This window comes from Coenobita brevimanus, chromosome 40, assembly GCF_032717465.1.
Source record: "Coenobita brevimanus isolate Jiangsu-jjx chromosome 40, ASM3271746v2, whole genome shotgun sequence".
NCBI classification, from domain to species: domain Eukaryota; kingdom Metazoa; phylum Arthropoda; class Malacostraca; order Decapoda; family Coenobitidae; genus Coenobita; species Coenobita brevimanus.
This window is the reverse complement of record NC_136993.1, coordinates 26,818,065-26,962,243: the sequence shown is the minus strand read 5'-3', so window position 1 is coordinate 26,962,243 and position 144,179 is coordinate 26,818,065. Positions and strand designations below refer to the sequence as shown.

The window sequence follows — 144,179 nt, the reverse complement described above, 5'->3', positions numbered from 1 at the left end:
CATTCAATCACACACTGCTGTACTTCCGGTCTCACTAACAAAGCCACACCTTCTCTTGCCCTTCCTTTGTCAACACCTGACAATCTTCCATTCACACTTCCAAACACAGACTCATCCTTCCCTTTCATCTTCGTTTCACTCAAAGCTAACACATCCAACTTTCATCTCACAAACATTCTCCCAATCTCCTCCCTTTTAGCCTCAATCGTACTACATCCACGCACATTCATAGACCCAGTCTTCAGGGTACGGGGATAACTCCATCCCCCATCCCTTTCACTGGCCTGTCTCTTTTTAGGAACTAAAAAACAGGAAGGGGTCCCTAGTCCCCTCACCCCCCCCCCTTTTAGTCGACTTTTACGACACGCAGGGAATACGGTGGCAGTATTCTTCCTAACACAACCTGGCCGCAGAGTAGTAGTACCACCCCATAGTGCGGCTAGATTGTGTCCCCCCCGCCACAAGAGCAAAAAAAAAAAAAAAATAGAGCAAAAATAATAAAAACAACTTCAAACAAACAGAATTTCTTCCCTCGTCCTTTTCCGTGTCATTTCTTCTATTTATTCTAGGAGACATAGGAGGCATTTTAGCACCTGTTCCTTAGCGATTAATTTTCAGTACTGCACTAAAAGAAAGTACATGCAGAATGACAGTTTGCAGTCAGGAATATTAAATGCCGCTGAGAGTTAGGCCTCGTAGCCACCTCGCTACTGTAGGTCTAAAGGTGTAAGAGCACCACACATGGTGATGTTTCCTTTCAGATTTCCACACGTCGACCCATTGAATACACGCACTGGCGAGGTGACTAAGAGGCCTTGCTTTTAGAGGTGTTTAATCAGCCCGGTGGTATACTGCAAATTGTCATAATGGATATACTGTATGTATCAACCACTGTGGCCACTTTAACTACAATCACTGTTTTCCTCATGCAATGGGTCGGGGTGTGGGAGTCCGAAAGGAAACATCACCATGTGTGGTGCTCTCACACCTTTTAGTCTCGCAGCAGCAAGGTTGATATGAGGTCCCACTCTTAGAGGTGTTCAATCTACCTAGTGGTATAGTGCAAAAGAATGTACGGTAGAGAGTTTTTAACCCCGCTTACATTAAAAAGAAATGGATTCATAGGTAAAGTATTTTGATCTAGATCAGAAAAGAGTATCCAGATCCTGCTAATTTTTCAGGTATGTCAACATTTTCTTGTGAATATTCCAGACACCATTGTTTGAAAAAGAAAAGAAGCTGGAGAAAGTAAGGCAATATGTGGAAAAATGGATTATAATAATGATACTCTACTTTTGGCCCAGATTTTCGTCCTATTACAGCTTATTTCACATACCTTTGTAGCAGAAAAAATATTACGGCACTACATGCTCTCATCCATAGCACTTCTTCTTGAGTGGCATCGTGTTCCAAAGTTAATCTACTGTCACAACATTCAAGATAGCAATGTGGAAATTTAAGGCAAAGTTAGTGTAAAAATTGACGCCTGGGTAATGATGGGATCTAAAACGAGTATATGTAGTTTTAGAAGGCCATAAAATTTATTACTATCTCACAAAGGAACGACTAGCTTAGACGGAAATAATTACATTTTTGTTTTTACTGGGAAACTTTGTAAAACAGATAAAAGAAACTTCTGATTTTAGTCGACTTACGTGACACAGGTGTTCTTGTAGTGGGATAAGGAATTCAGTACTTAGAGAGAGAGAGAGAGAGAAACTTGGAATGAAGGATACTGCAATACAGCAGCTGCTGCTACTGTAGAGGGCACCATGTTACTGTTCGTATTTTTTATTACCAACGCCGAAAATGTAGCTAACGTAATGGAATCCGTTCCTATGTATTAATACGTACCTGTATTTTTACTGTACAGTATACTGTACTGACAAAGCATTGTTTAATCCAGTTTGGATCAGCCTTGGCACATAAATCTTGTACGGAGATGGATAAAAGTTATTTGAATTCGTCGAAGACTTACCAAAGTTCAGGTCATGGTTCAAGTTCACAATTCGGACGAGGCGTTGCTGTGCTCTTCAGACACTTTTAATCTACTGTATTTATAATTGCTTTTCCAGGGACTCTTGTGGTGTTATACTCATTAAACTCCTTTTATTTTAACTTGGCTTAAAATTACCATCTCCCCATCTTGAATGCTATATTGTAACCCTAAATTAACAATAGAAAATAATGCAAGTTACGAAGACTGCAATGGAAAGTGTGTAGTGCCAGAGTAATTTTCTGCCACTGAGGAACGTGAAATATGACACAAAAAGATGAAATATCTGGGATAGGTGAAGTTGAAAGGAAAATAATTAGTATTTAAACGTTTCACTACGGACAATATCTCCCTGTGAACAGCATCTCATTATCAACTCTTACATGTACCCGGTAATAATGTAACACAAAGACAAGAGTCCAGTCTTTTAAAGCGTCCACTCTTGGCATTTCGATGCTAAGGGATTACACAGGTATACATTGATTTTTTTTTTTAATTATTATTATTATTTCATGTGATTTTTATATGGTTTTGGGTGACGAACTCAAAAATGAAAACCAGTTTTCTCCATCATGTAACACTTTTTTTTTTTCTTTCGCTAAGCACGTTTTAGTTTATTTATCATTTCGCACTATATATTTATTTACCTATCCAATGATAATGTGTTTGAATTTATGAATATTAATATCTGAGTTTAAAATAACACACTTATTTTGTTCGATAATAAGCTAGAGTATAGCTGGAATACAATGCAGTGATGAGTCATAGCAGTACTGGAGTGCAGCAAACATATCTCAGTGTGACTCAGTTGACTGGTGCGCTTGTATATTACTTTCAGGGGAGTGTTCTTTTTTTTACCACACTGATAATTATTAAAAATAGTGGCGTTTTATACAAGTAGTGATATTTATTGTTTTTCCTTTGTTTACAGATAAATTGAAACTTTGTTGTAATGTTAACAATCATATACTGGTGTCTAGAGGTTGTGTGAACAGTCCTAATCTTTTTTTGCTACATTTGTGGATAATTTTTAATGAATAAACAGAGACAGAACGTAACAGACTTTGTTCTATCTGTCTATTGCCAGACGCCTCAATCTCGTTCAGGGTGACCACAAACAAATCGCCTCCACGTCGCCCTGTCTCCCGATTTCACTGCCCTGCTTCCAACTCACACATCCCTCTCCCATATACCTCTCCACCCCATCCCTCCATCTCATCCTCGGCCTCCCCCTCTCTCTCCCCTCCTACACCTAACTCACATACACTCTCCTCGTCAGTCTTTCACCCTCCATCCTCTACACATGGCCAAACCACCTCAGTGTATTCCTCCTAACGCTTCCCATCACATCCACATCCACACCACAATGCTCCTTTATATTCTCATATGTCAGCATGTCTCTCCATGTGACTCCACAGGCTCCTCTTAAATAACTCATTTCCACTGCTCTCACTCTTGACTTGTGCCCTTCCAACAACGTCCAAGCTTCACTTCCATACGGTAGAGTTGGTATCACAATACTGTCATGTAGTAACTTTTTCACTTCCATGCTCACTTCCCTGTTTCTTATCACTGCTTTCAAGCAACTAGCAACTTTTCTTTCCTGCTGTACCCTTTCAAGCACTTCACCCTCCAAACCTCCATCCTTACTCATCACACTATCCAAGTACTTAAACGTACTCACATTTTCCATTTCCTCACCATCCAACCTCGCTGTACATTCACCGACTTCACCTCTCTCAAAGACCATCACTTTACTCTTCCCTACATTCACCTTTAGATTTAGTTTCTTACACACTCTCCCAAACTCATCCACCAAGCCTTGCAGCTCCCCTTCGTCTTCACCCAACAACACAGTATCATCTGCAAACAACAGTACAGGGAGTTTCCAAACACTACCCCATCTCACCAGGGCCACTCCAAAATCCACTACCCTACCTTGTACCTCTTTTATTACCCCATCCATGTGCAGATTGAACAACCATGGAGACTTGACACATCCCTGTTTCAACCCAACCTTCAAAGAGAGAAATTCACTCAGTTCACCATCCACACACACTGCAGCCTTAGCACCATCATACATACTCTTCACAGCATTCAAAAACTTCCCATCTATTCCATATATTCTTATTAGTCTCCAAAGTCCTTGTCTATCCACCCTGTCATATGCTTTCTCCAAATCTAGGAAAGTCGCATATAACTTCTTTCCCTTCTCTAGAAACTTTTCCACTTAAGATCTAAGAATGAATATCTGATCTACACAACCTCTTCCCTTTCTAAAGCCTCCCTGTTCTTCTCCAACTAATTCCTCTGTTATTTCCCTAACTCTGTCAATAAGTATCCTACCATACATATTATACTAAGAAGACAAATACCCCTATGATTACCACACACTTCTATTTCCCCTTTTCCTTTGTACTAGGGAAAAATTATACCTGACTTACAATCCTCCGGAACTCTACCTTCCTCCCCAGCCAATCTGCACATATTCCACATCCATTGTACTACTATCTCTCCCCCATGCTTCAACATTTCACCACACACTCCATCAATTCCTGGGTCTTTCCCCAATTTAACTTTCTTCATTGCTTCGACAACTTCTATCCTACAGATTTCTTCCTGTCTTCTCACCTCCCTCCTTCTCCCAGCCATTCCCCAGCCACTTATACTTGCATCACTTCCATCCTCTATGTTCAACAATTCCTTAAAGTGTTCTCTCCATCTGCTCCCTTTTTCTCCCTTCTCCACTAGTAATCTACCATTTTTATCTTTCACTCCCCTGCTAACGTCACTTTCACCCAATCTTACTCTCTTCACCTCTTTCCAGAACATTTTCTTACAGTCCCTCCACTTTACACTCGAATTCCTTTCAAATTCCTCATCCACTCACTTCTTACTCTCTCCTACTAATCTTTTTACCTCTCTTTCTTTCTACATATAACTCTCTTTTCTGCCTCTCAACTTCTTCCACGCCCCTATTTCTCATCCATTCATTGTATGCTCTCTTCTTTTGTGCCACAGCCTGTCTCACCTCGTCATTCCACCGCGCTGTTCCTTGCACCCCCCTCCGTCTTCTCTTCATCCCACACACCACATCACATGCTGCACATATTTCTTCTGTGAATATCCTGCACACACCTTCCACGTCCACCATCTACTCCAGTTCATATTTGCCCAATCGTTTCTCCACTTCTCTCTTATATTCTACCTTTTTCTCATCCACTTGTAACCTTTCCACTCTCCTTGCAAATACTCCTTCTTCCCGTCCTTCCCTTCTTCTATTACTTCATCTTAATTGTATCTTGATTCTGGCCACCACCAAGTAGTGGCCAGAAAGTCCACTCTCCCTATCTCTATAAGCTCGTGCATCCATTACACATCTTCGCATCCTTTCATCCACACACACATAATCCTTCCTTTCATTCAGTTCACCACCCACCCTTCTCATCACTCGCCATGTATACCTGTGGATCATTTTGTGCCTGAAGAGGATATTGGCTTTCACCAACCCCCTCCCAGCACAAATGTCCACCAACGCACTGCCATTTTCATCTATCTCAGCAGGCACATCCCACTCACCAACTATTCCATCCACCTTCACATTCCCTACTTTACCATTCACATCACCGATCAAAAACACTCTCTCATTCCTTCCAAACTTTTCCATGTACACTTCCACATTTGTCCAGAACTCTTCTCTCACTCTGCTTGTACGATCTTGCGTTGGTGCATACACGCACACAGTCGCCCACATTTGTATTCCAACTTTCAATCTTACCCACACAATCCTTGAGCCAACTGATCCATAATCTCCTATGTTCCTCGTCCATCTTTTACTCACAACTATACATGCTCCTTCTTTTGCCCTCTCATTCTCAGATTTTGTTTAAAAAGTTTATTACTCCTACTTTGGAATAAAACTTGGTGACCAGGACAAAAAGTGGTTCCCTCACAATGTCTGCTCTGTTGTGTTGAGGAACTGAGATGACGGACAGAAGGTAAGAAGAGGGCTCTAGCTTTTGGTATTCTGATGACATGGCGGGAACCCCAAAATCGTTGTAATGATTGTTATTTTTGTTCCTCCAAAACTCAAGGATACAACAAAAAGAATGAGAAAGAAATTGTTTATCCTAATCTTCCATCAGCTGTTAGACCTGTACCAAATGGACCTGATCTGCCAGTCCCTACTCCACCTGATGGCCTTGATTATGTAGAAACTCACTCCGAGGAAGGAAGTGTTTCAGTAGACGATGAAGTACTTGTTCTAGCAGTGAGCCACAGCCATTGTCTCAGGATGAACTTAATGATATCGTAGGAGATCTTAGTCTCCCTAAAGATGCTTAAAGTTCTTGGGGTCACGATTTAATGATAAAATCACATTACATTCAGACACAACTTTCTCATGGTACAGAAATAGAGAAAAAGAGTTTGCACCATATTTCAAGAAAGATAGATCCTTGATTTATTGCACTGACATAAGTGGCCTAGTGCAGAAACTTGGCGGAGATTATAATGCAGAAGAATAGAGACTATTTACAGTTTCATTTAAAAGATGCCTGAAAGCGGTACTTTTTCATAATGGTAATAAATATGCATCAACATCTGTTGCTTACTATGTGCGTTTAAAAGAAACGTACCAGAATGTGGCAAATCTTCTCGAGATAATCAACTTCAGTGAACTCCGTTTGTTCATATGTGGGGACCTGAAAGTTGTGTGTGTCTTACAGGGTCAGCAGTCAGGGTATACAAAATTCCCATATTTTCACTGTGAATGGGACAGCAGAGCCAAGGAATTACCTTGGTTTCAGAAAGAATGGTAAAAAAAAAAAAAATGTACAGTTTGGTGCCAACATCATCAGACCTAACTTGAAGAATCCAGTTAAAGTGCTGCTACCACCGCTTCATATTAAGCTTCGATTAATGAAGCAGTTTGTCAAAGCCTTATCAAAAGACAGAGCCTGTTTTACGTACCTGGAGCAAAATTGAAAGAAGGCGTGTTTACGGACCTAGTAGTAGAGAACTGAATTCTGATCCAGAATTTGATAGTGTGATGAACGACCTGGAATAAAAGGCTTGGGTATCATTCAAAGAAGAAATTTCTAAGTTTTTACAAAACTATAACCGTCCAAATTACAAGGAAATTGTGAGAATTTTTTTTTTTTTTTTGCCAGTTTTAAGGAATTGTGTTGCAATGTATGTATTCGCATTTGAAAATTCTCCCCGAAAATCTTGTAGTGGAGAGTGAAGAACATGGTGAAACATTCCATCATGATATCAAGTGTATGGAAAGAAAGTACCAGGGACATTGGGATGCCAGTATAACAGTGGACTACTGGATGATTCATAGGTACGCACCAGAAAAAGTGTACAAACGACTGGCCACCAAATGAAGTTTTGAAGCAAAAAAATGAGAAGTGACAAAGACTAGAGAAGTTACATGTGAGTCATAAACTATGTATTGTTGTGTGCTTTATGTAGGGAAGAGTAAAGTTGTGGTCTTCTAGAGAAATATAGTCAGTGAATGTACAGTGAGGTTGGATGAGGAAGAAATGGAAAATGTGAGTGCGTTTAAGTACTTGGGTAGTGTGATGAGTAAGGATAGAAGTATAGAGGTTGATGTGCTTGAAAGGGCACAACAAGGAAGAATGGTTGCTGCTTCTTTGAAAGCAGTGATAAGAAAGAGGGAAGTGAGCATGGAAGTGAAAAAGTTGCTGCATGACAGTACCGTGACACCAACACTAATGTATGAAAGTGAAGCCTGGAGCTTGTTGGAGGAAGACAAGTCAAGAATGAAGGCAGTGGAAATGAGTTACCTGAGACGGGCGTGTGAAGTCACATGGAGAGACAGACTGACAAATGAGGAAATAAAGGAGCGTTGTGGTGTGGATGTGGATGTGATTGAAAGGGTTAGGAGAAACACATTGAAATGGTTTGGCCATTGTGGGGAGGATGGAGAGCGAGAGACTGACAAGGAGTGTCTGTGTGATTGAGGTGGAGGGGGGAGGAAGGAGGGGGAGGCCAAGGATGAGACGGAAGAATGGAGTGGAGAGGTATATAAGAGAAGGGGGTGTGATCTGAGAGCAGGGCAGTGAAATGGCAAAGGACAGGGCAAGATGGATGCGATATGTTTGTGGCCACCCCTTACGGGATTAAGGCGACTGGCAATTGATAGTTTGTTTTATGTATATTTTTAAAAAAATACAGTGACTAAATATTTTCATTTTCTATTAATTATGAACAATATTGTATAGATCATTGAAAATTATATTTTGCTCTGTTTTAATTCAAGTTTTTTTAATTTTGTATAAAATGTGATGTGATGGATACATTCTAAATGTATTTTTTCACTGTTTTCATAAGCGCAATAAAAAATAACTTTTCAGACTTAAAACAATGTTAATGACTTTCATTTTTCAGAATTATAATTATAGTTCTGCCTTTCTTTTGATTACCCGTCAATGAGAAGGATCACTTTATCCTCCCCTCAAACTTTGCTTATATCTACTTACATCAGTTTCATTATTATCTATCTACATCCAGACACCTCAATTCTGCAGGGGATGGCTACAAACAAATCACTATCACGAGGGCCCCTCCTCGGCCATCAGGCTGCCGTTCCTCCATCTCACACCAGTGTTTCATATACCTCTTCACCCCGTCCCCCCACTTCACCCTCCCTCTTCTTCACTGTGTGCACTACTATACTCGTACTCTTTTTACTCTAATCTGACCTAAAATTGCCCTCTCCATCTAAAATGCTGATTTGCAACATTAGATAACACTAGTGTATGATGTTACTCACGAAGTAGTGCTATGGAAGGTATGGACAGCCGTATCACTTTTTCCACCACGCAGCTACGTGAGAAAAGCTGGAAAAGGACGATAATGCGGCTCAAGTTAAAGTAAAACAAGTATAGTCAGCCTCTCAATCTCAGCTCAATCCACATAACCAAACCCTTTCACCATATGCAAATCCACATCAACTTCTCAGCAAAGGCTAATCCACATCAACATCACAACACTCCCTGATTTCGTTATTTATCCGTATTCGTTTCCATGTAACTCCACCTGCTCCAATCAGATAACTCATTTTCGCCGGTCTGTTTCCTTGTTGAAAGTACAGTGTCAAAATCAGTATAGGTACTTTTCCTTATTTCTTAAAAGAAAGTGAATCATTAGGATATCCTCTTTAGTTTTTCTTTCTAAGTCTCAGGCATTAGTTTTTGTGAATGCAAAGTATGACAGGGACAGCAGACAGCATAAAAATGGGCATTATGTTCAATGTTTTCTTTAAAAATGGACCTATCCCTCTCCATCGAACTGCTGAGCAAACGAAACTTTTATTCTTCAGGCTCAAGATTTCCTTACCATCTGCATTTCATATTCAGATCGCTTTTTTAAAAAATATTATTTCTGCCAAAGGACAGTGTCATAAACATGCTGCATACGTTTTTATATAACTCTGCAGCCTCCACAACCCCACTCCTGACCTGTATCCACACTCGCGTATTGAATCAGTCTCACTGTTCAAACTCTAGTCCTGTCACAACAACGCGCCACACTCTCAAGACTTACCGAAGGAGAGGCGATGGTCAGGCAGCGGCGGGTGATGTAGTCGGCTGCACAGTCAGGCGACCAGTGAGGCAGACACCCCAGCACGAGAAAATTTATTGCTGTGATCTCTCTCTCTCTCTCTCTCTCTCTCTCTCTCTCTCTCTCTCTCTCTCACACACACACACACGTGCTCTCTTTGACATGTACTGTAAGATGCTTTGTAGCACATCTTCCTTGGTGGCTATTCGGCATTTACACCTTAACAGATTAAAGTATGATTTTTTTATGCCTTCACTTTCTGAGAAGAAAGTCAAGTTCTATTCTGGACTTAAAAGTGGGTAATTATAGTCACAGATGAACAGACCTCCTATACCTTTTTTTAAATTCTGACTTGGCCTAAAATTGCCACATCTCCATTTTGAATGCTGAGTTGTAACATTACACTGGCACTAGAATATGATATTAATCACAAAGAAGTGTTCTGGAACTGATGTGGAACCATAGCATTGTCTTTTTCTGTCAGTGAGCTACGTAAAATTAGCTGCAGAAAGAGGAACACCCGGACTGATTTGAGTAAAAGCTCTATAGTACTGATGGGGAAAGGTAACATTCAAATCTTTTGCACTAAATGCTTTATTAAGTATTCATGGGTGTACAGCTAATTACATATTAAGCCATATGATCCCACACCGTTTCAACCTTCTTAGGGGAGTGTCTAGTCCTGATGCTCATTCTGTGTTCCGTTATTGCACTTATTTCTTTTCCAGGTAAACGTATATTTGGTGGAGCTTGTTTTCTTAATATAACGTTGGGTTAGTGTGGTAGTCAGTTAAGTTAAATATTGGGTTACGATAGGATAGGTTAACTGAGAGAGAGAGAGAGAGAGAGAGAGAGAGAGAGGGGGAGGGGGAGAATGAAAGGATGATCATCTGGGGTAAATCAAACTTAGAATGTTGTGAAAAATAATATTAAGACCTAATGTGCTGCCCAGTTAGTGAAGGGATTAACCCACTGGCTTCCAGAGTTCCTGTGCGAGGGATTTTGCTGGAATGAATGCTTTATCAAAACAAAAGAGGATAGACTAAAGACACAAGGATTTTGTCCCTACTGTAGGCATCATAGATACCAAGGGCACTGGACCAGTAATTGCAAAACAGTAGAAAAAATTGTGTCTATGTTCAAATCGGGGGAAGACCAAGTCATGACAAAAAACGAACAAACGTAAAGAAAAGCAAGTCTAAAATTCACATAGGAGGCATGTTAGGAAATGAGTGTATCTTGATACCAGCAGTATGTGAGGATCAAAACGTTTCCTTATTTTTAGACACAGGCTCTCCAGTGAACTTAATAACACAAGAAGAAATAAATAGAATATTCAGAAATAAGAAGAAAATACCTTTTCTGGAAGAAGCTGATTTAGACTTATTTACAGTAGATGGAAAACAAATCACAATAAAAGGTATGATAAGGTTAAACATCAGTTTCACAGAGACAAGACCAATCTCTGCATTTTTCTATATCGTTAAAAACTTAGCAATTAAAGCTCATATGTTACTGGGCTTAAGATGCATGAGAACAGAGAAAATAACTTTACTCCCACAAATTAATGGAATAGACTTTGACAATGAATTCATAGAGGAAATCCCATCAGAGCCCTCACCGATTAGTAAAAGAGAACCAAAAAGAATTGGTAATATTAAAAGCTTAAACAAACATACACAAACAGACGAGTGTATAGATCCACTCACACCACCAGCCCCAGCCTCCATGATTAGAGACCCAGGTAACAGTACTGAAATGTTGACACACTACCTATCTCATCCCCTGACTTGCTGTTTCCGGTGTATTGTCAACATTCCTTCACTTAGAGTTGCAAGCTCATATCCCGTTCCCAGGCTTGCCTGGTGCTCTGTCTGTCTATCTATCTATCTATCATGTTTTCTATAATGAATTGTATTTATAATATGGAGTCCTGACATTGTCCTCCACCTGTCAGCTCATAGTTGCTAAGCTCATAGGTCCCTTCCCTGGGGTTCCCTTCTTTATTAAATTTTGATAATTCCCAGTTCCGTCCTATATTGAGGACACTTGGCGCTAATTGGTTAATGTAGGATGTATTTAACCTCACCATCACCAACAGTCTGTCCTGAACTAATGGAGGTAACAAGAAGGTAATGAAAAAATATTGTACTGTAGAGCAGTACTCCCCAGTCGTTTTTACTTCACGCCACATTATACAATTTGTTGGACTCTTGTGGCACACCTAACTATAGTTGTCATGTCAGAATTGAACTGCATAAAGTTATTTTTACTTTTCATAAATGATGAAAGGAAACTACTACTCCTCGGTGTACAGCACCGTGTATTTAAAGTAACATACTGAATTTTCTAGTGTTCAAGATATTTACAAAATCCTTAAAAAAAGACTATTGTGGAAGCACGCACTATTATACATTTGTTTACTTCACATGGGATAATTTACCAAAATTATTTTTGTTTCTTTTTCTCAGTGGATGAACTCAGTCAGTTTTACTGTGACAAGTTATTAACCCGTCACGTCCTGAGGTTTTCCGCACATCCGACATCCCCCAATCCCGAGGTATTTTCGAAAATTATTTTTTTGGCTAAAACCTCCGCTTTTGGTGAGAAACATCGAAAATTCATAGAAAAATCGCTCACCTGAGGTTTAAAATAGTCGATACAGGTAGGAATACCTCCTTACCTGACTGGGTTTTCTAACAGGCTGGCACCAAAGAAAACGAGTTCTATGGGACGGCAACTATTTCACACAACTCATAAACGGTATTTATTTATTTACTTGGTACGAATTTATATGTAGTATGAGAGTATATTGGTTTTCAAGCGGTAATATAGGCATTATAAGCATTGTTCCACTCACTAACTAATCACCATACCTGACCTTTTGCCACATTACCTGATCATTATTTCTGACTGTTTCTTCTTTTAATGCTATGTAAACTTTGTCCTCCACATTGTCATCGATTGAGGAATCACTCTGGCCCTGAATATCTTTACTGGCCAGGTCACTGGTAACAGGTGAATTGCCGAGGCAATGGCGTGAGGGGGGGAGGGGGGAGGTTATGCAGTGTAAGGCATTGTCCCTGCTTGGCATCTTGTAGAGGAATAGAGGAAGGTGTCCCGTGTATACGTACGAAAAATCACGCGCGAAAATTGAAAATTGTGCAAATTAGGGACCTTGCAATTGCACGACATACCAGTACGTTGCCGGGACTGGTAAATTCAAAATGTTACAACGTACCCATATGTTGACGGGACGGGGCAGGTTAAACGAACACATTTAACATAATTTACATTTCCGGGGACGAGTAAAATTAAAATTACCACTGAAAAGTTCTGTAATAATAAGAAAGACGTTTTTCTTAGAATATATATATATATATATATATATATATATATATATATATATATATATATATTACAAATAACAGAACGGAGGAAGGAAAAACAAATGAGTAAAAAAAGATAATCCATACCCCAGACCACTGGTGTCCTCTGTTCATAAAATATCTGTAACAGTTAGACCTGAACAGTTGTGGGTTGAAATTTGGAGAAAAACAACTCTTGGGAAGCGAGTTCCAAAAAGCTGCAGCTCGGGGAATGAAAGAATTCTGATAGGCAGAAGTTCTGCAATATGGCTGAGTGACATTCCAGTCATGAGCACTACCAGATGCCCATGTAGCACGAGGGAAGGCACGGAGAGGTGGCACCATGGACGCAACTTCTTCTGAGCATTTGCCAAAAAAATATCTGTAAAATAATGCAAGGGAGGCAACATTCCTTCTTACTTGCAGGGAAGGTAGTTTATATGTAATGGCAGGGTTGTTAATGATTCTAACAGCTTTACTCTGAATTTTGTCTAGTTGTCCTAATGCAACCTCTCCACAACCATTCCACAAGGGTGAGCAATATTCAAGCTGAGAGCACACATGACTCTTATAAATTATAGCTAACTGCTCATCGGCGAAGAAGTTACGGACTCTGTACAATAATCCAAGTTTCTTTGAGGCGGTTTTGGCAAGTGATCTGACGTGAGAGGTCCAGCTGAAGGCACTGTCAAGTGAGACACCAAGAATTTCAATACTTTTGGAGATGGGAATATTAGTAGCACTGAAGGTAATGTACGAATCTGGCAATATCTGTCTATTAGTAAACTGTATATATTTAGTTTTACTAGCATTAAAAGAGACAAGATTGTTTTGTCCCCATTCACTGATTGTAGATAGATCTTGATTTATGGAGATGGCTGTACTGAGTTGATAGGTACAGATATTAGACTTTGTAAATGGATGTCTGAGTGTGAATGAACTATGTAGTGTTGAGTCATCTGCAAATGAGTGAATGGGATTGTGGGTGACAGATAAGAGATCATTAATATGAACCATAAATAGGGTTGGCGCCAGAACTGATCGCTGTGGCACGCCGGTGTTAATTGAGTGGAAATTGGAATATACATCATCTACTTTAACACTTATTTTCCTGTCACTAAGATATGAAGAAATCAAAGGAACAAAGGACGTTAGTCCATAGCAAGGGAGTTTGGACAGCAGGGAACGGTGCCATACTCTGTTGAAAGCTTTAGAGATATCAAGAGCTACTGCGTGAATTTCTCCAAAAAGATCAATTGATTGATGGATGGTATGAGTTAAGAGATTGAGTATGTCAATGGTGGATCTTTCGTGGCGAAAACCGTATTGTCTATCACTAATTAAGTTGTTGGATTCAAGATGTTTAACAATGTGCTTATTAATTAAAGTTTCAAATACCTTACCAAAAGAAGATGTGACAGATATTGGTCTGTAATTGGAGGGGTCAGACGAACTTCCTTTCTTCGGAACTGGGTGGATATTGGCTTCTTTCCATGAATTTGGGAATAAACAAGTACATATGCATAGTCTGAGTAATTTAGCTGGGACAGAGGGAAGTTCAGGGGAACACTTTTTCAAAACAATTGGCGGAATTTCATCTGGGCCTGGAGCTTTGTTGGTAGACAAATTGTCTGGGATGGATTTTACCTATCTTGTCTGTATTTTAAGTGGGGTAATTTCAGGAGAATCAAGTTCCAGTACTGGGACATTCTGGCTGGTATCGTTTATGGTAGAGTTTCTGGCAAAGGTACAGGCAAAGATATCTGCTTTCCCACGTGGGTCATTTGTAATGTTGCCATCTGAAGATTTTAGTGGAGGAATGGAAGATGACTTGTTAAAGTTATTATTGAAAGAATTAAGAGTTGACCAGAATATTCTATTGTCATTAGGGTTGTTAAGTAATTTTGATGCTTGCTTTTGAAGAAAGTTTGATTTAGATAGATTTAATACAGCTTTTGCATGATTTCTAGCAATTTCAAATTGGGAGAGTGATTCAGATGTTTTTTTATTTTAAGTAAGTTATATGCTAATGACTTTTGGGCTGTTGCTCTGGCACAATTGCCATCAAACCATTTTGGAGAGTTCGATCTTTTAGTGAACTGTTGACTTGGTATGAATAAATACATACCTGCTAGTATTAAGTCGCAAATGTGGGACTGGGTAGAACTGGGATCACTAGAGAAGAAAGATTGCCATGGAACATCAGCAAGATAATTTCTAAATCCATCCCAGTCTGTCCTGTCAAAGTGCCATCGGGTCACCCTGACAGGTTCAGAACGGGGAGGTGTGGGAGGGTTAACTAATGAGGCTTTGATGAGATTGTAGTCAGAGGATCCAAGTGGTGACAGTACCTCTATCCTGTATTAATCTGGATTATTTATCAAGAATAAATCCAAGAGATGGGCATTATGGTCAAAATTATCAGGTATTCTGGTTGGTTGCTTTACCAACTGGGTGAGATTAAACGATTCCCCAAACGGCTCGCACTCTAGACCAGCGTCGTCAGTCCGGGCAGAATGCAATAACCATTCAACATTGTGTATGTTAAAATCACCCAAAATGGTAATTTCGGTGCCAAGGGCAAGGTCAAGGTTACTCAACTGAGTGGATATGGAATCAAATACACTGGGTTCCGAAGAAGCACTGGGGGAACGATAAACTACACAAATATATTTGGTAATGTTTTGACAATTTAATTTATATAATGAGTAATCAAAACTGGATGAAGTGAAGTTTAAAATAGTGTCAACTGCATATTGGGATATGATATAACAACAGGTGCCGTCCTTGTTACGGAAGTTTGTAAGGAGATGGTAACCGGGAAAACAAAATGGAGATATATCGGTAGAGGGTGAGATTTGTGGTTCTGTGAGGAAAAGGGCCAAAGGGGATATGGACTGAGGGAAAAAATGAACTGAGTTTAAATTTGTGGTAACGCCGCGGATGTTGGTAAAGAATAAGGCCGCACTGTCACCTCTTTGCTGACAAGCATTCCTGGAGATAGCAACAGTCGCTGCCGGCACAGTCACTTGATGGCGACCGGGAGGACCCTGTGCCGCCAGCCCTACCCTGCCGGTGGTGGCAATCCGAGGTACCACCTCATTTGATAGTAAGATTGCAGCGGCCATTACTAAAGACATGAACAGAAGGTGTGATATGTTATGCGCATGTAATGTGGTGTAGACAGTTGAAGGTAGAGGTATTATGAGAGCATGCTGGCCTACTCTCTGTGTAAATGAATGCACTGAAAATGTTCAGCAAAGGGAGATGGTCAGGATCAAGTCCTGAGGGCTGGTGAAACGGGAGCTCCAGCTCTCTCTATCACCAGCTTGCCATCAACCTCGGGAGTACTGCCCTGTTCGACTGGTGCTACAGTCTACTCCACATGATATGATACTTTCACTGAAAATTAATGAGAAACTTGTGCCTGTTTTGAGGAACACAGGTTTATAATCCCTTGTTCTGTTACAGAAAGACCCACACGAAGTTCCTTATCTGGTGTCCTTATATTATATATATATATATATATCATCATCAGCCGTTGAGGTCCACTGCAGGACCGGCCTATCCCTACCAAAGCAGGGACGATACAAGCCAATGTATCTCTACTCAGTGGCTTAGGCTGTCTGGTAGAGACTGTATGTAGGGTGAGAAGTGCTTGTAAGTGTAATTGTAGTGTTGTAGTGGCTTTGGATGTGTGTGTAGTCTGTGAACCAAGTGTAATCGGCCCGCCTCAAGCCAATTGGGTGCAAGCATACTAGTATGCGACACTGGTTCAACCACATCACCCTTTATGTCCGACAAAGTAGCAAGTGGCTCGGTGAACGATTCCCAAAGTTTTTACAACTCTGGCGGGAGGCGAACTCTCGTCCAACAGCGTGCGAAACGCACACTCTACCACTGAACCACAGAGGCTCCATATATATATATATATATATATATATATATATATATATATATATATATATATCATCAGCCGTTTGAGTATCCACTGCAGGACCGGCCTATCCCGACCGAAGTCGGGACGATACAGCCAATGTATCTCTTCCAAGTGGCTTAGGCTGTCTGGTAGACATTGTATGTAGGGTGAGAAGTGATTGTAAGTGTAATTGTAATGTTGGAGTGGCTTTGGATGTGTGTGTAGTCTGTGAACAAAGTGTAATCCGCCCGTGCAAGCCGACTGAGTGTAAGCATACTTTACAGTATGTGACACTGGTTCAACCACAGCACTCCTTGTGTCAGCCAATGCAGTATGTGGCCGGGTGTACACTCCCAAAGTTTATTACTCTGGCGGGGCACAAACCCTGGCTCACCCGTGTACGAAACTCACACTCTACCACTGTACCACAGAGGCTCATATATATATATATATATATATATATATATATATATATATATATATATATATATACTGTATATGTATGTGTGTGTGTGTGTGTGTGTGTGTGTGTGTGTGTGTGTTAATACTGAAAAACTTAATTAACACAAATATGTTGTTGCAATTGACAATCTCACACCAATAGCACACTTGGAGATAGTTGGGTAATATCTTTCAACTGTAGGCTACCCAAGATCTGTCTAAGGATACGTCACTGGATTTAGTTTGAGGTTACAGTAATTCTTAACATCCAAAGTTCCTTTCATACGCTTGGAGAGATATAACCAGGTGATGCTTCTGCAGCTGAAGCAAAAGGATCACAAAGCAAGTCACATTGTTCTGTATAACACAATTTTTCTGCTACGACATTCCTTCCGAGTAAATAACTCAGTTATAGGGATCAGGGAGTGTGTGCTTCAACACAAGTTAATGATATGTGACATGATGCTTTCGGTGCGGGTGATGACAAAGAGGACCTATGCACCTAAGGGGAAATTATGGAAGCTGAAAAGCCAAGCAGTAAGGGATACCTTCTATAGCGAGGTAAGTAGAGTGGTAGCTGAACAGGGACACGATAGAAATGTTAATGAACAGAGAACCCTCAAGAACAACCTTTTGTGTTGCTGATTCAGTGTCTGGATGGACAAGGGGCCCTCCAAGACTTAAAGTAACTTGGTGGTAGGATAAGGGTGTAGAAGATGCAGTTAAAAGAGAAAAGAAATCTTCGGTGGAGAGAGGATGGTAACATTGAGGAATACTTGGGTGCCAAGTGTAGGGCTGGAAGAGAGGTTTACAGACCAAAGTCTGAATCTTAGTGATTTTTACTGGATAATCTCAGTAATTTTTTATGGATAAATTGGAGTGAAAGGAAGAATATGATATTTAAGGTGGCAGATCAGAAGAAGAGGGAGAATAGGGTTATCAGCAGTGTGTGAAGAATGATGATGGAAAGGCAGTGGTGAATAGTGGGGATATTAAAGATGCCTGGAGACAGCACTACAGCCGGTTGTTGAATAAGGAGTTTGACTGCGAAAGGCAAGGTTAGGAATAGAGATGTATTGGATATCCACACCTGCATATGTGGAACATCCGCATCATTGTTTAAATCAGCATCTGCATCAGCTTTTGTGATAAAATAAACACCAACATCCGCATCTGCATTCGCGATTTAATAAACATCAGCATCCGCATCTGCATCCTTACCACCCTCAAAGAGGATGTCGTGGATAAAAAAAAAAAAATGTTTGAAAAACAAAAAAAGTGACATAACTGAGCGCTTCTTATCACTCTGTGATAAAGTGCAGTGTGTCCAGATTTACCATAGTTATGCTAAAGCTAGCATATTTCTCTAGAAAATCACTAGTTTAGCATATAATTTAACATACTGTCAAACTGTTTACATTACCAGATAAATTTTATTCATTAAATATTCACAAACATGAGTAATTATTAATATGTTGGTTTTTGTCACAAGATAGATGTATCGGATATCAGCATCCGCATATGCGGAACATCCACATCGTTTTTAACGTCCACATTCCCATCTGCATCCGCCTTTATGACAAAATCAACCTCCATATCCGCATCTGCATCTGCATCGGCATTCGCGATTTAATAAACATCCGCATCTACGGATCTCTGAATGCAGACATCCGATACATCTCTAGTTTGGAGTCAGCAGATCCAGTGCCTGGCGCTTGGCCTTTGACACTGCTACTGTGAGCAGGGCAATAGGTAGGATGCTGGTGGGGAAGGCAGCAGATGTGTCTGGGTTGACTGCTGAAATGTTGAAAGCCTCAGGAGATATAGGAGTGGGGTTAGTCACTGATTTGATAAATACAATTATATATGAGTGTGTTGTCCCAGATGATTGGCTGAAGAGTGTAATTACAAATGTGTACAAGGGGAAGGGTGATGCCCTGGAAAGAGGAAATTACAGAGACATAAAACTTTTGGACCAGATAGTAAAGGCAATGGATAGAGTTCTAGAAGGTATAATTAGAGAATGAGTGAATCTTGATGAGATGCAGTTTGGGTTTGTGCCAGGCAAAGGGACCGCTAATGCCACTGTTCATTGTTCGACAGCTTCAGGAAAAATTTATAGAAACCAAATATTTTCTTCTAAAACGATCGTTAAGAAGTAGGAATGTCAAAAGTGCACAGATAAGAAAAAAAAAAAAAAAACAAGAGAGCATTCAGACTGGGAGGAGATTTGGAGATCCATACCCATAACTACATTCCACAGTTTAGCCACAAACTTGTTGCTGGTGGAATGTAGTAATGGGTATAGGTCTCCAAATCTCCTCCCATCCTGAATGCTCTCTTGTTTCTGTGCTTTTTTCATCTCTTATATGTGCACTTTTACCATTCGTACTTGTTAACAGTTATTTTAGAAGAAAATTTTAGTTTTCTTGTTTATGATCTTTTGGGGGAAATATAATTATGCATAAAGCAAGTGTTAGATTTGGAATGTTACATGCGCAGCATACTGAAAAATTAAAACGAGGGTGCCTTCCAGTTAAAAGAATTGTTTGGGGAAGTTCTTTAACTGTAGGCGAGCTGCAGCTAAACAATATTGCTTAAAATGGTGTACTTACGGGTGACTAGAATGCGGTTCAGGTCGTAACTCACAAACCGTAGCCTGAATCCTTTTTAACATGAACAAAAACATCTACACTTGACAAGCAGCGTTATAGTGTATGGTACTCTCACGTACTCCTTTCTGTTGTCGAGTTATGACTGATGAAGAAAGAATGAAAGAACAAAATAAATATTTTTGCGGTTCGATTTTGCGACACCTACAATGGTTAGCAAGACTTTGCGAGTAATTTTGCACTTGAATACCGAAAGTCTTTTAGTTCGCAAGCTTAGAACTGGGCTTTGCGAGAATCTTCGCACGAATGCTCCTATATCCAATGTACAGGACACTATTTTGAACCTGCGCCATTCCTACTTACGGAGTGGCTACCGCACTCTATGACAGGATAGAAAAGGGAACTGTACTGTGTTTTTGTTGATTTCGAGAAGGCCTTTGACAGATTCCCTAGAGAGGTGGTGAAGTGGGCAGTAAGAAAGTTTGGGATCACGGAGTGACTGGATAGGGTGGTTATGGCCACGTATGTGGGTGCTCTCATCCAGGTAAAGATGAATGGAGTTTCAAGTGAGGAGTTTTCGATGACTGTTGGTGTGCATCAGGTATCAGTCTTGAGCTATTTGCTGTTTATTATAGTACTTGAAGCCCTCTCACGTGACTTCAGAAATGTACTCCCGTGGGATATGTTGTATGCTGATGATTTGGTGTTGACTGTAGAATATGAAAGGAAGGCCGAGGAAAGATCTAGGAAACAGAGAGGTGGTATGGGGCACAAGGGTTTAAGAGTAATGCAGATAAAACAATAGTGATGGTATCTAAGGCTAGGGGCGGTACTGTCAAAGAAGAGGGGGAGTGGCCATGTGTGATTTGCCACAAGGGAGTAGGAAGTAACTCCATCTTGTGCAGTATTTGTGATAAGTAGGAGCATAAGAGATGTGGTGGTTTTAGAGGTAGACTGCGAGAAAATGCTGGTTTCATGTGTGTGGTGTGTCAGGGAGAGCATGTGGAGACTGCCAGGCGTGAAAGGATTGAGCTTGCTGGTGAGTCTCTTGAGTGTGTGGAAGAGTTCTGTTATTTGGTAGACATGGTATGTGCTGAAGGTGGGCTGGCGCTAGGTCTGTGACTAGAGTGAGAAGTTGTTGGAAGAAATTCAGGGAGCTGTTGCCTCTCCTGACAATGAAAGATCTCTTTCTCCCTGCTAAGGGATATTTGTATGCGGCATGTGTTGAGAGTGTAATGATTTTTTTTTTTTAATGCTAGAAAGAATTATCCAAAAGGTAGGGGCCTGTGAATTGTTCCTTCCAAGAAAAAAAATAAAAACAAGATAAGAGGGGATATTCGCAGGCTTAACGGTACTTACTTACAGTAAGTACCTGTTAGGGGTGGGGCAGCAAGTGGTAGACCGAAAAATACCTGGGAAGAGGTTATTGAGTGTGACCTCAGGGAAAACGGACTAAACAGGGAAGCTGCCAGAGATCGAGCAGCATGGGGAGCTGCCATTAGGTGACCAAGGCCAATGCATGCAAGCATGTTGGAGTCTTCAAAAATGAAACAAAACGTCAAGGTAAACTCTTATAATAATAGCAATAAATCACCAGCAACCAATCTTGTGTATTGAACACTCTTAAGGACCAAGGCGCATCATATTGAATTACTCACTCATACACTCCACAACGTCATATCCATGTCCGAAAGAGACAGTTCTTGGCGACTTGTTTCGTAAAATGCTTACTCGTATTACAGGAGAGTAATGTACTGCGGCACACAGGAAACTTCGAACAGCTCAGCAGTGTGCCCCTGAAAGCTGATTGCAGGGCACTGCTGTAAAGATCATGTAACAGATATTATAGGAAGGAATTCTGGTAGTCTTGCTACTTGGAGTGAATGGAAAGTTTGAGACAGACAAGTGAGGTGGTGGTGGTTTATTTGGACTGCCGACTGGAGATTGGGTGGGGAATGTGTGGTTGTGGGTTGAATTCTGGTTATTGCTGAGATTTTTTTGTGCATCTGAAAAGAGAGAGAGGGGGGGGGTGGAGGAGACACTCACACAGAGACAGACAGCTACACAAGCCTGTCAATTATGTTCCTGTCTATCCAGCTTCAGGTTCACACAACAGGGAAGTGAGGAAGAGCATCCACATTTGTCCATCTTCCAGCAGCTTTATAAACAATTTCAAACAGCAGAATCAGCAGACCGACAGCGTGTCCACCAGCCAGAACTGCAAACATGCCCTGGAATGAGATTTGACGTCTTAGACCATCCACTCAGATGATTTTGTTAGATTAACGTTTGACCTAGCCCTGTTACCTTAATCTTTGACTTACTGTTCTAAATAAATATGTAGGCTTACTGATCCTCTTACCCTTAACTAAATGTAATTAAAATCGGATGAGAACTATCTGAAATATTTTGTTCACACACACACACACACACACACACACACACACACACACACACACTGAGTCAGAGCTTGAAACATAACGCCCGTAATGAAATGAAAGAGTGAGCCATACAGGTATCAAGACCCACCCATAAGTTTGTGAGGGTGAGTGTTGTGCTGATGGTGATCCTGGTGGGTAGGTTGTGGCAGGAAGTGATGTTGGGTACCACGGTCTTCATCCACTGGTAGTGCAAGCCAGCTTCAGCCATGGAAGACATTCTGTACAGCACAAAAAAATATATTTATATATATTTTTTATGTGTCCGACTCTGGTTCCCTGACAATCAGCAGCCCTCTTACATACTATTCACCTCCACATGCCACTACTTCGGAGGAAACACCCACCGTCCATACTGAATACATGCTAGGGTTGTCTCATACAGGATTTTTGTATTGTTATTAGTGGATATGTGTTTACGAAATGTCGGCGGGTCTTACTGTATATCAGTAAGGTCTGTATTAACACAATTCAGTTAGTAGTACAAAAGTGCCCAGCACTACGTACACATAGTCCTGGGCACTTTGTAATGGGCATCCCCCTCCATTTGCATAGTACTGGGCATGCCTTCAGGCAAATCCCTAGTTCAATCCCTGCCCAGGTCTTCGCACGCATAGTCCTGGGCAAGGGTTGAACTGGGCAATCCCCCCCCTCCCCCCACCCATTGCATAGTACTGGGCATGCCTTCAAGCATCCCCTACTTCAACCCATGACCAGGGCTATGCACGCGTAGTCCTGGGCAGGGGTTGTACTGCCCATCCCCATTATTAGGTCACATAGCTCCTGTCCAAATCTACACAGGGCTGAAGAGTTTTAATCACGGTGGGGCAGACTTCTGCCTTCCTAGGTGGGTGGTGGAAAACTGACCAAAGTGAGTGGCCTTGACCAACTTTCACCTGGCGAAAGACTCTCTCTCTCTCTCTCTCTCTCTCTCTCTCTCTCTCTCTCTCTCTCTCTCTCTCTCTCTCTTACCTACCCGCCCTCATTAATAACCCCAGGTTGTCAGATCTTGACCATTTTTCATTTAGCTGTCACCTGACGAAAATAAATAAATCTCTGGCACTCCTATGATGACCGTGAATGATAAATATCATGAAATACATGTCTCACCTCCCTCTCTTTCTCTTCATTATTTTCTTATTCCCTGCTTTCTACAGTCATACTAACCCTTCAGCTAGAATTTTACAGTTTATTATTGATCATAATTGGAATAATAATTACTGTCTGTCTGTCTGTCTCTGTCTGTCTCTCTCTCTCTCTCTCTCTCTCTCTCTCTCTCTCTCTCTCTCTCTCTCTCTCTCTCTTTCATTTGTTTTCCTCCTATTACAATAGTCAAAATCACTATTACAGGTGAAATAACGACCACTAATATTACCATGCTTGGAAAAAATAATTAAACAAAATTAAATGGGTAAGAACAAGAACAGTAATCTCCCTTTGTGAGAGTGTGTGCGTCTGTAATAATCTGACCACATCTCGAAAGGACCTATGAAGCTGACAGTTGGCAGTTGAGGCTTTCAGGGTTTATAAAGCCACTGATAAACTCTGGGGGCTTCCTTTCATCATGGTACGTCCAGAGACCCACACCGAGAAGCGTGGCAACAAGATTAACATCAAAACCGGCCACACCTGCGTGAAATGTCCAGATTGTGAGCGATTCTGCAACATTTTTGACCAGCGTTATCACAGACAATCCTGTTTACAAGGTGTGTAATCATAAACACTGAAGAGTGAATACCCTATATACCTCTTCTTGTGAAATGGTTTCACAGTATCATTGTATGTGGCCTTCATGGATTTGGAGAAAGTATATGACAGGGTCGATAGACAACGATTGTGGAACGCATTAGACATATATGGAGTAGATGGGAAGTTGTTGTAGGCCGTGAGGAGTAGGTATGAGGGTGCTAAGGCTGCAGTGCATGTGGATAGTGAACTGAGAGAAATTTTTCAGTTTGAAGGTTGGATTGAAACAAGAATGTGTCATGTCTGCATGGTTGTTCAATCTGTATATGGATGGGGTAATAATAGAGATAAAAGGTAGGGCAGTGGATGTTGGAGTGGCTGCTAGTGAGAGAGGGCAGTGTTTGGAAACTCCCTGTACTGTTGTTTGCAGATGACATTGTGTTGTTAAGAAGAGGAGCTGCAAGGCTTGGTGTTGGGAGAGTGGAGGGGAGAGGGAGGAGGAGACCAAGGATGAGATGGGAGATGGAGTGGAGATGTATATGAGAGAGGGGATGTGAGCTGGGGGCAGGGCAATGAAATGGCGAGGTCATGGTGACATGGAGGCGATTTGTTTGTGGCCACCCCTTGACGGGATTAAGGCGTCTGGCATTAAATAGATAGATAGATAGAAATAATCAGGAAGAAACCTTAATGAAAAAGAAAACACCACTGTTCACAGGCGGAGTAGGGGGGACCTCAAAGCGGTTAAGACGACCTCATCTCCCTGGAAACACAACAACGCCTCTACAAGTGCAGAGGTTGTGGTCACACCCTCTACAAAGCAGGGGGGTTGTGGCCACAGCCTCACAAACTGGCGTAGAACTTTGCAGCAACAATACGATTTTGATAATATAGTTAATTATGTCTCCCTTCCTTCATTCAGCTTCGATAGCTGGCTGAAATCTTCAAAAAAAGAAGTGATAGGTCTTTGATTCACCTTCTTTAGAACGACATCCGAGGTGGTTTCACTACGGTTTTTCGTCGCTTCATGAGAGCTAATAACAAATTCACCAACCCTAATTTTGATAGCTCAAAAGATATATATATATATATATATATATATATATATATATATATATATATATATATATATATATATATGTGGTAGGACCCAATATTATATTTACAAATCATAATGGATAGATAGATAAATAGATAGATAGAAGCAGGGAGTCAGATGATGAGAAGGTGTTGTATCTGCGAGAATCGAGCAGTGCTAAACATGCTAACACACTCTTAACACTGAGGAAAGCTGACGACAGCGGCCAGTAAGGAGATGATGCAGTTAGCTGTCAGCAGTCCTCTCGTGAACAAAGATCTGGTAACCATGCACACACATATACACACATACTCACACACAGGCTCTTTAAGCTTTCCATCCACGAGGAACACACGTGACACACCCCTGCTACACCAGATTTTAGGAAAGAGAGAGTTGAAGGAGACAAGCGACCCTAGAGACAGGTCACGGAAGAAAGGCTTAGCGATTTGAGAGAGAGAGACAGATAGCGAGACAGGGAGGTAGCTACCCGGGACTTATATTCGTTCCGTGTGAGAGACTTGTTAATATTTCCAAGACAAATAAAAATAGTCCCATACTATTCTTTACCTCTCCTGTCACTACATGACATTTGGTGGGGAAGCTACTACAAGATATAAAAGCCGCTCGACCACAAGTCTAAAATATACTTCTCTACAAGTAACTACAAAGTCATTATGACATTTGGTAGCAGCGAACGTATACGAACCTCGTCTACGAATCAACATTAAATTCCTACAAAGTATCAAGATTGAAAACAAAAATATCTCTCTTAACCAACAACATAACCAGCTCCTGACGCTTCTCTCCATCAAGCCCCCTCCGTCTCCCAGATCATCACGCTGATGCAGAGGTCAAGAGATCACACGACGCCTTGCAAGTAGCTTAACGACAAACCAGCAAATCTACGGACATCGTCTCCGAATTAAAAGCAAATTTCTACAAAAGCAACCGAGACTCTACAAGATTAGCTTCAGGTCTACATTGAATCCTACAAAATACAGCCTACAGTGCAAATAGTCTACAATTCTACGACGAATCAGCGAACTACAGCCATCTACAATCAACTACAATTAACAACTCTACGTCATCTGTATAATCTTCTACACGCACCTACAAGTAGTGGCAGTCTTCATCCCACAACGAGTAAATCACTAGAGAAAAGGACCGAGAAAACATCGACATAGAAAAACGGAACAAACAAACGAAGATTGAGACACGACTCATAACTCATCTTACTCACTCATCTTCACTCAAGTTACTCATCGCTACTCATTCACTCACCACAGCTACCAGTGTGGGAAGTTGAGGTCATCATGCGTGCTTGCTGAACAGACGCCACGTCAGTCAACACACCACCTGCACCACCACTCACACCATTCCCACCACGGTAAAAATTAGTGAGTTACATAGTTACTTCATTTATACAATACACAGTGATAGACAATAAGCTTCTGCACAAACATATAAAACGTGTTGTATAGTTACAGCTTAAATACATATACCTACTTCAATTATCTTCATAATTCAATCATTAAATACTTGCACGAACAATAAATATTCTACACTGTATATATTCATTCATTTATTATTACATTTATTTAATACCAACGAGTGTTACCATTTATACCTACATAAAATACGTGTTTCATATATACTATCTATCTATCTATTGCCAGACGCCTCAATCCCGTTTGGGGTGGCCACAAACAAATCGCCTCCAAGTCGCCCTGTCCCCCGCCATTTCACTACCCTGCTCCCAACTCACACCCCCCTCTCTCATATACCTCTCCACCCCATCCCTCCATCTCATCCTCGGTCTCCCCCTCCCTCTTCCACCCTCCACCTCACTCACATACACTCTCTTCGTCAGTCTTTCACCCTCCATCCTCTCCACATGGCCAAACCACCTCAGTGTGTTCCTCACAACGCTTCCTATCACATCCACATCAACACCACAACGCTCCTTTATATCCTCATTCGTCAGCCTGTCTCTCCACGTGACTCCACAAGCTCCTCTTAAATAACTCATTTCCACTGCTCTCACTCTTGACTTGTGTCCTTCCAACAACGTCCAAGCTTCACTTCCGTACGTTAGAGTTGGTATCACAATACTGTCATGTAGTAACTTTTTTACTTCCATGCTCACTTCCCTGTTTCTTATCACTGCTTTCAAGGAACCAGCAACCTTTCTTCCCTGCTGTACCCTTTCAAGCACTTCACCCTCCAAACCTCCATCCTTACTCATCACACTACCCAAATACTTAAACGTACTCACATTTTCCAATTCCTCACCATCCAACCTCGCTGTACATTTACTGACTTCACCTCTCTCAAAGACCATCACTTTACTCTTCCCTACATTCACCTTTAGGTTCCGTTTCTTACACACTCTCTCAAACTCATCCACCAAGCCTTGCAGCTCCCCTTCATCTTCACTCAACAACACAGTATCATCTGCAAACAACAGTACAGGGAGTTTCCAAACACTATCCTCTCTCACCAGGGCCACTCCAACATCCACTACCCTACCTTGTACCTCTTTTATTACCCCATCCATGTACAGATTGAACAACCATGGAGACATGACACATCCCTGTTTCAAACCAACTTTCAAAGAGAAAAATTCACTTAGTTCACCATCCACACGCACTGCAGCCTTAGCACCATCATACATACTCTTCACAGCATTCAACAACTTCCCATCTACTCCATATATTCTTAACACTTTCCACAATCCTTGTCTATCCACCCTGTCATATGCTTTCTCCAAATCCATGAAAGCCGCATACAACTTCTTTCCCTTCTCTAGAAACTTTTCCACTAAAGATCTAAGAATGAATATCTGATCTACACAACCTCTTCCCTTCCTAAAGCCTCCCTGTTCTTCTCCAACTAATTTCTCTGTTCTTTCTCTAACTCTGTCTATAAGTATCCTACCATACACTTTTCCTATTATACTAAGAAGACAAATGCCCCTATGATTACCACACACTTCTTTTTCCCCTTTTCCTTTGTACAAGGGAATAATTATACCTGACTTCCAATCCTCCGGGACTCTACCTTCCTCCCAGGCCAATCTGCACATCTTCCACATCCATTCTACTACTATCTCTCCCCCATGCTTCAGCATCTCACCACACACTCCATCAATTCCTGGGGCTTTCCCCGATTTAACTTTCTTCATTGCTTCCACAACCTCTATCCTACTGATTTCTACCGGTCTTCTCACCTCCCTCCTTCTCCCAGCCATTCCCCAGCCACTTATACTCGCATTACTTCCATCCTCTACGTTCAACAATTCCTTAAAGTGTTCTCTCCATCTGCTCACTTTTTCTCCCTTCTCCACTAGTAATCTACCATGTTTATCTTTCACTCCCCTGCTAACTTCACTTCCACCCTGTCTTACTCTTTTCACTTCTCTCCAGAACATTTTCTTACAGTCCCTCCACTTTACACTCAAATTCCTTCCAAATTCCTGATCCACTCTCTTCTTACTCTCTCTTACTAATCTTTTCACCTCTCTCTTCCTTTCCACATATAACTCTCTCTTCTGCCTCTCAACTTCTTCCACGCCCCTATTTCTCATCCATTCATTGTATGCTTTCTTCTTTTGTGCCACAGCCTGTTTCACCTCTTCAGTCCACCACGCTGTTCCTTGCACCCCCCTCCGTCTTCTCTTCCTTTAACACACCACATCACATGCTGCACATATTTCTTCTGTAAATATCTTACACACACCTTCCACGTCTCCCATCTGCTCCAATTCATATTTGCCCAATCGTTCCTCCACTTCTCTCTTATACTCTGCCTTTTTCTCATCCTCTTGTAACCTTTCCACTCTCCTTGCAACTACTCCTTCCTCTCGTCTTTCCCTTCTTCTATTCCTCCATCTTACTTGCATCCTAATTCTGGCCACCACCAAGTAGTGGTCAGAAAGGCCACTCCCCCAACCTCTATAAACTCTTGCATCCAATATACATCTTCGCATCCTTTCATCCACACACACATAATCAATCATTGCCTTCCTTTCATTCAGTTCACCACCCACCCTTCTCATCACTCGCCATGTATACCTGTGGATCATTTTATGCCTGAAGAGGGTATTGGCTATTACCAACCCCCTCCCAGCACAGATGTCCTCTAACGCACTCCCATTCTCATCTATCTCAGCAGGCACACTCCACTCACCAACTATTCCATCCACCTTCACATTACCAACTTTACCATTCATATCACCGATCAAAAACACTCTCTCATTCCTTCCAAACTTTTCCATGCACACTTCCACATTTGTCCAGAACTCTTCTCTCACTCTTCTAGCACGATCTTGCGTTGGCGCATACACACACACAATCGCCCACATTTGTATTCCAACTTTCAACTTTACCCACACAATCCTTGACCCAACTGATCCATACTGTCTTATGCTCTTCTTCCATCTTTTACTCACAACTATACACACTCCTTCCTTTGCCCTCTCATTCTCATCTACTCCTGCACATATACCCCATCCATACTCCCATTCTCTCACACTTTCTCCTCTCCATTTTGTTTCAGTTATTCCACATACATCCACTTTCGCATCCTCAAGCACCTGGACAATCTCTCTCTCTTTCACCTCATCATTCGCTCCTCTTACATTCCATGTACACATTACCAAGTCCTTTGTCCGGTCCTGGGTCGTCAACGTTTGGTCAGTCCTTGTCCGAGGCTTCTTGTTTGTTTTTTTAGTTAGTTGTTTTCCGGGGAGGGGCACTAACCCTCCGCCAACCCTTTTAGTCGCCTTTTACGACAAGCAGGGATACTGGGGGAGTATTCTTGAAAACCCCCCTACCCCCAGGGGTATACAACTATACATATTATACTATACATATTATATCTATACATATTATATCTATACATATTATATCTACAAAGTAATAAAGAAAATATACCATCACAGTTACTCAGTGAGCGATTAAAAGAACTGTATTAAACATTTATTAATTAAAGCTACCTAGTGGAAACATATAAATTAAGTTACAAGGTAAACTAGAGAAAAAAAAAATGGCCAACACAAATGCCGTTAGCAAGAGTGAACATCTTCAACACAATCGTGAAGACAATGATTTCCACACAGTGCTGACACACTTATTACTCACGATAGGTACAGGTGAACAACAAATCAGTGTGTATAGTTAATACTGTATATAGTGTATATATTTTTTATATAAAATAACAAAATATGGGACTATATAATATCATTTTATAGTATCTGTGCAATATAAACTAAACTTTGAAAAAGTATCCCAAGGAAATTAGCCAGTAATTATGTAACCATGAACAACATGGAAAAAGCGTACACAAGCAAAGAGAAACAAACTATAGAAAATCAATACATAAAAAAAAAAAAGAAAGAAAGAAAGAAAAGTAAGAAAGAAAAAAGAGGAATAGAGTAAGATCACATAACAAACAAATGAAAATAAGTGTAAGTGTTACTACATATGCCAAAATACCACATCAACTACAAACAAAAAAGCAAATTCTGTCTCCACAAACAAGTGGCATGACACATCATCACTATCATCGACCGCAGCATATGTTAGGACTGGAGTTATTACAATTATGTTACTCCATATTATAATTATGTAACTACAAACAATATGTACCAATTTATGTGACAGTTGCATTAACAAGATGTGACTTTTATGTAACTTTAACTACAATTATGTAACTACAAACAATACTACAAACAATATGTACCATCTATGTAACAGTTACATTAACAAGATGTAACTTTTATGTAACTTTAAGTACAATTATGTAACTACAAACAATATGTACCATTATGTAACAGTTGCATTAACAAGATGTAACTTTTAAGTAACTTTAACTACAATTATAAGGCCAAGACACTTATGTAATAGTTGCATTAACAAAATGTAACTACAATTATAAGGCCAACACAATTATGCATTAACACAATATAAGTCATACAATTATAGCACAATTCTGTATTACCAGTATCATCATACAAGTTAGGTGAAATATTAGACATTACTAAAGTGATAACTCAAATATGTAATGTATAACCTAGCAGTATTACCATTGCACAATTATATGCGTACGTCTGTTGTACATGCACGTCATACAAAGTGTTATACAACAACCATTGCATTTATTCAAATATGTATACAACTTATTTAAAATGTATTATTACTGAATAATCACTATTTACTATGAATAATATATGTATACAATATACATACAATTATGTTACTTTACAATATTATGTATTTCACTTAATTAGCTTATAAGTTCATTATAATGTGTATGTAGTATGTATTAATATATTATAACTATTAAATGTCGATGGTACGCCATTTTTGCGCGGCCGAGCAGTGTGGTAGGACCCAATATTATATTTACAAATCATAATAGATAGATAGATAAATAGATAGATAGAAGCAGGGAGTCAGATGATGAGAAGGTGTTGTATCTGCGAGAATCGAGCAGTGCTAAACATGCTTACACACTCTTAACACTGAGGAAAGCTGACGACAGCGGCCAGTAAGGAGATGATGCAGTTAGCTGTCAGCAGTCCTCTCGTGAACAAAGATCTGGTAACCATGCACACACATATACACACATACTCACACACAGGCTCCTTAAGCTTTCCATCCACGAGGAACACACGTGACACACCCCTGCTACACCAGATTTTAGGAAAGAGAGAGTAGAAGGAGACAAGCGACCCTAGAGACAGGTCACGGAAGAAGGGCTTAGCGATTTGAGAGAGAGAGACAGATAGCGAGACAGGGAGGTAGCTACCCGGGACTTATATTCGTTCCGTGTGAGAGACTTGTTAATATTTCCAAGACAAATAAAAATAGTCCCATACTATTCTTTACCTCTCCTGTCACTACATGACATTTGGTGGGGAAGCTACTACAAGATATAAAAGCCGCTCGACCACAAGTCTAAAATATACTTCTCTACAAGTAACTACAAAGTCTTTATGATATATATATATATATATATATATATATATATATATATATATATATATATATTTATGCTGGTATGTTTGGGTACTGGGTTCTGTGTGACACTCTACTAGTGTCTGCAGAGGTTACTCAGATAACAAATGATTTTCCTCTGGGCTTAGAGCAAAAAAACATTACTAATGATGATCTTTCACCCTATTCCAAACAGCTATTAGGAAAGGAGGGTAGAAAATACCATACATTTAATAAAAAAAAAACTTGTAGCTTCTCACTCAGCAAAGTACAACTTGCAGTTATATATGAGTCATAGTGTGAGATTAGTTAGAGTGATCTCAGTGTTCATTTTTAGACAAGAACCATATTTAAAAGCGTACATAAAACGAAACATTCAGCTAAGAAATAATGCCTCAACTAAGGACAAAAAAGCTATGTATAAGCTAATGTCAAATTCACTGTTTGGGAAAACTTTATTCAATCCCCAGAGATATGCCACCAAAACTAAAGTTTGCCGAAACAGGAAAGAATTCCTAAAACGTGATAGGAATCCTTTCTTCAGAAGGGTGAGACCCTTAAAAGAAAATCGAGAAATAACAATCTATCAGTCTCCCAAAATAGAACTGTCTCATGCCCAGTTTGTGGGATCTCAAATTCTTGAGTTGGCCAGGGTAAAGATGTATCATTTTTGGAATGATGTTCTCACAAAGCACTATGGGGAAAGAGTAAAGGCAGTGTACTCAGATAGAGACAATTTTGTATTTTCACTTGAGTGCGAAGATATATTCAGTAAATTACAAAGGTATCCTCTTGTGGACTGGATAGATATATCTAATTTCAGTCCCCAACATCCTTGGTACAGTGATGCACGTAAAGGACAGTTGGGTCTGTTAAAAAGTGAGGTAGGGGAAGAACTGATAGTTGAAGCATGTTGTCTGAAGCCAAAATTATACTCCTTACTTTTGCAGTCAGGCACAGAGGTGATAACTGGTAAGGGTATTCCTAGTTATGACAGGATAAAACTTAAACATCAAGAATACAAAGACACTCTTCTGGGGTCCAATAAGATTCATTATGTTAGAGCCACCAGTATATCTAACCGGCAGGGACAGATCACCAAGCTATCAGTAAACAAGAGAGGGTTGAGTGAATTTGAAGATAAACATTATTATTTGTCCCCTACTCAGTCAGTCAGCTATGGGCATCCTTTGGCTAACAACATTTAAGTAAAAGGAGGGCAAGAAGAAGAAAAAGAAGAAAGAGATGGGAAGGAGCTTCCATCTCTGTGGGGGTCACGACTCATCCCCATTACCCAACAGTGTTTGTATTTAATGGCAATGCAGAGTCAGACTGTAGTAAGTGTTCAGATGAACTGGCTTCAATTGTTCCTCCCCTTCACATTTTCTCCCGAAATACTCGGGCAGCTGGGAGCCCCCATGAATTTACACTATCTCCCCCGCAGTGCAGAACCACTGCGTGTCATAATTCATTTATCCCCAGAACTACTACTCTCTGGAATTCGCTTCCTGGGAGTTGTTTCCCACAAATATTTGATCCACTTCAGTTCAAGTCCAGTTGTTATGGGTATTTTATGAATGGAGGATGCCTTAAGGCACATGGACTTATTTTTTTTCTCCTTTGTTTTTCCTTCCTCCATTCATTATCTATTAAAAATAAAAATACTGTATATATTGTACTAAAAAAACCTTTACTGATAATTTGTAAATAAGTGTCTGCAGTGTTCATGTTTTATTTATTAGGTAAGGACTTTTTAGTTTTCTTTCAGTGTGTGTTTAAAGACCTTTCCTAGACAGGGAAGCTACTTCCTCATCCATTATGAGGATGTCTGTATCATTTTTTTCATATATAATTTGTATGCAAAATCCTATATACTGTATATACTGTAGTAAAAACCTTTCCTGATAATTGTAACTAAAGTGTCTGCAGTGTTCATGTTTTATTTATTAGGTGAGAACATTTTAGTTTTCTTTCAGTGTGTGTTTAAACACCGTGGAGAACGTTTATATATCAGAACATACTGATATATTCCGTGATCCTGCCAGAATTATTGTGGCGGGGTTTTCAAACTCAGGAAAAACCGTACTTACTCATTAAATACAATGAAGAAAAGTTTTTAAAAATATTTGTCTGTGGTGTAAGCTATCACCCTCTTCAAGATGATCCAGTCATTGGTCGTAAAGTTTCTGTGCACAAAGATATAATTGACCCTTCAGTACACTCAGCTCCACAAGGAAAATCACTACTCATATTAGATGATTTGTATTTAAAGGCAAACTTCCCCACACCCGCAATTTTGATCAAACATTGTTGGGGAGCCTCCTTGTGAAGTAGTCTACACCAATGGAAATTAATAGCTTACTTCGAAACACATACTATGATCCCACATCACATGCATCCTTGTGTAATATTGAAAAATTATATTGGGCTGCCAAAAAAATAAACACTCTACTGACTAAAACAGATGTGAAGAGATTTTTAAAAGGTTCTAGAGTTTATACTCTGCATAAATTACAAAGAAAGATTCCCATGATGGAACATTGTAGCAGCAGGACCCCGCAGTATTCTGACATGTGACCTGGCTGACTCGAGGCACTTATGGAGGGAAAATAATGGTGTACAATATTTACTGGTATGTGTAGATGTCTTCTCACGATTCATGTTTGTCCATCCCATTCAACGAAAAACTGGATCTACTGTAACTAAGGCTCTTTTCAAGTATTTTAAGTAAACCAGAGTCACAGGGTTACTCAAGACTATTCACAGTCAGGGAGACAGAATTTTATAATAAAACGCTGGACTCTTACTTGAAGAGGAAGAAGATTATTCTGTATAGTGTTTACTCAGGACAGACAAAGGCTAGTCTCTGTGAGCGTGCCATAAGAACTCTGAAACACAAAATTTATCGGTATTTTACTGCATACAAAACTTTAAACTACCTACCCATACTAAGTACGCTGGTAAGCACTTACAATCTCACCCTCATCGAGGCTTGAAGGGCAAGACACCTAGTGAAATTCACAAGCTAACAGCCCCCGGAGACTGACGAAAGCAGTTTACATTAATGTATATAAAGCCTGTCAAACGTAAAAAAACAATTCAAACTTGGCTGTAGGGGACTTAGTACGAATAGTGACTTCGACCAGGAGTAAGAGCTTTGCAAAAGGATTTACTATACAGAATACAGAAGAGATACAGTATTTCGCATTACTAAAATACACATGAGTAAGTCAGGAATTCATACCTATGAGCCGGAAGACTGGGGTGGAGAAGCAATCAAGGGAATAGTTTACAGAGAAGAAATAATCCCTGCTTTAGCCCCAGAAACCTACCCCATTGAAATATTAAAGAGACGGAGAAAGAAAGACGGCTCTTTGCAGTATTATATTCACTGGAAATCATATCCAGATCGCTTTAACGAGTGGATAGATGCCCTGGAGATCCAGAAAAACACTGATCTCCCGCCATCGTGATTTTATTCAGTTTCTGAAACAAACCAAGCCAAAGCTGAGGAGGAAATTAATTTCCAGATGTTGCAAACCAGAGTTAGACTGGTTATCAGAGATATTTGCAAATTTCTTGAAGAAATACTTAACAAGAGATACAAAGGTAATAAGGAAGGTTCGTCCACACCAGTCTGTAATTCGAGAGATTGCTTTGAAACAAACACCTTTAAAGTGAAAAAGTCAGATCTTTACCTCTACTACTGGAGGGTCTTTTCTAAGCATCTTGCTACACATTGCCACTACTGTATTAGGGAATCTTCTTAAATAATGACAGTCAAAGAATTTTGCCCAGTACCAAGGTCTCAGGCAGAAACCATTCTTTATACATCTGCCATTCAAACACCCCAGGAAACTGCTTATCCTAAAGCTTCCCATGTAACTGTCCTGAGTCAGCCTTCAAATACAGAACATCGTCACTCACTCGAGGACACAATCAAAATACTACTCAAACCAGAAGTCCATCAGTATGCTTTTGGTATCTTGTCATATTTACGACACCATCCTTTAGTATACGGGGATGATATGGGTAATCTGATGTCTCCAATTGGCAGCATTAATATTATAGATGTAATTCAGTACTGGGTTACCCGAAACAACACGTTTGATTCAGGTAAAATAACTGACTTACGAACTTTGGGGAAACTTGCAGATTTACCCGAGGCTTATATCAAGAATCCAAAGGCAAAGAAAAAACTCTTCGTGGGTGGAGCCACATCTCATTAAAAAAATAAATAAATAAAACAAACCTTTAAGAGATGGGACCCATATTAAATCTCTCATTACAGCCTGCAGGAACAGTCTGCCTGGAGACCTCGAGCAGAATGGATGTCTGTGGGAGAGGCTTCCACTTCCATGATCGATTAAGGGAAACACGTTCGGCTCATGCTCTTGCTAGCCATAGGGCCAAGATTATCAACCCCTTTTTTGAGACTTATAAAGTTGGAAATCTAACAGAGGATTACTATAAGCAAAATATAGATTTAGATGTTTCCACTCTAAGTCTGAATGATAAGGATATAGAGACTCATCTTCAGTATTATCAACAACAATACCATCGTTATAGAGAGGTGGCTCTCCAATTTTTGTCTGTCAGGTCTTTACTGGATGATCTTCGAACCAAGCGATAAGATTTGTAATTTAACAACCTAGGAAAAATATAGAAAAGGGGGAATTCCCCACCCAGTTACTACCTTGAAAGAGGTGAGTGAGTTTGTTGGTTATACCACTCCCCATAAAAGGAAGCCCCAGGAGTTCAGCCGCCACACTTCGCTCCTAACACTCGCTCACACTTAAGGGGCTCGGGATGGAGGCTGAGGGTACATTCCTCCAAACAATGCACAGGAAATAACTGACGATCAGTATGACGTCAGAGATAATACTATTTGTCATATTGTGAATGCACTGGGAGTACGAAATTACTGCCTTTGTGCCGTAATTTCTGAAAAGTATCCTTATGCTAATCTGTACTCCACTCGAAAAACCCTGCATAATCTTAACAGAGCCTAAGTCAAATCACTGGATAAAGTTGGGTCTGTCAGAATGTTCAAAGAAACTAGCAGACCCTATATAATTACTTTAGTAGCCCACTGGGGTCCTGGCTCTGAACTAGAAACCAACAAATCTACCCAAGAGTTAGTTAGAAAGTCATCTGACCACCATTACATTCAGGGTCTCCAACTGGATACTGTAACTGGACGTGTGGGTAACTTAGCTCTGTGTTGAAGAGCTAAAACATATCGTACCCCATTTAGGTATTAAACATTTATTAATACCCGAGGGGACTGGAAGTGATCTGGGTGGAGATATGTGGGCTTTAAACTATTTGCCTTGCTTTGAGAAGCTGGCAAAGTACTGCCGACGTATCAGCATGAATTGTACAGTCGTTGACAGGAGAAATGTCTCTGATCATGAAGCTGCAGTTGGAATACGCGAGTGGTATCCACCACAAAAACAACTAGCACAGCTTCCATCACAACCACAACCTCTACCACAGCTTTCATCACAACAATCACAACCTCTACAACAGCCTCCTTCCTACGAGGAGGTGTGGCTGGAGGGTCCAATGTTACTACCCCTCCTCCAGCATGAAACACTACAGCAGCAGCAGCAGCAGCACCATGGACAACGCAAAGACCCACGAAAAAGACCTGCAGCAGCCTCAGATGAAGTGGAACCACTCAGTATCTTTTTTTAAAATTGACTATAAACAATAATGTTAGAGTATTAAATGTTTATGATGATTCCACTGCCTGGCAAGAAGCCAGAAATGGAAGCTGTTACATAAAAGAGGCCATTGATCAATCCTGATAAAAAATGAAAATCATTAATATGGAGAAATTACTTACACCAATATTACTTATGAAACTAATATTTATCAAAACTAAGCATACTCAAATTTGATTACTAATAGTAGTTTGTAAGATGTTTTGGGGAGATGGTATATAATTCTCAGTACTGAAACACAGATTTACTTTAGAAGCTCTTGCATATCTACTCTTGACTACTACTGGCATTTAGTCATAATAGCCTGTAAGAGGTTCGTGGGTGATCGTATGTAATTCTAAGTATATACTTTTTTTTTTTTTTGCTGATAAAAATTCGTGTGTAAATTGTTAATAAAAGTAAAAAAAAAAAAAAAAATACAAATCTCTAGCTTTCTTAACCTATAAAACAATGGTATATAGTATTTTTTGTTAGTATGTATTCTACAAGGTAAACAGACATGTCACTGAAAGACACTGATGACATATACCTCTATCTCTCTTCCATTGCAAGTGGAGATGTTTACCCAGATAATACCACAACGAACTTTCAGAATCACATTATCCCACAGCAGCTAGATCCAAATCATGAATAGGAAGTTGGGTTAAGTAATATTTTATTCCCAAAATATTATTACTGTCTCAGAAATGGTGATCTGGAATGTAAAATTGGTTTTCAGACACGAATAATTAGATCTGAAAACGAAGACTATGAGTACAATTTGTATAATTATATACCTGAAACAAATTTTTTCCAACTTAAGCTCTCGCAATTTAGTACCTTCAATCGAATCCATTTAGTGTCAAATGTTGAAAGAACTTCAGGATATTATTCAAGAAACGTATGCTGATTATTTCCCTTACCAGCAAATATTGCATTATGATTACCCCCTGGGGGTAAGGGGGGTTTTCAAGAATACTCCCCCAGTATCCCTGCTTGTCGTAAAAGGCGACTAAAAGCGTTGGCGGAGGGTTAGTGCCCCTCCCCGGAAAACAACTAACTAAAAAAACAAACAATAAGCCTCGGACAAGGACTGACCAAACGATGACGACCCAGGACCGGACAAAGGACTTGAAAATGGCTACGTGGAATGTAAGGGGAGCGAATGATGAGGTGAAAGAAAGAGAGATTGTCCAGGTGCTTGAGGGTGCGAAAGTGGATGTATGTGGAATAACTGAAACAAAATGGAGAGGAGAAAGTGTGAGAGAATGGGAGTATGGATGGGGTATATGTGCAGGAGTAGGTGAGAATGAGAGGGCAAAGGAAGGAGTATGTATAGTTGTGAGTAAAAGATGGAAGAAGAGCATAAGACAGTATGGATCAGTTGGGTCAAGGATTGTGTGGGTAAAGTTGAAAGTTGGAATACAAATGTGGGCGATTGTGTGTGTGAATGCGCCAACGCAAGATCGTGCTAGAAGAGTGAGAGAAGAGTTCTGGACAAATGTAGAAGTGTGCATGGAAAAGTTTGGAAGGAATGAGAGAGTGTTTTTGATTGGTGATATGAATGGTAAAGTTGGGAATGTGAAGGTGGATGGAATAGTTGGTGAGTGGGGTGTGCCTGCTGAGATAGATGAGAATGGGAGTGTGTTAGAGGACATTTGTGCTGGGAGGGGGTTGGTGATAGCCAATGCCCTCTTCAGGCATAAAATGATTCACAGGTATACATGGCGAGTGATGAGAAGGGTGGGTGGTGAACTGAATGAAAAGAAGGCAGTGATTGATTATGTGTGTGTGGATGAAAGGATGCGAAGATGTGTAATGGATACAAGAGTGTATAGAGGTTGGGGGAGTGGACTTTCTGACCACTACTTGGTGGTGGCCAGAATTAAAATTCAAGTAAGATGGGGGAATAGAAGAAGGGAAAGACGAGAGGAAGGAGTAGTTGCAAGGAGAGTGGAAAGGTTACAAGAGGATGAGAAAAAGGCAGAGTATAAAAGAGAAGTCGAGGAACGATTGGGCAAATATGAATTGGACCAGATGGGAGACGTGGAAGGTGTCTGTAGGATATTTACAGAAGAAATATGTGCAGCATGTGATGTGGTGTGTGGAAGGAAGAGAAGACGGAGGGGGGTGCAAGTAACAGCGTGGTGGACTGAAGAGGTGAGACAGGCTGTGGCACAAAAGAAGAAAGCATACAATGAATGGATGAGAAATAGGGCCGTGGAAGAAGCTGAGAGGCGGAAGAGAGAGTTATATGTAGAAAGAAAGAGAGAGGTGAAAAGATTAGTAAGAGAGAGTAAGAGAAGAGTGGATGAGGAATTTGGAAGGAATTTGAGTGTAAAGTGGAGGGACTGTAAGAAAATGTTCTGGAAAGAGGTGAAAAGAGTAAGACAGGGTGGAAGTGAAGTTAGCAGGGGAGTGAAAGATAAAAATGGTAGATTACTAGTGGAGAAGGGAGAAAAAGTGAGCAAATGGAGAGAACGCTTTAAGGAATTGTTGAACATAAATGATGGAAGTAATGCGAGTATAAGTGGCTGGGGAATGGCTAGGAGAAGGAGAGAGGTGAGAAGACAGGAAGAAATCAGTAGGATAGAAGTTGTGGAAGCAATGAAGAAAGTAAAATCAGGGAAAGCCCCAGGAATTGATGGAGTGTGTGGTGAAATACTGAACCATGGGGGAGAGATAGTAGTAGAATGGATGTGGAAGATGTGCAGATTGGCCTGGGAGGAAGGTAGAGTCCCAGAGGATTGGAAGTCAGTTATAATTATTCCCTTGTACAAAGGAAAAGGGAAAAAAGAAGTGTGTGGTAATCATAGGGGCATCTGTCTTCTTAGTATAATAGGAAAAGTGTATGGTAGGATACTTATTGACAGAGTTAGAGAAAGAACAGAGAAATTAGTTGGAGAGGAACAGGGAGGCTTTAGAAAGGGAAGAGGTTGTGTAGATCAGATATTCATTCTTAGATCTTTAGTGGAAAAGTTTCTAGAGAAGGGAAAGAAGTTGTATGCGGCTTTCATGGATTTGGAGATAGCATATGACAGGGTGGATAGACAAGGATTGTGGAAAGTGTTAAGAATATATGGAGTAGATGGGAAGTTGTTGAATGCTGTGAAGAGTATGTACGATGGTGCAAAGGCTGCAGTGCGTGTGGATGGTGAACTAAGTGAATTTTTCTCTTTGAAGGTTGGGTTGAAACAGGGATGTGTCATGTCTCCATGGTTGTTCAATCTGTACATGGATGGTGTAATAAAAGAGGTACAAGGTAGGGTAGTGGATGTTGGAGTGGCCCTGGTGAGAGAGGATAGTGTTTGGAAACTCCCTGTTCTGTTGTTTGCAGATGATACTGTGTTGTTGAGTGAAGACGAAGGGGAGCTGCAAAGCTTGGTGGATGAGTTTGGGAGAGTGTGTAAGAAACGGAATCTAAAGGTGAATGTAGCGAAGAGTAAAGTGATGGTCTTTGAGAGAGGTGAAGTCAGTGAATGGACAGCGAGGTTGGATGGTGTGGAATTGGAAAATGTGAGTATGTTTAAGTACTTGGGTTGTGTGATGAGTAAGGATGGAGGTTTGGAGGGTGAAGTGCTTGAAAGGGTACAGCAGGGAAGAAAGGTTGCTGGTTCTTTGAAAGCAGTGATAAAAAACAGGGAAGTGAGCATGGAAGTGAAAATTTACTACATGACAGAATTGTGATACCAACTCTAACGTACGGAAGTGAAACTTGGACGTTGTTGGAAGGATACAGGTCAAGAGTGAGAGCAGTGGAAATGAGTTATTTAAGAGGAGCCTGTGGAGTCACATGGAGAAACAGGCTGACGAATGAAGATATAAAGGAACGTTCTGGTGTGGATGTGGATGTGATAGGAGGCGTTATGAGGAACACACTGAGGTGGTTTGGCCATGTGGAGAGGATGGAGGGTGAAAGACTGACGAAGAGAGTGTATGTGAGTGAGGTGGAGGGGGGAAGAGGGAGGGGGAGGCCGAGGATGAGATGGAGGGATGGGGTGGAGAGGTATATGAGAGTGGGGGGTGTGAGTTGGGAGCAGGGCAGTGAAACGGCGGGGGACAGGGCGACTTGGAGGCGATTTGTTTGTGGCCACCCCAAACGGGATTGAGGCGTCTGGCAATAGATAGATAGATAGATAGATAGATAGATTACAACATAGATAGGGTTGTCATCCAAAAAATGTAGTTGGGGATGATGCAGATCGTTTATACACCGAGTTATCAATGGAGGCTGCTCATCAAATTGCCATAGTGCTGGGGTTTGAACCAAGAGTTTATTATTCGGTATTTCAAAAAACTGAAAAGGAAAGTCCTTCATCCTCGAACTCCAATCCTGTTAAAATTATAGGTCCATAGCCACCCAGATCTGATGGTTCCAATGATTATTTATATGTGTACTCTGACCTGGTTATCCCTTCACGAGTCTGGGGGCAAATTGTGAATATACTGAATGATGTGACAAGTAAGGGTGTTAATCCTACAATGTACAAAACAATTAGCAGTTCAACCATGGAAGGTGTTGCCATAAATATTACTAATCAGAATGGTGGACCAATATACTTTGAAGACAATCACACCGATATCTGTATTTTACATATAAGACGTAGGTAAAGATGTTCACAGACTCATTACTGTTTTTGACACCATGATGCGTACTAAACTGATTCCTCCTTCCGGAGATGAATTCTTCTTCCTATTCAAAGACTCATTCCTACTCAAACGAGGAGGGGCTCTAAGTGATATAATTACTTTTAGGAGTCCTATACGAGCATACCACCAAGGGGGGGCTTTTTTTTTATGTGAGGAAGAAGGGCTGGTATTTTTTACTTTCTAAGGGGCATAGGGAAACGGGTAATTCCTTTTTTTTTAATTAAAAAAATGTAGTTCCTGAACCTCTGGGTATGGGACGAGGGGTACTCGAGCATGTATCTAATGACAAGGCAAATCTGAAGGACTCTCTGAAACAGCGGTATAACAACCCTGAAAGGAGTCACTCAAAGACCATGAAAGAGGATGTAAACGAAAGTCAAAGAGGAGGCGGACATTACAGAAGCGTTATAAAAAGGATGTACCTGACTTAATATAGCTTAGTTAAAATACAGTAGTGATCTGATTCTGGTAACATGTCTCTTGATGTTGCTTCGGGAATAGGGGTAAAATCCCTTCTCAGTAATTATTCATTTGCCATATCAGAAATGTTTCCTCGTCCTCACAGAGTCTCGATGATAAAATCATCAGTTGCTTCAAAGCAAGATATGGATGTTCTGCCCATAAATGTAGGCTTTGATCAAAAAATAACCGATAAATATAAAAAATTTCGCATACCTAGAGCTGATAGGTCATTCATTGATATAAACACTCTAGCCTTCGAGTTGAAATTACGAGTTACAAAAGCAGACTGAGTTTCCATGCTCGTAGAAGATAATAATATGATGTTTGTGAATGCAGTATTGCATACAGTATTTAAAAATGTATCCGTGTTTTTAAATGGGATTCAGGTTGAAAATAACTGCATGTATAATTATGCAGCTCACAACAATTAGTCCCTCCAAAGTAGGGATTATTGGTAAAATTGTTATTTAGTTAATGATGAAAATGATACAGGGTAGGAGATACTTATACTGAAGACTATTTTGTTGGGCTCAGTGATCAGGGAAAAAGGTTTCTTACTCTAAGGAACGTGGACTGCATCTATGTAGTCCACTACTGATGGAGTGAAATAGGTTGGATGGATATTTACTTCATAACACTGACGTCAATATTTGACTTGAATTTGCTAATCCGAGTTTTATTATCAACACTCATCAAGATGGGGACAAAATGAAGCTCCTCTTAGATTTGTGTACACTGTGGGTTACCCGTGTCTTTCCTCAGCCGGCGGCCATGGCTGCACTTAATGCTTCGTTATCTGATCCAGGGTCGTTTGTAGAGTATGTGTATAATAAAAAGGTGATAAAATCTTAAGTCATTGCTCAAAATCAAAGTTCAATGACTGTTGACAACCCTTGGGAGAACTGTATTCCAAGCAAACTGTATTAGTGCATAGTTGATATGGGAGCTTTTTCTGGATCGTATAATAAGAATCCTTTGTATATGACTTATGCTAACTTGTCAGGGCTGGCTGTAAGTGTGTGTGTGTTGATTCGTCCACCTTACTGAGAAGAGTGGACACGGGCAAATGGTGGAAGCCCGTCAGAGATTTGTGCATGAATGGCTGTAAGTGTCAGTGGGAGAAGTCTGTATAACTTCACAGTCTCTTTTGCTTATCAGTTCTCGTCACTGTACCATTATACCTTGAAGGCTCTAGGTCTCAATCGAGATCACTTCCTTAACTATGAGGCCTATACCAAGGGAAGAATAATTTTAGTTTTAGACCTATTACCTAGGACGTTAAAGATGCAATTGATCCTGAATACACAGGAAATTTGATAATAAAAATAACATTCAAGAAAGCCAGTGGGTCTAATCGTGTCCTGCTGATGTTCGGAGACATTCAATTAATTCTAAGAATAAATAATGATCGGCAGATATATTCTGATGTGAGAGGTTAAAGAAAAATGAATGATCGAGAATTTGAAACTGTGGTTCGTAAAAATTTACTCCCTCACTGTATTAAGCAATTCTGGGGATGAAATGATACATGAAATGATACATGAGAAAATACCTGACAAACTTGGACTTGTGTTTATCATTGCTAACATATTACCCAATTCAAAAACTGGAGAAATGGGTCACTGGGTTTGTTTTTTCATAAAGGATCACGTTATATATTTCCTTGATTCATATGGTCTTCTACCCAACCAGTACTCTGAACATTTTGTAACTTTTTAAAGAAATAAAACATTTTAATTGTGCACACAACCCTCAACCTGCAGTGTTTCTTCCTACGTTTGCGGGGCCTATGTTTTTTTTTTCCTACATGTCACATGTACAGAGGGTGTAGATAGATTGATGATGATAATCAAAAAGCAGTTCCGCCAACATAATTATGCCGGGAACGATAAACGGGTACTAAAATATGTGTATAAATACTTTCCTGTACTTCTCCCTGACTGCCGACGCACTGTCTGAATAAATATAATTACAAAGTAGGAAAGGTGCTGGGAGGAATGAAAAAAGTGTTTAAATGTCGTTCGCTTAGAATGGATGTAAAGAGAAGGCTCTATGAGGGTGTTGTGGTACCGACTGCATTATATGGGGCTGAAACATGGAATATGGGTGTAGCAGAGAGGAAAAGTTTGAATGTAATGGAGATGAGGTGTCTGAGGAGTATGTGTGGAGTGACGCGTATGGATCGGGTGTGGAATGATGAAGTGCGAAGGAGAACTGGAGTTGTTCGGGAGATGGCTGGTAGAGTTGAGCAGAGGGTGTTGCGATGGTTTGGGCATATGGAGAGAATGGATAATGAGCGATTGGTGAAAAACATAACTAGATCTGATGTGAGAGGTGTAAGGCTGAGAGGAAGACCACGAATAGGATGGATGAACAGTGTGAAGAGAGTGTTGGATGTGAGAGGGATGTCTGTTGAGCAAGGAAGAGTGGCTGTCCGTGACAGAAATAAATGGAGAGAAATTGTGAATAAATAAGTGATGACGCAACCCTGAGGGGATATTCTCCCGCATTTGGTCTGATCAGCTAGTCAGGTCAGGTGCGGGTAAGGGGATGGGTCTGTTATGATGTGGCAGGGGTAAACCAGTTCTGCTGGCGGGCCCTGCTGCGGATGTCACTGATTGCATTGCGCAGTTGACCCTTGTGCGGTGTGGTGCAGTGAGGATCTGTCCGTTCTCCCCTTTGGGGCTAAGATGTGAATGAATGTGTTTGAATGGATGAGTAAATGGAGAGTGTGTCGTCCTGTCTCGGCTACCTCCCCTTCCTTGGGGGAAGCAGCCTAGGTATATAGATAGATACAGTAGATACAAATAATGTTCGTTTTGCCTATGCAAGAATATTCCGTGAAGAGTGTAGTCACTACATACTGGTAAGTATCAGTCCTTGCAATTCCATAATAGATAATTGGTGTATGACGGTACTTGTTGGTAATCTAGAGATGGATATAAAAACCTCCGGAGGTGAGACTCCGACAGACATCTATGGAAAATGGGAGAACCGGGTGGGTAAGCGTCTTTGACGAGGGACTCATGAAGTGTTTGTTTCACTGTATCTAAGAGTGATTTACTGGACTATTTTTTCCTTAGGTACAAGCCCGGGATATGACCTATGGATGGCTGTCAAACTCGAGCATAACTATGCGAAATCACGCTTAGCTGAACTGTAGTGAGATGAACATTTGGAAACACTGTATGACCCACACAAGATACCCATGATATTGTGCTTTAAATGTGCAGACCCACTGTACCTGAATGATGCACACTACCTGATATGTCTCGGTTTAGAATGTGAGCAATAGGAATAACATTATTAATTAATGTTTTCAATTGTTTCACTTTACTTTTATTTGTCCTTTATATGAAAAAACGTTACTTAAATCAGGTAATAGTAGTGGTGGTGTTAACTGTAGTTATTGTGGAGAATAAGAACTTAGAAAACAGAATGGAAGAGAGAGAGAGAGAGAGAGAGTCTTTCGCCAGGTGAAAGTTGGTCAAGGCCACTCACTTTGGTCAGTTTTCCACCACCCACCTAGGAAGGCAGAAGTCTGTCCCACCGTGATTAAAACACTTCAGCCCTGTGTAGATTTGGACAGGAGCTATGTGACCTAATAATGGGGATGGGCAGTACAACCCCTGCCCAGGACTACGCGTGCATAGTCCTGGTCATGGGTTGAAGTAGGGGATGCTTGAAGGCATGCCCAGTACTATGCAATGGGGGTGGGGTGGGGGGATGTGCATTACAAAGTGCCCAGGACAATGCATGTATAGTGCTGGGCACTTTTGTACTGCTTCAATTCCTTAAACTGTTTCCTGCTCCAGCGAGGATTTGAAACCGCGTCCACTGGGACTACAAGCCACCTCTCTACCGACTCAGCCACTGTCGAAAAGTTGTGCCAGGCGAGAAACTAGATTCAGACGGGGAAGTATTATACACTTAAAAGATAGTTTCAGTAATTATGTGCAGTCCATGAGTCTGTTACCTTGGAAGAAAATTGGATCAGTATTAGTGTACGAATCTTCAAAATACTCAGAAGCCTGAAGAGCTGTGAAATAAATCCTCAGAAAATACAAAAGTGCCAATAAAACTTTTCGTGGTAAAGAAAGCAAGCCGATGTGTTTTGTTGCTTATTTTTAGAACAGTTCTGATGATAAATTATGGTTGGTCCGCGTACTACGTTACATAATGGATTCAAGGGCGACGTAGAGATTAATATATCTATATCTTATCATTATAGTTCTTTCACTTTAACTTGGACCAGATTTTCGTCCTTCAGATCTGTCGTTAGGCAACTTGGTTTGTGTTCTTGTTGATTAAGGAAGCTCCGCAACACCTATTCGTATGCGATTTATTTCGTTTATTACTCCGTACTATCCTCTTCTGTGTCATTTAAATCATTCACAACTCGTCATACTCAGCATAAATAACACACAAATTGATATTAACCACCCATATAAAAAAAATAAATCGTTAAGGAAGAGATGCTAAGGAACTTTCTAACAGAGGAGAATATGAACCCCTCGTCTCTTAAGCCACTGCCTTCTTCCTGCAGCCGTAGCCCCGTCCCTCTTCGTCCACTCTTCGGGCGGTGGATGAGAGAGGATGTGCTTAAGAGGCAAGTTGACTGGCGACAGGTATAGCAGTCCTTTTCACATAATTCAGTAGCAGAAACTGATACAGCTACGGGTTATCATCCTCTCTACTGCACTCATTCTTTATCATTATAATTTTCCTGTATTTTTTCTATCGTTTACACTTCAGTATTCATGACTAAGAAAAGGCCATTGTATGTCAGGTTAACATAAAAAAAAAAAAAGTATACCCAACACCGTCCAACCATCTTTACACATCAAATTATAGATTTCATCTACTTTTAACACCTTAGCATTCAAGATTGAGAGATAGCAAATTGAGGCCAGGTTAGAATAAATAGTATACCCAACACCGTCTAACCATCCACTTCCCTTTTGCTAAGTGCTGGAACAAGAGGACTGTCCTTCTGGCCTATCATTGACAGCATCGCGGGCAGGAACCGTTCCTTTGACGTGTAGAAGTCACATCTCCCTGGAGAATGACGACAATATTATTACTCTTTTCACTCCAACATGGCACAGATTTTCCTCCCTTTTTAGCTTATTTCACGTAAATTAGTGATAAAAAAAAAAAACAGTACCAGCACTACATTCTTTTCATGACACATTTTTTTTGTGACTAACATCATATTCTATTGTTAATCTATTGTTATAATTCTGCATGGTAATTTCTCAGATGTTTTTTCCTGTGTAAAATACAGGTTTCTCTCTTCATTCTGACCCCCCCCCCCGTGGGCAGCCACCTTGCCGTGGTGGGGGGGCCTGCGTGCCCCAGTGATCCCACAAGCCTGCCCGTGGATGTAACGACATCCGGCAGGGTCTCCCATGCGGGTGGGGTTGTGGGTGAGGGGTCTGACTAAGCGCTGCCCGAAACGTAGGTTACCCGTAAGGGTCATCGGTGCTGTCCTCCAGAGGGATCGCCTCGGTGCTGTCCCGAGTTGATTGGTTGGGTGTCTGGGCTGGGGGATGCTGGGGAAGGGGGTCTCTGGGCTGGGGGATGTTGGGGAAGGGGGTCTCTGCACTGGTGGGAGCGAACTTTCTCATCACGGGGTGTCCTTCTGGGGACACCTTCTGGGGACGAGGTACCCCGCTCCCATCAGACCGCGCTCAGTCCCCTCACTCCCTGGTAGGCGGTTTCCCTTGGCTCCTGGTGCCAAATTATCTTCACTAATATATTTATGGATACTGTGAAAAATTCTATACCCACTCGTGTGGTCGGTGACCAGCCGCACGAGTTGGCATCACCTGGTCACTCTCTGGCCGATGACCCTGTACCCCCTGGCTCGTCTGCCAAAACTGAGAATGAAGATGCCTGTTGTATGGAGCTGTTACTTGGTGATTTGTAAAGCACTCATACACAAAATACATAGTCATCAAAATGGATAATGGTACTTCCTTCAGGAACCTGAATTGTTTTCAGATTCACAGTGGTCTAGTAACAGCATGTGGATTTACCCCCAAGGTCTCTTTGCAGGGCGATGGCTCTCTATTGTTAGAAGCCAGGAATGAACAGGAGAGTTCACGCATCCAGTCTCTAACTGTGGTCGCCGGTTATCCTGTATCTGCCTCTCGTCATTTGGTCCTGAACCAGTCCCGGGGGGTTTTGTATTCTCGTGACTTGCTCTCGTATTCTGATTCTTCCCTCTTAGAGGGGCTGGCTCCTCAGGGTGTTGTAGGAGTACAGAGAATTATGCAGAAGGTTGATGGGGTTTTAACCCCCACGCCCACTCTTATCTTGACATTTGACCGTCTTACCTTGCCGGAGGTTATCACTGCTGCGTGGTGGAAGCTAAAGGTTAAACCTTATGTTCCCCGACCTAGAAGATGCTATTATTGTCAAAGATTTGGTCACGTCCGCCGTTCTTGCAGGCAGGAAGTGTCTGGCCTTCCTGAGGTCTGTGGAAATTGTGGTGGAATTTCTCATGGTATAGATGATTGTTCTCAACCCTCTAAATGTTTGAACTGTGGAGGAGCACATGCAGCCTCCTCAAGGGATTGCGAAGTATACAAATATGAATACGAGATCATTTCTGTCCGAACGAAGGAGAAAATTTCCTTTTCTGAGGCAAAGGCCAGGGTAAGGGAGCGGTTCATTCGCCCTGGGGTTACCTTTGCTGCTGCATTGTCTCGCCATAAAGCTACCCGGCAGGTGCCCCTGCCATCACACAATGCCCCATCAAATTCTCGGGGTTCTACTTCCCGGCCTTCTCGCCCGGGGGGTTCCACTGAGGGAGTGCAGCCTGGAAGCAGCTGTGCTTCCTCCAGGGAGGTGCCTCCTGTCTCTGGGGGTGTCCCCTCAGCGGTGGTTCTTCCAGCGTCTGGGAGTGCCTCCCCCATCCCAGTTCCTCCGGTTCCTCCTGTGACACCCGTGTCGATGCTACACTTTGCTTTGACACATCCAAAACTCCCGATGTCCTTCCTGTGCATCCTTGTCCTGACATATCCAAAAAAAACAGCGTCTCTCATACTTCTGTATCAGCTGCTACTTCCGTACCGACTGCTGCTCCTGTACCATCTGCCCGCTCTGCTACTGTTGCTCACTCTTTTTTACAGTGTGGCACTATAGTTTCTAATGCTTTAAGTTCTGGTGCAGAGATGAAGGATGCATCTGCCAACCTCAAACGAGTGAGAAGTGAGGAGTTTTTGGGTGACTCCCCTCCTTCTAAGGTTCAAACTTCTGTACCACATGAAGATTCTGAGGGGGCTCTTAGCTCGACAACCCAGCCAGTGGTGGCGTCTAAGTCTGTGGGTGTTCATGATGGCCCTTCTAGGATTCCCGTCCCTGCCTCTTCCTCAGGTGTGGTGGGGCCTGGGTCTTTAGATACTCATAGAGCTCAGTCGCTTGCTCCCTCTGATCCATCACCCAGCAGCCAACCTTTGGATGATTTGGTTGGAGGGGGTTCGGTTGGCCCCGAGGTGCCAGCTGAACCCTCACATGGGTGTGCGGACGGGGCACGTGGGTCTTCCAAGAAGGTCTCTGTGCTTCGGACTCATTCTGGCGATTGGAGGGACATGTCTCGGGGTAAGGGTACTTCCACTCATGGAAACTCTAAATCTTCATTGCCTTCTCGGTTGGTGAGGCAGAGCTCCACGCCTAGGAAGAAGGGCTTTCACTCCCTTCCCAACGAGGTTGCTACATAGCTTTCTAAGTTCATAATATTTAATACTAATCACTATGGCTCAATCGGTACCAATCTGTCTTCAGTGGAACTGTAGGGGTGCCATGGCAAATTGGGAGGAATTGCAGTTATTACTCTCTGCTCTGAACCCACTATGTGTGTGTCTTCAGGAGACAATGGTGGGGGACAGACAGTTCCCTTCCATTAGGGGGTATAAGGCCTTCCATGCATCTCCTCCTCGTGGTCACAGCGGTGGATGTGCAATTTTGTGCCGTTCTGATGTCCCCTTTATTTCCTTTGAGATTCAGTCGCCCTTTCAAGTTCTAGCCGTACAGATGCACGTTGGGAGGTGCTATACCATCTGTTGTCTGTACCTTCCACCTTCCGTTCCTGTTATACCTGCTGATCTAGAAACCCTTATCAGCCAACTTCCACCCCCTTTCCTACTCCTTGGTGACCTTAATGACCGCCATCCTTTGTGGGGTGACTCACTTTCAAATCCCCGGGGTGATCTTCTTGCCTCTTTGGTTGGGGATTTAGATTTGGTTGTCCTAAATGATGGAAGACTGGCACGTATTCTGTCATTGACCTTACCATCTCCTCTAACTGTGCCCTTGATTTTTCTTGGGAGGTTTTGGATGATCTACATGGTAGTGACCATTATCCTGTAGTGGTCCAGCCTACTCGCTCTGTTCCTGTGGCCCGTCTGCCACACTGGTGTCTGGACAGGGCTGATTGGTCTCTCTTTGAGGAACTATGTGTATTTGCCAACAGGGTTACTGATTTTTCAACTACCGATGATGCCGAATGTTATTTTACTAAGACCATTTTCTCAGCAGGGGTTCATTCTATCCCACGGACTTCTGGTGTTTTTTCCCAGAGACCTGTGCCATGGTGGAATGATGACTGCTCCATAGCAAAGGGAACTTACAAAGCAGCTGCTCGTCGGTATTTTGCCAATCGTAATGTTGTTTTTCTAAAAATAGAGTTTCGCAAAGCACGTGCTCACTATAGATGGGTCATGAAAAATGCTCGCCATAACTCGTGGAGGTCGTATGTTTCTACAGTTACATCTTCAACTTCAATGTCTGTGGTGTGGAAAAAGGTGCGCAAGATTTCTGGTAGATTCTCGCCCCCCTCCCCTCCAGTGTTGCGCCTTCACGGAGAACTTGTGTCTGCACCAGATGCAGTAGCCTCTGCTTTTGCAGATCAGTTTTACGCTGTCTCCACAAAGGATCCTTCTCAGCCATTTGCCACCTTTCGTAGGAATCAGGAGAGGCTGGGTCTTGACTTTCGCTCTCGTGGGGGAGAGCTGTATAATTTAGATTTCAGCCTCCATGAGCTACGTGCTGCCCTTTCAGAGTGTCGTGACACTGCTCCTGGGCCTGACGATATTCCATACGCCATGCTACGTCATCTTCCGCCTGATTCACTTCAGTTTTTATTGGACCTTTTTAACAGGGTTTGGAGTGAGGGCTCTTTTCCGAGGAGTTGGAAGTTGGGTATTGTCCTCCCCTTTCCCAAGCCTGGTAAAGACCATTCCCAAGTCTCCAATTATCGCCCTATCACTTTAACATCATGTGTGTGCAAGCTGTTCGAAAAGATGGTCAATGTCAGGCTTATGTGGTTTCTGGAGAAGGGTTGCTTTCTCTCTCCGTCGCAGAGTGGTTTCCGTAAATTACGGTGCACTTCAGACAACCTTATCAGGCTTGAGGCGTCAATCTGTGAAGCTTTTGCCTCCAAGCAACATCTTGTGGCTGTGTTTTTTGACCTTGAGAAGGCTTATGACACTGCCTGGCACCATGGCATCCTCCAACAACTTCATGCCTTTGGTTTATGTGGTCGCTTGCTTGTGTTGCTTGGAGACTTCTTGACTGATCGTGTATTTCGGGTCCGTGTGGGTTCTATCCTCTCTGTGCCACTGTGCCAGGAGGAAGGTGTCCCGCAGGGGAGTGTCTTAAGTGTTTCCCTGTTTGCAGTGGCCATTAATGATATCATTGACACTGTGCCTGCTGGGGTATCCTCATCCCTTTATGTGGATGACTTAGATATATGGTTTTCTGGCTCCCGCATGTCTGCTATTGAGCGGCGGATGCAACTTGCCTTGGACAAGATTTCTGCCTTGGCCACTTCCAGGGGTTTTCGGTTTTCCCCTTCAAAGACTGTGGCTATGCACTTCTGTAGGATGAGAGGGGTACACCCGGACCCTGATCTCCAGCTTTGTGGCAGGAGACTCCGTTGTGTGACAGAGACGAAATTCTTGGGCCTGACTTTTGATTGTTGTTTGACATGGGTCTCACACTTGGCAAATCTTAAAACATCATGTATGAAGGCACTCAGTCTATTGAGGGTTCTGTCCCATACCTCTTGGGGTGCTGATCGAAGGACACTCTTGCATTTGTTTCAGGTATTTGTAACCTCTAAGCTGTCATATGGCTGTGAGGTATATTCCTCTGCCACAGAACCAAGACTAAAAACTCTAGATGCTGTCTATCATACTGGTCTTCGCCTTGCAACTGGGGCTTTTCGGTCCTCTCCAATTCCCAGCTCATTGGTGGAAGCTGGTGTGCCTCCCTTAGATCTACTGCGTCAGTCTGTTGCAGTACGGTGCTGGCTCCAGATTCGTCACCTTCCAGACTCACTTGTCTGTGAGGGTATGACGAAACAGTCTTGTCTTTTGTGTTATAGTAGACACCCTCACATGCCTCGTCCATTTGGCTATAGGGTTCAGGATATAATGAAGGGGTTTGGTTTGTCAGCAGTACTTGTCAGTCCTGTTCGGATCCCGAGGGTTGCGCCTTGGAGATTGCCCAAGGTAATTTTCTGCAGGCCTATTGCAGGTTCAAAAAATTTTGTCGCTCCTCAGTGTCTTTTAAGGTTATTTTTAGAACATTCTTCTAGTCATGGTGGTTCTGTGCCTGTGTATACTGATGGCTCTAAATCCGCATCAGGTGTTGGTTTTGGAGTGGTATTTCCCAATTTTAGCCGTGGAGGTAGTCTTCCTCTGGTTGCCTCAGTTTTTACTGCAGAGTTGTCAGCCATCATTTTAGCCTTGAAGTTGGTGTTTGTTCATCTTGACAATTATTTTACTATTTTTAGTGACTCTCAAGGGGCGCTTTTGGCCCTGGACTCTTTTAACTCTTCCCATCCCTTAGTTTTAGCTATTTTGGAGTGGCTGTTCCTCATTCGTCATCGGGGGAAGAGAGTGGATTTTTGCTGGGTTCCCGCACTAGTTGGTGGTGGACAATGAGACTGCGGATGCATTGGCCAAGGCTGCGGCTACTCAACAGCCCCCAACAGAATATCTGCTTCCTGCATCTGATCTAACACCTTACTTGCGGGACAGAATGCATGTGTGTTGGCAGAGACGCTGGGATGGTGTTGCTCATAATAAGCTGAAAGAGGTCTTCCAGAGAGTGGTTGTGCCAAGGGTTCTCCCTTCCATGCCTCTGCGATTGGAGGTGGCTCTTGCTAGGCTTCGCATTGGGCGCTCTCGGCTTACACATGGGTTCCTGATGAGTGGCGAGACTCAACCGTACTGTGATGATTGCTTTGTTCCCCTTACTGTCCGTCACTTGCTGGTCGAGTGTCCAAGTTTGGGGGACCTGCGTAGGAGATTCCTCCATAGGCATACAGGGGTAGATGGTGCCTACTGTCTCTCCTCAATGCTTGGGGGAGTCCATAGCGTTTTTACTGATGTTTTTGGTTTTCTTCAGGAGGCGGGCCTCCTTCCACTTTTATAAGAAATTGTTTTCTCTTTTAACTATTCTTTTATTATTTTCAGTGTATTATTTCTAGAAAAAGTTATTAACTATACACAATTTATTTGCCATGTGTTTTAGCTTGTTGTCCGGCGGCATATGACCATAGCAGTTGTGCCGCCAGTTTCTACTACAATCAATCAATCAATCAATCAATCTTCATTCTGACTTGCCGTAAGTGCTTGGGATAGATTAAAACCATCTACTTGCCCGAGTGCCAGGGGGTTAACTCACCCTCTTCAGGCCCACAGTGGGGGCGGATGGACGTTGGTTACAAGATTGTTCTGGTCTTGGTGTAGTGGTATGCTGCCTGGCTCTCACCTGAGAGTCCCGGGTTCGATTCCCGACTTATTGGTAATTTCTCAGATGATTTTTCCTGTGTAAAATACAGGTTTCTCTCTTCATGAAATGATGGCATTTTTAGGACAAGTTAGAGAAAAATTAATTTAGTTTTCTTTCATCTTAATTTGACCCAGATTCACGTTGCTCACTGGCAGAGAAAGAGAGAGCTGCGGCTCTGCATCCTTTCCGTAGCACTTCTTCGTGACCATGGGCTTGTGTTTTACTGTTAATCTATTGTTACAACTCAACATTCAAGATGGAGAGATGGCAGTTTGGGGCCAAATTTAACAGAGAATTGGATCTCTACTAAAGAGACTTATTTTCCACATTAGCAACAACCCCATCCCACGCACACATATTTATTGGTGACATTAGATGATATTAATTAGCAATAGATCGAGGTCCATTAGGATCTTAAAGTACCAATGAATCTCTCTCTCTCTCTCTCTCTCTCTCTCTCTCTCTCTCTCTCTCACACACACACACACACACACACACACACACACACCTGTGTTGGTGTAGTCTTGTCCAATCATCATAAGCATCATCATTTCGAATTCCACAAGTACATGGTGTCCGGGTCGAACCATTGTGTTGATCACGTTGGAGAATTCCATTATTGTGTGATGTCTGACCCTCCCAGCCTCTTCTGCCTCCCGCACCTCTCGATATATCCCGGATTCCACTGACTGGGGGAGGAGGGTAAGAGAGATCATCATCATCATCATCGTCATCATCATCATCATCATCATCATCATCATATGAATTCTAGTCAAACAGAGGAAGAATTTCTGAGAAGTTAAGAAACAGTGTTAGAAAGATCTGAAGTCAAGTCTGCTCACCTGTGATAGTGCACAATAAAGGTGTGTTCTGTCAAGCCACAGTGGCGAGATATTAACACTGAATATCAGACATGTTACCCTGTTTGTGTGTGTGTGTGTGTGTGTGTGTGTGTGTGTGTGTGTGTGTGTGTGTGTGTGTTTTTCTCCAGAGCAAAATTTTGTCTCTCGTTTGGAAAATGGCATTATGCTGATATTTCTTGAAGTTTCTAGACAATTTAATCATGGTTTGATGCCATTTTTGGACCATCATACTTCTGAGTTGTTGTTACTAAGTAACCCAGGTTTGTCTGGCCAAGCAGACCCATTAACACCAGGCAAGCAACCGCCCCTGCTGGGCCGTCCTGTGCCATACACCCATTTATCTTTGTTGCAGACAGTGCCTCGCCACAGCGAGGCACAGATGAGAAAATATAGGTTTGGTCCTGGATGGATGCCGCACTTGCGTCTCCCAATTCTGGTAACAGGGGCACCATATGAGGCTTCACATCACCCCATTATTTGGTTATTTGCTTACCACCTAGCATTGTAAATGGATCGTGGGTTACAGGAAATAATAGGACTGAGGAGGAGAGAAGAGTGATAAAAAGTAACAGGAAAGATGGGAGATATAGGAAGGAAGGAGGGCAGACAGAGAAAAAGGATGATAAAGATGAAGGATGGAGTAGGTAGCACTGCTTCAGGTGAGTGGATGATGGTTGCCACCACCTCCCCCCATACTTCTGAGCAGTTACCTGAAGTCAAGATTTGCTGGCAACACATCAGTTTCTGCCTCCAGACGCTGCAGGCGATAGTTCCCTTATGTAATTACTGGCTGATCCAGATAATGACAGTAAAACTGAAATCTATGTAATGAAACTGTGAAGGATCCTGAAATAATTATCAATACAGAGAAAAATGTTCAGAAGACTTGAGCAGTGCAGAGGGATGATGAAATAATTATCAGTAAAGAGAGCAATTTAGCAAGAACGAAGATCACATGTGCTTGCATGAACCTCGCTGAGGAGGGGTCACCTTGACGTGGTGGCAGAACATGAAGCGTGGCTGGCAATGCCATCTACTCTGGAGGCCTGCCTACCTTTGTAGGGTTTGGCATTTGTCGGCCTCGTGGACCAAGCACCCCCCTCCCACCCTACATCAGTGGTAGAGGAGGCCTACTGATGATGTTGCTTGTCCCTGCCCACCTCCCATTTTTTTTTTTTTTTTTATGTGAGGAAGAAGGAACCAAAGGAAAAGAGCCCGCAAAACTATTCCTTCCAAGAGAAAAACAAAATACAACTGAGAGCCAAATTCAAGATCCATTCATTTCGAGATGCCTGGACACACTGTGTATGAAAGACTGGAGATCATAGGTTGCAGGAAAAACAGACTGAGGGAGACAGTTCCAGAGTTGACCTGTTGCATAAATGAAGGACTGGGACTAACAGTTAACTCTTGCATTAGAGAGTTGGACAGAAAAGGGGTGAGAGTTTGCTGCTAGCAGGGTGCTACGCGCCTGTCGTAGAGGTGGAGGAGCACATGCAGACACTTCAGAGGAACAGTGACCATTGAAGTAGCGATAGAAAAGAGATAAAGATGCAACAGTGTGGTGAAGAGACAGAGGTTGAAGGGAGTCAGTAAGAGGAGGAGAGTTAATGAGACGAAAAGCCTTTGACTCCACCCTATTGAGAAGAGCTGTATGTGAGGAGCCTCCCCACACATGGGAGTTGTACTCCATGCAGGGGAGGATAAAACCCCTGTATAGAGTCAACAATTGTGCAGGGGTAAAGAAGGAACGGAGTCGGCTTAGCACACCCAATCTCTTGGAAGCAGATTTTACAAGAGATGTAATATGATCTTTCCAAGACAAGTCCTGAGCAAATGAAACCCCAAGCATGTTCAACGATGATGCAGGATTAAGCTGAATATTATTAAACATTAATGGGTATACCTGCGGAAGATTTTGTCGGGTTGATATGTGCAAAAATTGAGTCTTCGATGCATTAAAAACAACAAGATAATTTTTACCCGTCAGAGATACGAGCCAAGTCAGACATTAGGTGTGCCATAGCTTCACCCCTTGTTTGCTGAAGTAACTGCTGACATGGACGTTGTGAGAATCGAATGGAAAGGTGAGGGGGTGGATTCATCAGCGTATGAGTGGATAGGGTTAGATGTACAGCTTAGAAGGTCATTGATGAATAAAAGGAAGAGAGTTGGTGATAGGACAGAGCCTTGAGGAACACCACTGTTACTAGATGTAGGAGAAGAACGATGGCCGTCTACAACAGTGGCTATAGAACGACCAGAAAGGAAGCTAGAGATGAAGGCGCAGATAGAAGGATAGAAACCGTAAGAGGGCAGTTTGGAAATTAAAGATTTATGCAAGACTCGATCGAAAGCCTTTGAGATGTCAAATGCAATGGCAAAGCTTTCGCCAAAGTCCCTAAAGGAGGATGACCAGGAGTCTGAAAGGTAGGTGAGAAGATCGCCTGTAGAGCGTCCCTGACGGAACCCATACTGACGATCAGAAAGAAGGTTGTGATAGGAAAGATGCTTTAAAATTTTTCTATTAAGAATTGACTCGAAAACTTTTGAGATACAGGATGTTAAAGCTATTGGACGATAGTTAGAGGGTTGGGAATGGTCACTTTTCTTTGGGACTGGCTGAATGAGAGCAAACTTCCAGCAAGAAGGAAAGGTACAAGTTGACAGACAAAGGCAAAAGAGTTTGCATAGGCAGGGTGTAAACACAGAAGCACAGTTCTTGAGAACAACGGGAAGGACTCCATCAGGCTCATATGCCTTACTAGTACTGAGGCCTGTGATGGTAGAAAATACATCAGCTGAAGAAATTTGAACATGAGCCATGAGGAAGTCAGAGGGGGGAAGTGATGGAGGAACAGCACCAGAATTGCCTAAGGCGGAATTGGAAGAGAAAGTCTGAGCAAAGAGATCTGCTTTATCAGTAGAAGAAATAGCTACAGAACCATTAGAGTACAGTAGAAAAGAGGAGGGAAGGATGATGAGGTAAAGTTGTTAGAAAGGTTTTTGGCAAGATGCCAGAAGGAGCGGGAAGAATTCGAGTCAGAGAGTTGAGAGCATTTTGTACGGACGAAATTATTTTTAGCAGAGCGAAGAACAGACTTAGCACGATTCTGGGCAGAAATGTTTAAAAGACGTGATTCAGGGGTGGGTTGGCTCCAGTACCTTTTATAGGCCCTCTCCTTGTTGCGGACAGCATTAGAACAACCGTGATTAAACCAAGCTTTGGTGCATTAGTCAAAGGATATGAGAAAGGAATGTATGCTTCCATGCCCAAGAGAATAACCTCCGTAATGCGCAAGGCACACTCAGATGGCTCCTGGCCATGGAAGCAATAATCATTCCAGTGAAAATCAAAGACGTACTGCCTGAGGGCCTCCCAATCCACAGCTCCAAAGTGCCACAGACGACTTTTCTTTGGAGGGTCTGTAGGCCGTACCGGAGCGATAGGACAGGTTAAGGTGATAAGGTTGTGATCAGAGGAGCCCAACGGAGAGAAAAGATTAACAGTGTAAGAAGAAGGATTAGTCGTAAAGAAGAGGTCAAGTATGTTGGATCTCTCTCCAATGTGGTCAGGGATACAGGTTGGGTGCTGTACAAACTGCTCTAGGTCATTAAGGATAGAAAAGGTGTAGGCTTGTTCACCAGGTGGATCAGTGAAAGGAGAGGAGAGCCAAAGGTGATGATGAACATTGAAATAACCTAGAATGGAGATTTCAGAGAAAGGAGAAATGGATAGAATGTGTTCCATCGTAGAAGTAAGATAGTCAAAGAATTTTTGATAGTCAGTAGAATTAGGAGATAAGTAAACAGCACAGATATATTTAGTCAGAGAACGACAGGAAAGCCGAAGCCAGAGTGTGGAGAATTCAGAAGAATCGAGTTCAGGAACACGAGAGCAAGATAAGTTATTGCGTATATATACACAACAGCCACGTTTGGCTTTGAAATGAGTATAGAGAAAGTAGGAGGATACAGAAAAGGGTCTTCGCTCAGTTGCCTCAGACAGCTGAGTCTCAATTAGAAAAAGAAGGTGAGGTTCAGAGAAGGAGAGGTGGTGCTCAACAGAGCGAAAGTTAGAGGAAAGGCCATGAATGTTGCAGAAATGAAGAAGAAGAGAGTCAGACAGTGGTTCCAGGCATCTTGAGTCGTCACCGGGAGAGGGGCAGAAGGTGGGGACATTTATGGTCCCCCCCCTGGGGACTCCGAGGCTACGTCATTCGACGCTATTTTTAAAATTGGGTGGGTTTTCTTGTCCACTAACGTGCTTGTCGTGTGTGGCATCGTGTGACGCTGGGAAGCGGGAGTCCTGGGGGTTGAGTGATGCTGCATGATGCGTCCTGCAGCTAGCATCACACCTCTTTGGTCCCCCTGCTGTGGCTAGTTGGGCGTCCTGGTTGGGCCTGATTAAGTCAATTGGCTGGTCACTTGTTGGCTAGGGTAAAGTAGGCACTGGGGGCCCTGATGACTCCTATTGTCTTGGACAGGTCATTGTCTGGGTCCCATAGTGGTTACCTCCATATTCTCCCTCACTATCTCTGGGGTTGCCAGCGATGTTTTCCCTGACATATGACCTCCTCTTGCTGGGCTCCGTGGTGGGTGGAAGGGTGGGGGAATGGAGTTTTTCTGTTACTTCAAATAAAAATGTTGTTGACGATGCTCGGACAATCTTTAGACGTTTCCACCACTATTACTACTCCTGAGCCTTAACAAGTCTCTGGGAGCTGTCCTCCTGTGACAGAACGTTCAACTGGGACTGGGAGGCAGTCACGTTGGGCTAATGGGATGCTGAGGTTAGGCCCAGACAAAACGGTGTCTGTGTCAAACATGAAATATCCTGATGCTGAAGCCTTCTGAGGGTAGGTCAGTCCTAGAGATTGATATTTTTGCTTTGCACTGACCCATTGTTTCTGCATGTGGCAGAGAACCTAAAATACTGCATCTTCTCTGAGAGATGTAGGCATCCTTGCTGACGTGTCCTCCCAAGAAGAGGGCTCCCAATTATTGACTCTGACTTCCATTTCTGGTGATGATGTTACCTGTGCTCCACATGCAACCTTTAACTGATGAGAGAGAGTCATTTTTTCCCTGTAACCTTCGCTACTCAGAGGTACGGCTGTTGGAGAAACTGCAGGTGTGCTGAATGTTGAGCGCCTCCTAAAGAAAATAGATCGTGTTCTGACCCCAACTCCGACCTTGTTCCTGACATTTGACTAGTTAACCTTGCCTGCTTCTGTGAAACTCACTTAGCTGTTATTTCCAGTGAAGCTGTATGTGCTAACTCCAAAATGGTGTTTCCATTGTCAGGGTTATGGACATGTTGGCAGCATTTGCTGCCATGCACAGGCTGGCCTTCCTGGTATAAGTGTCTCCTTTGGCTAACTAAGTCATACTGATAACTGTCCATGACCCCTTAACTGCCATCACTGTGGTAATCTCAAGCTGCATATTTTAGAAACTGTCCTCGATACTGCCTGGAGAAGATTTTGTCCATTTGAACACGTGAGAGAGTTTCGTTTCTTGAAGCAAAGAAGAGAGCACAGACTCGCTTCTTTCAGCCCAGGGTTACTTATGCTTCTGTCTTTCTGGACTGTTTGTGTGCTGTCCTGTGCATCAGAAGCAGCCTCAACCCATTCAGCTGCCTACTTCTTCATCTGATGATTTGCCAGATGTTGTCCCTTATGTTAGTACTGCACGTAAGATTGGTGTTCGCCCTCCCTCGACTGTTTCTGCTCTCACTTCGGTGCCTGGGGGTTTGCCTACTTCCGTGGTGGTGGCAGATGTCCATGCTGACGTGTCTCCTTGTTCTGCCTTGTCCAGCTTGCCTGAAGTTCCATCTATTCCACGAAAACTTCACCATGGTTCTTCAGAGTCATCTCAGCATGAAGACCGTATACCTAAGGTGTCTGTTGTGGAACCTAGTGTCGACCTCTCTGCTGTTCCCTCTTCCCTGGAGGCTATGGAGTCTAGCCAGGTGGAGGCTGGAAACACTGGTTCTCCCGGGGTCCAGTCCCTATCAAGGGACGGTGTAGCACAGACCGTTGGTGTTTCAGTTCTGCTGCATACCATTTCATCCTCACTGGGTTGTGGTCCTGTGGACCTAGCGTCTACTTCTGTGGTTACTAGTGGTGGCACTTGCTGTCCTGCATCATCCAAAGCGGCCTCCAAGTTGTTGTTCCCCTTCAGGAGGAGTAATGTAAAACTTTCTTCTTCCTCATCCCCATGTTTGCCTTGGGATATTTGGCATTGGATGCGGGTTGCTGGTGCTGGGCAGGCTCTTCCTAAGGACATTCCTAAGCATCAAACCTGCTTGCTTGTGAAGAGTTGTAAAGTCCCACATCTTAACCTGATCCCCTCTCCACCTTCAGTTCTATCATTCAGTGGAATTGTCATGTTTACGTTCCAGCTATGAGAACTTTGTCATCTTGGAGCACAATTTTCTCCTATATCCATGTGTATCCAGATCATGGTTGGTGGTACTGTTCTTTCCAGTCCATCTGGCTACCATGCCTGATATTCTGATCCTCTGCCAGGCCAAAGCCATCATGGAGGTGTTGCTATATTCCTTCGTCAGGATATTCCATTCACTTGTCTGAACATCTCCATTCCCTTGCAGGCTGTTGCTGTCTAGATGTTTTTACATCGTACTTATACAATTCGCAGCCTTTATCTTACTCCTATTTTGCTTTCGAAAGGGCGGATCTGGAACACCTTATTCATGCCCGTCCTTCTCCTTTTCTGTTACTAGGAGATATGAATGGTCATAATCCACTATGGGGCGACAGTGAGGCTAATCATCGGGGTGTTATGCTGGCTTCTTTAGTGGCAGATGAGGAGCTGAACATTTGAAATTTCAAAAGATGACTTAATTCCGTTGCAATAATGTAACTTTTACTGCTATTGATTTGTCCTTGTGCTCAGCTGATTTTAATTTGGATATGTTGCCAGACCTGTAAGACAGCGACCACTTCCCATTACTCATAACTGCAGCTGATGATGGACCATAGCCTCGTCTTCATCACTGGCGTCTGGATAAGGCTGACTGGGCACTTTTCATGGAATTAAGTTCCAACACCTTTTCTGTTAATGAGTTTGGCTGTCTTACTGAGATGGTGTCTTATTACACTGACGTTTTGCATTCAGCGGCCCTGTTATCTGTTCCAAGAATGAGGGGTCAGTTTCCTATATGTCCAGTTCCTTAGTGGAACCCTGAGGGCCAAACAAGTTGCCTTCTTTCAACTTCGTCACCACCATCAGGATCATCAACATTTTGTGGTATATCGAAGGGCGCGAGCTCATATGAGGCGGGTTATAAAGGAGGACAGAAGCTCGTCCTGGAAGGGTTATGTTTCCTCCATCATTTCTAGGACTTCCTTCATTCAGGTGTGGAACTGAGTAAGAAAAATTTCGGCAAAATTTACTATTCCCTCCTCCCCTATTTTATCTGCAGCAGGTGGAACTGTGGCTGATCCTTTTGCTATTGCAAAGTTGTTTGCTGACCATTTTGCCAATGTATCACAGAAGGATATAGATTAGCCTTCGGCTTGCCACTGTCGGCGCCTAGAGTCTCGTGGTCTCAGTTTTGCCTCTTCTGGAGGAGAGTCTTATGATGTCCCCTTTTCTCTTTCTGAACTAAAGGTGGCTCTGTCGCAGTACCATGATTCCTCTCAAGGCTGTGATGATACTCCTTATGTCTTTTTACATCATCTGTCTGATAAATCGTTTGCACTTTTGCTGTCATTGTTTAACAAGATCTGCAATACCGGTGAGTTTCCGGTTTATTGGGGTGTTGCTGAAGTTATCTCCATTCCCAAGCCAGGTAAGGACCTCCCACAGGTGACGAATTATTGGTCCATTTCTCTGACTTCTTGTATTTGTAAGGTCTTAGAAAAGATGGTTAATGTTAGGATTATGCGGTTTGTAGAGAAAGATGACTTTGTATCACCTGTCCAGTATGGTTTTCGTAAAATGCAGTCTACCTCTGATGCCCTACTGTCTTTGGAATCTGTCTGTGAGGCTTTCTTCACTAACCAACACCAGGTCACGGTCTTCTTCGACCTCGAGAAGGCATACGACATTGCCTGGCATCATGGCAATTTATTTTCTCTTCATGAGTTTGCTCTTTGTGGTTGCTTGCCTATTTTTATTCAGCAGCTCTTATATAACCTTTTTTTAAGGGTTCGAGTGGGAAGAGTGCCTTCTAATGCCCTTGCACTTGTAGATGGGGTACCATAGGGGAGTATCCTTAGTATTACTCTCTTTACTGTGGCCATCAACAGTGTAATCAGTGCACATCCTGATGGTGTACGAGACTCACTATATGTAGATAACCTCCCACTCATCGTCACTGCAGGTACAATGTATCTGACAGAGAGGAACTTGCAGCTGGCTTTTGATAGAATTTCTGAGTGAACTCGGTCTCCTGAAGAAAGACTGGCTGTGCATTTTTGTCATCTACGGGGGATTTACCCAGACCCTTACTCGTATCTCTATGGTCAGAGAAATCCTGTGTGGAAGAGACTCGGTTTCTGGGTCATCTATTTGATAGACGACTAACTTGGGTTCCTCATATTCGTTCTGTTAAGACAGCTTGTATTATAGCTTTGAGTCTTCTAAGGGTTTTGGCTCACATCTCTTCCGGTGCTGTCTGTCAGAACCTGCCCCCCTTGCATTGGTCCCTAATCCTTCCTAAACATCAATATGGGTGTGAGATCTGCTCCTCTGCAACAGATGCCGTCTCCGGATATTAGATTCTGTGCATCATGCTGGTGTACGTCTGGCAACTGGGGCATTGCTGTCATCCCCGATTTCGAGTTTGTTGGCGGATGCTGATTCCCTCCCTTTAAATTTACGTCGCCAGTCGTTGATGATGAAGTGTTGGTATCGTCTTCCGGACTCAGTTCCCTGTGCCATGGTCTCCCAGGATTTCCTCTCTTCTGTTTTGACACACGTTCTAGTTTTCCGAAGCCCTTTGGCAACAGGGTCCGGTCTGTTATGTTAGCCCTTTCTTTTCCAAGACTGGCAGTCTGTCCACATCAGATCCCGAGGGTGGGTTTTTGGCAACTCCCTCGTGTGACATTTTGTAGGTCTGTTGTTGGTAAAAATAGCTCACTTCCTTTTCAGGTGTCCCTCTCGCTCTCTTTTTAGAACATGTCTCAACTCATGATGGCTCTGTCCTTGTCTATACTCACGGATTTAAGACTGATGCTGGAGTAAGCTTTGGTGTCGTCTTCCTTTCCTGCAGTCGGGGAGGAAGCCTTCCTTGCATTGCTTGGGTATATTCGGCGGAACTGACTGAGATTATATCTATCTACCTATCTATTGCCAGATTCCTTAATCCCGTATGAGGTGGCCACAAAGAGATCGCCTCCATGTCATCCCCCCGTTTCGCTGCCCTGCTCCCAGCTTACACACCCCTCTCTCATACCTCTCCACTCCATCCCTCTGTCTCATCCCTGGCCTCCCCCTCCTTCTTCCCCCCTCCACCTCACTCACATACACTATTCTCCTCAGTCTTTCGCTCTCCATCCTCTCCACACGGCCAAACCACCTCAGTGTGTTTCTCCTAACGCTTCCCATCACATCCACATCCACACCACAACACTCCTTCACTTCCTCATTTGACAGTCTGTCTCTCCATGTGTCTCCACATACTCCTCTCAAATAACTAATTTCCACTGCTCTCAGTCTTGACTTGTGTCCCTCCAACAACGTCTATACGTTAGGGTTAGTATCACAATACTGTCGTGCAGTAACTTTTTTCACTTCCATGCTCACATCCCTGTTTCTTATCAAGCCTTTCAAAGAACTTTCAACATTTCTTCCTTGTTGTACCCTTTCAAGTACTTCACCCTCTAAACTTCCATCCTTACTCTTCACACTGCCCAAGTACTTAAACACACTCACATTTTCCATTTCCTCCTCATCCAACCTCAATGTACATTCAGTGGCTTCATTTTTCTCTAAGACCATAACTTTACTCTTCCCTATATGCACCTTTAGATTCCTTTTCTTACACACTCTCCAAAACTCATTCACCAAGCCTTGCCACTCGCCTTCATCTTGACAACACAGTATCATCTTCAAACAACAATACAGAGAGTTTCCACACACTGCCCTCTCTCATTAGGGCCGCTCCAACATCCACTGCCCTGCCCTGTATCTTTTATAACCCCATCCATATGCAGATTGAACAACCATGGAGACAACACATCCCTGTTTCAATCCAACCGTCATATAGAATAATTAACTCAGTTCACTATCCACAAGCACTGCAGCCATAGCACCCTCATTCATACTCTTCACGGCATGCAACAACTTCCCATTTACTACATATATTATTAATACGTTCCACAATCCTTGTCTATCCACCCTGTCTTTATGATTACTCCAAATCCACGAAGGCCGCATACAACATCCTTCCCTTCTCTAGAAACTTTTCCACTAAAGACCTAAGAATGAATATCTGCTCCACACAACCTCTTCCCTTCGTAAAACGTCCGTATTCTTCTCCAACTAATTCCTCTATTATTTCCTTAACTCTGTTAGTAAGTATCCTACCTTACAGTTTTTCCCTATTACACTATGAAGACAAATGCTCCTATAAGTACCACACACTTCTTTTTCCCCTTTCCTTTGACCAGGGGAATAATTATACCTGACTTCCAATCCTCCGGGTCGTTACCTTCCTCCCAGACCAATCTCCATATCTACATCCATTCTACTACTATCTCTTTCCTATGCGTCAGCATTCCACCACACACTCCATAAATTCCTGGGGCTTTCCCCAGTTTGTCTTTCTTCATTGCTTACACAACTTCCATCCTACTGATTTCTTCCACTCTTCTCACATCCCTCCTTCTCCCAGCCATTCCCTCGTCACTGATACTCACATTACTTTATGTTCAACAGTTCCTTAACGTGTTCTATCCATCTGCTCACTTTTTCTCCATTCTCCACTAGTAATCGACCATTTTTGTCTTTCACTCCTCGACTAGCTTCTTTAACACCTGGTCTAATTCTCTTTACCTCTTTCCAGAACATTTTCTTATATTCCCTCCTTTTTACATTCAAATTCCTTCCAAATTCCTCATTCACTCTTCTAATTGTCTCTTACTAGTCTCTTCACCCCTGCAGTCCTAACGGACCCAGGTTCGAATCCCGGCTGGGGCAGGGAACAGTTTAAGGATTTGAATTTCATTAAAATCAGGCTTTACTGATCTACCAGAAGACCCGCCGACATGTCGTAAAAATACCCCCGCTAATACCAATACACCAGTCCTGTATGAGACAGCCCTAGCAGGCCATGAAGCCTATGCCCAGAGTCGGACACATAAAAAAAAAAAAAAAAAAAAAATCTTCCTCTCTACATACAGTATAACTCTTTCTTCTGTCTCTCAACTTCCTCCACACCCCTGTTTTTCATCCACTCACCATATGCTTTCTGCTTTTGTGTCACAGTCTGTCTCACCTCTTCATTCCACCACGCTGTTCTTTGCACCCCCTATCGTCATCTCCTCACCCCACACACCATCTCACAAGTTGCACAGATTGCTTCTGTGAATATCTTGCATACACCTTCCACATCCCCCATCTGCTGCAAATCATAATTATTTATCCAATCGCTCATTCACTTCTCTCTAATATTCAGCCTTTTTTCCATCCTCTTGTAACCTTTCCACCCTCTTTGTAAGAACTACTTCCTCCTGCCTCTCCCTTCTTCTATTCCTCCACTTCATTTCAACCTTGACTTTCACCAACACCAAGTGGTGGTCAGAAAGTCCACTTCCCCAACCTCTACATGCTCTTGCATCCATTACACACCTTCTCATTCTATCATCCACAAACACACGTAATCAATTATTGTCTTCCGTTCATTCAGCTCACCATCCACTCTTATCACTCGCCACGCATACCAGTGGATCATTTTGTGTCTGAAGAGGGAATTCGTTATCACCAACCCCCTCCCGGCACAAATGTCCACTAGAGCTCTGCCATTCTCAGCCACTTCTGCAGGCACACCCCACTCACCCACTACTCCAACCACCTTCACTTTCATTCCTTTCCACTCATATCTCCAATAAAAAACACTCTCTCATTCCTTTCAAACCTTTACGTCCATGCTTTCACATTTGTCCAGAACTCTTCTTTCGCTCTGCTTGCACGATTTTGCATTGACGCATATGCACACACGATCGCCCACATTTGTAGTCCAACTTTCAATTTTATCCACACAATTCTAGAGCCAACTGATCCATACTCTGTTATATTCTCCTGCCATCTCTTGTATATAACAATACACACTTCTTTTGCCCTCTCATTCTCACCTACTCCAGCTCATATACCCCATCCATACTCCCATTCTCTCACCCTCCCCATTTAGTTGTTAATACACATACATCTACTTTTGCACCCTCAAGCACCTGGACAATCTCTCTTTCACTTCATCATTTGCACCCCTTACGATCCATGTCGCAATCCGTGCCATGCTCTTTGTTCGGTCCTTAGTTGTCATCTGTTGGTCAGTCCTGGTCCGAGGTTTCTTGTTCGTATTTTAAGTTAGTTGTTTTCCTGGGAGGGGCACTAACCTTCCCCCAACCCACTTGCTGTCACGTAGGGAACACGTGTTGGTTGGTTGTAAGGTTATCACCCAGCGTTGTAAGTGATTTCCTGGTTTTTAGGAAATCATTTGGCTTGCCACTCAGTGTAGAGCTACCCTAAAAACAGAGTACCGCTACACTAAGTAGGTGCATGATGAGCGTCTCCAGGTTTTACGTGCTCTCAAAGTCATTCTTAATCTCCCCTAGTCTATTAGTGATTTTTAGCGACTCTTTCAGTACTGTGTCTGTATTGGAGTCTATTAATTTATTTTATCCACTTTTTTTTTTTTTTTTTTTCATTTTAGAGTGGCTTTATCTCCCCGGCCGTCGTGGCCATCGTGTGGACTTCTGTTGGGTTCCCACGCATGTTGGTGAGGAGGGCAATGAGCGGACAGATACAACAGCTAAATCTGCGTCTTCTCGATGGTCCCCTACCAGCTATTCACTTCCCACTTCCGATATGAAATTTTCCCTGAAGTACACGATGCGTAGTTGTTATCAGAGACAGTGGGATGGTTTTGCCCATAATAAGCTAAAAGAAATTTTTCTGAAAATGGTTCTGCCAAGAGTTCTCCCCTCCATGCCTCGGCGATTGGAGGTGGCTTTTGCCTGGCTTAGCATTGGGCACCCAGGGCTTATGCATGGGTTCCTGATGTGTGGTGTATTCAACCGTACTGTTATGATTGCCTTGTTCACCTCACTGTCCGTCACTTGCTTGTTCAGTGTCCAAGTCTGGGGGATCTTCGTCAGAGATTCCTCCATAGGCAAATGTGGGTGGATGGTGAATGTCAGTTCTCGATGCTTGGAGGAGCCCAAAGTGATTTTACTGATGTTTTTTAGTTTTCTCTAAGAGGCGAGCTTCCTACCACTTTTATAGGTAATTGAAGAAAGAGTTATATGGAGAGAGGAAGAGAGAGTTGAAAAAAAACAATAAGAAAGAATAAGAAGAGAGTGAATGAGGAATTTGGAAGGAATTTGAGTGTAATGTGGAAGGAATATAAGAAAATGTTATGGAAAGTGGTAAAGAGAGTTAGACAGGGTGTTAATGAAGTTAGTCGATGAGTGAAAGATTAAAATGATAGATTACTAGTGCAGAAGGGAGAAAAAGTGAGCAGATGGATAGAACACTTTAAGGAATTGTTGAACATAAAGAAAGTAATGCGAGTATCAATGACGAGGGAATGGCTGGGAGAAGGAAAGATGTGAGAAGAAAGGAAGAAATCAGTAGGGTGGATGTTGTGGAAGCAATGAAGAAAGCCAAAATAGGGAAAGCTTCTGGAATTGGTGGAGTGTGTGGTGAAACGGTGGAGCATAGGGGAGAGATAGTAATAGAATGGATGCGGAAGATGTGCAGATTGTCCTGGGAGCAAGATAACGTCCCGGAGGATTGGAAGTCAGGTATAATTATTCCCCTGGTCAAAGGAAAAGGGGAAAAAGAAGTGTGTAGTAATCATAGAAACATTTGTCTTCTTCGCGTAATAGGAAAAAACTATATGGTAGGAGACTTATTGTCAGAGTTAAGGAAATAAAAGAGGTATTCGTTGGAGAAGAACAGGGAGGTTTCAGGAAGGGAAGAGGTTGTGTAGATCGGATATTTATTCTTAGGTTTTTAGTGGAAAAGTTTCTAGGGAAAGGAAAGAAGTTGTAAGTAGCCTTCATGGATTTGGAGAAAGCATATGCCGGGGTGGATAGACAAGGATTGTGGGAAGTATTAAAATTATGTGGAGTAAATGGAAAATTGTTGAATGCCGTGAAGAGTATGTATGAGGGTGTCAAGACTGAAGTGAGTGTGCAGAGCGAACTCAGGGAATTTTTCTGTTTGACGGTTGGATTGAAACAGGGATGTGTTATGTCTCCATGGTTATTCAATCTGTAAATGGATGGGGTTATAAATGAGATACAAGGTGGGGTAGTGGATGTTGGAGCGGCCCTAATGAGAGAGGGCAGTGTGTGGAAACTCCCTGTACTGTTGTTTGCAGATGATACTGTGTTGTTAAGTGATGACGAAGGTTTGGTGAATAAGTTTGAGAGAGTGTGTATGAAATAGAATATAAAGATGAATGTAGGGAAGAGTAAAGTTATAGTCTTCGAGAGAAATGAAGTCACTGAATGTACAGTACGGTTGGATGAGGAGGAAATGGAAAATACGAGTGCATTTAGGTACCTGGGTAGTGTGATGAATAGTGATGGAAATTTAGAGGATGAAGTGCTTGAAAGGGTACAGCAGGGAAGAAAAGTTGCTGGTTCTTTGAACGCAGTGTTAAGAAACAGGAAAGTGGGCAGGGAAGTGAGTCGCTGCATGACAGTATTGTGATACCAGCTCAAACGTATGTAAGTGAAGCTTGGACCTTGTTGGAGGACACAAGTCAACAGTGAGAGCAGTGGAAATGAGTTATTTAAGAGGAGCATGAGAAGTAACATGGAGAGACAGACTGACAAATGAGTAAATGAATGAGTGTTGTGATATGGGTGTGGATGTGATAGGAAGCATTAGGAGAAACATACTGAGGTGGTTTGGCCATGTGGAAAGGATGGAGAGCGAGAGGCTGACGGGGAGAGTGTATGTGAGTGAGGTGAAGGCGGGAAGAGGGAGGGGGGAGGCCAAGGATGAGATGGAGGAATGGAGTGGAGAGGTATATGAGAGGGGTGTGTGAGCTGGGAGCAGGGCAGTGAAAAGGCGGGGGACAGGGCGACATGGAGTCGATTTGTTTGTGGGCACCCCTTCCAGGATTAAGCATCTGGCAATAGATAGATAGAGAGAATTAATCAATCAATCAATCAGCTGCTTACGTCAAGATAAAATTTTACAAAAAAACTGAGATATGGTACAAGTTGCTCACCCTGTAGTACTGAACGTTAGAGCTGTTGGTTTGCCAGACCATAGTGACGTGAGGGTCGTCCAGCACGTGTCTCAGGCTCTGATACGGCTGCTGGATGTGCCGCACTGCCAACACAGACATCAGGTTCCCAGCATAGCTCCTTACTACCACCACAGCTGCAAACATCCACCCAGCCAGTCCTACTCGTCTCCACCACCGCCAGCCACTTATCCAGCTGTCTATTTATATACACATCATCAACTTCGTTATCAGTGCAGTAATAATCATTAGCATCATCATTACAGCAATAATTAATACCACTATTACCATCACAGTAATCATCATCACCGTCTTTAGCAGGACAATAATAATAATAATAATAATAATAATAATAATAATAATAATAAAACTAATAATAATAATAATAATAATCCATCCATCCATCCATTGCCAGACGCCATGTATCCCAAACGGGGTGACCAAGGGCTTAGAGTTAATTGTTTTACAGGGAGGGGCACTAATCCTCCACCAACCCCACTTGACACGTAGGGATGCCAACAGCATCTGGTGTTCCCAGGCGGTCACCCATCCAAGTACTAACCAGACCCAACGTTGCTTAACTAAAATAAAACTGACATCAAATTAGAACATGACAATAAAGAAAGAATAATAGCAGACTATAAAGAGCAGATAAAAAATAATAAATAGAAACAGGACTCAGATAAATAGAAACAGGACTCAGATAAGTGAAAACAGAAATGCAAAAGTAGGCTGCCATATATCACACACCATCACAGAGTTCACTTCCACCTTGCTATAACTTCACTCTCCAACACATTCTGTAAGCAGGAAACATTACACCAAGATACTTCTAACATCCAAGCTGTAAGAGAAATCCCATGACCCACTAAACATAAGCTGCTCTACTGACTTTTGTGCCTTAATAAACCTAGTGACCGTGAAACTTTGTGGCTGCCATATCCCATTATGCCCACTTACGAGCATACAGGCCTGAGGATAGCTATCGTTAGTCCAAAGCAATTCAGTGCAGAGACCAACGTCTGTCCCTAGTAGCACCTACATGATATAAAAAAAAAAAAATGGCTATCCCTTTGATTAGAACCATGAGCAACTACTTGCTAAAACAATTCTGAGTAACTTCAGGCAGCTTAGAAAGGTGTGTGTTTGTTGAATACTTGGATCAAAAACCTTGTTGAGATGGGGGCATGTGAATGTAGGGGATGATAATCTTACAGATTAGTCTTTCTATGATGATGGTGGTGCAGAGATATTGGTCTGTATGGAGATGGGCCACAATATTGGGTAGTTTGCCTAGCAGGTAAGGTTGTTGGGTCAGAATATGTTCTACAGTTCAGGTCCCAAAGTTGATCGGTAGCTTTTCTATTGTGTAAAATGCCATCTGGGGTGTAGGTTGCTCTCCTCCATCAAGTGTCCTGGATTATAGTAGCCTAGCCTTGTTCCGAAGGAGGTAGTGTGGGACTGACAGTAACTGTTTAGAATAGCAGCAGCGGCAGCAGCAGCAGTAGTAATAATAATAATAATTAAATAATAATAATCTAGTGTTTTTGTTTCTCAAAAGCTCCAGTTCTTCCTCTGGGAATTCGTTAGAGCTCGATGCACATATACATTATTTTTACAATTACAAGAATTGTGACATCTCTCATATACAAGCTACATCAGAAAATAATAATAATAATAATAATACAGTCAATCCTCGTACATCGCGGCAATTTGGGTCTGGACCACTGCTGTGATTTATGAATTCCGTGATTTATGAATAATAACTCTTATGTGAAAAATTAATTTGGGTCTGGACTTTGGCGAACCCGCTCCCACAGCACCCTACCTACACCTACCTAGGCACCATCAAACACAAACATACAAATTTAGGAATATTCAGTGCATGTATTAAACAGAAATAAGCAATGTTAAGGAATCTCACCTTAATCCTATGACGAAATTGCTCAAGTGAATGGAATGGGGTGGTGTTGGGAAGAACTCGTTCTTCTCAAACTCTTTCGCCAGCTTTGAAACCTTCTCTCCCTTCTTAACACGACGAATGAGCTCCAAACATTGACTGTATGACAACGGCGGCAGCTTCTTGATACCATACTGCTTAGAGCACTTCATCGCAGGGTGGGGAGGTGCCATGCCAGGTAGGAGGCAGGGGGAAATTGCACAAAAAAGGCAGGTAGCTCTTGTACTCCACGGTGACGGTCTGTAGTGTACGGACTGGCGGGACAAGTACAGCAACAACATGGCGGCATTAGTATGCACACTTGCCACCAGGGAAACTCTGTGATTGGTTGCTGGGTTGCGATTTTCAGTTTCAATGCCGCGGTTTACGGTTCTCCTTGGAAAATGTCCATTTGGTTGCTTAGGTCTGCGATTTTTGTGATTTAACAGTGATTTAAGGTTGCCGGCAGTTTGACGGCCACTTAGCCGTGATTTACGAATCCGTGCTTTATGAACACGCGATTTACGAGGATTAACAGTAGTAATAATAATAATAATAATAATTATTATTATTATTATTATTATTATTATTGATGTCATCATCACCATCATTATAAAAATCCGTGACCTTATCCAAAAACAAATGGTGTAACAAGTCACCACAACAATCATGTACTGAGGTTTTGACACATCTGTCTTCTGATTTGTGTTGTATACCAATGGACTGGTTAAACAATTCTATGTGCGAGATCTTCCTTGTCTCATTGTAGGAACTAAAAAAACAGAGGAAGGGGTCCCTAGTTCCCTCACTCCGCCCCTTTTAGTCGCCTTTTACGACACGCAGGGAATACGGTGGCAGAAATCTTCCTACACGACCCCATAGTGCGGCCAGATTGTGTCCCCCCGCCTCAGGGAAAGGGATGCGGGATTGAATTACCCTGTACCCTGAAGATTGGGTCTATGAATGTGCGTGCATGTAGTGCGATTGAGGCTAAAAAGGAGGAGATTAGGAGAATGTTTGTGCAAAGAAAGTTGGATGTGTTAGCTTTGAGTGAAACAAAGATGAAAGGGAATGGTGAGTCTAAGTTTCGAAGTGTTAATAGAAGATTGTCTGGTGTTCATAGGGGGAGGGCGAGAGAATGTGTGGCCTTGTTAGTGAGCCGGGAAGTGCAGCAGTGTGTGATTGAATGGAAGTAGGTGTCATCGAAACTGATGTGGGTGAAAACGAAATTTGAACGTGAGTTGTGGGTATTTGTGAGTGCATATGGGCCTGGTAGCAAAAGGGACGCAGAAGAGAGGGGGTCTTTCTGGAATGATGAGTGTCTGTAGAGTTTTGGAGTGAATTTGAATGTTGTAATGATATGAGATCTGAATGCTAGAGTAGGAAATGTAGCAGTTGAAGGTGTAGTTGGTATGCATGGTGTGCCTGGAAGAAATGAAAATGAGAAACGAATGATAGGGATGTGTGGTGAACGAGAGATGGTGAATGTAAATACCTTGTTTGAGAAGAAAGATATAAGTATACATGGATGGGACAGGATGGTGAAAGGTTTGTTGACAGAACATTGATGGACTATGTGGTTGTGTCAAGGAATGTAATGGGAAGATTCCTGGATGTGAGAGTTCTGAGAGGGGAGGGTGGAGGTACGTCTGACCACTACATGGTGGAGGGAAAGTTGAGAGTAGGTAAGAGATGGGTGAGAGCTAGGAGAGGTAGGTGTGGCGGGGAGGTTTTGAAAGTGAGTTGGATAATGGGAGAAAATGATAGAGTATCAGGAGAAATTGAAAGATGAGTGGAATGCAGTGAAAGATCAGGAGAATGGCAGTGTGGAGGAGGAATGGCAGTTGTTTCAGAGTGCTGTGGTGGGGCATGTGGTAGAGGTGTTTGGTGTGAGACGAGTGGGTGGTGGTGTAAGAAGGGGAAGTGAATGGTGGTGCGTGGAAGTAAGTATGGCTGTAGCTGAGAAGAGACGTGCATATGAAGTGTGGCTGCAGAGGAAGGATGAAGTGTCATATGAGAGGTATAAGGAAAAGAGGAATAGGGCGGGAAGGGCTGTGCGTAATGGTAATGTGGCAGCATATGAGATGTGGGGTAGGCAGTTGACTGAACACTTTCAACACAATAAGAAAAGTTTTGGAAGGAGGTGAAAAGGGTGCAAAAGAGAGAGTCTGGGAAGGAAGAGCGAGTAAAAGCAGAGGATGGAGGGATGTTAACTGAGATGGATGCAGTAAGGAAGAGATGGTTGGAGTATTTTGAAAGATTGTTTAATATAGAGGAGGAATGGGAGGCTGAGATTGTGGCAGGTGGAAGGGTGCAAGGAATAAATGTGTTGAGAGAGTTGAATGATTCTTTGATCACGATGGAGAAAGTGCAGAAAGCAGTAATGGAGGTGAAAACAGGGAAAGCTGCAGGTATGGATGGGTGTGCTGTGGAATGCCTGAAAGGTGGTGGAGCTACTATTGTTGAGTGGTTAGTAAGATTGTTAAATGTGTGTTTTGTGAGAGGTATGATCCAAATTGACTGGGAAAGTGAGGTTCCGTTGTATTAAGGTAAAAGTGACAATTATGAATGTACTAGCTTTAGGGGAATAAGTCTGTTGCATGTTGTAGGTGAAGTGTATGGTAGAGTGTTTATTAAGAGAGTTAGAAAGGGTACAGAGGGTGGTTTTAGGAGGGATAGTGATGATGAGCAGTGTGGTGGGTTTAGGAGAGGGAGGGGATGCATGGATCAGGTGTTTGCTGTGAGACACGTGTGTGAAAAGTATTTAGCGAGAGGTAAGGATGTATTTTGTGCGATCATGGATTTAGAGAAAGCGTATGAAAGAATTGATAAGGAGGCTTTGTGGACCGTTTTAAGATTGTATGGACTTAATGGTATGTTGCTAAAAGGAGTGACAAGTTTTTATGTAAATAGTAGAGCGTGTGTAAGAGTGGGAACTACTGTGAGTGATTGGTTTCCTCTGAGAGTGGGGCTGCGGCAGGTATGTGTGATGTCGCCTTGGTTGTTTGATATTTATATGGTTGATGTTGTGAGGTAAATGCAAGAGTGGTAGGTGGAGGTCTGAGAATGGTGAATGCTACTGGTAGAGTGGAATCTGAATCAGCTGCTGTTTGCGGATAATACTGCACTGATGGCTGATTCAGAGGAGAGATTGAGACAGTTGGTAGAGGAGTTTGGAAGTGTGTGTTGTTACGGAACAGAGAGAGATAATGAACACTTCAAGTGAGAATACTAAAATCACTACTGTCCCGCAAAGTTCCAGGTTCAAAACAAAAGAGTAGGGTAAAATTACAAGTTAAAGTTTAATGCTCAAACTAACAACTAAACATTCAGGACTCATAAGGATAATGTAATGGCAAAATAGGTTACATATATGGTTAACTGCAATAGCCTCTATCAACACGAAATCAGCAAGAGTAAATATATCTAAGTCAACCCTGATGAAATGAGACAACCTGATAATGCTCAGTTAATGCAAGATATAATATTATTACGTATACAAAATATTACTAACTCTGGCTGACAATATGAATCACAAAAACTTTACCAGGCCCACGAATCAACGCCCTAGGCCACACAGTACAAGAAAAATGGTAACAACACTTATACTCAAATTATACAGCAGCCAGATGGCTGGAGACTTCCTGAAGCACTCACAATAATAATACACTATACAGGGGAGGACAGAGATGTGAACAAAATGAGGAGTAGATCTAAGTGGCAATAAATGCAGAGGCTGAGCTCATTATATAGGGGCCGGCAAGCTTGATTCAACTTGCAAGAAGGACGCGGAAATGAAGGCACAGGGGAGGAAGAGTTGACAGTCCTGCTCTGAACAACAGAAAGAACGACTTACTCTACTATAAGGGGAGAAGGGGGGAGTGAGGTAGAAGACGCAAGCCTGGTCACTATGCAAGCCACGAGGCGAATCGTGATCAAACATGCAGCATACTGTACATTAGAATTGTACAAAGGATGATGAAATCAGGCTATGTAACACCTCCCCACAAAGAAAAAGAAATTTACAAAGGAAATTTCTTATTACTCTAAAACAATCTGTCTAAAGTCTAGATAAGCAATCTGCAATAACATTTTCTTTCCCCTTGACATGTTGTATGTCTAATGAATACTCCTGAAGAAGTAGACTCCATCTTGTCAATCTCTGATTTTTATCTTTAAACTTACTAAGGAATTTCAGTGGGTTATGATCGGTATAAATGACTATGGGGTCAAAACCAGAACACAAATAAAATGAAAAATGCTGTAAACCCAAAAACAAGGCCAAAAGCTCTTTCTCAATAGCTGAGTAGTTCTTTTGAGGTGAAGTGAACTTCTTACTGTAATAAGATACAGGGTGTTCAGTACCCTGATCATCCTCTTGCAGCAAAACAGCCTCAGCTCCTGTATCACTTGCGTCAACAGCCATCTTCAAAGGCTTAGCAAAATTTGGAGTAGCGAGCACTGGCTGACTTAATAGGATAGGTTTAAGTTTACTGAAAGAGGATTCACAGTTATCGGTCCAGACAAATTTAACTCCCTTTTTCAGTAGGTCTGTAAGTGGTGATACAAGAATTGAAAAGTTAAGAACAAATCTCCTGTAATAACCTACCATTCCCAAAAATCTTTGTAGCTCTTTCCTACTTTTAGGTCTGGGAAGATCACTTATAACCTGAACCTTAGCTCCTGGTGGTGCAACGTGTCCATCACCAATTACGTACCCAAGGTACTGAACTTTAGCTTGACCAAACTCACACTTTGATAAATTACCTACAAGATTACCCTGAACCAAACGCTCAAGAAATTTACTGACATGGCTTAGGTGATCTTTCCAGTTGTCACTGAAGATTAATACATCATCAATATAAACAACACACCCTGCCAAACCCTCTGTTACAACGTTCATGAGCTTCTGACAAGTGGCTCTTGCATTCTTCATACCATATGGCACTACAGAACATGCAAAAGTCTTTCCTAGTGTTACAAAACATGAGATCTCCCTAGCACGTTCAGTCATAGGCACTTGCCAGTATCCCTTTAACAAATCAAACTTACTTATGTACCTAGCCTTTCTGATCTTGTCTATGCAATGTTCCACACGAGGGAGAGGGTAAGTGTCTTTTTTTGGTTATCTGATTAACACGTCCGTAGTCGATGCAAAGCCGCTGTGACCCACCTGGCTTAGGGACTAGAGTGACAGGAGAACTCCACTCGCTCTGACAGGGCTCAATCATCTTGTGGTCCAACAGGTAGCCAAGCTCCTTCTGGATGAGAGGAACTTTCACTGGGTTCACACGGTAAGAAGGCATTTTAATTGGCTTTGCATCTCCAACATCGACATCATGCATGAACACAGTGGTTCTTCCTGGAGTGGCACGGAACACTTGCGGGTACTCCTGCAGTAACGCCGAAAACTCCTGCCTTTCCTCAGGAGCTAGATGAGAAAGCTTAGTCTGGAGATCATTCATGATATCAGGATTCTTCCCCAAACTATCACCCAGGCTCATGCTGCATGGGAGAACTTCACTTGCAGACTCGGGTGGAACAGCTACAGTGCAGACTGGGTTATTTTCGTCCCGCCTGTGATATAACTTTAGCATGTTGATGTGACAAAGTTGCTTGTTCTTTCTACAATCTGGTGTGGCGATGACATAGTTGACATTACTGAGTTTCTTTTCCACAAAATAAGGACCACTAAACTTGGCTTGAAGAGGTCGCCCATGCACCGGTAGCAGAATCAAAACCTGATCTCCTGGCTGAAAGTGGCGGAACCTGGACTTCTTATCATACCAAGTCTTCATCTTCTCCTGAGCAGCTCCTAAATTCTCTCTCGCCGGCTGTAAAGCAGTGGACAGCCGTTCTTTGAACTTCATCACATACTCCAGCAGGTTGACGTCATCTTCCTCCGACAGCCAGCATTCCTTGAGTAGCTTAAGGGGTCCTCTTACTTCATGGCCAAACAGTAGTTCAAAAGGTGAGAAGCCCAGTGATTCATTTGGAGATTCTCTTGCGGCAAATACAACGCATGGAAGACCTTTATCCCAGTCTTTCTGATGTTCCAAACAGTATTTCCTGAGCATCGATTTGAGTGTTGATGATATCTCTCCAACGCTCCTTGGGTCTGGGGATGGTAAGCTGAAGACGTGATCTGGGTGATGCCCAACTCTTTCAGAGACTGCTTGAAAACATTTGACATGAAATTACTTCCCCTGTCTGACTGTACCTCCTTGGGCAGACCAAACTTGGTGAAGAACCCTAGCATTTCCTTACCCACGTTCTTTGCTGAGATATTTCTAAGTGGAATGGCTTCAGGATAACGAGTAGCCATATCAATCAGGGTCAACACATAAGAAAATCCTGAAGAAGTCTTAGGAAGAGGGCCCACAATCTCCACCAACACACGGGTGAATGGCGCCTCAAAAGGAGGAATGGGAACTAGAGGTGCAACCTTTTCTGTCTGATTACACTTCCCCACAACTTGACAGGTGTGACAAGACTTACAATACCAGGAAACATCCCTGAAGATACCTGGCCAGTAGAAGTGTTTCAAAATGCGTGCCACAGTCTTTCTTACTCCAAGGTGTCCTGCCAAACTGGAATCATGAGCCACTCTAATGATATCCTGCCTACAAACACGAGGGATGACAACTTGATGTACAACCTCCCATTCACAGTCGGCTGACGCTGTTGGGGGTCTCCAATTTCTCATAAGTACTCCTGACTTTATATAATAACAAGTAGAAGCACTAGCTGACTCTTCCTCACTGCAAGCAAAGTTAGCTAGACCTTTCAACTCAGGGTCAGCAACCTGCAACTCAACCAACTCTTGACGAGACAAATTATCAACACTACGGGATACTGCCTCATCTTGTGAGTGGTCCAAATTAGCAAGAAAAGTGTTAGCTAGTATAACATCATCATCATCATTATCCTCTAAGTCACCAGTAACCTTAGACTTAGCCCTAGTGACAGCACATGCAGAGAATACATCAGAGACATCACAATCCTGGGTCGCAGTCACTGGTTCACTAGACAACTGAGGAGCTGGACACACTTGACTTCCACCAATATCATTTCCAAGTAAGAAAGTTACACCTGACATTGGGAGTGTCTCAACCAACCTGACCATAACGGAACCATTAACAAAACCAGACTCTAAATTCACTATGCACAGAGGGACAGAGAAATAATTATTCCCTACACCTTGTAAGATTACAGTTTCATCAGAGGAATTAACATTAGAGCCTAGAACACTGGTCAGCATTAGGGATTGGCAAACACCTGTATCACGATATATTTTAATTGATTTCCTGTCATTATTGTCCAGAGGACTGACAAAACCATCAGACAGGAAATTAGCATATGAACTCTTGAGAGTCTCACCCACGTCACTGCTCAAAAGAGGAGCTTCATCATGAGAATTTAATTTACCCCTCAAAGCAGGTTCAGTTAACTCGGTTAAAGAATTCTGGGAACTCTCAAGGGTGGACACTAGACCAATTGACTGAATATTTAAAGACTCCTTTTTGTTCACATCACGCTGTCTCCTGAAACATTTCTCCATAGTATGACCAAGCTTACTACAATAAGTACATTTACTTTTCTGAAATCTAGAGGTAGAGCTGGTATTTACTTCCTGAGAAACATCATCTTTATTCTCTTTCCTGTTACCTGTACTCTGACTAGAGGCAACGTACTTAGTCTCAGCTTTCCTTTTTTCTTTAGAATATCTCTTGTGAGTGAGAACATATTTATCAGCTAAAACTGCAGCATCAGACAAATTATCTATTCTTTTCTCATCAAGATATAAGCTTACATCTTTATAATACACCTTATGAAGTCCTCCAGCAAAATCATCTGCTTAAATTTATCAAAATCAGAATTTACTTTCTTAGAATTTAACCACTGCTCTAACAGATCTTCTTTGATTTTTGCATACTCAACATGGGGTTCCTTATCTTGCTTACAAGTTGTCCTAAATTTTACTCTATAGGCTTCAGGAACAAGCTCATAGGCCTTAAGAATCAAGCTCTTAACTACATCATAATTATCAGATTGATCCTGAGGCAAAGATGCATAAGTTACTTGAGCTTTACCGGTGAGAACAGTCTGAAGGAGTACTGGCCAATACTGTTTGGGCCAATTAAAACCTGTAGCTACCCTCTCAAACAACTGAAAATACTTTGTTAAATCAGATTCATTAAAAGGAGGGACAAGTTTAACATTTTTAGCCCCATCAAAATCATCAGAGCTAGATGATCCAGTTCCACCTTGTTTCATGCGATACTCATGGTCTGCCTGAATCCTAGCAAGTTCAACTTGTGCCTGAAACTCAGCCTTCTTAGCACGAGCCTCCTGCAGGGCTAGCTGTAACTTAGCCATTTCAATCTGCGTTTGCTCATCTGGAGGAGTTACATTAAACAAGCTTTTATTAATCATGCCAACAATTTGATCTTTAGAATGATGAGAGTGAACAGCAATTCCCAATTGTTGAGCAATAAGCTTAAGTTCATTCTTTGTTCTCTTTTCTACATCACACACTGTTTGCACATTTGACAAAAAATCTTTGGCTTCATCAAGATTTTTTGTCAAAAGCCCTCGGGAGCAGGGGGGTGGTTGCTTTCTCAGGCAGAGGAACTTCTTAAGAGTGAAATGGCTGGGAAGCATGCCAGCAAGTGACTGGCTACAGCATAGCTGGGTCTTTTGGGTGTGGGCAATCAGGGAAGTTAGCTGCCTACTGCGACTGCAACACAATGGCGAGGTGTTCAGGAAGTTAGCCAAAGAAACCTTGATGGACTCTGAAAGAACAATAATGGCCCCCAGTCCCGTGCAGCCCTTAAATGGGCAGGGGGTGCTAAGAATCTCACGGTTGCCTCAATTACAATCTAATTCCTTTGTCAATGCAAAAAATACAATTAAAATTGGTAACTGGAATGTGAGAACGCTAAATCATGATGGTAAAATCGATGAGTTAGTGAAGGTTTTTCAAAATTACGGACTTGAAATTTGTGCTCTGACAGAAACTAGATTAACTGGAGTCGATAAGTTGGATTTGGAGGATGGTATACGTTTATTGATATATGGTCGACAGGACGGAATGCATTATCAGGGAGTAGGATTGTTGCTGGGTTGTAAGGCAAATAAGGCTTTATGTGAGTGGGATCCTATAGATGAGCGATTGTTATACACACGGTTTAAATCAAATCATGGCAACATCAGTCTGTTTGTGTGTTATGCACCTACTAATGATGCACTCGATGAAAGGAAAGACACATTTTATGAAAAGTTGCAAGAAGGAGTAGGAAGGGTACCTAGACATGATGTTTTGATCTGCGTTGGAGACTTTAATGCAGTAATTGGCTGTTCAAATGAGGGATTTGAGGCATGTATGGGTAAGATGGGAGTTGGTAGTAGGATGAGTGAAAACGGAGTGAGGTTTGGAAGCTTCTGTCTAGCAAATGACTTAGTCATCGGGGGCACACTCTTTCAGCATTGCAATATACACAAGACAACTTGGGTGTCGCCGTGTGGAAAATATAAAAATCAGATTGATCACATCGCTATCAGTAGGAGGCATAGAAGTTCTCTGCTAGATGTTCATGTTAAACGGGGAGCGGATATTGGTAGTGACCATCAACTCAGCATTGCAAAAATAAGGTTTAAACTTAAAAATCAGAAGAAGGAAAAATCTGGTGTTGGTAGATACAATATTGTTAAGCTTAGAAGGGAAGGAGAAGAAAAGGAGGAATTCAGATTAGAATGCAGAAATAGGTTTTTGGTGTTGGAAACGTTGGAAGAGGGGGAGAGAAGTGTAGATGAGATGTGGGAGGATGTGAACAAAGTTTTGCATGAGACTGCTGAATGTACGATTGGAAGGAGACATAGATTCAGGAGAAAGAAATGGATATCAGAGGAAACGTGGGATATGATAAAAAAGAGAGGTGAGGCTAAATTGAGGCGTGAGATGCAATGCGTTGATGAACGAGAGATTGAATTAGCAAGAGCTGCGTACTGGAGTTTGAATTCAGAAGTAAGAAGGTTAGCTAGGAGAGATAAAAGAAGATGTGTGGATGAAAAGGTTGCAGAGACTGAAATCTTAATAAACAAAAATGATGGACAGAGTCAAAGAATAGCATATGAATCGATCAGAGAACTGAGTGGTAATGCAGGTAAACGCAAGGAAATACCAGTTAGAGACAGGGAAGGAAATTTATTGACCAAAGATGGAGATATTAAAAACAGATGGAAAGAGCATTTTGAGACAGTTCTTAATAGACCAATACCACCAGAAGAGGATATACCGTCTGCTCAGGAAGATTCAAATATAGAAACAGGAGAGTTGAGGCTTGCAGAAGTGGAGAAAGCAGTAAAACAGTTAAAGAATAATAAGGCACCAGGGGAGGATGGTTTATTTCCGGAAATGTTTAAAGTGGAGGGGGATAGATTAATAATGATCTTGACCAAGCTATTCAATAAGATATGGGTGACGGGGTTACTACCATCAGTTTGGAAGAATGGTGTAATTGTTAAAGTTCCGAGGAAGGGAGACCTGAGTGAATGTGGTAATTGGAGGGGAATCTCTTTGTCACCGATAGCTTTGAAAGTTTTCAGTAGAGTGTTGTTAAATAGGTTGGAGCCGGTGGTTGGGGGTATTCTGAGGGATGAACAGGCTGGTTTTAGAAAGGGACGTGGTTGCAATGATCAGATCTTTATAGTTAGGCATTTGATGAAGCAAGTTAATGAAATGAGAGTACCGTTAAGTCTTTGTTTTGTTGATTTTGAAAAGGCTTTTGATAGTGTTTCGAGAGAGACTATGGGGAAGATCATGAGACATTATGGAATACCAGAGGAGTTTGTGAGGGTCATTATGAACATGCATGAGGACACATTTTGTAAAGTGATGGTTGATGGTTGTCTGAGTGATTCGTTTGAAGTCAAGTCCGGAGTAATTCAAGGTGGTGTTCTATCGCCTTTACTATTTATATTGGTCATTATTTACATTATGAAACGCGTTGGAACAGAAACCGGTGCAGGTATACTTTGGGGAGAGAATAGGAAACTTTTGGATTTAGATTATGCAGATGACATAGTTTTGATTTGTGATGGGCCAGAAGAGATGCAGAGAGTGTTGGACTGTTTGGTGAGTGAAGGTCGCAAGGTGGGTTTGGTTATTAATTGTGGAAAAACTGAAATAATCAATATGAATATGGAAAATGCGCAGGAATGTGTAATTGGAGGTATGGTTGTAAAGCAAGTTGATAGGTTTAAATATTTAGGTACTTATTTAGCCAAGGATGGTTCTTTGAACTTTGAATTCGAGGAAAGGTTAAAGAAGGCTAATCAGGCAATGGGAATGCTTAAAAATATTTGAAATAATAACAATTTCTCTGTGCATACAAAAATCAAACTTTATAAGGTAATGGTTAGGAGTATCTTAATTTATGGACACGAGTCTTGGTACAGCACAGTGACTATGGAAAATAAATTCTTGGTGTTTGAAAATAAAGCACTTAGAAGAATATTAGGAGTTAAGTGGTGGGAAAGGATACCAAATAGTAGAATTAGAGAAATAACGGGAGTGCAGCCGATCGATGAATATGTTAGATTCTCACGATGGAAGTGGCTAGGACATGTGTATAGGAGACAGGGAATAGTACGAGGTACACCAGGGTGGGTGGCACTTGGTAGGAGAGGTAGAGGAAGGCCAAAAGAGACGTGGGTGAGGACAATGAGACGGGAAGCTGGAGATGAGTGTTGGGGAGATCTTGAGGAGTTAGCAGAAGATAGGATGTGGTGGTGTGAGTTCATCGAGGCCCTATGCATCCCCGAGGGTGCCACAGGAAATGATTGATTGATTGATTGATTGATCATCAAGAGTAGTAATAGTAGACATCATGAATAAATCACAGTCACAAAATATCAAGCAATATCCTTATGATAATATCCTGAATATCCTGATAAGAGGTCGCCAAATTTATGTTACGGAACAGAGAGAGATAATGAACACTTCCAGTGAAAATACTAAAATCACTACTGTCCCGCAAAGTTCCAGGTTCAAAACAAAAGAGTAAGGTAAAATTACAAGTTAAAGTTTAATGCTCAAACTAACAACTAAACATTCAGGACTCATAAGGATAATGTAATGGCAAAATAGGTTACATATATGGTTAACTGCAATAGCCTCTATCAACGTGAAATCAGCAAGAGTAAATTTATCTAAGTCAGCCCTGATAAAATGAGACAACCGGATAATGCTCAGTTAATGCATGATAGATTATTACGTATACAAAATATTACTAACTCTGGCTGACAATATGAATCACAAAAACTTTACCAGGCCCACGAATCAACGCCCTAGGCCACACAGTACAAGAAAAATGGTAACAACACTTATACTCAAATTATACAGCAGCCAGATGGCTGGAGACTTCCTGAAGCACTCACAATAATAATACACTATACAGGGGAGGACAGAGATGTGAACGAAATGAGGAGTAGATCTAAGTGGCAATAAATGCAGAGGCTGAGCTCATTATATAGGGGCCAGCAGAGCTTGATTCAACTTGCAAGAATGACGCGGAAATGAAGGCACAGGGGAGGAAGAGTTGACAGTCCTGCTCTGAACAACAGAAAGAACGACTTACTCTACTATAAGGGGAGAAGGGGGGAGTGAGGTAGAAGACGCAAGCCTGGTCACTATGCAAGCCACGAGGCGAATCGTGATCAAACATGCAGCATACTGTACTTTAGAATTATACAAAGGATGATGAAATCAGGCTATGTAACAGTGTGAAAAGAGGAAATTGAGAATAAACGAGAATAAGAGCAAAGTGATGAAGTGTGCGAAATTGGTAGATGGCAGCAGGATGAATACAGTTTTGAATGGTGAGTTGTTTGAGGAGGTAGAGTGTTTTAAGTATTTAGATCCACTTGTTGCTGTGGATGGAAGAATAGATGCTGAAGTGAAGTTTAGAATGAATGAAATAGGAAAGGTGCTGGGAGGAATGAAAAAGTGTTTTGATGTTCGCTTAGAATGGATGGAAAAAGAAGGCTGTATGAGGGTGCTGTGGTACCGACTGCGTTATATGGGGCTGAAACGTGGAGTATGGGTGTAGCAGAGAGGAAAAGTTTGAATGTTATGGAGATGAGGCATCTGAGGAGTATGTGTGGAGTGACGCACATGGTTCGAGTGAGAAATGATGAAGTGCGAAGGAGAATTGGAGTTGTGTGGAAGATGGCTGATCGAGTTGAGCAGAGGGTGTTGCGATGGTTTGGGCATATGGAGAAAATGGATAATGAGCAATTGGTGAAAAAGATAACTGGATCGGATGTGAGAGGTGTAAGGCTGAGAGGAAGACCACGAGTAGGATGGATGGACAGCGTGAAGAGAGTGTTGGATGTGAAAGGGATGTCTGTTGGGCAAGGAAGACTGGCTGCACGTCATAGGAATGACTGGAGATAAATTATGAATGAATAAATGGCGCAGCCCTGAGGGGATATTCTCCCTCATTTGGTCTGATCAGCTGACCAGGTCAGGTGCAGGTAAGGCGATGGGTCCATTATGATGTGGCAGGGGTAAACCAGCTCTGTTCTAGGGCCCTGTTGCGGATGTCGCTGATTGCACTGCGCAGTTGACCCTCGTGCGGTGTGGTGCGGTGAGGATCTGTCCCTTCTCCCCTTGGGGCTAAGATGCGAATGAATGTGTGTGTGTGTGGATGAGTCAGTTGGGAGTGTGTCATCTTGTCTCGGCTACCTCCCTTTCTTTGGGGGAAGCAGCTTAGTTATATAAACAGAAGTGCGAGATCTCGATGTAGACTAAAGATGAAAGGCGACAACTGATAATTCCTTTTTGGACTCTGACATATTAACATACTGAACGGGCTGAAGAAGTGAATATTAACAAGCGTGGCCAAATATGCTAAGAAATATATGCAAAATCGCAATTCGCAGTATATCATTAAGTCAGTCAAACACATCTGAGAGCGAGGCCACGATGCCATCTTGCCAGTGCCTTTGCAATAGGTCAGGATGTGAGAACACATAAGGAAGCGTTAAAGTATATGGTGATGTCATATATTTAAGACCTGCAGTGGCAAGGGGACATCGAAGCCTCTCTCCTGGGGATTTTACTGACCCGACAGTGAATATCGCAGTTTTTCGTTCGACTTTACGATATTTCTGGTTAGCCTCTTACTCGTCTTTCTTACTGGGGCAGAGGGGACCCCATTAGTTTTAATGCCTCAAAAATTCTCTTTCCTCATCTCTCAACTTTGCAATTATCTTCCACATGACAATCCCATACCTTCAACAACATACTTATCTTCATATTCTCTTACTGTCCTTCATCTCATCTCTTCTGACCTATCTTAGAAGAGTCATATATCTAATAATGACAGCACCTTCGCAAAAGGGCGAGCGGTGCCAAGTCTGTGCATTCTTTTCCCTTATTCAGTTGCTGTTTTTGTACAAGGCGTTATTCGTCAATATTTGGAGTACTGTTCCACAGTAACGTGTGTGTGTGTGTGTGTGTGTGTGTGTGTGTGTGTGTATTGGTTATGGGCCTGACTGCATGAATATTCTAGTCTTTCTTCTTTTGAACTTCCTGCTTGTATTCCTCTCCCGTCTAACCCTCTAATGCAAGAGACTGTTTGTACTCTGTCCCTCATATATGCAATGCAATGTGTCCACTCACCGTGAAATGAAGCACCCCTGAATCTGGCTTTCTAACTGAGCTAGTTATGCAGGCTATAAGCCTTGGTTTCTTTTTTTTATCCAACTCATTTTTCTGACTGTAAAAGGGAAGTGGTAGTCTGTAACAACTTGTCCAGAGAGTACTGGCATGTGTATTGGGAGCACTGTTGCATTTCAAACGCATTATTCTCAAGCACAGCTTCTCTTGCTCAAGATTAACTGACAAAAAGTATTTGTTATGATCTTAGATAAAAACCTGAGATATGGCATACAGGGAACATAAAGGTCCTCCATTGGTTCAAGTTCCCAGGATTAGTGGCACTGTCATGGCCAGCTTGGAATCCTCTTACCAGCTTTCATCACCCCTTTTTGCTTGGTTTGTGTACATTGAGAGCGTAGGTAAAGTGCATGACCGAGGGAAAAAGAAGAAAAGAAATATGGTAGTCAGTCGACACCTTGTAGGACTATCTTGTTGGAGCAGAACTGGAGCCGTAATAAAGGTATCCTCTTGCAAATTTTCCTACCCTGTTGTTGGTGTGTTAGCAGTAAGAAAGGAGATAATGGACGTAAGAATAGCCAGGAAAAAGATAAGAGTGGCTACTCTGTCTAAAACTTGCCTTTTTATTGCTGTTTTGTTCAATTACAATGATGAAGTAGTACTCAGTCCATAGTAAAGGTCCCTTCTGGGCAGCTTTCTCCACCCCTGTTCCAGGTGTTAAGGTAACAGGAAAGAATATAAAAGACCGTAAAAACAGGCAAACAGGCGTTTACAACAATACAAAAAACAAGTTAAAGAGTAACCACTGTTTTATCACTTACCCTGTTGAAGCAGCACACGGACCACAGTAAAAGTATCCTCTGGCCAGCTTTCACCATCCCTGTTCTCGGTGTGTTGGCAGTAGGTGAGGAGGTACATAAGAGTAGGAAGAGCCAAGAGGGAGATGGCGATAGCGAGCCACACCATAGGCTGAAGAGGTAGGAAAAATCCCCAGGGATTGACTTCAGGACTGCCCCTTACCCCAAGGATCATGGCGTATAGCACCAGCACGGGGTAGGTGAAGTCTATTACCTCGGTACGACTATCTGACAGGGTGAAGGGCCCGATCGAGAAGTCGGCTTCCTAGACGTCACCATTGGAAAAATAAGAATGGTAATTATATATATTTATATATATATATATATATATATATATATATATATATATATATATATATATATATATATATATATATATATATATATATATATATATATATATATATATATATATATATATATATATATATATATATATATATACATACATATATATATATATATATATATATATATATATATATATATATATATATATATATATATATATATATATATATATATATATATATATATATATATATATATATACATGTATGTATATGTCTGTAAATATGAATGATAGGTGTGGGCCCCCATCATCCACCCACTTCGTGTAGCGATCATTTGTCTGAGAGTAGCTCTACATTAAGTCTATCTATCTATCTATAGCCCAACCCCCTAATCCAGCAAAGGGTGGCCGCAGTCAAAACGCCTCCAAGTCGCTCGGTCACCCACCATTTGACTACCCTCCCCCCAACTCACCCCCCTCCCTCATATACCTCTCAAATCCATCCCTCCACCTCATCCTCGGTCTACCCCTCCCTCTCCCTCCCTCCACCTCACCTACATACACCCTCTTAGTCAGTCTTTCATTCTCCATTCTCTCCACATGTCCAAACCACCTCAGTGTATTTCTCCTAATCTCCTCAACCACATCCACATCCACCCCACAACGTTCCTTCACTTCTTCATTCGTCAATCTGTCCCTCCATGTCACTCCACATGCTCCTCTCAAGTAACTCATTTCCACTGCTCTCACTCTTGACTTGTTCCCCTCTTGCAAGGTCCACGCCTCGCTTCCATACGTCAGGGTAGGGATCACAATACTATCGTGCAGTGACTTCTTAACTTCCATACTCACCTCCCTATTTCTCATTACTCCTTTCAGTGAACCAACAACCTTCTTTCCCTGCTGTACCCTTTCACGCACTTCATCCCCCAAAGTTCCATCCTTACTCATGACACTACCCAAGTACTTGAATGCACTCACATTCTCCATATCCTCACCATCCAACCTCACTGTACATTCTGTGACTTCATTCCTTTCAAACACCATAACTTTACTTTTGTTTACAATAACATTTAACTTCCTCCTCCTACACACTGTCCCAAATTCATTCACCAAACCTTTCAACTCCCATTCATCTTCACTCAACAATACTGTATCATCAGCAAACAGCAACACCGGAATCTTCCAAATCTCACCCTCATTCATTTGAGCCACCACCACATCCACTGCCCTACCTTGCACCTCCTGTACAACCCCATCCATGTATATATTAAACAGCCATGGAGACATCACACAACCCTGTTTCAGTCCCACATTGAGATCAAAGAACTCAGCTCACCATCCACTCGCACCGTAGCCCTGGCTCCTTCATACATACTCTTCACAGCATTCAACAATTTCCCCTCCACCCCATATATTCTTAATGCTTTCCACATACCTTGCCTATCTATTCTGTCATAAGCTTTCTCCAAGTCCATGAAGGCAGCATACACTTTCTTTCCCTTCTCTAGATACTTCTCCACTAAACATCTTAGAACAAATATCTGATCTACACACCTTTTTCCCTTCCTAAATCCCCCTTGTTCTTCTCCAACTAGCTCCTCTGTTATATGCCTAACCCTATCAATGAGTATTCTACCATATATTTTACCAGTCACACTAAGAAGGCAAATACCCCTATGGTTACCACATACTTCTCACTCCCCTTTTCCTTTGTATAAAGGAACAATTATACCTGATTTCCAGTCCTCTGGAACCCTTCCCTCTTCCCAAGCCAATCTACTCAACTTCCATATCCACTCCACAACAATCTCACCCCCATACCTAAGCATTTCACCACACACTCCATCAATTCCTGGGGCCTTTCCCATCTTGATCTTCTTCATTGCTTCCACTACTTCCGCCCTACTGATCTCTTCCTCCCTCCTCTCATCTCTTCTTCTCCCAGCCATTCCCCAACCACTTATACTCGCATTGCTTTCACTCTCTACAATCAACAAATCCTCAAAGTTCTCCTTCCATCTCCTCAATTTCTCTCTCTTCTCCACCAACAATCTATTATTCCTATCTTTCACTCCCCTACTATATCCCCTTTCACACTGCCTTACTTTCTTTACCTCCTTCCAAAACAATTTCTTACTCTCTCTCCATTTCACACTCAGATTCCTCCCAAACCTTCATCCACTTTCTTCATACTCTCCTTCACCAGTCTCTTCACCTCCCTTCTCCTGCTCACATATACCTCTCTCTTCTCTCTCATCTTCTCCCCTACCTCTACTCGCTAACCATTCACTATATGCCTTCTTCTTTTGTTCCACAGCTCGTTTCACCTCATCATTCCACCATGCTGTCCCTTACACACCCTTGCATCTCCTCCTCACTCCTCAAACCACCTCACACGCTGCGCCTATCTCTTCCGTGAATATCTTACATACGTCTTCCACCCCTTCCATCTGCTCTACCTCATACCTTCCCGATATTTCTTCCACTATACTCTTATACTCTGCCATTTTCTCACTATCTTGCAAAATCTCTACTCTTCTCACAGGAGCTGTTTCTTCCTGTCTTCCCCTCCGTCTCCTTAACCATTTTCTTTGCAGCTTTATCTTGGCCATCACTAAGTGATGGTCCGAGACTCCATTCCCCCACCCTCTCCACACTCTTGCATCCAACACTTGTCTTCTCATTCGCTCATCCACACACACGTAGTCTATCATTGCCTTTCGTTCAACAAGTTCACCATCCATCCTCCTCATTCCTCACCATGTATACCGGTGGATCATCTCATGCCGAAAGTAGGTGTTGGCTATTGTCAACCCCTTACCAGCACAGATATCCACCAAAGCACTACCATTCCCATCTAGTTCAGCTGGCACACCCCACTGACCAACCACTCCATCCACTCGTACATTCCCAACTTTGCCATTCATGTCTCCAATCAAAAGCACTCTCTCGCCCCTCTCAAACTTGTCCATACATGCTTCTACTCTCGCCCAAAACTCATATTTCACTCTTGCCATTCGTCCTCTGTCGGAGCATTCACACATACAATCGCCCACGCTTGTATACCTACTTTCATCCTCACCCATACAATCCTTGCACCCACTGTTCCATACTCTCTTATATTCTCCTTCCATTTCTTTCTTATCATCAGACATACTCCCTCTCTTGCCCTCTCATTCTCATTAACTCCCTCACATATACCTAAACCATATTCCCATTCTCTCACCCATTCACTTTCTCCATTTAGTTTCACTCAATCCACATATATCCACTTTTGCATCCTCAAGCACCTGAACAATCTCTCTTTCACGTTATCATTCACTCCTCTTACATTCCATGTCCCCACCCTCAGAATGTCCTTTGTCCGTTCCTTAGTCGTCAACGTATGGTCCGTCCTGGTCCGGGGAGCTTTATTCGCTTTTTTAGTTATTTCTTTTTACGGGGTGGGGCACTAACCCACCACCAACCCTTTTAGTCGCCTCGTACGACAAGCCCCCAGGGGGTAGGGAAATCATTTACAACCAACCAACATGTGTTCCCTAAGTGACAACTAATGGGTTGCCGGAGGTATAGTACCCCTCCCCAGAAAACAACTAACTAAAAATACAAACAGTAAGCCTTGGACCAGGACTGACCAACAGGTGACAACTAAAAGAGCAAAGGACATGGTACGGATTGTGACATGGAATGTAAGGGATGCGAATGATGAGGTGAAGGAGAGAGAGAGAGAGATTGTTCAGGTGCTGAGGATATAAAAGTGGACATATTATGTGAAATAACTGAGACTAAATGGTACTGTGAGAGTGTGAGAGTGTGGGAGAATGGATGGGGTATATGTGCGGAAGTAGATGAGAATGATAGGGCAAGTGAGAGAGTATGAACTATTGTGTGCAGGAGGTGGAAGGTGAATATAAGAGAGTACAGATCATTTGGCTCAAGGTTTGAATGGGTAAGATTGAAAGTAAGAATACAGATGTGGGCGATTATATATGTGTATCAGTCTTGTGATAGATTGTATAGTAGTTGTAGCCGAGCTGTAGGTAACAGTGAGTAGATATGTGAGGAGATAACCTCAGTTCACTTGTAGTCGATGACGGGAGAAGATAAAAATGAATCTGGGGTTGAATGTAGTTTTATTGTCTTCAAAAGGAAAAGCTCAAGATCAACAATGAGTGTATAACACAAGAACGTTTTATGTTTGCTAACTTCTCGCAGACCACCATGCTTCTCTCTCGAGTCTAGACCCCTCTTCTCGCTCTCGCTTCTCCAGCCTCCTAATTCCTTCTCTCTACTTTCTCCTCCAACCTCCTAACTCCTGACTTCTCGCTTCTCTCTCGTATATGATAGCTTCTGTCACGTGGATTATACGGTTACCAAATGTTCTAGAAGTCTGTGTGTGTGTATGTGTGTATATCAGGCGTCATGAGGTGCAGGCTACACATTCTTCAGGGGGAATGTGCAAACGATGTTTCCTGCCGGCCCTAGCCATGACTGACTTAACCTTCTAGATTACATCTATGCTACTAGCTATTATTTATGATACTGTATAGTCCTGACATCGATCGGTCACGTCCTGCTGGCGGCCTATGACAGCATGTAGAAGGGATATTATATTCATGACAATATTGTACAGACATAAAAATATTGTAGAAATATATGGTAGTAATACATTGTATGGAATAAATACATAACATATTGTAGTAATACAGTAGCATAAATGTGTATGTATAACAGACATATGCATATACTTAGCAATGGTAATACTGCTAGGTCAATACATTACATATCGAGTTATGCCTATAGTAATGCCTAATATTACACTTAACTTGTATGGTGATTCTGGTATACAAAATTGTAGGAACATTGTAAATACATTGTATGAATGTAATTGTTACATAACTGTATTATTTAATTGAAATAATATTGTAATTGTTTTATAATTGTATTGTTACATAATTGCATTGCATTGTGCATAATTGCATTGTATTTTAACTGTTACATAATTGTATTTTAAATTAATATTGTTATTGTTACATAATTCATTGCATTGTGCATAATTGTATTGTGTTTTAATTGTTACATAACTTCAGTAATATTGTAGTAATTGCAGTACTATCGTAGGTATTGTAACTGCAGTAATATTGTAGATAATTGTAGTAACTGCAATAATATTGTAGGTATTGTAACTGAAGCAATATTGTAGTTAATTTAGTAACTGTAGTAACTTTGTACAGCTACACTGTATGTTATACTGTAAGTTGCAACATAATTGTGTACACATGCATATAATTACACAGTAGTAACACAATAGCAGCAATCAATTGTATTATGAATCAGTCATCTATAACACTTGCTGTAGTAATATTAGACAGCATTTTTGTTCCCTTAATCTTTTCATACCGAAAAAAAAAAAAAAAATGCTAATCCAGTCATGCAGTGGTTGATGATAGTGATGATGCGCATACAACTGGCTCTTGGAGAACAATAGCTTTGATCGTTGTTTCACTTATAGAAGGAGTTTAAATCGATACCTAGCTCATGTAAATCCAGTATTATGGCATTTGTAGTAACAGTTGCACCTATTTTTGTGCGTTTGTAATGCGATCTTAATTTATATTTGTGTGTATTGATTTCCTCTAGTTTGTTGTTACCAATATTGTTCGGTGTTTCGGTTGTGTCTGAGGTTGCATAATTGCTGGCTAAATTCCTTGGAACCTTTTTTAAATGATCAACATGAATTAGTTTTTCTACGCCACTCGACAGTGACTTAATTACTACCTTGTTTGCAGTCTTCTTAATCACTCTGTATGGGCCTTCAAATTTTGTTGATAGTTTATTGTGTCTAGTGTGAATGATACCATATATAATGTGTCCTAAGTCGATAGGTGATCCTTTTGCCTTTTTATTGAAGGATTCCGTCATTTCTTCCTTGGACATCGATAATTATTTCTTCACTCCTTTGTGTATATCCTGGAATTCACGCAAACGAAGTTTATTGTAATCGTTATATTTATATATTGGTAAATTTTCACCTTTTAGAATTTCGTAAGGTAGTTGTTTGTCTGTCCCGTATATAATGAGATGTGGTGTGTCTCCTGCAGATTTATTAATTGCTCCATTAATTGGAACTTCCACTCTGGGAATCCAATCATTCCAGCTTGCATAATTGTTATTAAGAATGTGACATAGCACATCCAACTTTTTTTTTTTTTTTTTGTCTCTCTACCAACCCATTGGATGCCGGGTGACAGGCGAAGACATTTACCTTTTTTATATTGTATTGTTTACATATTTCTTGCAAGATTTCGGAATTAAACTCACCCCCATTATCACTTATTAATACCTTTGGGGTCGTGAATCGACATATTATATTATCTACGATTGCCTTGCCACTGTTTCGGTTCTTATCCCTAACTGGGGCTAAAATCACATATCCTGAGAAGTGGTCTGTTGCCACAAATAGATATTGATTATTACTGTATGATAAGGGTAACGTAAGTAAGTCAACTGCGACAATGTCCCACGGTCGATTAAGTACAGGGTATTGCCCTATAGGTGCAGATGTTACTGTGTAGCCTTTGTGTCTCGCACATGACTCGCATTTGTCTGTATGACTGGATATATCTTTTCGTAACGGTGGTCAGTAGTATAACAGCCTGGCTTGTCTAACTGTTCTATCCATGCCAGGATGTCCTGCATGTGGACTATCGTGTATCATCCTTAATACTTGTGGTATCATTCCATTAGGTACCACTAATTGTTTATTATTTGTCCTATGGTTTGGTTGTCCTGGATTGATCCTCTATAAGGCATTATTGACTACAGTGAATTGTTCGAGTGGTATATGTAGCTTTGGTAATTGTATGTTATCGCAACTTTGCAATTTGTATATAACTTTAGACTATGTTGGATCAAGTCTCTGTGCTTTCGAGATTTCATCATGGTTTGGGATGTTTCCCTTGACATCTAATGCCACGACATGAATTGGCGTCGGGTTCCTAGAAAGCGCATCAGCTACTAAATTTGTTTTGCCTTGTTTGTAGTGAATATGTATCTTGCTATAATAAATGAATAAATGTATACAGTATACAATAGTTATTGTTGGCGCAAGTATTTAGTGATTGACTTATGCAGATAATTGAAGTAGGTATGTGTACGTAAGTCGTAAACTATACAGCATGTTTTATATGTTTGTGCAGAATGTTTTGTCTACCACTGTGTCTATCACTGTGTATTGTATAAATGAAGTGAAATGTAACTCACAATTTTTACTGTGGTGGGAATAGTGTTAGTGATGGTGCAGGTGGTGATAGTGTAGTCAGACACTAGTTGATTGACGTGTTGTAGTGGTGTTGTCAGCTTCTCAGCAAAACACTAGCACAGCGACTTCTCACTCTGGCAGCTGTGGTGGGTGATTGAGTAATGGAGAGTAATGATGAGTGAGTAACGATGAGTAACGGTGAGTGGTGAGTGAGGGCTCTGGTATTTGCTGTCGTCATCTGAGCTGCTCACCCCTGCATCAGCGTGGTGGTGGTGGAGATGGAGGGTAGGCTGGAGAGAAGTGTGGGGTCAGGTGCTGGTTGTGGGTTGCGAGTCTTCTCTCTCTTCCTTTGCTTGTTTTTTTTTTTTTTTCCTCACTCAAAACTCATTCTTCTTACTGTTGACTCGATTGTGGTTACCTGATCGTAGAATTATAGACTTCGTGAGATGCTTGTAGTTTCTTTTACAGCGTAAAATTGTAGTTTCTTGCCGTATGGTGCGAACTTGTAGCTGATCTTGGTTACCTTGCACCTGCCTGAAGGTTTCTTCCAGAATCATAATATCTTGCTTTGATTGTAGCGTTGCTTCTTATATCAGTCTTGATATTGTAGACTCGTAGAATCGTTGGTTCATTGACTTGTTGATCTGTAGGCTTATAGGCTTGCAGACCCGTAGGCGTGATATATTATATAGTAGTCGTAGCCGAGCCGTAGGTAATAGTGAGTAGATATGTGAGGAAATAACCTCAGTTCACTTGTAGTCGATGACGGGAGAAGATAAAAGATGAGTCTGGGGTTAATTGTAATTTTCTTGTCTTCAAAAGGAAAAGCTCAGGATCAACAAGAAGTGTATAAAACAAGAACGTTTTTTGCTAGCTAACATCTCGCAGACCACCATGCATCTCTCTCGTGTCTAGACCCCTCTTCTCGCTCTCTCTTTTCCCGCCTCCTGATTCCTTGTCTCTACATTCTCCTCCAACCTCCTAACTCCTTCTGACTTCTCGCTTCTCTCTCGTATATGATAGCTTCTGTCACGTGGATTATACGGTTGTTAAATGTTCTAGAAGCCTGTGTGTGTGTATGTGTGTATTTCTATCTAGCGCCACGAGGTGCAGACTACACAATCTTCAGGGGGAATGTGCAGACGATGTTTCCTGCCGGCCCTAGCCATGACTGAAATAATCTTCTAGATTACATGTATGCTACTAGCTATTATTTATATTTTAGAGTCCTGACATGTGTATGCGCCAACATAAGATCGTGCAAATAGAGTGAAAGAAGAATTCTGGACAAATGTGGAATTGGGCATGGAAAAGTTTGAAAGGAATGAAAGTGTTTTTGACTGAAGATACGAATGGAAAAGTAGAGAATGTGATAGTGGATGGAGTAGTTGGTACCTGCAGAAGTGGGTGAGAATGGCAGTGTTCTAGTGGACATTTATGCAGGGAGGGGGTTGTTGATAGCCAATACAATATTCACACACAAAATGATCCACAGGTATAAGTTGCAGGTGGTGAGAAGGATGGGTGGTGAAATAAATGAATGGAAGCCAATGATGGATCATGTGTGTGTGGTTGACAGAAGGAGATGATGTGAAGTGGATGCAAATGCGTACAGAGGCTGGGGGAGTGGACTTTCTGATCATCACACGGTGGTGGTAAAAGTCAAGGTTCAAAGGCAATGGAAGAATAGAAGGAGGGAAGGACAGGAGAAAGTAGTTCATACAAGGAGGGTTGAAAGGTTGCAAGAGGATAATAAAAAGCAAAATATAAGGGAGAAGTGGAGGAGTGATTGGGAAAGTATGCTTTGGAGTAGATGGGGGAGGCAGAAGGTGTATGCAAGATATTCACAAAAGAAATCTGTACAGTGTGGGAGGTGGTGTATGGGTGAAGAGAGGACGAAAGGAGGTGCAAGGAACAGCATGGTGGAATGAAGAGGTTAGACAAGCTGTGGTACAAAAGACAAAAGCATATAATGAGTGGATGGGAAGCAGTATCATGGAGAAAGTTGAGAGATGGAAGAGAGAGTTATATGTAGAGAGGAAGAAAGAGGTGTAGAGATTAGTAAGAGAGAGTAAGAAGAGAGTGAATGAGGCATTTCGAAGGAATATGATTCCAGAGTGGAGAGACTGTAAGAATATGTTCTGGAAAGATGTAAAAAGAGCTAGACAGTGTAATAAAGAAGTTAATTAGGAAGTGATAGGTACAAATGGTAGTTTGCTAGTGGAGAAGGAAGAAGATGTGGCTAAATGGAGAGAACACTTCCAGGAACTGTTAAACATGAGAGGGAAAGTAATACGAGTACAAATGGTTTGGGAATGGTTGGGAAAAGAAGGGAGGTGGGAAAAGACGAAGAAATCAGTAGGATGAAAGTTATGGAGGGAATGAAGTAAGAGAGAATGGAAAAAGCCCCAGGAATTGATGGAGTGCGTGGTGAAATGCTGAAGCACGGGGGAGCTATAGTAGTAGAATGGAAATGTAAGATGTGCAGATTGGCCTGGGAGGAAGGTAGAGTCCCGGAGGATTGGAAGTCATGTATAATTATTCCCCTGTACAAACAGAAATGGGAAAAAGAGGTGTGTGGTCATCAAATGGTTATTTGTCTTCTTAGTGTAATAGGAAAAGAACATCGTTGGATACATATTGACAGAGTTTGGGAGATAACAGAGGAATTAGCAAGGGAAGAACATGGATGGTTCAGGAATGGAAGAGGTTGCGTACATCAGATATTCATTCTTAGGTCTTTAGTGGAAAAGTTGTTAGAGAAGGGAAGGAAGTTGTATGCCGCCTTCATGGATTTGGAGAAAGCATATGACAGAGTGGATCGACAAGCAATGTGGAAAATTTTAAGGATATATCGAGTAAATGGAAATAGTTGAATGCCCTGAAGAGTATATATGAGAGGGCTAAGACTGCAATGCGTGTGGATGGTGAACTATTAATTTTTCTATTTGAATGTTGGTGTGTTATGTCTCCATGATTGTTCAGTCTGTATGTGGATGGGGTTATAAAAGAGAAACAAGGTTGGGCGGTGGATGTTGGAGCGGCCCTAATGAGACAGGGCAGCATATGGAAACTTCCTGTGCTGTCGTTTGCAGACGATACTTTATTGTTAAGAGAAGATGAAGAGGAACTGCAAGGCTTGGTGAATGAATTTGGAAGAGCGCGTAGAAAATGGAATTTAAAGGTGAATGTTAAGAAGAGTAAAGTTGTGATCTTCGAGAGAAATGAAGTCACTGGATGTACGAGGTTGAATGATGAGGAAATGGAAAGTGTGAGTGTATCTAAGTACTAGGGTATTGTGACGAGTAATTATAGAAGTCTGGAAGGTGAAGTACTTGAAAGGGTACAACAAGGAAACAAGGTTGTTGGTTCTTTGAAAGCAGGGAAGTGAGCATGGAAGTGAAAAGGCCACTGCATGACAGTATTGTGATACCAACTCTAACGTATGGAAGTAAACTTGGACCTTGCTATAAGGACACAAGTCAAGAGTGAAAGCAGTGAAAGAGAGTTATCTGAGGGGAGCATGTGGAGTTACATGGAGAGACAGACTGACATGTGAGGAAGTGAAGGAGTACTGTGATGTAGATGTAATAGAAAGCATTAGGAGAAATACACTGAGGTGGTTTGGACATGTGGAGAGGATAGAAACGAGAGAATAAAGGGGAGAGTGTACGTGAGTGAGGTGGAGGGGGAGTAGAGAGAGGGAGAGGCCACGGATGGGATGGAGGGATGGAGTCGAGTGGCACATGGGAGAGGGGGTTGTGGGGTGAGAACAGGGCAGTGATGTGGCGAGGAACAGGGAGACATGGGGACGATTTGTTTGTGGCGACCCCTCACGGGATTAAGACGTGAGGCAATATATATATATATATATATATATATATATAAATATATAAATATATATATATATATATATATATATATATGTGTGTGTGTGTGTGTGTGTGTGTGTGTGTGTGTGTGTGTGTGTGTGTGTATGTATAATTATCACTATCATCATTAGCCTTGCGTAGTGTTTCTCATACTTTTCCACTTCATCCCCCACTTGTGGGGACCTTGACATCCTGGTGGCCCCCCATAAGTTTTCTCTCAAGCGCCTCACAAATAATGGTCATGAAAACTGTTAAGTGTCTTCATTACTGTGATACTTACAACGATCTGTCAGAATGCATATTTTGTTACATATCAATTAATGGATGACACTGTTTACTTTCAGCCAGTCGACTGATTCGAGGTTCAGTCACTGATATCGCACATCTCATATCTTGGCACACATTGATCCGGGTTCGGCTTTTACATTTTATGTGTGGAAGCGTGGAGACTGGAGAAACCAGACTCACATAAATATGTTATGGAAAATGGGAGATGAGTCTATTGCGATTTCACTAACCTTTGGATATGACTGATACATGGAGCACCAGAACACAGTCAGAGATTTTTCTTCATAAAGGTCTCTGGCAGCAGAATCATTCATGAGATCAAGGAATTCGTCCTGAACTTCATCGGGAATGGCAGCAATATCAAGAGTGTCAGAAACGATTCCTCACCAATTTCCCTTCTTCCTCTTTCAATTCTGGGAAGTATCTTATGAGCTCAGTTTCCAAGGATTTCATGTGATGAATTACATTACTTTTGCGTGGTGAGTCAAGCAGTAGATCCTCTTCAATCTTGTCAAGAAGGGTTGAAAGATTCCCAAACATGGCAACATTTTCTGCATTCACTTTTCTTTGCCAGTGCTGGAGATTAGCAAGAAATGTACGGATACAGTCCATATGGTGAAATACTTTTTCTTTGCCTTGTAACTTGGGTTTTAGAAAATTCAGCTGCTCAAACATGTCGACCAGGTATGCAAAACGTGACTCCCTCAACACCTGGTTGAAGAGACTTAATAAATTATCCATCCCTTTCATTTCCAGCAAAAATTTAAAATCTCACCGAAGCTCAAATACTCTGTTCACAACACTGTCCTTGGAAAGCCATTGCACTTTTGACTAAAAGAGAAGGGAATCATGCTCTGAATCCATGTCTTCACAGAGTTTCTGGAGAAGGCGAGAGTTCAGATCTCCTGTTTTCACAAAGTTAGCACATTTTACCACTGCCTCCAGGATCTTGCAAACGGCATCAGGGAGGATTTTCTATGCCAGTGCAAAACGATGACCCGTACAGTGAACCACTTGCACATTCGGAGACACTTCCTTGACATTCTTCTGTAGCCCCAATATTGATCCTAGCATCGCCGGGGCACATCAGTAAAGACTCCACAACAATCTTCCATAGCTATTCGATAGCTGGGAAGAAACTGTCAACTTTTTCATCACATCTCAAGCCTTTGTGGTAGTGCTCAACTGTTTACAGAACGTATATTCATTTTTGTTGTCATGTATGAATACATATCTAACAAACACGATTAGCTGTGCACAAAACTCATCTCTTGCCTCATACAACTGTACTGCGAACATACCAGTGGAGACAATTTAACCCCTCCCGTCCGCCAGATGTTGTTATCGCACCCAACAGCCTGGCATTTCCGACAGAAATCGGCAAAATCGTCAATCTTTAAACCTTCATATCTCTGTTAATACTCAACCAATTATAACAAACAAGATCTCATATTACTCACCAATCCTTAACTTCAAGCTGATGGCATCAGGTGGTCCAAGAAATGCAGACAGGGAGAGTGAGTGAGTGGGGAATAAGGGCAATTTTTGGTGTTTTTTTGCCGGTGTCTGTATGCGTGGCTGAGGTTCGGTGACACAACAAAGGCTTACACTAGCCCACCACACTATCACTTCCATGACACTTCCAGGTGACCAAAATCCACTACAAACACTGTTTCTGTGAATACTTATCCATAATCGGTCGTACTGGGTGAATGAAGACCGGTCACAGTAGCAACGACCTTGAATTCTGGCCGCTCATCTCCTTCCACCTTATAGACAGACAGACAGACTCTCTCTCTCTCTCTCTCTCTCTCTCTCTCTCTCTCTCTCTCTCTCTCTCTCTCTCTCTCTCTCTCTCACACACACACACACACACACACACACACACACACATGGAAATGTATGTTTGGCTAGGATTGTTGCACGATTCTGGCACTGGTGAGCGAGTACTGTAGAAGTCTGGGTATTACAATTACTAGACATAATACCATTACTACTAGAAGTACAACTACCACTACAACTACTACTAATACTACAACTACTTTTACTACAAGTACAACTACCACTACCACAACTACTAATATTACAACTACTACTATTACTACCACTCCAACAACACATACTACTACTACTACCACTACAAGTACTACAAAAAAAAATGTGAACCAAGTACCGGTAGTCATTTACGTACTGCCCATAACCGGAAATACTTACCACTATGACTTTCTCTTCCCTTTGAGTTATACTTTTTCATCATAAAAAATATGTATAAACAAATGTTTTCAGAAGAAAATAAAGCTGCAAGTTTATCATGATATATACTTTCTGCCTCCATTATTAACATAAATATACCCAGAGCAGTGAAATCATATATTCTATTTCAACAAAGAACAACATACTGGTATGTATAAAACTAACTTATGCATAATACCCAGACTCCTACTACTCGGTCTTTGTATGGAATCAACCACTCGGTCTTTGTGTGGAAATCAAAGAAACAGCCAGTATGCAGTGCCACCTCACATTCAGCACACCACCACCTCGTCATACAGCATTGCTGTGGTTGGCGTGATGAATTGGCGCAAACTTATCAACGCCAGAAGGCTTCCTTGCCTGCAGGTGTGCGAGGTAGTATTTCCATGAAATGCCTGCTGAGGTAGTCCCTGCACTGCAGGCAGTCAGGCAGTTAATGTACACTCTGCCTCTGTTTTGCGGAAGAATTTATCTGTCCATACCTCTCCAGAAGGCAGAAAATTACATCCTTCTCGAACTGTCTGAGGGATGTGCTGGTCTGTGTAACATCCTCGTACAGAATGAAGGCATTTAGTACACAGATGTCCAGTACATGTAGGATTGCCTTCTTATACCACTTACGCCTCCTCAGACAGTCATTGGTGCTGATCTGTATATCTGATTTATTGACGAGTCGCATGTTCACGTTATAGTCAATAACAGCATCAGGCTTAAAGACTGGCTGCCTCGTTCTCCTATCGACCTTGCCTTTGTCAATCAACTTACCTTCATGGACCGTGGAGAGGACATTCACCTTTCTCTTATCGTGCCACTGAATTGCCAGGAGTTTACCTGATTTCAAGGTCCTGCACTTCCCCTTTGCGGTGCCTTTAGGATAGGATGGCCAATGCTTCCCCTTTGCACGAACAATGTCACAGGATCCAATTTGGTGTTCCTGCAGGCACTTTGCAAGACTTGGTGCCATGTAATAGTTATCAGTGTAAAGGATATGGTTGCCACCGTAGTACCTGTCCATTTGACAACTGAGCCAGAGAAACCATGGGGATTGTCCTTCAACAACACCGCATGACTTGCTGTATATACAGCGAAATCCAGCACATACCCAGTCTTGCAATCACACAATACAAAGAACTATTCCAAAATGATGTGTCTTTGATGGAATGTACTGAATGAAAGCAAGACGTCCCCTGAGCAAAACAAGCGACTCATCAATAACAACCTTCTGAAATGTCCTGAAGAAAGATCAAAATTTTTCCTTCATCATCTCCAGAATCGAGCAAATTTTCCACAAAGCTCCAGGCCCAGATGGAATTCCGCCAATTGTTTTGAAAAAGTGTTCCCCTGAACTTGCCTCTGTCCTAGCCAAATTATTCAGACTATGCATACGTACTTCTTTATTCCCAAATTCATGGAAAGAAACCAATAGCCACCCAGTTCCGAAGAAAGGAAGTTCGTCTGACCCCTCCAATTACAGACCAATAGCTGTCACATCTTCTCTTGGTAAGGTATTTGAAACTTTAATTAATAAGCACATTGTTAAACATCTTGAATCCAACAACTTAATTAGTGATAGACAATACGGTTTTCGCCACGAAAGATCCACCATTGACATACTCAATCTCTTAACTCATACCATCCATCAATCAATTGATCTTTTTGGAGAAACTCATGCAGTAGCTCTTGATATCTCTAAAGCTTTCGACAGAGTATGGCACCGTTCCCTGCTGTCCAAACTCCCTTGCTATGGACTAACGTCTTTTGTTCCTTTGATTTCTTCTTATCTTAGTGACAGGAAAATAAGAGTAAAAGTAGATGATGTATATTCGAATTTCCACTCAATTAACGCCGGCGTGCCGCAGGGATCAGTTCTGGCGCCAACCCTATTTCTGGTTCATATTAATGATCTTTTATCTGTCACTCACAATCCCGTTCACTCATATGCAGATGACTCAACACTACATAGTTCATTCACACTCAGACATCCATTTACAAAGTCTAATATCTCTACTGCTCAACTCAGTACAGCCATCTCCATAAATCAAGATCTAGCTACAATCAGTGAATGGGGACAAAACAACCTTGTCTCTTTTAATGCTAGTAAAACTAAATATATACAGTTTACTAATAGACAGATATTGCCAGATTCGTACATTACCTTCAGTGCTACTAATATTCCCATCTCCAAAAATATTGAAATTCTTGGTGTCTCACTTAACAGTGCCCTCAGCTGAACCTCTCATGTCAGATCATTTGCTAAAACCGCCTCAAAGAAACTTGGATTATTGTACAGAGTCCGTAACTTCTTCGCCGATGAGCAGTTAGCTATAATTTACAAGAGTCATGTGCGCTCTCAGCTTGAATATTGCTCACCCTTGTGGAATGGTTGTGGAGAGGTTGCATTAAGACAACTAGACAAAATTCAGAATAAAGCTGTTAGAATCATTAACAACCCTGCCATTACATATAAACTACCTCCCCTGCAAGTAAGAAGGAATGTTGCCTCCCTTGCATTATTTTAAGATATTTTTTTGGCAAATGCTCAGACGAAGTTACGTCCATGGTGCCACCTCTCCATGCCTTCCCTCGTGCTACACGGGCATCTGGTAGCGCTCATGACTGGAATGTCACTCAACCATATTGCAGAACTTCTGCCTATCAGAATTCTTTCATTCCCTGAACTGCATCTCTCTGGAACTCGCTTCCCCAGATTTGTTTTCCTCCAAATTTCAACCCACAACTGTTCAAGTCTAACTGTTACAGATATTTTATGAATAGAGGACACCAGTAATCTGGTGTATGGATTTTTTTTTTCCCCATTTGTTTTTCCTTCCTCCGTTCTGTTATTAAAAAAAAAAAAAAAAAAATCATGGAAAAATGTAAGTACCTCAAGATGCCTAGATAACGGTCACGTGGCATATACTTACTGAATACTGGCGTTGTAGCAATATCGTCCACTAGCCAATAATCATGTATATTATGTTTTCTTACATGAGGCATCAACATTGTCAGTGCTAGCCAAACATACATTTCGCTAACACTCATCAAAGTCCATTCTTTTATTTTTGCACTCTCTCTCGGGTGAAAGGTCTCAGCCCAATCGCAGCAGAAATCCCTGAAACTGTTCACTTCTTTAACAATGAACTCCATCAGTACTGTTGTGAAAAAAGCAGGGAAGAAGTCCACTGCAGAAGAAGCTCTGTTGCAGGGAAATTCTGGCTGCACACCTGCATTTGTGTCATCAAACACAGGTTCCTCAGGCTGAAACCCCGTCCCTCCCTCCCACACAAGACCAAAGGCCCCGTGCCCTGTCACAGCCCCTAACATGGCAGCGTGGTGGCGATTCCACAGACTTACCAGTAGGTGAGGCAGATGATGATGCTGGTAACAGTGATCGCGATGGTGATGGCGTTAGTGAAAGGTGTTGGTGGGCTCGTGCCTGCTGGAGTGCACCTGCACCAACATAACCAGGTTATGGTGAAATGCCACGTGTGAGGCAGGCCAGCATGGCGTGCCATGTGGTGATGCAGGCCAGTGTAGTGAGGCATGTGGTGAGGCCTGAAGTGATGCATGCCGTCATGGTGAGGCCTCTAGTGATGCAGGCAGGCATGGTGAGGCCTGTAGTGGTGCAGGCCGGCATGGTGAGGCACATGGTGAGGCCTGAAGTGATGCAGGCCAGCATAGTGAGGCACGTGGTGATGAATGCAGTGATGCAGGCCATGTGGGTGAAGGTGGTGATGATGGTGTATGGGTGGAAATTTCTACGTTAGGCCACTCACATGCCCGGCGGCTCAGCCTGCGGCATTTTTTTCTCCCTCCAGCCACCACCTCCTCCCTTCCTTCACTCTCTACCTCCCCTGCCACTTTCTCCATTGTGCTTATATCACCCTCTGGAGGATCATCAACTACATCTGACCCTTCATCATCAAAAAAGGCTGATAATTGTGCAGATGGAAAATATCGGCATACAGTGGATGATTTACAGTCACTCTCCTCCTCTGATACATATTTTTCCACACTCAGCATCATTATATCAGTTTCCTCAGAGGTGGAATCACTTTCCCCACTCACAGTCGGTGATAATTGTATATCTAACTCCCTCACTATTGCACAATCACTAAGGCCTTTCCTCCAAGGGCCTTTGGTCTTCATTGGTGTTGAAGTCAGTGGGCGCAGGTGGTCACCCAAGGACCTGGACACAAGAATATGGATTTGCGTAGGTCTATCCATTATGGAGGTATGCAGGCAACTGGAGCATGACTGGGATGCATGCAGGAGGGTTGCCAGAGGGTGCATACATTGAATATTCAAACAATGGCATCAATTACCAGATCATGTATACATGACCCCCAGATGGCCCCAGGAGGACCAGTATACATATCAACCCGGATGGGATGGGTTAATCTCCCATACCACATGTTCCATTATATCAACAAACATTTCACTGATTCTCTAATTTACTGTGTAGTTCAACAAAGAAATTTGCTGAATTTAATGTGCACTTGGCTCTGTAAGAACCTACTTGACCATCTTTACGGCACACGACTTAATGAAAGTTTCACCAATCAGGTGGGCCTTTTTCTTCCATGCTATTTCACAGGAAATCTCACATGATGCCTCTACTGCACTTAAGTTCTGTAGTTGGACAGTACCACTCCAAGCCAGTTCCTGTTTTTCCATACTCTGGTCATGGCATTTGAAGAAAATGGGGTCTTTCTCTGAATACTGAGGGTGGATTGTCATCAGATGATGCTTCAGCTTACCAGGCTTCATAGAATCATTCCCCAGCACTTTGAAATGCAGCATACACTGAGCTTTGGCAATGCCATCATCGAGGATTGATGTAAATCCATGGTTAATGTGTACATCATTGTTCTTCCACTTCTTAGCAACACAAGCAGCCATTGCAAATCTATATATTAAAAAAAAAAAAAAAAAAAAAGTAACAAATGATAGGTAAAGTCTAAAATTATGCGGCCACTTGAACCAAAGTGAATTTAATTCACAACTCTGATTTAAAATCAATGTCGAAAAGAAATCACCGGCATCAAATGACTCACCAAAATAGCATGATGAATTAGTGACTTAAGTATATGCAGTATGAAGTCACTGATTTTCTGTATTTGATTTTTTTTGGGGGGGAAACAATACTGCATTCAGTTATCAAAATTTTCTTTTTTTCTAATATGTTAGAATAAGTTTGATTAAAGAAACTTTCGGGTTAATGATGCAAATGTTACGACTAACGCAAATTAAGCAAAATTCGTCTGGCATTGTACCAACTATTAAATTCTTCTAAATCTCCATGTGTGGTAGCCGGGTTGCGCCATCGTCTCTACTTATGCAAAAACTATGTAAAATCATGGTTAAACTGTAAGAAAACAATGTGAAATATCGTGTGAAAATGCTAAATGCAGCATTACACGGGTCATTCCACGAAGATGTCAACCTATTGTGTCAAAATCAAAAAAGCTTAATCATTGGGTTTTATGAATCTGAAGAGAAAAAGAGCCTAAACTGTCAACTAAGGGAGCTGCATAAAAAATTGTCATATTATGTCACCAAAGAAAAATGAATGCTGAATTTAGCAATTTTCATAACATCTTTGACCAGAGTATGTTATTGTTTGGAATGCTGACATTGTGTGTTATTGAAAATGCGTCTATTTGAGTTGTGATTGACACTACAGTTGTTTACATATATGTTGTGGCCAGAATGTAGCATGACCTTTAAATGGAAGTATTTCAGGAGTAACGTATCTCATGTTTTTTCCCCATTTTTCCCATACACAGCTAACAAACTGGAGAATACCAACATAAGTTTATATTATAAATAGGCATCCCAAGGCCTGAATAATGAAACGTTGGGATACTTTGAAACAAACCCTGGTAAGCCATATGGTCCGTAACACACGTTACATGCCCACTGTGAGGAACGTTATCGGAAAATGATGTAACGTTTCTCAGGCACACCTTTGAACAAAAAATCAATCTGTGACTATTTACACTGCAGTTGTTCATTATGTCAAAAATGGAGAGATTGCTACAAAGCCATTAGCAGTAATTTCAAATACAGTCTCACACTCTAGCCTTGAAGTTCAGGTGTTTCATAGTACTATTTTTGATTATTTGAATTCTGCTGGTATTCATTTTACATATGTATCAGTGTGGACTTATGGGGCAGCAGCCCATTTCAAGAACAGGTATTCTATGGCAACTGTAGCCTTTTACAAAGACCTCCACGTCTGCACTGCTGAATGGAACTTTCAAGAAAGTTACCATGGCAAGGGCCCTCATGATGGGATTGGGGCTTTACCATAATGGAATGTCTACAGGCGAGTTTTGCAAGGTCGCTGTACAGTAAGGTCTGCTGTTGAATTTTATGAGGAGGCTGAACAAATAACAGATGAAACTGAACTAATGTAGGTGTCTACTGAATATATAAACACTGGGAAGTCATATGTGGAGATCTGGAAAAACTGTAAGGCAGCAAAATCCACTCAGCAGTGCAGGTCAGTAAAACCTCTTGGCCACTATAAAGTAGCAGACCAATCACCTTTTAAGCAGTGCTATCTTCAGGAGACTGGCGTGGCCCACAATCTGACTCCAGTACTAGCAGTGATAAAGAAAGTACACCATCTCTTGCAGAAATGTCAGAGTCATCCATATCCCAGCCTGAGTCACAGAGTACTAGTGATATTGAGGCAACACAAAAACCATCCCCAGGTAACTATGTACTAGTTCCTTACACTACCAAGAAGTTGTTGAAACATTATGTTGCAGTGGTAGAATCATTTCCGGAGTCAGGCATGTTCGAAGTTAATTATTTAAGAGAGTCACTGACAGAATGGGTGATAGCCAGTTTCATTTTCCTGACAACCCAGACAGAGACGAGATCTCAGAGGATATGGTTGTGCAGGTATTGCCAACTCCTCATGTGTCAAGAATGACACATACATTCAAAGGGGTGAACTTTCCTTCCTCAATCAATTAGTCTAAAAGGATGAATTTTCCATCTGCGATGAGCAAGTAGTTGATCTTTAATTTTTGTGTTGTTGATATCACAGGTGTGATATACAGGCAAGCATATAATGTAACATTCACATCAATTACTGGCAGTAGGGTTACCTACATGTTATAAGGTAATTTATGTTCATAATATTCAAAATTACATCGTTCTTTTCCATTGCATCATCCCCAACCCTGCTTTACAAGAATTATGTTTTGATTAATTTATCATGTGTTTCACATTAATATATGATTTACTGTACATTGTTTTGTGATACAATTACTGTAACCTTCATAAGAGATGATTTTGTAATTATATGAGAAACAAAATTCACACAAGTAACGTTTCTCACTTTTCCTGTAACGTATCTCACGGTCACATATTCCTTAACAGTAGCAAAACTCTTAGAAGAAATAGAATTTGTTGGGTATTGTTACGATCCTCATACATTGACATATGACTGACATAAAGCACTTCTTGACAGAACCAGTAAAATCACAGAGTTATTGAAAATACTCATGCAAAGTAAAAGGTGGGGTAGCATCGAGGTAACTTTTCTCACGCCACTTTTAAAAATCTATATAAAATCAGAATAAAAACATGAATAATCTGATTATGGTATAATGTAGTGTGACGTGTTGGTAGTATAGCTTGCAAACGGCATTTATTTATATTGCCTACATAAGAAAATACAAGAGAGAGTAGATCAGTAACTTGTCTCTGAATGTAACATTTCTCACGATGGAAAGACCCACACTTCGAGTTATCATATTAACTATTACTGGATGAGTTTGACTCTGTCACACATTTTGACCGTAAACAGCAGATGTTGAGGCAAAAAAAAAAAAAGTAAGGCAAAGAGGAGTCAAACACAACAAAAGAAACATAAGACAATACATATGAATGTGTAAGCATCCAAAAACATCGATAATTATAATTAGCAAAAAAATACTGTTTTAAATTTGTATCCGACTCTACCCTGCATTAAAATTTCACATTGTCTCTCATAAATTTTAGGTTAGAGCTGCTAAATCTGCATTGAAACTGAGTTTGATGAAAGCCATTTGATTTAAATTCAACATAACATGGCGATTCCTTTACAGCATTGATTTTAATTTAGTTAATTTAGTGACAGTTAATTAGTTTAATTTCGTCATATATTTTAAATCAGTGTTGTATTTTATTGGTGCAAATGGTCAGTGATAATTTTAAAAATTAATGAATCAGAAAATGAACAGAAATGAGATTACAAAGAGAATATGTGAGAACAATATCAAAGGTATAGGTGGGATAGGGAGACCAACAGTCAGCTGGGATGTGGAGGAATACGTAAACTCTAAAGCTATGTATCTAAATATATAAATAGGTGGATGGATAAATAGATAGATGGAAAAAGAAAATAAATATATGTCATTTTCACAATGCTAATATCATACTAAATATCTCACAAGCAACACTTCGCTACTGGACAGAAATCAGTAGATATTTCTCATGAGCTTACACCTGCAGGTGCCAACTGAGGTCATGGCCAAGAGGGAGGTTACAACAGGGAGGAATAGAAAGACATTTGCAACCTGTACACAGTCCTAAGCCTGTTGGAAGAATCCCTTTTAATATAGGCAAACAGGAATTTATATATGGTTTGCTCAACAACAAGTTTATTCCTGCATATTGCATTAAAAGTGTTGTCACTTAGCCATATTTTTTCTTGCTTTTTTTTTGGTCCACTTGTGTTGAAGCACTGCAAGCATATGCTGGAGCAAGCGGGTGTAAGGAAACAAGCTTAACTTTCCTCTAGGCTACTATTAACGCAGTTATCATCTCACTATGGGCAATTTCCCAGAAACTGTTGAAAAATGCTTGTTTTCAAGCCTCAATATCTCGAAAACTACAGCACTTAGGGAAACGAATTAATGACTGTTTTACTCAACAGGTCTTTAGGCCATTGCATTGATGAGTAATGACGTGAGGAAGAGAACTAATTATTGCCACAAGAGCAGGACGTGTCCGTGCATCTGCCCATGGTGCCGACAAAGCCTTTGCTCCCAACGTGGTAACTTCTCCACTGCTAGATAAAACTAGACTGTCACATCCAAAGCATGCCTTATGGCACTATCATTGAGCCCATTTCTAGTATCCTTTGGAAAGAGGCTTTGCAGGGCTGGATGATGCAATAGACTACAGGTGGTGAGGATGGAATCAGACAAATAGGAAATTGAAGATATCATTGTACACCTGGTAAAAGCATGCGACAGACTGACTCTTGCCTGTGTGCTATTTATGGACTCCCTCTCTGCCCTTTGGTGGCAAGATGAAATGGCTGCCAGTTCAAACGGCAGCAGGAAGACACTTGCGTGTATAGACGTCACCCAGCAGCCCTGTAGCAGCCAGATTGTGATGTGTATAGACTTCACCCAGCGGACAGTGATTAAGCACCTGGTCCCCTCACCAGAGTGAAAGGCAGACTCACTCTGATACACTACTTACATTACCCCAACATGGCCCCGCTTAAATTCTTCCGTGGGGGTCATGGCTCCCAGTTTGAGAACCAGTGGCCTAGCACTGCATACTGTAAATCATTTAGTGAATAGTTATAATTAAGACTTAGAGCACACAAGGAAATGATAGACATAAATTTACAGAGAAACACAGAAAAGAGAAACTTATCACACACACACACACACACACACACACACACACACAAAGATAACTGTTATAAATAGACTTCCACACAAACACAGATACATTATAATTGGTATAGGTAGAATGACTTACCCTCCTGGCCACCAACCCAATCATACCGGACCATGAGCCATCTTGTTGCTTGGAGCCGAAGGTGCCATCTGGGGTGTGCACGTACCAGTACCTGACACACACAAGAACATCAACCAAAAAATTATACCAACAAAACACACAATAGATAGGTACAGACTTATAGATATACCAAGAGAATGAATTTATATATTAATTTATTTATTATATAAATACATAGATGTGTGTGTGTGTGTGTGTGTGTGTGTGTGTGTGTGTGTGTGTGTGTGTGTGTGTGTGTGTGTGTGTGTGTGTGTGTGTGTGTGTGTGTGTGTGTGTGTGTGTAAGGAAGATCCCTATGGCCGGTGGCCATATGGGGGCAGAGCACGCGTTGATTGCCTCGAAACCATTTGCCAAGGCTATTTTTTTTTTTTTTTTCAATCTGGGAACACAAATGTTCCCACAATTTTAGAGTTATATTAGTGTCACGTCTTAGGCATGATGGGACCCCCAGCGTCGCCCCACAAAGGAGGAGTGGCTCCAGGGGTCCTGGCCAAAGACTCCATGCACGGTTATGGTTTTGAACCTGAGTACACATACTTTTGCATAATTGTAGACACTCATCCCTGCCACAGTTAGGCAGGGCGCAACCCCGGATGACCCCCCCTCATGGGGGGTACTGTCCCTAGGGGTGACGACGCCATAGTTTTTATATAGATACAAGAAATTTGCCACAGTATGGACCTTCACCCAGATCAGTGTTTGTAGTGGGTGGGAGTCTGGGGTTCACCACCTCTCCTGTAAAGAATTATTGCTTTTCCCTTGCAATGTTTCACGGGCAGTTGTTGTTGTCAGAGATATGATTTAACTTCTTGCAACCTTTCCCGAAAAGGAATAGCTGCTAAATGTTGTTAAGAGCTGAATGCTGGTATGAAAGTAAGTAGCTAAGTGAGTGGTAGTGTTGGGATACGATAAGGACGTGTGATATCACATCGGCTGTGCAGTGTTTTGGTCATCTGGATGGGATTATTTGTGTTTAAAAACTCGAGTGGCAGAGACGGTTATAATATTGAATGTTGAAGGGTGGAGTATTTTTGATGTATGCAGATGATGCTGTGCTGCTGACTATTAGTTAACAGGAAGCAGATTGACAGAGTGTCTTAAAAAGATGTAGGATGTGTAAAATGATGGCTGTTGAGAGAGAAGGTGACTTACTGCATAATGATCTGGTGATTGGAAGAGGCTCAAATTGGTGAAAGAGTTAGATACAGACAGACACAAGAGTATCTTCCCAAAGCCATATGATTACATAGCAGATAATTGATCTGTAGGAAACATGAACTAGCAGAGCTAGGGTTTTCATTGTATTTCGCCACTTGTAAATTTTCTGCAGTCAGAATAGGGAAGACAGTTATTTCGTGACTACTAAGATATCAAAGTCAGTGAATAAAGTGAACAAACTGCACCTACGAGAAATTCATGCCTTGAGCCAAGTACTCTGCTGTGTGGTCTTTTCTGCGGCCGCTTGGATCGGCCCCCTGGACCTCACTGGAACGGAAGGCCTCAATTGCCAAGGCCAGGGTGGGCCGCTGCAGGAACCTGAAAAAATGACCCCAAAGGATTAAGTCTAGCAGGGTAAATCCTCGTTACAAGCCATTCTCTGACAAGTTTTTGCTCCTAACAATTTTCATCCGATGACATATTTTGAATTTTTCATAACCCTAGAAGACTGTATTCAGTTTTCTGCAGACTTTTCAAAACGGAGTAATATTTTTCAACGGCCCACAATGGATTCCTTCCTCAGCATTCTCAGGCTCTTCTATATTTTCACACATCCTCATCATTACTAACACCATAAGCTCATCTCAGGCTACATTCCTTAAGGGCCAAACCTCCAAAGAGAACTGACCCCCATAGGAATTAAAAGAACCCCTGGAAAGCTATCTCTTCCAGAGGAACCATTACCCTATCATGGAGGGGGTTCGCCCTCTTTGGTACATGAACTATGGCAGCTCCACATTTGAAGATTGACATTTAATATGCCTTTTGCTCCAGGAACCCACTGCCATCAACTTGCTAACCCACTCATCCGTGCAGTGTGTGTCCTACATAGTCGTCTCTCATTAAGCTCCTAACTACAGGAGGAGCCGAAGTCCCTTCACTGAGCTTTGCCCATTATCCTACCCAACAAATGGGATGTTGCAATGCCCATTATATTAAATCCCCTGGTTCCTCCCTCTCTATGGTCAACCAAAGGCACACACCCCATCACTCCCCTAAACTCCACCAGTAGGATGACTCAGAAAGTTTCTAAACACACACACACACACACACACACACACACACACACACACACACACACACACACACACACACACACACAGATCCTATAGGTGAAGTAGTTCCATTTATAACAGCAAAATGTTTGAATCACCTGGTAATTGGTGATAGAGAGGGGTGCCTTCACCTGGTGGCACTGATATAACTGGGTGTTGGAGCTGCCTGGTTACACAAACGTCCCTCACTAACTTCCCTGTCTCCCAAAAGAAAGATAGTGTCCTACAGGATGAGGGCAAGTTCAGTCTGCACTCCACTGGGTTCGTGATTTGGATGAACCGGGGGCTACATCTACAACAACAATAACTACCACTACTACTACTGCTACTCCTGCTGCTGCTGCTGCTACTACTACTACTACTACTACTACTACTACTACTACTCAGATGAATTTTTAATTTATTTGTCTCGGTTTTTTAATGCTTGTTTTACTCATTGTTACTTACCACAGCCACTTTTAAAAGGTATAGTAACTCCAATAGTTAAGAATAGTAAGGGTAATTTAACAGACTCTAATAATTATAGACCTGTAATGCAGTCATCTTGTATATTAAAAATATTTGAGATGATAATACTGGATGTTTTAAAAGAAAAAGTTTTTCCATGTTCAAGACAGTTTGGCTTCCAGCGAGGTATGTCTACGACAGACGCTTGTTTCTTGCTTAAAGAGATAATGAATACGTATAGTAGCAAGGGTGATAATGGCATTATAACTTTTATTGACCTCTCCAAGGCATTTGATTTAGTTAACCATTTCGTTTTGGGGAAGAAAATGTTAAGGCTGAACATTCCAATAGATGTTGTGTACATACTTATGCACTATTTAAGGAACCAGATAGCTAGTATTAAATGGAAGGGGGCGCATGGTGTACCTTGTTACGTGGAACACGGGGTTAGACAGGGTGGTGTTCTATCTCCCTTTTTATTTAAACTGTATATAGACAATGTTTTATCTGAAATTACAAGCATGAGCCAAGGGTGCATGATTGGTATGAGCAGAATCAATATTCTAGCTTATGCCGATGATATTGTGCTCTGTGCGAATTCTATTGCAACCATGAATAATTTATATACCAAATTTTCATCAATGATAAGTGATATAAAACTTAAAATTAACAAAGATAAAACAAAATGCATGCTCTTAGGCTCAAAGATCAAGCAAAATTATATAACTCATTTAACTTTAAACAGCGATGAATTAGAGATTGTATATGAATATGACTATCTGGGACACATAATTAGGCATGACCTTAAAGATGACAAAGATGTAATGAAAAGGCTTAATAAGTTTTATTCAAGTTTTAATTCCATTTTTAGAAATTTTAGTGGTATAGATATTAATACGTTCTTATTCCTTTTTAACTCGTACTGTAAGCCAGACTATGGTCTGCCTCTTTTAAACCATAAGGATACACGAAGATCATGTACATTTCAAGCATTTGAGGGGGCTTACAGTAAAGCTTTAAAACGAATGACTGGAATGCCAGCCTATGCCAGCAACCATGATGTGGCTGCCTCCTGTAACCAGCTGTTACTGAGGCACCATGTGGCCCTCACACAGTGCCGCTATTACAAAAGGTTGATGCAATCTAATAATGCTATCATTAACTTGAACTACCATACTTAAAAATGGGTTTCTTTTGTAAATGTTATTAATCATTTCAAGTTACACTACAGAGTGGACATTACCTGTCATGCCATGGATATAATTCGATCACGAATATCTTGGGTGCAGAACCATGAGCACAGACGAAACCATGTAGTAATCTTAAGGTGAGCCAGTGCTATTTCTTTTATATTTTTTATTGATGCTAGCTTTTTAGATTTTATTTTGACCTCTTTACTTTTTCTTGGTTCCCAGCTTTTATATTTTATTTGGACCATTTTATTATAATTTTATTTTTTGACCTTTTTATTTTTTAAATCTGCTACCTTTGATATTTTATTGTGATCATTTTACTTTTAATTCATGCTAGATAATGTATTTTATTTGGACCTTTTTATTTTTTTTAATTGATGCTATCTTTCATATTTTATTTGGACCTTCTGTATTGGTTATTGATGCCAGTTTTATATTTCACTTTGGACTTCTTTTTAATTGCACTGATGGTAGTTTTTATTTTTTACTTTTTTTATTATATTTTATTGATGCTTTTTTTTTCTAATATGTTAATAATGTGTATGCGCACCGTGATGCCCTCAGGTCTTTTAATATGATTTTTTTATAGATATATAATTGTACAGTACACCACTTATTATGTGATGTCCATATGTACAGATTTTTTGTATATATATATGTACCTCTGCTGCTGTTGATGCCATACTGATGCTGCTACTGCTACTGATTACCATTATGTATCAATAGATATGAAATAAAGCTGATTGATTGATTGATTGATTGACTACTACTACTACTACTACTACTACTACTACTACTGCTGCTGCTGCTGCTACTACTACTACTACTACTACTACCTGGTGTACTTATCAGGAAAGAGCGGCAGGAGTGTAGTAAAAACGAGGGATCTTCCAGGCGTCCATTTTGCCAGAAGAAGTGGCTTTTGCTGAGGCGAAGTGTATGGCAGGTAGATGAAGATCCTGCAGCTGTTTTAATTATGGTTTTAATAACACTGTGAAACTGTTTGCTTTTATCTGTTTGAAATTTTGTCAGTTTATTTATCTGTCTGTTGCCAAACGCCTTATCCCCATAAGGTGAGACCTCAAACAAATCGCCTCCACATCGCCCTGTCCTCTGCTATTCATATGCCCTCTCTCCAGCCCACATACCCCTCTCTCATATATCTATCCACTCCATTCTTCCACCTTAACATTGCTCTCCTCCCCTTCCTCCTCCTCCTCTCCCCCTTTAAGTTACTTACATACACTCTCTTCTAATTGGACTCTCATTCTCCATTTCCTCCACATGGCCAAACCACCTCGTCAGAACAGCAAACACTAAACTGGAATAATTATCTCCAAACACTTGACCACAAAACAAACACCAGCAAACTCTACAAAACACTAAACAGCATCACACTCTCCAACAGCAACACAACACACACGCTGCCATCACAACAACAGACACCATACCTTCAAACAAACAACAAGCAAACACTCTCATCAATCACTTTTCACATGTCAGCCATCTAAACCTCCATCGCAACGACCGACGTATCATCCGACGTAAGAGACAGTTCCCCACAGACCCAGACTACGCACCTTTCACTTACAACCAGACGAAGCACATCATTAGCAACCATAAGCAATCATCTGCCTGTGGACCAGACAATATAAGCAACATTCACCTTAAACACCTTGGACCACAAGGCATACAAACACCCCCCAACATCAAACTACAGCTACTCACACAACATAATACCCAGTATCTGGAAGCATGGCATTATCATCACTGTTCCTAAATCCAACAATGACCCCACGTTACCTTCCTCACACCGCCCCATCACATTCCTCTTCACCCCATCTAAGGTCACTGAACGACTGGTACTACGACTCGTTACACCCCACACCTCCCTAGCCCTATCACAACATGGCTTTAGGCCATTACACTTCACAAACACTCTTCTTACAGACCTTACATAGAGAGTTTTTGATGGCATGAATTCAGCTAGGCCACCATGCAGAACACTCCAAGTCACACTAGACATTAGCAAAGCTTTTGATGCCATCCCCCACCACAACCTCACAAACAAAATATTCAACACAAACATGCACAATAACACAAAAAGATGGCTACTGTGTGGAGTAGACTGTAGCACCAGTCGAACAGGGCAGTACTCCTGAGGTTGATGGCAAGCTGGTGATAGGGAGAGCTGGAGCTCCCGTTTCACCAGCCCTCAGGACTTGATCCTGACCATCTCCCTTTGCTGATCATTTTCAGTGCATTCATTTACACAGAGAGTAGGCCAGCATGCTCTCATAATACCTCTACCTTCAACTGTCTACACAACACTACATACGCATAACATATCACACCTTCTGTTCATGTCTTTAGTAATGGCCGCTGCAATCTTACTATCAAATGAGGTGGTAACTCGGATTGCCACCACCGGCAGGGTAAGGCTGGTGACACAGGGTCCTCCTGGTCGCCATCAAGCGACTGCGCCGGCAGCGACTGTTGCTATCTCCGGGAATGCTTGTCAGCAAAGAGGTGACAGTGTGACCTTATTCTTTACCAACATCCGCGGCCTTACCACAAATTTAAACTCAGTTCATTTTTTCCCTCAGTCCATATCCCCTTTGGCCCTTTTCCTCACAGAACCACAAATCTCACCCTCTACCGATATATCTCCATTTTGTTTTCCCGGTTACCATCTCCTTACAAACTTCCGTAACAAGGACGGCACTTGTTGTTATATCAAATCCCAATATGCAGTTGACACTATTTTAAACTTCACTTCATCTAGTTTTGATTACTCATTATATAAATTAAATTGTCAAAACATTACCAAATATATTTGTGTAGTTTATCGTTCCCCCAGTGCTTCTTCGGAACCCAGTGTATTTGATTCCATGTCCACTCAGTTGAGTAACCATGACCTTGCCCTTGGCACCGAAATTACCATTTTGGGTGATTTTAACATACACAATGTTGAATGGTTATTGCATTCCGCCCAGACTGACAATGCTGGTCTAGAGTGCAAGCCGTTTGGGGAATCGTTTAATCTCACCCAGTTGGTAAAGCAACCAACCAGAATACCTGATAATCCTGACCATAATGCCCATCTCTTGGATTTATTCTTGACAAATAATCCAGATCAATACAGGATAGAGGTACTGTCACCACTTGGATCCTCTGACCGCAATCTCATCCAAGCCTCAATAGTCAACCCTCCCACAACTCCCCGTTCTGAAACTGTCAGGGTGACCCGATGGCACTTTGATAGGGCAGACAGGGATGGATTTAGAAATTATCTTGCTGATGTTCCATGGCAGTCTTTCTTCTCTAGTGCTCCCAGTTCTACCCAGTCCCACATTTGCGACTTAATACTTGCTGGTATGGATTTATTCATAGTCAACAATTCACTAAAAGACCGAACTCTCCAAAATGGTTTGATGGCAACTGTGCCAGAGCAACAGCCCAAAAGTCATTAGCATATAACTCTTACTTAAAATAAAAAACATCTGAATCACTCTCCCAATTTAAAATTGCTAGAAATCATGCAAAAGCTGTATTAAATCTATCTAAATCAAACTTTCTTCAAAATCAAGTATCAGAACTACTTAACAACCCTAATGACAATAGAATATTCTGGTCAACTCTTAATTCTTTCAATAATAACTTTAACAAGTCATCTTCCATTCCCCCACTAAAATAAAATCTTCAGATGGCGACATTACAAATGACCCACGTGGGAAAGCAGATATCATTCCCAGTACCTTTGCAAGAAACTCTACCATAGACGATACCAGCCAGAATGTCCCAGTACCGGAACTTGATTCTATTCTTCCGAAATTTCCCCACTTAAAATACAGACAAGATACGTAAAATCCATCCTAGACAATTTACCTACCAACAAAACTCCAGGCCCAGATGGAATTCCGCCAATTGTTTTGAAAAAGTGTTCCCCTGAACTTCCCTCTGTCCCAGCTAAATTATTCAGACTATGCATACGTACTTGTTTATTCCGAAATTTATGGAAAGAAGCCAATATCCACCCAGGTCCGAAGAAAGGAAGATCGTCTGACCCCTCCAATTACAGACCAATAGCTGTCACATCTTCTCTTGATAAAGTATTTGAAACTATAATTAATAAGCACATGGTTAAACATCTTGAATCCAACAACTAAATTAGTGATAGACAATATGGTTTTCGCCACGAAAGATCCACCATTGACATACTCACTCTCTTAACTCATACCATCCATCAATCAATTGATCTTTTTGGAGAAACGCATGCAGTAGCTCTTGATATCTCTAAAGCTTTCGACAGAGTATGGCACCGTTCCCTGCTGTCCAAACTCCCTTGCTATGGACTAACGTCTTTTGTTCCTTTGATTTCTTCATATCTTAGTGACAGGAAAATAAGAGTAAAAGTAGATGATGTATATTCCAATTTCCACTCAATTAACACCGGCGTGCCGCAGGGATCAGTTCTGGCGCCAACCCTATTTCTGGTTCATATTAATGATCTCTTATCTGTCACCCACAATCCCATTCACTCATTTGCAGATGACTCAACACTACATAGTTCATTCACACTCAGACATCCATTTACAAAGTCTAATATCTCTACTGCTCAACTCAGTACAGCCATCTCCATAAATCAAGATCTATCTACAATCAGTGAATGGGGACAAAACAACCTTGTCTCTTTTAATGCTAGTAAAACTAAATATATACAGTTTACTAATAGACAGATATTGCCAGATTCGTACATTACCTTCAGTACTACGAGTATTCCCATCTCCAAAAATATTGAAATTCTTGGCGTCTCACTTAACAGTGCCCTCAGCTGGACCTCTCATGTCAGATCACTTGCTAAAACCGCCTCAAAGAAACTTGGATTATTGTACAGGGTCCGTAACTTCTTCGTCGATGAGCAGTTAGCTATAATTTATAAGAGTCATATACGCTCTCAGCTTGAATATTGCTCACCCTTGTGGAATGGTTGTGGAGAGGTTGCATTAAGACAACTAGACAAAATTCAGAATAAAGCTGTGAGAATCATTAACAACCCTGACATTACATATAAACTACCAACCCTGCAAGCAAGAAGGAATGTTGCCTCCCTTGCATTATTTTATAAATATTTTTTTGGCAAATGCTCAGACGAAGTTGCGTCCATGGTGCCACCTCTCCATGCCTTCCCTCGTGCTACACGGGCATCTGGTAGTGCTAATGAGTGGAATGCCACTCAGCCATATTGCAGAACTTCTGCCTATCAGAATTCTTTCATTCCCCGAACTGCAGCTCTCTGGAACTCGCTTCCCCAGAGTTGTTTCCCTCTAAATTTCAACCCACAACTGTTCAAGTCTAACTGTTACAGATATTTTATGAACAGAGGACACCAGTAATCTGGTGTATGGATTATTTTTTTTTTTACTCATTTGTTTTTTCTTCCTTCGTTCTGTTATTTATTTAAAAAGAAAAAAAACTTAGCAGGCAGATGTGCACATGTAACATTTGCCATTCAGTCTTCGAACATCAGAAACTTCACAAATGGCGTTTCCCAAGGATCTGTTTTGTCCCCTACACTCTTTAACCTATACATGCACGACATACCCACACCCCACACACCACAGATACACATAGCTTTCTATGCACATGACATAACACTTACATGTACACACCAAAACGAAAACACAGCTGCACACATCCTCCAACCTTACCTTAACACACTACACGAATGGTTCATCACAAACAGGCTCAAAATAGCCCCAGTCAAATCTACAGTGACCCTTCTCACAAACTGGACAGCAGAACACAGTCACATTCCACACCTCACCATAAACAACACTCCCCTACCACACACACACACACACACACACACACACACACACACACACACACACACAAAATCCTTCGTGTGACATACAATATATCAAATAAAATAACACCAAGACTCAATGCCTTGAGGTCACTTGCCCATACAACATTTGTACACAACAAAGAAACCACCACCACAGTATACAAACAATATATACGTTCAGTGATGAATTATGCAAGCCCTGATTGGGCTCCTAACCTCACTAAAACACACTACAACGCTCTACAGACCATACAGAACAAGGCCCTAAAAATTATCACAGGCTCCACAGCTACAACACCCACAGACCACATACGTCAAGAAATCAAAATCCACAACGTCAAGGATCACCTACACATGAGAGGCACCCAAATTCTTGCTGCAGCCTCCACAAACCCACAACATCCACTACACCACATGGCAGCACATCCACACACACCATGGAACATCAAAACAACACCCAGCACACGATATCATACACAAATATTGTCATATCTCTCCCCCCCTCTCTCCTGTCTCAGACCAGCTTCTAGAAGCATATTCATACTCAGATCACTCGCCGCTCCATTCAGTCACTTAAAGACAATACACAGTGTATGCACTGCCTCCTGATATCCAACCTTCTGTATCCTATTTCCCTCGCGAGGACAGGGTCCACCTGGCGAGACTGAGATGTGGGCATCATCCAGTCCTCTTAAGTTACCAGAAGAGGCTGGATGACTCCGTTGCTGATGCCTGTCCAGGATGTAACACAACACCCCATACTATTAAGCACATTATGGAAGACTGCATTGCACACAATCACCTACGCCAACAACACAACATACATTCTTTGAGAGCTCTATGGGAAAGCCCTGTCTCGGCCGTGGCCTTCCTCGGGGACTCGGGGCTCTTCGGCCAGACTGCCTAGGGAACAACTACTACAACTACTACCATCTCATAGTATTCTCTTAACACTCTCAGTCACATTCATATCAACACCACATCTCTCTTTAGCTACCTCATTTGTCTGTCTGTCTCTCCATGATATTCCATACTTACCCTTCAGATACCTCATTTCCATTGCTATCACTCTTCACTTATATCCTGTATTTAACTACCTTTTACTTCGTCAGTGCAGTAGTATAATTTTTTTTTTTCACATGTCCGACTCTGGGCAAAAGGCGTCAGGGGCTATTCCCAAGTCCCAATAGTCCTCTTTGGGGAATGAGAAATATTTCACCCAATACAGTAGTTATATTCAAATAATACTGATAAATATTGACCTTAGCTTGTAGAAATTTTGTCTTTTGTCGCTATACAACTCGTCAACGCTCTAGTTATATTTTGATAATACTGAAAAATATTCCCTTTATTAAACTGTTAAATATGTTGCCGTATATTTCGCCACCGAGGCAGTAAAAAGTATATTCTATAATCGCTTCATTTCGTTGACATATCTTATGTTATATTCCTGCTAACATCAGACATTTAAGTAACCTCAAGCGAGACTTTTCTGCAATTATTAACGAAGGCTACCTCTAACCCTAGTTGAAAATTTCTCAAACTTAAAAAAAATTGTTTGGAGGAAGCAAAAACAAAATAAACACAAGAAGGAGCACACAGAGTGCATCACCCGTATCCATCAATTGGCTTAACAGCCAATCATCTGACTTTGTCTCATGACATTGACCTTCGACCATTTACCTTCAAAGTCGAAGTAGTTCATTCTTGCCTCTCTCTTAACCCTGCATTAGTCACCTGGGGTAAATATGCTGAAAGATCTATATGAACATTATTCGAAAATTAGTAACAATACATGAATTTTTCCAACTGGGGTGTCCAAACACCCTAGGGTATGAACGATGTGACAGCATCCCATGTGATAAAGGAAAGGTTAACCTGTCCAATAGTCCAAATTGAAAAAAAAAAAAATGACATTGGTTTATGGCCTAGGCTTTTAGCCTCTTGTTGTCCACAAGAAATATCTACATTATCAGGCTACCCCTTAAACATCCCACCAAGTTTGAACCAAATCATACCTCTGTGGCATAGAACCTTTGACCTCCCCCTGTTACTTATACTTTTTTAAAAGCCATAATGACGCCATTATACTCGCCACCAGACAACTTGTCTCATAAGCTCCCACCCGCCACCCCCTCGCGCCCACTGCCTTAGGAATGGGTGAGGAGGGTGGGGCTACGACTTCTGGAAGGGGCGGGGCTTAAGTGAAAAGTTGCCTGACAGCAGATATAGTCTAAGCAGATAATTATAAAACCAAGAGTTGGTCGTACCTATAATACTTGGAAGAGTCATTAATACTCATGATCATGGCATTAATTGATGCAAATGTCTTGTGTAGGATTCGATGACGAGTAACAGGGATACGGGTGACAGCGAGTAGCCTTGTTGACCACACCAGGAGGTGGCCCTTGAGAGACCACTCGGCAAAAGTGGAGAGGAAGGCTGGGTCGTCACTCACCACCACCACCATCACAAACCATGACACCAGCTTCAGCTGGTAGATTGATTGACCAATTTCATTAAAAAGAACATGGCGGTTTGAATTAACTACAGTGGTCATTGCCGCCGTACAGGCCTAGTAAAGGCAGAACATGGATAAAATATACACAGATCTATACATTTATACGTAATTGTATAATATATAAAACGAGTACATATAGTCATCTAACATTAATATCCATATAAAAACATCAAGGTCACACCATAAAAAGTATGCAAACAGCAGCTACAATTAAAACTTATCATAAAAATTAAAACTTCCTCAACAAAGGGGAAAGTGGTTCCTTCCATCATATACGTGTTCTCTTCGAGTGTTGAGAAGAGAGTAATATGGAAGTACTTTAAGAAATCAGTACACTTGCCTACACTTATAACTTACAGGGGCTGGTGTGTTAAGGGTAGTATGTGGCACCAGTGTATTTGTTTATGTGTCATATCTCCTGGTGTATTGACGGTCGTATGTGGCACCAGCGTATTTGTTTACATTTTATGTCTACTGGTGTGTTGAGTGACATATGTGGCACCAGTGTATTTACATGTCATGTCTCCTGGTGTGTTGAGGTCGTATGTGGCACCAGTGTATTTGTTTACATTTTATGTCTACTGGTGTGTTGAGTGACATATGTGGCACCAGTGTATTTACATGTCATGTCTCCTGGTGTGTTGAGGGTCGTATGTGGCACCAGTGTATTTACATGTCATGTCTCCTGGTGTGTTGAGGTCGTATGTGGCACCAGTGTATTTGTTTATGTCATGTCTCCTGGTATGTTGAGGTCTTGCAGAACTTCGTAGCTTCTTATAGTGTGTTTTGTAGATCAGTTATACGTAAGTTGTACTCTTGGATAAGCGGTAATTATACGTGAGTAGGTTTGTAAGTAGATAATCTTAGTTCCCTTTGCCATGCAATGACAGGAGAGGTAAAGATTAGCATAGGACTATTTATAATTTTATTGTCTTGAAAAGATTAACTAAAGTCTCTCACACACGAGTGAAGTATAGAGTCCTGCTGTTACCTCCCAGATTGTCTCGTTAGACCCCTTTTCTCTCTCCCTCTCTCTACAACTTTTCGGTTCTATACCTAGCCCCCTTTTAGCTCTCTAGTCCTTCCTTCCTTGTCCAGGAGGACTTGTGTCACGTGTACTCGACACATGTCCGAATGTTCGATAAGCCCGTGTGTCTGTTTGTATGTAGCATTTCCAGTGACACGGTGCACATCTGGCATTCCTTACAGAAATGCAAACACATTTCCTTTCCCACTGAAATCGCAAACACATTTCCTTTCCCACCTAGCTTGACTACCTTCAAGAATCAAGACTACACGTTTGTGTCCCTATCTATTATGATTTGTATTATTATAATATGGAGTCCTGACATCGCTCGGTCATGTCAGCTGGCGATCCTCCGACACCATTCATCAGTGACACACTGTAATCTATTAATGTATAATATTGATTATAATATTGTATAGGCATAATAATCATGATAATATTGTACTGACCTAATAATATTGTAGAATCATAATACATTGTAAACATATTGTATATATAATGGAGCAAATGCATTATAGTTAAATCGATTATAAAATATTGTATAATATATTGTAAAATATGTATATATAACAGACATACGCATATAATTGTCAATGGTAATACTGCTAGGTCATTACATAACATATGGAGCTATCCCTTTAGTAATGTCTAGTATTTCACCTAATGTGTGATGATTCTGATAATACAGAATTGCAGGAACATGGTATGAATTGTTACATAATTGTATTTTTACTGTACATAACTGTATTGTAAGTGTTACATATTTCGTTTGTAGTTACATAATTGTAGCAACTGTAATATAATTGTAGTAACACTGTAGTAATATTTGTAGTAACATTGTAGTAATACAGAATTGTAGCAACATTGTATGGATGCTTTTATAACTGTATTGTTACATAATTGTATTGTACATAATTGTATTGTAATTGTTACATATCGTTTGTAGTTACATAATTGTAGTGCAGCACTTTAGTTATGAGGATATTTTACTAGGATCTACACCAAGGCAAATGGTAGGGTTAGATAAACACAAATGTGCTGGAAAGAAATAGACAGGGCAGTGATTATTGACTTGGAACAATACAGAGTTACTGCATGACTTCAAGGTAGTACAAGGTAATTACATTTACAGCATGTGGAGATCAATTAAATGGATAAATAGTTACAGACTAAAATATGAACAATGAACATAGTGCGAAGCAGGAATGCTGAGCTGGTGTGTTTATGTGTATTGTGTATGTAAAGTCGTACCACGTGGCCAGATTTACCAGGAGAGACAGAGAGCAAGGCAGGTAGTCAGCCGGGTGAAGCCGAGAGGGAAAAGGAGAGTGAGCTACATTGCCCACTTGGTTTTTAGCCCCTTAATGAGGTAGGCAGAGCACTGGTACGCCTAGGTTGCCTGAATAGGCAAATTTGATTGGTTTAGGCACCATTACAGGTGAGGAGAGAAGAGAAATTGAATACTATTGGTGGCGGCACTGGTACAGGTGAGGAGGGAAGAGAAACTGAATATTATTGGAAGCGGCACTAGTACAGATGAGGAGGAATGAGAAATTGAATACTATTGGTAGCGGCACTGGTAGCAATGCAAAGTACGAGAACAAGGTGGGGATAAGCCATGAGGGAAGGAAACCACCTGTGTAGGTGAAATGTGGAAAAGCCACGAGGGAAGGAAACCACGTGTGTAGGTGAAATGTGAAGTACAATACTTTGTGGTGTGTCATATGGCACAGTAGCAACTGTAACATCTTTTCAGTAATGCAATCGTTTGTTGTTGCATAATCGTAGTAACTGCAGTCCTGACATCGCTAATCTGGTCATGCTGTGGTCGATCATAGAGATGATGTGCCTTGCCATTGGCTCGTGGAGAACAATAACTTGCTTTTTGTTTCATTTATAGGAGTTTATGTTGTGGCATTTGTAGTAATACACCTATTTTCATTTGTTTGTTACGTGATCTTACTGTATTTTTGTATGTATTGATTTTCTATAATTTTTAAACTTTTTTAACGCTTTTTTGGTGTTGTCCGAGGTTGCATAATTGCTGACTACTTCGCTTGGGACCCTTTTTTAAGGCTTAGTTTATACTGCACAGATATTATTGAAAATTACATTATATAGCCCCATGTTTTCATATTTTATATAAAAAATATTTATTCACTATATGCAACATTAACTATATGCACTCGCTTGTTGTTCATTTGTACCTATCATGGGCAATGCACGTGTCAGCACTGTGTGGAAATCTTTGTCTTCATGATTGTGTGGAAGATGTTGTTCATTCTTGCTAACGTCATTTGTGTTGGCCATTTTTTTTCTTTTCCTGGTTTTACTTGTAACTTAATTTGTCTATTTCCATTAGGTAGCTTTAATTAATAAATGTTTAATACAGTTCTTTTAATCACTCACTGAGTAACTGTGATAGTATATTTTCTTTATTACTCTGTAGATGTAATAATGTCTAGTTGTATGTATGAAACATGTATTTTATGTAGGTATAAATGGTAACACTCTTTGGTAGTAAATAAATGCGATAATAGATGAACGAATATATACAGTGTAGGATATTTATTGTTGTTACAAGTATTTAGTGACTGAATTATGCAGATACTTGAAGTAGGTATATGTACGTAAGTTGTAAATATACAGCACGTTTTATATGTTTTCGCAGAAGGTTTTGTCTGCCACTGTGTCTATCACTGTTGTTACATAGCCTATGATTTCATCATCCTTTGTATAATTCTAACATACAGTATGCTGCATGTTTGATCACGATTCGCCTCGTGGCTTCCATAGTGACCAAGCTTCCGTGTTCTACCTCACTCCCCCTTTCTCATCCCTTATAGTAGAGTAAGTCGTTCTTTCTGTTGTTCAGAGCAGGAGTGTCAACTCTTTGTCCCCTATGGCTTCATTTGCGCGTCCTTACAAGTTGTATCAAACTCTGCCGGCTCCTATATAATGAGCTCAGTCTCTGCATTAATTGCCACTTAGATCTACTCCTCATTTTGTTCACATCTCTGTCCTCCCCTGTACAGAGTATTGTTATTGTGAGTGCTCAGGAAGTCTCCAACCATCTAGCTGCTGTGTATTTTGAGTATAAGTGTTATTACATTTTTTTCTTGTACTGTATAGCATAAGGCGTTAATTCGTAGGCCAGTGAGGTTTTTGTGATTCATGTGGAATTTTGATGTCAGCCATTGTTAATAATATTTTGTATCTGTAATAATATATCTTGCATTAACTGAGCATTATCCGGTTTTCTAATTTTATCAGGGCTGACTTACATAAATTTACTCTTGCTAATTTCGTGTTAATAGAGGCTATTGCAGTTAACCATATATTTAACCTGTTTTTTGCCATTACATTATTCTTATGAGTCCTGAATGTTTAGTTGTTAGTTTGAGCATTAAACTTCAACTTGTAATTTTACCTAACTCTTTTGTTTTAAACCTGGAACTTTTCGGGACAGTAGTGAATTTAGCCTCTTTTCCGTAACATGAATTTGGCGACCTCTTATCAGGATATTCAGGATAATATCATAAAGATATTGCTTGATATTTTGTGACTGTGATTTATTCATGATGTCTACTATTACTACGCTTGATGAAGCCAAAGATTTTTTGTCAAATGTGCAAACAGTGTCTGATGTAGAAAACAGAACAGAGAATGAACTTAAGCTTGTTGCTCAACAATTGGGAATTGCTGTTCGCTCTCATCAGTCTAAAGATCAAATTGTTGGCATGATTAATAAAAGCTTGTTTAATGTAACTCCTCCAGATGGGCAAACGGAGATTGAAATAGCTAAGTTACAGCTAGCCCTGCAGGAGGCTCGTGCTAAGGAGGCTGAATCTCAGGCTCGTATTCAGGAGGCACAGGCACAAAATGAAATTGCTAGGATTCAGGCAGACAATGAGTATCACATGAAACAAAGTGGAACTGGATCATCTAGCTCTGATGATTTTGATGTGGCTAAAAATGTTAAACTTGTCCCTCCTTTTAATTAATCTGATTTAACAAAGTATTTTCAGTTGTTTGAGAGGGAAGCTACAGGTTTTAATTGGCCCAAAAAGTATTGGCCAGTACTCCTTCCAACTGCTCTCACCGGTAAAGCTCAAGTAACTTATGCATCTTTGCCTCAGGATCAATCTGATAATTATGATGTAGTTAAGAGCTTGATTCTTAAGACCTATGAGCTTGTTCCTGAAGCCTATAGAGTAAAATTTAGGACAACTTATAAGCAAGATAAGCAATCCCATGTTGAGTATGCAAAAATCAAAGAAGATCTGTTAGAGCAGTGGTTAAATTCTAAGAATGTGGATTCTGATTTTGACAAATTTAAGCAGATGATTTTGCTGGAGGACTTCAAAAGGTGTATTAATAATGATGTAAGCCTATATCTTGATGAGAAAAGAATAGATAATTTGTCTGATGCTGCAGTTTTAGCTGATGAATATGTTCTCACTCACAAGAGATATTCTAAAGAAAAAAGGAAAGCTGAGACTAAGTACGTTGCCTCTAGTCAGAGTACAGGTAACAGGAAAGAGAATAAAGATGATGTTTCTCAGGAAGTAAATACCAGCTTCACCTCTAGATTTCAGAAAAGTAAATGTACTTATTGTAGTAAGCTTGGTCATACTACGGAGAAATGTTTCAGGAGACAGCATGATGTGAACAAAAAGGAGTCTTTAAATATTCAGTCAATTGGTCTAGTGTCCACCCTTGAGAGTTCCCAGAATTCTTTAACCGAGTTAACTGAACCTGCTTTGAGGGGTAAATTAAATTCTCATGATGAAGCTCTTCTTTTGAGCAGTAACGTGGGTGACACACTCAAGAGTTCATGTGCTAATTTCCTGTCTGATGGTTTTGTGAGTCCTCTGGACAGTAATGACAGGAAATCAGTTAAAATATATCGTGATACAGGTGCTTTCCAATCCCTTATGCTGACCAGTGTTCTAGGCTCTAATATTAATTCCTCTGATGAAACTGTAATCTTACAAGGTGTAGGGAATAATTACTTCTCTGTCCCTCTGTGCAGAGTGAATTTAGGGTCTGGTTTTGTTAATGGTTCCGTTATGGTTGGGTTGGTTGAGACACTCCCAATGTCAGGTGTAACTTTCTTACTTGGAAATGATATTGGTGGAAGTCAAGTGTGTCCAGCTCCTCAGTTGTCCAGTGAACCAGTGACTGCGACCCAGGATTGTGATATCCCTGATGTGTTCTCTGCATGTGCTGTCACTAGGGCTAAGTCTAAAGTTACTGGTGACTTAGAGGATAATGATGATGATGATGTTATCCTAGCTGACACTTTTCTTGCTAATTTGGACCACTCACCAGATGAGGCAGTACCCAGTAGTGTTGATAATTTGTCTCGTCAAGAGTTGGTTGAGTTGCAGGTTGCTGACCCTGAGTTGAAAGGTCTAGCTAACTCTGCTTGCAGTGAGGAAGAGTCAGCTGGTGCTTCTACTTGTTATTATATAAAGTCAGGAGTACTTATGAGGAATGGAGACCCCCAACAGCATCAGCCGACTGTGAATGGGAGGTTGTACATCAAGTTGTCATCCCTCGTGTTTGTAGGCAGGATATCATTAGAGTGGCTCATGATTCCAGTTTGGCAGAACACCTTGGAGTGAGGAAGACAGTGGCACGCATTTTGAAACACTTCTACTAGCCAGGTATCTTCAGAGATGTTTCCTGGTATTGTAAGTCTTGTCACACCTGTCAAGTTGTGGGGAAGTGTAATCAGACCAAAAAGGTTGCACCTCTAGTTCCCATTCCTCCTTTTGAGGCGCCATTCACCCGTGTGTTGGTGGATATTATGGGCCCTCTTCCTAAGACTTCTTCAGGATTTTCTTATGTGTTGACCCTGATTGATATGGCTACTCGTTATCCTGAAGCCATTCCACTTAGAAATATCTCAGCAAAGAACGTGGTTAAGGAAATGCTAGGGTTCTTCACAAAGTTTGGTCTGCCCAAGGAGGTACAGTCAGACCGGGGAAGTAATTTCATGTCAAATGTTTTCAAGCAGTCTCTGAAAGAGTTGGGCATCACCCAGATCACGTCTTCAGCTTACCATCCCCAGACCCAAGGAGCGTTGGAGAGATATCATCAAACACTCAAATCGATGCTCAGGAAATACTGTTTGGAACATCAGAAAGACTGGGATAAAGGTCTTCCATTCGTTGTATTTGCCGCAAGAGAATCTCCAAATGAATCACTGGGCTTCTCACCATTTGAACCACTGTTTGGCCATGAAGTAAGAGGACCCCTTAAGCTACTCAAGGAATGCTGGCTCTCGGAGGAAGATGACGTCAACCTGCTGGAGTATGTGATGAAGTTCAAAGAACGGCTGTCCACTGCTTTACAGCTGGCGAGAGAGAATTTAGGAGCTGCTCAGGAGAAGATGAAGACTTGGTATGATAAGAAGTCCAGGTTACGCCACTTTCAGCCAGGAGATCAGGTTTTGATTCTGCTACCGGTGCATGGGCGACCTCTTCAAGCCAAGTTTAGTGGTCCTTATTTCGTGGGGAAGAAACTCAGTGATGTCAACTATGTCATCGCCACACCAGATCGTAGAAAGAACAAGCAACTTTGTCACATCAACATGCTAAATTTACACTACTCAAAACAATTAAGGGAACAAGATTTTGATCTGTGATATTTCAGAATCTATGCTTTGTTTAGGTTCAGAATTGCTTATGGGTATTCCCCGATATGTTAGCAATGAAAGGCAATGTTCAGCAAGGAATCAAAACGAGAACTTTATTGTTGGAACAAGCGAGTACCAGATAACCCCCGAAACATAAACGAACAAGAGATAGGCTCAGCCACAGAATGTCTCAGAATTGTCTTAAAAACTGGTTCTGAAGTCTCTAATAATGAGTGTAACCTCCTCTTGCCTGGATGCACTCCCGACAATGACGAGTCATGCTCCGAATCACGCATCGTATGGCGTCCTGGGGGATGTTCCCCCACTCTGCCACCAAAGCCTCGGTAAGTGCTGGAACGCTATCAGGCCGAGGTTGGCGAGCATGTACCCTCCGTGCCAGCATGTCCCAGACATGCTCGATGGGATTGAGGTCTGGTGAGCATGCTGGCCATTCCATTATGGCGATCCCTTGCTCCTGGAGGAAGTTCATCGAGACACGTGCAGTGTGAGGGCGAGCATTGTCCTGCATCAAAAGGAACTCCTCTCCCTCAGCTCCAGCAAAAGTCCTTACCACAGGGTCCAGCTTCTGTTCCACATATCGTGCAGTTGTCAGGGCACCGCCATTCTGCACAACAAGGTCTGTGCGTCCCTCAATGCATATGCCCCCCCAGACCATTACGGAACCACCACCATACCAGTCATGTTCCACAATGTTGCACGGTGCGTACCGCTCTCCAGCATGTCTCCACACTCTGATACGGCAGTCGTTGGTCGAAACACTGAATCTGCTTTCATCTGAGAACAGTACTGGGGTCCAGTGGCGTAACTGCCACTGTACGTGATCTCGGGCGAACTCCAGACGTGCTCTTCGGTGAGCTGGGGTCAAAACTGGGGCCACAACAGGTTGTCTAGCCCGAAGGCCGTCCTCGTGAAGCTGGTTGCACACAATCTGGTTTGAGACACGGACCCCAGTCGCCCACTGGAAGTCGTTTTGCAGTGCCCGGGCAGTACTCTGTCGATTCCGGGTGGCCAGCACTCGCAGGTAGCGGTCTTGTCTTGCGGATATCATGCGTCTGTGACCTTGCCTAGGTCTTCTGGTGTACAGCCCGTCTTCTTGGTATCGTCTCCAGAGCCAGTTGATGATGCTAGGAGACACTCCAAGGCCTTGGGCAACCCTTCTTTGGGTGTGTTCTTCCTCGAGCATCTGTAATACTCGTGCTGCCTCAACTATGGACAAATACCGCCGCACACACTCAGTCATGACAGGGAAACACAACAAAATTGCCCAAAGCCAGAAACACCTCATGTTGATGCTGATTTTGACCAATTCTGCTCAATGAAAAATGAAATTTTCACTCTTTATATAGGGGTAGGGTGAAACTCCCATTTTTATTGACATACTCAGAAAGGACAACTCAACTCACACAGATGTATTCGGTTCCTCAATCATTGCTTAGCTCACAACACTATTTCTGAACCCAAACAAAGCATAGATTCGGAAATATCACAAATCAAAATCTTGTTCCCTTAATTGTTTTGAGTAGTGTATATCACAGGCGGGACGGAAATAACCTAGTCTGCACTGTAGCTGTTCCACCCGAGTCTGCAAGTGAAGTTCTCCCATGCAGCATGAGCCTGAGTGATAGTTTGGGGAAGATTCCTGATATCATGAATGATCTTCAGACTAAGCTTTCTCATCTAGCTCCCGAGGAAAGGCAGGAGTTTTCGGCATTACTGCAGGAGTACCCGCAAGTGTTCCGTGCCATTCCAGGAAGAACCACTGTGTTGATGCATGATGTCGATGTTGGAGACGCAAAGCCAATTAAACTGCCTCCTTACTGTGTGAACCCAGTGAAAGTTCCTCTCATCCAGAAGGAGCTTGGCTACCTGTTGGACCACAAGATGATTGAGCCCTGTCAGAGCGAGTGGAGTTCTCCTGTCACTCTAGTCCCTAAGCCAGGTGGGTAACAGCGGCTTTGCATCGACTACAGACGTGTTAATCAGATAACCAAAACAGACACCCTCTCCCTCGCGTGGAAGATTGCATAGACAAGATCGGAAAGACTAGGTACATAAGTAAGTTTGATTTGTTAAAGGGATACTGGCAAGTACCTATGACTGAACGTGCTAGGGAGATCTCATGTTTTGTAACACTAGGAAAGACTTTTGCATGTTCTGTAATGCCATATGGTATGAAGAATGCACCAGCCACTTTTCAGAAGCTCATGAATGTTGTAACAGAGGGTTTGGCAGGGTGTGTTGTTTATATTGATGATGTATTAATCTTCAGTGACAACTGGAAAGATCACCTATGCCATGTCAGTAAATTTCTTGAGCGTTTGGTTCAGGCTAATCTTGTAGCTAATTTATCAAAGTGTGAGTTTGGTCAAGCTAAAGTTCAGTACCTTGGGTACGTAATTGGTGATGGACACGTTGCACCACCAGGAGCTAAGGTTCAGTTTATAAGTGATCTTCCCAGACCTAAAAGTAGGAAAGAGCTACAAAGATTTTTGGGAATGGTAGATTATTACAGGAGATTTGTTCCTAACTTTTCAATTCTTGTATCACCACTTACAGACCTACTGAAAAAGGGAGTTAAATTTGTCTGGACCGATAACTGTGAATCCTCTTTCAGCAAAGTTAAAGCTATCCTATTAAGTCAGCCAGTGCTCGCTACTCCAAATTTTGCTAAGCCTTTTAAGATGGTTGTTGATGCAAGTGATACAGGAGCTGGGGCTGTTTTGCTGCAAGAGGATGATCAAGGTATTGAACACCCTGTATCTTATTACAGTAAGAAGTTCACTCCACCTCAAAAGAACTACTCAACTATTGAGAAAGAGCTTTTGGCCTTGATTTTGGGTTTACAGCATTTTTCATTTTATTTGTGTTCTGGTTTTGACCCCATAGTCATTTATACCGATCATAACCCATTGAAATTCCTTAGTAAGTTTAAAGATAAAAATCAGAGATTGACAAGATGGAGTCTACTTCTTCAGGAGTATTCATTAGACATACAACATGTCAAGGGGAAAGAAAATGTTATTGCAGATTGCTTATCTAGACTTTAGACAGATTGTTTTAGAGTAATAAGAAATTTCCTTTGTAAATTTCTTTTTTTTCGTGGGGAGGTGTTACATAGCCTATGATTTCATCATCCTTTGTATAATTCTAACGTACAGTATGCTGCATGTTTGATCACGATTCGCCTCGTGGCTTCCATAGTGACTTCCGTGTTTTACCTCACTCCCCCCTTCTCTTCCCTTATAGTAGAGTAAGTCGTTCTTTCTGTTGTTCAGAGCAGGAGTGTCAACTCTTTGTCCCCTATGGCTTCATTTGCGCGTCCTTCTTACAAGTTGTATCAAGCTCTGCCATCCCCTATATATTGATCTCAGTCTCTGCATTAATTGCCACTTAGATCTACTCCTCATTTTGTTCACATCTCTGTCCTCCCCTGTACAGAGTATTGTTATTGTGAGTGCTCAGGAAGTCTCCAACCATCTAGCTGTTGTGTATTTTGAGTATAAGTGTTATTACATTTTTTTCTTGTACTGTATAGCATAAGGCGTTAATTCGTAGGCCAGTGAGGTTTTTGTGATTCATGTGGAGTTTTGATGTCAGCCATTGTTAATAATATTTTGTATCTGTAATAATATATCTTGCATTAACTGAGCATTATCCGGTTTTCTCATTTTATCAGGGCTGACTTAGGTAAATTTACTCTTGCTAATTTCGTGTTAATAGAGGCTATTGCAGTTAACCATATATTTAACCTGTTTTTTGCCATTACATTATCCTTATGAGTCCTGAATGTTTAGTTGTTAGTTTGAGCATTAAACTTTAACTTGTAATTTTACCTAACTCTTTTGTTTTGAACCTGGAACTTTGTGGGACAGTAGTGATTTTAGTCTCTGTTCCGTAACACTGTGTATTGTATAAATGACGTAACTATGTAACTCACCAATTTTTACTGTGATGGGAATGGTGTGAGTGGTGGTGAGTGGTGGTGTTAGACACAAGTTGATTGACGTAGCGTCATCTCAGTAAACGTGCACAGTAACGTCGACTTCCCACACTCTGGTAGCTGTGGTGAGTAAGTGAGTAGCGATGAGTAACCTCAGTGAAGAAAGGTGAGTAAGATGATTTGTGAATGTTGGCTTTGGTATTTGCTGCCGTCATCTTGACCTCTGCACTCCTGCATCAGCCTGGTGGTGGAGTAGGGGGTTTGGGGGGCGGTTGTCGAGAGGATGGTGGGGTCAGGTGGTTGTGAGTTGTGAGTAAGAGGTATTGTTTGTTTTCTGTCTTGATAATGTAGAATCAAATGTGGAACTGAAGCTGATATTAGTTACAATCTCGCCTGCTTTTGTAGAAATTCACTATAGAGCTGAAGCTGATCTTGGTTAGAGTCTCACCTGCTTTTGTAGAAATTCATTGTAGGTCTGAAGATGAGGTTCGTACTTCCGCTGCCACCATATCCTCTAGACCTTTGTAGCTTCTTATAGTGTTTTGTAGATCAGTTATACGTAAGTTGTACTCTTGGATAAGCTGTAATTATACGTGAGTAGGATGGAGGGTGAAAGACTGACGAAGAGAGTGTATGTGAGTGAGGTGGAGGGGGGAAGAGGGAGGGGGAGGCCGAGGATGAGATGGAGGGATGGGGTGGAGAGGTATATGAGAGAGGGGGGTGTGAGTTGGGAGCAGGGCAGTGAAATGGCGGGGGACAGGGCGACTTGGAGGCGATTTGTCTGTGGCCACCCCAAACGGGATTGAGGCGTATGGCAATAGATAGATAGATAGATAGAGGTTTGTAAGTAGATAATCTTAGTTCCCTTTGCCATGCAATGACAGGAGAGGTAAAGATTAGTATGGGACTATTTATAATTCTATTGTCTTGCAAAGATTAACTAAAGTCTGTCACACACGAGTGAAATATAGAGTCCCGCTGTTACCTCCCAGATTCTCGTCAGACCCCTTTTCTCTCTCCCTCTCTCTACAACCTCTCGGTTCTGTAGCTAGCCCCCTTCTGCCTCTCTAATCATTCCTTCCTTGTCTAGGAGGGCTTGTGTCACGTGTGCTCGACACATGTTCGAATGTTCGAGAAGCCCGTGTGTCTGTGTGTATGTAGCGTTTCCGGTGACACAGTGCACATCTGGCATTCCTTACAGAAATGCAAACACATTTCCTTTCCCACTGAAATCGCAGACACGTTTCCTTTCCCACCTAGCTTGACTACCTTTAAGACTACACGTTTGTGTTCCTATGTATTATGATTTGTATTATTATAATATGGAGTCCTGACAGAGGGTCGTATGTGGCACCAGTTTATTTGTTTACGTGTTATGCCTACCAGTGGTTGTGGGCAATATGTGACACCAGTTTATTTGTCTACTGGTGTGTTGGAGGTCTTGTGTGGCAGTGGTGTATTTGTTTACGTTTGGAATCTACTGTGGTATGATCACTATAAGTGGTATATTTTAATAGTAGACATGACACATAAACAGTTGTTTAGTGTCACAAAAGATCTCCAAAGCATGACACCCTGTACTACTCATACTTGGTGGAGATAGTACACATCAATGAGCAAAACTTTACAGACAATTTCTTGACAGCATTTTGTCCTGTCTCCCATATTTTTTATTCCTCCCTCAGTATTAAATATCAACCCCAATCCTCCCTTAATGTTGAAAAGCATTCTCACTTCTCCCTTAATGAAAAACAAATCTTTATTCCTCTCTTTATATTAAAAATCATCCTCTTTCCTCCCATAACGTTAAAAAAACATCCTCACTTCTTCTTTAAAGTTAAAAATAATCCTCATTCCTCGCTTAACGTTATAGAGAATCCCCTTTCCCTTAACGTTCAACAGCTTCCTTCCCTCCCATGCCCTTTCGTTGTGTCACAGACAGTCATTTCATATAGCACTTTCTATCACTGCAGTCGTCAGGGAAGCGTCCCTGAAACTATGCCCACAGATGATCAATTTGCCAGTACAAAAATATTTATGAAATCGAACTGAAGTATACACAAACGCTAGGATTACAGCCACCGAACTGTATAATAATAAACTCTTATATTAGTTTGTACAGTATACCTTGCTACATGTATGCCTGTTACAACTTTTACACAGTGAATCATTTGTAGATGTATAGTATATAATAAAGGTGAGCTGTAGTGCTGTTGTGGATGTGGTAAGAAATATTAAGAGAAATACTCGTAACTTGGTCATGTGGAAAGGATGGATAGCATTTTGTAACAGGCAGGGCAAAGCGGGCGATGGGTCATGCCTATCTAAGTCTTACCCTTGCGTGCCACAGATAAAAGAGAAAAACTTACCTGGCGAGCTTGGAAGACGAGCCGAGAGAGTTGTGCCTGAGTCGTGTTAGCGTCCTGGCCATCTGACACCTCAAATGCACTTATCCCTATGTGAGGACTTAGACCCAGAAATGCCTGCAGCGAGAAAATAGTATCCTTCAACCTTTTACATCCAGCGGTGTGTTTATAATCTTATTCACGCTGCTTCTACGCATTTTTTCCTCGATATATTGAAGCCTTTTAAGACTCGTATTACTGCAGGGGTTTATGAAACTATCTCTAACCCAGCCACTTCGAAAAGCGTCTCCTAAATTGAACGAAATCGTCTTAAGTTGCCAGTAAGAGAGACAGACAGACAGACAGACGGACAGAGAGAGAGAGAGAGAGAGAGAGAGAGAGAGAGAGAGAGAGAGAGAGAGAGAGAGAGAGAGAGAGAGAGACAGACAGACAGACAGACAGACAGACAGACAGAGAGAGAGTCACCTGATAGATATTAGCAATATGATATCCCAGCATCTGATGTATGTATGTATTTTTATTTATGTTATGCGCACAAAACCACGTAGTGCGAGTAGATCCAAATGCTGTTGTTGGTGTTGCCGTGGTCCCAGGCTCATCTCAACGTGACCCAGTGGATTGTCGACTGACAATGGCATTTTTCTGCCGTCCACCATCTCTGTTTCGAAGGATAGATTGATAGATAGATAGATAGACAGATAGATAGATAAATAGATATCCAAGAAATATTAATATTTTTACTAATAATAAGCACAAACTGCTGAAGTGGTACTAAACACAGTCGGCTCTTTTCATTTGTTCTTACATCTGCATTTTGTCCAGGTTTTCTAGATACACTGAGAATCACCAACAACAAAATTTCCACATGAACTTCTCTCCCTACACACCAGAAGCCTTCCACACGTGTGTCCATATGTGAAGCTTTGGATGAGGTGAGCTATTTCTCCTTTAACAATAAAGTGTTCTATTTTGGCCATATGGATTATACCCTTCTTATCTTAACTTGGCTTATGTTTTCGTTCTCTTGCACCTTATATCACGCATATCAGTGAAGGACGAAGACAGTACTACATCCTTTCCATAGCATGTCTTCATGTTAGCATTGTATTTATTGTTAATTTATCGTTATAGCTGAGCACTGAAGATGGAGAGATGACAGTTTTAGGCCAGATTAAAGTAAAAGCACTATAGCGGTCCGGCAGGAGCCACAAAATACTGCTTAAACAAATATAATAGAGACGCTTATGTGGTTGGATTACTATGATATACTTAATTATTATAACCTAGGACTCACATTAAGAAAGGAGGTGGCAGTATTGGTACCATCAGTTACAAACACCAGTGAACTGCGCACGTCACTTAGTATTGTCAGAACAGACTCCAGGGCGTTGATGTTCAGGGTGTTGTTCACTGGCAATCCTGAAATGACACAAAAAAAATATTAGAAATGAAAATATATCATATTTTTCAAAAGTTAGCTAAGATGATGCCACCCCACATTACCGGTATTGTTTACTAGGAATGACGAAGAGACAGAAATAATTATGAAGAATAAATAAGAAATTAAATCAAACTACAGAAAGAAATATGATTAATTCAAATGATGCCTTCCCAAACTTTTATGTATGCCTGTCGTGATCGTAGCCAGATTTATATATTTATTTACTTATTTTAATTTTTTATGTTTTTAATTTTCTATTGATCTAAGGCCATTTGTAACGATAACTTAGGTGATATTTCTTCAAGTGTAGGCGAATTTCCCATCCACACCATCCCCTCCCTCATAATAATCACTCTTTGTGACACGCAGTCAGTGTGTGGGCAGTGTTGTGTGTCATCAGTGCCATGGTGATATCTGTTACCCTCGATAAGAAAGAAGTCAGAAAGCTCTAAGCAGAAGTGTGTTGTAAGTACTGTATGTGTGAATCTCAACTTTTACGCTAATTCAGTATACCTGTGGCTAGCTGTCTGCCTTAGTGTAAAATATCTGCATGGCTGGCTATCGAAAGTGTGGTAATCTTCATCCACTTTTAATGGTGCTGCAGAGGGACGCCTTCACGTGGTGGCACGGATACGACCGGAGGGCTCAGCTGCCTGATCATACAAACGTCCCTCAATTCCCTTCCTCTGCCCTATCCCTCCTTCTCCCCCAAAAGAGGGAGGATGAACTGCAGGAGAAGGGAGATTTCAGCCTTCAATCCACTGGGCTCACATCCAGTTGATCCTGGGGCTGCAGCTATTACATATACTACTACTACTACTACTACTACTACTACTACTACTACTACTACTACTACTACTACTACTACTACTACTATTACTACTGCTGCTGCTGCTGCTGCTACTACTACTACTACTACTACTACTAATGCTGCTGCTGCTGCTGCTGCTGCTGCTGCTGCTGCTGCTGCTGCTGCTGCTGCTGCTACTGCTGCTGCTGCTGCTGCTGCTACTGCTGCTGCTGCTGCTGCTACTGCTGCTGCTGCTACTGCTACTGCTGCTGCTGCTGCTTCTGCTGCTGCTGCTGCTGCTGCTGCTGCTGCTACTGCTGCTGCTACTACTATTACTACTACTACTAATGCTGCTGCTGCTGCTGCTGCTGCTGCTGCTGCTGCTGCTGCTGCTACTGCTGCTGCTACTACTATTACTACTACTACTAATGCTGCTGCTGCTGCTGCTGCTACTAGTTCTACTACTACTACTACTACTACTACTACTGCTGCTACTACTATTACTACTACTACTACAACTACTACTACTGCTGCTGCTGCTGCTTCTACTACTAGTATTACTACTACTACTACTACTACTACTGCTGCTGCTGCTGCTGCTGCTGCTGCTGGTACTACTACGGCAGCGGCAGCAGCGGCTGCGGTGCTGCTGCTGCTGCTGCTGGCAGCAGCAGCACTACTGGTGCTGCTGCTGCTGCTGCTGCTGCTGCTGCTGCTGCTGCAGCGGCAGCAGCGGCAGCGGTTGGCAGCAACTGCTGCTGCTGCTGCTGCTGCTGCTGGTTCTTGGCAGCAGCAGCTACTACTACTGCTGCTGCTGCTGCTGCTGGTTGCCTGCAGCAGCTACTACTGCTACTGCTACTGCTGCTGCTGCTGCTGGTTGCTGCTGCTACCACCCACTCTTGGTCATAAGCAGTGAATCTGGTGACATCTTGTTCTGCTGTGTCTTGTTATCACAGAGCTGCGACTTGATGAACTGGCAAAATTGTAATTACATAAGAGAGTTTTTATACTGGGAAGACGCAATCAGTGTTTGTAACTGGCGGTAGTCCGTTCGTCCAGTAATATACCCTGTTAACTTTTACTTGACCTAAAATTATCGTCGGTCCATCTCAAACGATGAGCAATAACAAGAGATTAATACAAGGATATGGAGCTAGTCATAAAAAAGTGTTGTGGAGAGGATGTAGAGCCTTAGTATCGCCTTATTCTGCCACTGAGTTAAGTAACTATGACGGGAAAGGATACAAATCTGAGTCATGTTTAAGCGAACGAACTGTACCAGAATTTAGGACGAATTACAAAATTTTCCACACTGCTAGACCGATGCACTACCAAAACAGAACAAGATCTGACTTGTTGAAAAAAATAAAAATAAAATTAATAATAAAAAATTACGTAGTAGTTACGGTTTATAATTATGTCCCGTCTTTAAATCCGAATAAACTCTCTTTTGTCGTTTTAATTTCAACCAGGTCTTGTAATATATAAATGTTAAGACTACTTGACATCCCAGCGGACTGCCCATTTGTCAAGTCTGGTACTCCAGTGTACCATTGGTCTAATTTTAGTCATTTTAAAGCCTGGATTCAAGAGTATCGTCCGGACAGTTTTCCTGTATTGATGAGAAGAAAACAAAAGTGTTCACATTCCCTTCCTAGTAATACATGACGACGGTCCGTCCGTCTGAAGCTGCTATATCTCCCCAGAAGAACAACTTCTTAAATGAGGAAATAATTCTTTTTACCTTGTTATACTATATACCTTTTCCTTATCTTATTCAACTTTAAAAAGCCCTCTCAAATTCAGAGGGTTCACAGTGGTTTCATCTACAGGACCAGTCTGAAAACTCTTGCCCAGTCTCAATAAATTAGTGCAGCTGGCAGGACTAAAAATGTAAAAGGCATCCTCGGGGTGAAGGGGTAAATGAACTGCTGAAGTACTGACCAGCGTGGTGCAGGAGGGGCGTAGGCGACACCAGACCAGCAGCCAGTGTCCCTAGTAAGAGAGGAGCGACCTTCATGTTCACCCCACCAGGATCTGAAAGGGTTAACATGAGAGAGAGAGAGAGAGAGAGAGAGAGAGAGAGAGAGAGAGAGAGAGAGAGAAACAAACAGACAGACAGACAGACAGACAATTTAATTTAAGAACGATAGAGAATATAGTTTACATGAATTGTTCATGCCTTCATCTTTACAGAACTTGGTCCTCAGTCACAAAAGTATGGGAGATTTAATATATTCATATAAATAATTTATCCATACGAATAATATAATAAATACTATATTCATATCATTTTCCATTTTCAACACCAGATATCCACAGTCATCAGCAGTACCAGCCACTTTTAAACGTTTTTGCGACAACCGTTTTTACCATCAAATTAGCTGAATGCACCTAAGCATATTCTTTTACATCCTATAAAGGAATTTTGGAATTATTCCTATTAATACTGTTCACTTCGTTGCAATGCATATTAATGGAAGCTCTGGAAATACCTGCGCGTTTGCAGCAAATGCCATGATTTACAACAGGGCTTTCTGTAAAAAAAAAAAAAAATGTAGAAAACGTGATAAATGCTTCTCATACATTTCGTTTTTTAAAGGAAATTGAATGCCATGTATCCAGAATACTAATAGACTTAAATATTATTCTGAGCAGCCATATTAAGACTAAAAATCAGCCACCGAACTCTGATTCTTGCGTTAGATAATCATTATTCTCCCTTTTAGAAGTGGTAGGCGAGAGAGAGAGAGAGAGAGAGAGAGAGAGAGAGAGAGAGAGAGGAATCATGTACTGGATGCCACGAACTAGTGGAAATTATATAAAACACTTGGTAGCCTTATGACTCATTAAACTGTTGAATTATTAATACATAAGAGGTTAAATTATCATTACTGTAAATATACTTTGTTCTGCAGCGTCCTCGTACACGGAAACTTGTCTGTTGGACTCGATACTTCGAGCCTTGACACATCTATACTCCTCTCACCTTAACTTGGCCCAGATTTTCGTCCTTCTGGATCTTTTGTCACGTAGTTCAGCGGCAGAAATGGACAATAATACAGCTTTACTTCCTTTCCATACCACTTCTTCCTGACTAGCATCATTTTGTTGCAATATATATTGTTACAACTCAGTATTCATGACAGAGAGATAGCAGAGTTTAGTCAAGTTATACTAAAAAGAGTATAGTTAAGCTGTTGGGGGTTTTTGTAATGAAAACAAGAATTGCAACCCTGGGCTGAAGGAATTAAAAATGAGAAGATGGCAAGAGATGACTTTGGCATAGACAAATAGATACATAGATAGACAG

At 41.6% G+C, this 144,179-nt stretch overlaps 1 protein-coding gene across 1 annotated transcript; it reads right to left on the bottom strand.

Annotated features, from left to right (window-relative positions):
- Nucleotides 1-23,853: 23,853 nt before the first annotated feature.
- LOC145397006 (uncharacterized) lies at nt 23,854-133,569 on the bottom strand. Its single transcript, XM_080270229.1, has 10 exons — nt 132,559-133,569; nt 124,385-124,608; nt 117,100-117,228; nt 113,758-113,886; nt 112,312-112,402; nt 88,527-88,827; nt 71,063-71,280; nt 55,269-55,449; nt 47,900-48,010; nt 23,854-23,996 (listed from the first exon to the last, which is right to left on the bottom strand). Exons 1-10 carry the CDS (start codon nt 133,567-133,569, stop codon nt 23,854-23,856), a joined length of 2,538 nt encoding a protein of 845 aa, XP_080126355.1.
- Nucleotides 133,570-144,179: the final 10,610 nt, after the last annotated feature.

Excerpts from the sequence above, each read along its gene's own strand:
- LOC145397006 (XM_080270229.1), bottom strand. The coding sequence starts at position 133,569 with ATGACTGAGTGTGTGCGGCGGTATTTGTCCATAGTTGAGGCAGCACGA. Across the intron at positions 117,229-124,384 it reads GACTCTTCCAAGTATTATAG|CTGCAGGATCTTCATCTACC; the intron begins GTACGACCAACT and ends TAATTAAAACAG. Across the intron at positions 88,828-112,311 it reads TTGGGTTGGTGGCCAGGAGG|GAAGCCGACTTCTCGATCGG; the intron begins GTAAGTCATTCT and ends GGTGACGTCTAG.